This window comes from Acipenser ruthenus, chromosome 37, assembly GCF_902713425.1.
Source record: "Acipenser ruthenus chromosome 37, fAciRut3.2 maternal haplotype, whole genome shotgun sequence".
In the NCBI taxonomy this organism is placed as follows: domain Eukaryota; kingdom Metazoa; phylum Chordata; class Actinopteri; order Acipenseriformes; family Acipenseridae; genus Acipenser; species Acipenser ruthenus.
This window is the reverse complement of record NC_081225.1, coordinates 8,208,495-8,352,673: the sequence shown is the minus strand read 5'-3', so window position 1 is coordinate 8,352,673 and position 144,179 is coordinate 8,208,495. Positions and strand designations below refer to the sequence as shown.

The following is a 144,179-nucleotide window of genomic DNA, read 5'->3' as shown; positions in this document are numbered from 1 at the left end:
GGCATCATTGCCCTTTGTTTATAACAAAGGAACACGCCCCTTTGAAAACCTGAACGGCAGCATAGAATTTACATTTCAAAAGCAGATAAAAACAAAAGGCGAAACATACAGGCCATTGCAACACTAAAATGTACCAACAAACTAAGACAATAATTTTTACTCCAGATGGGCTGTGATTGGGCTACTCCATCTTACAGAGGACCAATTACACCCGGTTAAATACAATTCTCTTTTACTTTGGAATCATTATACAGTATAATGGTCTATATTTTGTGTTATGTGTTTATTCACATACCTTTAGAACTGGCATATGTGTAGAATGCACACACAAATCGCCCATTAAACTTACATTGGCATGTTGGTAAGACTGTTGACAGTTCTTGTATGTATACACTTTTATTTAAAGTAAAACAAAACAACTATTGTGGATTAGCTACAAAGTGATTAAAACCATTTAACTAACTTTATTGCCAAGTAGAGAACCTGCGTTCCTATATATTCCTATTCCAGTCAGTCGTCCTACATTCTGCCAGCTAATTTCAAGGTGCACTCATTGTACTGAAGGTGACGACTGGACACCCTGAGATGCTTTAGCAGTACAGTATGTAAAGCAAAACGAGTTATTTTTAAGTTTGACCCCTGACAGCGACCCAACATTGGAAACATTTTTTGTATTCTTAATTTTAATGCCGAGCTACCCTCCCCATCACCTTGGGTTGATTAGAGGATTTCAAATAAGGTTTCTAGAAAAATACAGAAAACGCCTTCAAAATCTACAACACACTTTTCATATAACAGGACTGTCTTTCTCACAACTGATTCATTTGTCATGCAAATAGGATTCATGAATAGATCTCCCTGTCTGTTTCAGTCACAATGGACAAGAACGCAATCTACAGCGATGGCCACAAGTTTTACATCAGCTAGGATTTTAGGATTGAGACACATCAAAATGATATTGCAAAAGGCTGCCGGAAGTCATAATAGTAGTACAGTATTTCATGTTAGATTTCGAAATGTCATATTTTTCAATTGATGTCAGTTTTCGGTTAAGTATATGGAAAACTAGAAAGTGGTATGTAATTCAGTATGTTAATGTAACATTATTATCATTCGACTTTCTGAAGCAAAATTAAATAATTCTGTAGGTTGATGCTACATTTTTGGCTATAGCTATATAATGGAAGACTTACAGCACATGTTCTACAATGGCTAATAGTTATCTTGTTATATAGTATTATCAAGTAATGTTGGATTACTTCACTTTTCTACACTAGTGTATGAAGATTTTTTTTTCTTTTTGTGTGTGTCAAACAGCTGTGGGGCAGATCAGGGAGGTTCTAATTTGGTCTTTTTAGCCACAAAGGTGTTTTTCCCTTCTACCCTTGGAGAATCATTTTCATGTTCTTGCAGTCACTGATTGCTGAAGATAAATGTTAATCAAATTTGGCAGCACTGTCATCAGATTAAATACAACCAGCTGTACTAAATGCATTTCCCCAAACGTTATTGTCTATCATTGAAAGTAATTGTTTATAGTTTCTTTGCTGTATTATACGTTAATAGATTATTTGAATGGTGTATCTTCATGTTATTTTAAGGGATGTCATTTTGTGCTGTTTGCGCACAAAGAAATGATGTATTTTATAATAAGAGGCACCTGTCTGTGTCGTTCGCTTCTCCTGCGTAAATGCACGTTTCATAACACATATTAAGCACCTACAGTTTGTAATACAGGTAAAGCAAAACATTGCGATAGGATAGACAACAAGTACATTAATTAATAAGAAAATGCAAATAGATAAACAGCCCTTAAAATTCACCATCCTAAACTACAAGATGTTAAATGTGGTACCAGTCTTTATTTATTGGAATATAATTGAGAACAAATGACCCACCCATTTGCTATTTTTAAAAGCACCATTATAAAACAAGTTTATTTGATAATTACATTAATGTGTTAAAATGTGTATGTATAAAGAAACACAAAATCTAGTTATGCACTACAGCACAATATTATTATTATTATTATTATTATTATTATTATTATTATTATTATTATTATTATTATTATTATTATTATTATTATTAATAATAATAATTATTTCTTAGCAGACGCCCTTATCCAAGGCGACTTACAGTTGTTACAAGATATCACATTATTTTTACTTACAATTACCCATTTATACAATTGGGTTTTTTACTGGAGCAATCTATGTAAAGTACCTTGCTCAAGGGTACAGCAGCAGTGTCCTCACCTGGGATTGAACCCACAACCCTCCGGTCAAGACTCCAGAGCCCGAACCACTACTATTGTACAGCAAGATCTAATCTGCTATTATTTTTAATTACCTTCTTCATTTTTGGTTTAAAAATAGCATACAAACCTGCATGGCTCTTGCCAAATTCAAAATTGTTTTGGATCTTTAGGGAAAAGGAATAATTGTCTTTTTGTTAATTGTATAGATGGAAATGTGATTTTATGTCTTTCTGAATATGTTTCATGCCATTAAGTCATGTTTGTGCTGCGATTATTTTCAATCCATGCTTTTTTACAGCACCAATCAATGATTATGACAAAACGCCACATATGAACTTACTTAAAAGTTATATATATGTATATATATATATATATATATATATATATATATATATATATATATATATATATATATATATATGTATATGTATATGTATATATATATATATATATATATATATATATATATACACACACACACAGAGGGATACTATAGAGATATTAAAGGATTTTGTTAGGGTTAATGTGGCTGCTAAAATAATCATACAGTAGTTTGTATTATTTACAGCAACACTGCTAAAATTCCACAAATGCATGCAATTACTGATTTGATCAGAAAAAAGAAAACACTATAATCTTCCTTTTTATAAGTACATACTGTGGAGTCAAAAACTAAACTCCAGCCCTGACTAACAAAAAATGGACATATGTAAAATATGATTGCCTACCCCGGGCACTAAAATGCCTTGTAAAGGCTCTGTGTACAGTTATCAGGAAATAAACGGCACTGTGATTTTAAAAAATAAACAGTGTGGAGCCTTTCAAACCCAATGCTTTTTGGTTGACGCTAATCTTATTTCTGCCTTTGCCACATTTGCTCCTGTGTTGCCAAGAGTCATTTTTAGGAATTTTTTGGACTGCTGCAAATGGGCTCATAATTTTGTTCCCTACCGTACATATTGTAACAAACTCTGCTGTTTTGTATTCCAATAGCATGCAGGCGTTCTTTGTTAAGTGATACTAGTCCAAACAAAAAGTGCAAGTTTTATTTTCACAGACGGATGCTTCACAATAATATTTTATAATCCAAAATGAGGAATCAGAAAGGTACACTTTCATTTAAGTTAAATGAATCAGAAAGGTACACTTTCATTTAAGTTAGACTTCAATTTACAGGATAAACGTTATCCTTAGCCAGGGTATCGATTGCGAGAGGCACAGCAAAAAGTCCCAGTAACTCTGGTTCGAGTCACTAAAATAAACTTTGAAGCCAGAATTTTGTAACCACAGCATTAGCTGTAATTGTTAGTACACACTGGTTTTTGTCACAATATTTTGTTTCGACCATAGGTGTGCTGTGCATTTGTATGAACGGAACAGGGAAAAGTTATAGAATGAAAGACGTTTAGGGTACAAAGGGTATCCTCCCTACTGGAATACCATTACATTCCCTGTGTATGAGCCTTAAAGAGATTATCTAAGCAAAGCGATATCCTGAGAATAAGGCATAGAATCTGAGAACTTCCTGTAACCTAAAGTAGTACCAGCAAGCACATTTTAAAATGAAATGCATGTTTGCTGTAGCAGGTGTTTCTTTCAAACTGCACATTGGAGACCTGTGGGTTCCTAGAAAATGTTGCTAAGAAATCCTAGCATAACAATTAACAGACCACAGCAACAGCAGGATTGGCTATGTAAGCAATCACACGTGCTAGGAATGCTGTGTGATACTGTAGACCTCTAGATCTTTAAACTATTACTGCTATCGTGTTAGTCATTTATTTCCTTGTGCTCTAACTTTCATATTCAAGACCACTGTAGTGCATTTCCAGTGAAGTAGACCTTCATAGCCACAGATTACACAGGGCTCGCTCCCACAGAGGAAAGAGTTACACAGTGGCATACAATATTTGACTCACAGTGTGTTATGGATCCTAGTGGTTGATGAGTTAACGATACCAACATCTGCTTAAGACACATTCTTACCTTTTGACTAGAGAGCTTCCTCTTTAGTTGAATGGCAGGAGGTTTGGCTTTGATCAGTGAGGTTAGTGATTTGCATTCAATTCAATTGGCGGAGATGGCAGTCTATTACCAGTGTCACTTTTACAAAGTGATCAATTACACCAGAGTGGTCTTACCTCTATATCTCTCAGGTAAATTAAACGATAGCATACCATACAGTACATACATACTGCCCATGCTTTGCTATGTGTGATTTGCTGTTATACATGCTGGATACATGCCATTCTCTGCCTGTAATAAATGGACAGTACTCTGGAGTTCAAGGTGTCTTCCTATCATTTCAACATATTATTTTCATTAGTCCTGACCTCTATACACACAGTATGCGGCAGCACTAATTCTGATTGTGTGCACGTTTAGACATTCAGATTTTTCATCTTAGTGTTCAATCAGTCCTTCACAGGGTGTAGCTCATTGTGATGTAACAATAATGTCTGGAGAACTGCACTAAATTGGTAATTTTTTTCCAAAGGTTTATAATTATATGTCAAATGTCAATGTCAAATTAGTGTAGTTTTTCTGTTGAGGTCATTAAATAGTCTGTAGAAATGTAGTAAGTTTCATCCCTAGTGTAATAAAACCTGTTCTTTGGATTATTTCTGTTAAATGACATCATCGGTGATACATTATTGGGAATGAAACATTTATTTAAAGATTTTCGATAAAACCATTACTATATAATATTTACCCAACCATTATTTAATAACATGCAGTATATATATATATATATATATATATATATATATATATATATATATATATATATATATATATATATATATATATATATAAATGCTTGTAAACAATACAGACAGGTATTTAAAGAGAACATAACTTGAAATGTCATTTCCATCCCTTATTGGTTTATGGGGTTTGCTGTTTCTGAGTGGATCAAGGTTATGTTGCTCCGATATTAGATCATGGTCATCGTTCTCTGAAGCTTACCTGGTTTTGAACTTGCTTTGGGCTTGTCTGGAGAATCCCAAGTGCTGGGACTGATCAGCCTTCCTCATTGCATTCAGTGATGTGACAATATAATCGTTCAGCTCTGCCAGCCCCACCCACTCTCTGTCTCCACATGTAGAGTAGGTGGGGTTGGTAGGGTTGAAAGGTAATCTTGTCACATTATTGAATGGAATGCTGAAGGTTGTTCAGTATGGGTACATCTTCAGATAAGCCAGGTAAAGGTGTATATAGAGAAAAAGGACAACTCAATATTGGAGCAAAATAATTTAACCAAATATAGTGACAAATTTTACAGAAAAAAAAAAATATGGTAACACTTTACATTGTTTCTCTAATTACTGTGTATTTACATAGTAGTTACTTAAGAACATAACATAAGAAAGTTTACAAACAAGAGGCCAGTAGCTTATTGATCCCAGAATCTCATCAAGCAGCTTCTTGAAGGATCCCAGGGTGTCAGCTTCAACAACATTTCTGGGGAGTTGGTTCTAGACCCTCACAATTCTCTGTGTAAAAATGTGCCTCCTATTTTCTGTCCTGAATGTCCCTTTATCTAATCTCCATTTGTGACCCCTGGTCCTTGTTTCTTTTTTTCAGGTCGAAAAAGTCCCTTGGGTCGACATTGTCGATACCTATTAGAATTTTGAATGCTTGAATCAGATCGCCGCGTAGTCTTCTTTGTTCAAGACTGAATAGATTCAATTCTTTAAGCCTGTCTGCATATGACATGCCTTTTAAACCCAGAATAATTCTGGTCGCTCTTCTTTGCACTCTTTCTACAGCAGCAATATCCTTTTTGTAGCGAGGTGACCAGAACTGAACACAATATTCTAGATGAGGTCTTACTAATGCATTGTAAAGTTTTAACATTACTTAGTAAATACATGTGTAGACATATACATAATTACAATGTTATTATGCACAGTTACAATGTACTTAATATGTAAATTTTATGCATGATACACTGTAAAACCCAAACCTAACCAGAACTCTTTTCTGATACAATTGTGTACTTACATATAGCGTTAAAAAAAATTGCATATCAAATACATTGTAACAATGCGTAATAACATTGTAATTATGTGGAAGTACTCATGTATTTACTAACTACAATGAAAATACTCAGTAATTAGAGACACTTAATGTAAAGTGTGACCAATACTTTATTTCATCAACATTTTCCTAATATTTAATTTCTGATCTGTTTAAGTCCTAATATATGTTTATGCTTAGATAATTATTTGTTATGATGTATTGCAGAAGAAAACACTCCTCCTTGCAAAACATATCCAAGCAGGAAACAACACTAGAGACTCTACCAGAATAGACAGACTCACATGATCTAAACAGCTGTGGCTCCTAATACTGCCACTGAGCTAATATACATGTTTACGACGGTTACTGCTATGCAAATCAGACATCTAACGGTGCCTGTGAAACATTAACAGCAGGGAGTGTATTTTGTAGAGATTTTAGGGATGGTGGTATGTAGATCTACCGCTGTTTAGATGAATAGACCCCATTATAGTTAAGGAATTAGAGTACATAGTAATGCTAAGCATTCCTCAGTCTCACACAGTGCAAACATTTTTTTTATTTATTTCTTTAGCTCTGTGTACCACTAGGGACTGTACATGAATTGAAGGTCAGAATCCTCTGGTACTCGATCCAGTAGAGAATGTTTTCTGCAGCGGAACTACACCTATTAGTGGCCCTGAGTATGCTAGGCTATAACTTAAGATCCAAGCCAATATGTGATAAGAGCCATAATGCTACAAAGATGCTATTGTCTCAATGGATTCACTCAGAATGGCCCCAGGTGTGTACCCGGTTCGTATCACAAAATAAGAACTCTCCTGAATTTCTGATTAATAGCTCTGGGAGTTCTGCAGTAGGAAACAAGTTTCTCTGTTGCTTATCAGGATTGCCCTTGTAAGGGGAGTGGTAAAAATAGGCTGCTGAAGTAAAGGTAAAAAACAGCCTGACAGTATGAAAACAGTGTCTGGCGAGACACAGAGAGAGAGAGAAAGTACAGTACTATGGTCTCTAAGGTACTGGAAAAGCAAATTACAGAACAGCAGTAAAGGACTGCAATTCTTTACTAGTGTCAGCTTAGCAGAGTAATATAGTATTTTATTTTTCAGATTACACAAAAAACAATGATATAGCAATTGCAAAGTATTTTAAAAGAACAGTTTCCTAGGTTGTAAATGTAAGAACATTTAAGTTCTAATGCTGTCATAATGACTATGGAATAATACATACTGGTAATCCATTGCAGTATCACATCTGTATTAGGCCTGCTGTTGCTAGAAATGGCGTAAATGTTTAACCATTATTGAAGATACGCCTATCAAATATATAGGACAGCTGCAGTGTTTATACAATAGAATGTGCGCAGAATAAGAATGGGTTTTATTTATTTAATATTCATATGTAGTCTCATCCTCATTAATGTTGCAGTGCATCATAAAAAAGTAACAGCACATTAATGGAGGACTACTCTTGATGGCTTTTTTGATAAAAAAAAAAATAATAATAATAATTACCGCTATTGTGGCAGAGCAGGGCCCTGCTTGTAAATAGTGTTTGGTTTGTGTATTGGTGGTGGTTGTCAGGGATGGGGTTAATGGAGTTAATTCCTATCCCTATACATGTGAGAATGAGGCTGTACCCAAAGTAGGAGAGAGACAAACGCTCCTGTATTTAAACTGAAACTCACCGCGAGGGGTTTACTTTTGTGGATGTCTGTGTTCATGACTTGTTTTGTTTGATCTTTTTATTTTGTGAGCAGTGTTTTGATGTACTTTTGTTTAATAAATGCGTTACCCCAGCGCTTAAACCCGCAGTTACTGTAAGAAGGGCTCTTGCAGTTCCTGTCAGTAGCTAATGCCATTATCATTTTACGCTGTTTATATGAAAAAGATATTCTCTTTCTTTCTGCAATTTGTTTACAGAGACAAGAAGCAGCTGCTTATTACAGTTTTGTATTGCTGCACTTCCTGTCAATGTGTTTGGGGAGAAAAAAAACATTTTTTTCTTAATGTAATGTTTATGTGAGAGTTTGCAAAGGAGGTTATTATTACTAAAAGGTTTTAAATTAGATTTATTTGTCCTGAAAATTGACCTTCATGGGACATAAAATGTCATTATGCTGCTATTCAACTACAACTCGAAACCTTGTTTTTAACAGCCATAAAGCTTAAGCCAGGGAATTGCAATTGATGTCAAGTGTTTATTTAGTTTTTATTTTGCCGGGTCAAAACCCAGAGGTGAAAGAGAATTAACCAGCTGAGCCACCCATCCCCAAAACACAGGATATATGAAGACAGCGCCTGAACATTTTAATTCTGTTTAACTTGTACAAAAGATAACCCATTGTCCACTCAGTTCTGCAGTTGTTTGCATTTCCCTTACCTCGTTTTGCTATTTATAACCCTTCGGAGTGGTTTATAGTGCAGGAAGCCTGTGTTCAGTTGCTTTGACTACGAGTTCTCTTCATTTCCAGGTGCCTGTCATAGACATGGGTAATGTAGGCTAGACTGACATGGAAAAGACAGCACCATCTAGTGCACAGTAGTGTATTGCCAGCAACAAAAAAGAAAAGGAAACATGATTCAAAGCTGCAGGTCACTTCTATAAAGATACTTTTGATTGATTCAGCCTAACAAATACCTATGGCAGGCAGAACGAAATAGCAGCTCCTGAACAAACAACACAAACTTATCAAAACATGGCTATACGAATCATTCAGAACACCAGGTAACACTTTACATCCAGCGTCTCTAACTGCTGTGTATTTACATAGTAGTTACTTCGTAAATACATGTGTACTTACACATAATTACAATGTTATTATGCGTAGTTACAATGGACTTAATGTGCACAATATAACTCTCTAAACCTAATCTTATCCCTAACCCTTGTCTGATACACCTACATATATTGTGAAAAACGATTTAGACATTAAGTCCATTGTAACTATGGATAATAACATTGTAATTATGTGTAATGTATTTACTAAGTAACTACTAAAAACAAACAAGAAAATGACATTTGAAGCTAATTACTTTTTAATTTCGCTAGTGGTGTAATTCAATAACAGTATTCATGTGTGTTTTAATTATGTTGACACTGCACTGTTATACTTCAGCACATTCCCAAGTAGAGTTGGCAGCGACGAGGCAATGCCCTAATTGATGTCTTGATTATAAGTAATTGCTTGGGAGCATCACCTCCGCAGTATATCTGTGAGCTGCACAAGCAGTATTATAGATAATCACCAGGTGGACCGACCTGGAAATCTTGTTGGAAGGTAAATGAGTAGTTTTATATTTGGCCATTGGAAAGAAGAAAACTCTAATGTAGTTGTTTTATTATTTGCCAAGTCACCACCATTAACTAGGAAAAACATGAGTGAATATTGTTCATATTTCTTTCATAACACTGACCCACAATCAATGTTATACTAACTGCTATTCTCACAGACCCAGAACGTTACCTAACATAAGGCAAGGTTAGTGCTAATTGGGGTCTCTAAAACAAGACTTTTAAACTGCTTGTTTCACATTGCTACACAGTTAACCCTTCACTCTATAAGAAAGAGGACTCTTTTTGACAGTGTATTTTGTTTACATTACCCAAAGAGGATTTTAGCTATAGTGAGGGCAAGATCTTGCAACATTTTTGCTGAGAGTAAAAACAAACTGTTAATGTTCTAAAAATTACTTTTTTCGCGGTTGGTCCACATACATGTAGACCTTGGTGTTCTGTTAGGTATCAAATGATAACGTTTTCTGTTGAGAATTTTTGCACTGAGATAAAGGATTTGAAACGGAAGCAGGAGAATCATTTTTTTTACTCCAATTGGAAAACGAAAGAGTTTTCCCAAGAGACAAAAATAAATAAATAATAATAATAATTCTCCTAAAGCTTTGAAATAGGGATAAGATAAGGTTTGGAGGAAAAAAAATAAGTTTCTATATTACAGCTATCTTATTTCTCCAAACCTACACCTGAAGATTTTTTTTTCTTGATCCCACTTTTAATGTAATTTTAATTTATTTTTTACTAATTCCTCTTGCAATTATTAGGTATGGTTCTGGGTTAAGGCACATTCACATTGTACGGGGTGCAGGCGGGGCGGTGCGGGTGGCAAGCGTATGTTTTATGTTCACACTGAACGCGGCGCGAATATTGACTTGGGGCGGCACACGTGGCAAGACTGCAGATTTTAACAGAGAAGAAGCAGGGAAAAAATTGACAAGATCGACAAATTAAAAACTAGGGCTGCTCCGATTAATAGATTAATTGTACCCATTACAACTAAAGAGTTGATCGCAGATTATTATCTTTTTTTATGTAATCCTGCAATTCTATTTTTGTATATAAAATAAAATCAACCAATAGAAAATCTGCATTTTCTCTGCAGTAGTTCAATCATAAGTGAGCAGAGGCGGGACATAAACAATTTAAGGTCTTTAGTAGGTTTTACCAATAGGAGATAAAGATATGCCCTTTGTTATACAGCTATCCAATCATGAGTGAGCAGAGGCAGGACATAATTGGGAGTTTAACCAATGGGAAAGTCAAAAATCTTCCCTGGTTTTACAGCTGTCCAATCATAAGTGAACAAAGGCGGGACATAAATATTTTAGGATAGGGTGTAAGCATAGCTAAATTTCCCCCGATATTGCTTATTATAAATCACATATGAGAAATCAGCCAATCACAGAGCAGCATTTCCAAACATTCCTATACCTCTTATCTTCTGTATAAATGTCATCCCGTGCATAGAATGATCGGTATTTTAAAAATAAAACGCTTTAAATAAAAACATAGCAAAATGGAAAATCCTGTTATTAACTTTGATCTTTATTTTAATTTGGATAAGTAATTGGGACATATTACGTACCGATGTCACTGGCTGTAAATATGTCAGTCAATAGGGCAATTATCATTTAGAGATATCTCAAATTCATTTATAGATATCTCTAAATATTTGATATTTAAAGATATCTCTAAATCATTTTAAGATATCTAAAATACTTTTAGAGATATCTCAAAATGCTTTACAGATATCTTTAAATTGAGCTTTAAATGACATATCTAAAATACATTTTTAGATATCTTTAAATCATTTTAAGATATCTCTAAATGTTTTTGAGATATCTTGAAATACTTTTCAGATATCTCTAAATCATTTAAAGATATCTCTAAATCATTTGAAGATATCTTCAAATAACTTCCTGTTCATTTAGAGATATCTCTAAAACATTTTAAGATATCTTCAAATGAACAGGAAGCTATTTCGAGATAGCTGGAAATGACTTCCTGTGAAAATGCTCTATGTTTTCAATGGACTTCCTGTCTATTTGAAGATATCTTCAAATGAACAGGAAGTTATTTAGAGATATCTCTAAATGAACAGGAAGTTATTTGAAGATATCTTCAAATGATTTACAGATATCTTTAAATGAACATGATGTTATTTTAAGATATCTTTAAATGATTTACAGATATCTTTAAATGAACAGGAAGTTATTTAGAAATATCTTTAAATGATTTAGAGATATCTTTGAAACCCTCATTTTAAGATATCTCTAAATGACAGTTTGGCATGCCATGCTAGCACAATCCATATAGTTTCCATAGTATTTAAAGATATCTGTAAATCAATTTGAGTTATCTTTATTTCATTTTTAGATATCTCAAATTGATTTACAGATATCTTTAAATTAATTTTAGATATCTTAAAAACTGCACAATTAAAGATATCTGGAATTCAATTTGAGACATCTGGAAATGTTTTACAGATATCTCTAAATATTTCAAGATATTATAAAATGCAATTTGAGATATCTCTAAATGATAATTTGGCTTGCCATAAGTCAAACATCAACATTACAGACCAAAAATCACCAAGGTGGTAAAGGCAGTCCCAATATGACTGATATATGAATGTACTCACAGCCAGATTTCGAAAATTGTCCTGTAATAAGCTTTACGCTTTTAAAAAATCAGATGACATCTGACAGGGGAAGCATCCCCTCGGTGAACGTTTTATTGCCAGTTTGATGAAAACAGTCTCTGTAGAAGCTGCTCTCTCTACAATATTCACCACCCACTGTGCTTGTGCCACTTGTTGCCAAGTTTTAAGTGCTGCTGGAGTTGAAGACAGGTACATTATTTCAGTTTCTGGACACAAGAGCACACTCATTCTCAAGCATTACGCGACAAACACGGACGCAATGCAAAAAAGGAAACTAAATACATTTCTTCACGCAAGTCTTCAGGAACAAGTCCCCCCCCTGCTGTGACAGCGATGCTAGTAATACCTTTCCTACCCCAAATCAGAGCAACTGTTTCAACTCTTCAGTTACTAACGACGCTTCAGGACACTAAGTTACATGCTAGTGGTGCACGCTTTACAGGATGTACATTTGTTTTTAATAAACAGTTTCGTCACTTTTAACAAGTCTGAAAACACAGGCCAGATCATCGGCTACTGTAGGTCAGTTACGGTCGATCCCGGACCAAACCATTTTTAGACGGGGAGAAGGGGGACTGAATGTTATATTTAATGAAAATAAAAGTTATTTTCACTGTAAAGACATTTGTGTGTCTAATCCTTATGTGTGTGATTTATAATAAGTTAACACGTCGTGTGAAGGGTGTCTTTTATTGTATAAGAGACATCATTTCACGCAGTTTGTGCAACCAGAACCTGCACGAGATGACATCTCATATACAATGAGACACCCTTCACACGACATATTAACTTATAATAATAGAGACAGTTATGGAGAATTATATTGAGAACTTCAAAGTAATATTTCAAATTGGTTTTTACAAATTAAAAAAAAAAATGCCGTAAGACAATGGACAATTGGTTACAAATTAACTTTCAAGAACGTTCTCAGAAAAGAGGTGTACACCAGAAATACCTGAAGGCACCAGTTCTTCAAACAGAGGTACTTATGATGAATTACTTTCTCTGAGTTCTGACTACTACAGCATGTTAAGCAATAACTTGTCACAATAGCCACAGTATTCTCAGGTAAGTTACATCACTGTAACAAGATTCTGAACGACTTCATCTCTTCAGTGCCTCAGGTTCTGCTAGAACTACAAGGAAGCCAAGTAGGGCTATGTAAACAACTGTGAAAATATGTTACATTTACTAAAATAAAAATAATAATGCTTTTAAAAAGACCAGATTACCATTGGCTTTTTTAAAAAAAAAATTTTTAGATTCTATTGATTTTTTTAGTATTAAGGCTGGTTCACACTGGGCATATGATTCAGACGGACGCTATGAACGGACGTAGGCTGTAGTTCACACTGAGCGATCTTCTCACTGTGTTAGTTCATTCTGATTGGTTTAAAAAAAAGACAACACTCTTCTGGAGGTTTGGGGAGTCTTGCACACAGCCTCATTTAACTGATACACTGTATAACCGCAGCACCTATTTTTTTAAACGGCTGATCCAAAAAAATACAAATAATAATTATTGTGATTGACAGCAAATGCCACCATTCAGTTTCATGGTACATGACATTCGCTCAGACATTGTTAAGCTGACCAGCTCAATTTAACCATCCTGCTTTCAGTGAACACTGTACGTAGGCTGCTGAGACACACATCAAACACGGCTTAAATTCCTGAGTTGTTAGTTTTCATTCTGATTATTTATTTGTTTATTTATGGTACCGTACATGCTTAATTATTAGTTATTTAGACATTTTCTGCTAATAAACAAGTATAATTTATTTCAAATAATAAACGATACATTGTATTTTGTAAAATTCTAATGGAAAGAGAAAGGCATGTGATTGGTTGAATGCGAGGGACGTCACCAACTTGACGCTGAGAAGTTGAAATCTACCAACTCGTCGGCAGCGTCTATGACTTGAGCACAAGGTGGTGCGTTCGTAGCGTCCCTTTGAAACGTATGCCCAGTGTGAACCAGCCTTTACTATGGTGGACAACCGGCATTATATCGTTACCTTTATTAAAAATGTACATGGATTAATCTACCGATTAAGCAACTAATGCCCATAAATGAACCGATCAAAATTTGGTATCGATTGACAGCTCTATTAAAAACCTATTTTAATATGGCAGCTGGCAGTACATTGTTGTGAGGCGAGGCATGTTGCCCTCTACATAATTAGATATAAACTTGTCTAAAAATAATGTTAAACATTCTAAAAAAAATAAGCTGGTTTTAATTAGTTATTTAAACTGCATTTAAAAACATCTTAATAATAATGGGAGTGTGTGCAAATAGTTGCTGTATTGGGGAATTATGGGAGGGAGGTCTCGGGGTAGCATTAGCTTTTATTGTTTTTTATTGAAAGCAATCCATAGAGAAACCTCTCCTATCCTGTATTGAGAATGAGAGGTCTGGGCCTCAATACTTACTCATGCACATATATGACTTAAACATTTTCAACAGCTCCTGAACATAGTAAATAGTGACTTTTTTGCCATTTGTATGCACAGTATGTATGTGGCAGTGAGGCTGAAATGATATGTAAGTATATACAGATATATACATGCGTGTGTAAATCAAGCTCGTCAGGGGAAACAGTACAGACACCCAGGTTCACTGCAGAGCTATGGCTGTGTCAGAGGGGCTCAGGAGAATCACTGGGGTGTCACAGTATTCACCACAGCAGACTGGTTTTGAATCCTCTTCCGATCCCAAGTGTTTAGTAGTCCCAGTATGAACTCTCTTATGGAGGTCAAATGTGTTTTTCAGGTCAGGACTGAGCTGTGAGTCTTTGGGCTGGATTCTTCACTTTCCAAGTTGTGTTGAAAAAGCCCCTTCATTTAATTTACATGTCCTAGTTAAGGGATGCCTGTTGCTTGCCATTTGCTTGCCATTCCTACAGGGATAAATTATTGGCTGATGTAATAAACGGAGCGTCAAGCTGCTTATAATAAATGCTAAGGAGAATAACATCCCATTATAGGCGATGTGAAACTAACATGCTATTAATAAACAGAGTTGGGGTAGCTGTGGCTGTGTGGTCCAGTGGTTAAAGAAAAGGGCTTGTAACCAGGAGGTCCCCGGTTCAAATTATTTATTTATTAGCAGACACCCTTATCCAGTGCGACTTACAATTGTTACAAGATATCACATTATTTTTACATACAATTACCCATTTTATATAGTTGGGTTTTTACTGGAGCAATCTAGGTAAAGTACCTTGCTCAAGGGTACAGCAGCGTCTCCCACCTGGGATTGAACCCACAACCCTCTGGTCAAGAGTCCAAAGCCCTAACCACTACTCCCACCTCAGCCACTGACTTATTATGTGACCCTGAGCAAATCGCTTAACTTCATTGTGCTCCATCTTTCGGGTGAGACAGTTGTAAGTGACTGCAGCTGATGCATAGTTCACACACCCTAGTCTCTGTAAGTTGCCTTGGATAAAGGTGTCTGCTAAATAAACAAATAATAATAATAATACTTAAGTAACATGTTACTGTAATAACATTACTTTTGTCAATAACAAGGTAATATAATGCATTAGATTTTTAATCTGAGTAATAATATTACAGTTACTTTCTGCAAAAAAGAAACAAGTTAGTCTTGTAACATTTTCTCTGTTGTTCACCTACATTAGTGGTCTTTTCTTTTTTAGACTGCTCTAATGTCGGTGCCTCCCCACCGATGATGTGATCTCCTCCGGGATGTCTCATGGCAATAATAAGCCATGGGGCAATCAAATCAGTCTTTCTGAACCTTGTCTTTGAATAAGGCTAGGCACTAGGAACAAAAAAAGTGTATCTCTACATGCCAATTTGGTTGATACACTTCAAAAACATCTACCACGGCGTATTTAATTGAATTGAGTTTAATTGAACTAGATTGAGAGGAGGCTTACTTCACAGTGGTGGCCACATTTATTGCATCACCTCATCATTTTTACATTAACTGCTTTATCAGCATATAGTTAGTTTTTCTACAGGACAAGACAGGAGAAAGAAATATAACGAGTAACCTAACGCATTACTTTTTTAAAATTAATTAATTAATTAATTAATTAAAATAATTAAGGACATAAATATCTATTTTTTCTGAAATGAGTAGTGAGTAATATGTTACTTTTTTGCAGTAACATGCCCAACTCTGATAATTAATTATTTTGTAATTGTATTTTTTTCTTCTTTGGCAGGGGTTGGACTGATGATGACAAGAGAGGGGAGTGTCGGCCAAAAATAGCCAAAACATGATGTAATATTTGATACACCCCAGGGGTGAGCATACCCAAGGAATGATGTCCTACAGTAAAACTGAACTTGGTTGTGGGACACTGCTGATAACCTTCTTATCTTTAATAATGTAAGAACCATTATACATCTCTTTAATTGTTTCTGACATCCTGAATGCCTTCTCTGCCCAGTGACCTTGAGGAAAACCCTACGGTCGAGATTATCGGAGTATGCCAGAGAAGCTGCTTATTAATCAAGTGATCAGGCACATTGGTTTTATTCTGATAAATTAGTTCTGGGGTGTGTGGCAGGCTGGCTGGGTGGTGTGACGTCACAGACCCGGAAGAAGACAGGCACAGACAGCTCTGGGGTATGAATGCGCTGCTTGCATGTTTTAATTATAAATAAAACATTTATACAAAACAAAACACTTCCCAAAAGAAAACGGCGCGTTTTCCAAAATAGACAGACACAACTAAACGCTGACTAAAACAAGTATCGTGCTGGTATTGAGCCAGCACGCGTAGCAATTGTTTTCTTTTACTAGGTTTGATTCTCAGCTCCTCTCTCTACTCTTGTTCTCCACTCCTGAACACTTCCAACCCCGTTCAGCCAAAGCCGCAGGTCTTTTATATTGTGGCCAAGGGGTCAACTGGCTATCAATTACCTAATTTACCCCTCAACCACACTGGACACGGGTTTTATCATATGCGTGGTCAACAGCCAGTTTATCAGTAATCACTCGCTGTTGGCTCACAGGGCGGGTCATGCAATCGTGGTTCGAATCCTGTTCACACCAAGTTGTTGATTTTGCCTGGGGGCCCCCGGGGGAGTGGTGCATTAGCCTTGCAGGGTTGGGGAGAAAAATGGCCTCACCTGATTTCACTACTGGTGTCCGAAGAGTCTAGACCAGGGGTGGGCAATTCCTCCTGGCTTTTGTTCCAACTGTGCCCTAAATTACTTACTTGGACCAATTATTGGTCTAATTAAGTAATTTAGAGCACAGTTGGAACAAAAGCCAGGAGGGACATTGGCCCTCCAGGACCGGAATTGCCCACCCCTGGTCTAGACAAGATTCGGCCCTTTCCTTCTGGGCTCAGTAGCTTGATACCATCTGTTGCTGAGGTTTGGTGGTGATTGACTTGAAAACAGGAACTGAAGTCGCCAGTGGATTTTCAGTCTAATCCGTCCCCATATGGAAATACATTATATTTTACATATATTAAAAGCAATTCCTTATATTCATATATCAATTATATGCGGATTGGTTGTAAAATTGGCCTGATTTTATAGTATTTTTCATATAAGAATTTGATGTGTTAGTCTATGTAACATACAGTGCTCTCCATATATGTTTCTGATAATCTTAACATATGTTTTTTGTAATCTAAATATATGTTTTTTTCCCAACCTGAATATATGTTTTTTTGTAATCTGAATATATGTATATATAATCTAAATATGTGCCCTTCATTTGATAATGTTTTATACAAATTACTACATATTTTCATAGATTCTATGTTACCACGGCAACACACCCCTAAACTGGAAAAAATAAATCCTGGTATTAGTTTCGTTCATACATGTACGTATGAACATGACTAATATTTTTCATATTAGACTCCTTCCTACGGTATCACCCTCTTCAGTGTGCACTGCCTGACTATATCAACAGCAGCCAGATTTATCACTAATTATAACAAGCACTATAAAGTGGACAATAAGGCTACATTCAAAACAAAAATGTGGACAATTCGATACAAAAAATTCAAAAGAAGACGCTGGATGTGTATTAGTACTTATTTTGTGCAGATTATTATACATTTGATACTTCATCTTTTTTTCAATAAAGAATAAGAAATTACAACTTTTTTTCTCATTATTTGTATGTTTGGATTCATTGCATTAACTCACATTGTATATATAATCGTGCACAACATTGATGTGTACATGTTTAACTTATTCCTTATTTAGTGCATCTATCTATATATACACATTCATCTATCTTTATGTGGCATAGTGAATCAAGTTGCATGATATCATTCATTTTGGTCATGCATGTTCCTATTTTGCTTATATTTAAAACATATTAAGAATATATGTACATCAATAGATGGATATGTGATGCATATATGTAACATTACATATATTTTTAATGTATTGAAAATATGTGTGATTTCTGTATGGGTTGCAGTGCTTCCACATTCATATTCTGGGGGTGTGGCTGGGCAACAGCCCTTAATGTATATAGCGCATGTGTGCGTGAGAGAGACTGTAAGGCTGGCAGGGAATGTAAGGTTGGTCCAACAAACAAAGGATTTCTTGTTCCTTTTATACACATGGCCACTCCCCAATTAGCACTAAATTACCTCATTGGGGAATGGCCACACCTGTGATTGCTGGCAGGGAGAGATTTAACCCTATCACTGCCAACCTTACATTCTGACTCACACAAGATATACATTAAGGGCTTTCACCCTGCCACAAGGGGTACTTTAATAACGGGGTTAATCACATGGGAACCTTCGAAGCAGAGACACGTGTGCAGTGACCAGTTCATACAAGTTTCACTGTATTGCTGCACTGTAAGATGAGCTTGCTGGGATATTAGGGGTGATTCCTTTTTTCACTTCAGATCAGCATGACCATTTTTTCAGATCTGTCCTATTTGGTCAACTGTGCAATTTAATCAGAATTTGAAAAGCATTGATTTTTTTTAGCACAAAGTTATGCATCACAATCCAGGCCTGAGACAAATGGAATGAATTGCATATTGATGTTGATTAGGAATATTAATATAGAACTGCAGTGCATGGCTAAGTTCAAATCTATCATTAAAGAAATGCAATGGAAATGCACAACTTCAGCTTGATCAAGATGCTTATCATACTCCATCATATAACACCAAAAGAGCTCAATAAGCTCAATGACAGCGTCTTTCAATTAGTTCATTTTTCTGGAGGGAGCCAAAGCAAAGATCATGCTAGCGCAGGTTATCAGTTCGTCCATTGATTGAAAAAAGAGAATCTACAACTCCAGAATTATCTAGAGACAAACCAAACACATGTTCAGCATATCAATGCAGGCTGCTCCTACACTATCCTCCATTTAATCAAAATATAGATACCAAAGGCTACTGGAATATCTTCTGTTTAAACATTCCTTTAACCTAATCTTATACATTGTTAATATAACTACCTGTTTATCTTTCTCTACATAGAAGCCTTTTTGAGTGGATGAATCAAAAACCTACAATGATAACAACTTTATTGATTTATTCATTCTTTAACTAGGAAAAAAACCCATTGAGACTGAGGCCTCCTTTACAAGAGTTTCCTGGCAAGATGTAAACAGACAGCAGTAATTTCCCGTCACAAAAAAACATCACTCTAAAAGACAACTTCATACATTCAATCTGGGATCTGAAACACTTACAGTTCAATAATTCTTGGAAACTACTAATTAAAATACATGTAATCTTAGTCATTATTCTATGTTTAGCTGATACGTTTGTGTTATTTATCTATTTATTGGGCACTATCCTATCCCGGATACTCTGGTCCAGACTATTCAAGACCATAATGGGGTGCTGTAACTAAATGCTGCCCGGCATAAATTGGCTTCTGGACAAACTGCTTTTATGCAACAAAAAAAATAATATGATGTTTTGGTAAACTTTACTTTGGGTGTATTTTCTGAACATTTTCTGCCTTAAGCCAGGAGGGAGAACACATGCACAAATACATTTTCATCTTTCCCAGAAAACATTTGTTTGAACTGTCAAACTTGCTTTGTGGTTGGTCTAACTTTCCAGCCAAAAAGCAAGATAACACCCTGTAACGTGTTTATCTCTTATGACAGATTCCAAAAATCTTTAACATTGTTGGCTGTCAGTGCAAAGGACTCTTGCTAATCCAAAACTAGTTGGCTGTTCATACTGGTGAATTGTTCGCAGTACTGATCATAATCTCTTCCATACAGTGCAGCAAATAAGAACATTAGAAAAGATTGGGAACAGAAGGGGCAGCAAGGAATGCCCCTTCCCTGCATGTTCTCCTGCTAGAGGGATCTGATTTAATAGGACAGATTCTATATTTTTATGTTGCTATTGTAAGTTAAACTTATTTATCTGAACAATATTAACCCCTTCATGTGAAATGATGATCATTACATTACAATTAAGGGAGGCCGGACATGATTGAGACACTTTTCATTTTATTGATTCCAATATTCAAGAGTTACATGCATACATTTAACATTATCATTATGCACAACAATGTAGCAACTAGTTATAACAAAGGTAAGATATTGATCAGTTACCTATCCTCTGGGAGCTCGGCAGACATCCTCTTTGTTGGATGTGCAGGTCACGAGGCTTCAGGCCAAAAAGCTTATTTATGTTTTTCTTTTAATTATAGTCTTCACCCGAGTGGATTGTCTATCAGGGTTTACAAACCAGGCATAACCTGCCACTCCCCTTTATTTCTTGTAACATGTGTTCTGTTCTCAGAACTATTTCACATACTTTAGCACCCCCCCCCACCCCAAATGTTCTTGACATCCAGGCTTTTTCCAAGTAAGGTTCAGATTTGGCATATGATTGTACAGTGCTTATCATATAGGGACTTTGCATGGCTAACCAAAATAGCATATACACTCAGAACTGCAGGCCAGTGAACAATCTACTAAACTATAATAATAAACTTGTTGATTTTAAAGCTGCGGTTATCAGAACTTTAACAGTAAGCAATCAATCATTATGCATGTAAAAGCAATAGCTCTGCAGCTTAGTGAGAGGTCCAAAATAAAGATTCCAAAAATAGATACTCACACTCAAAAAAGTGTACAGTACAATCTGGATGATAAATGCATTGTTTCTGTAACAAAACGTGGCAAGGTTACATTTAATGGGATCGGGGGAAGACAGTTATTAAGACCATGACAGCTTACAGTAACCGGACGGAAATTAAATAAAACAGACTCCTTGCAGTATTTCTAAATGAGGTTTAGAAAGCACTTTTGGAATTCTATTTTCAGTGCAAACAAAATCCAGCACTGAAAAATAATGATGGGTATGTGTTTTGTCATCTCCGGCTGTTCAGTCCCTAAAGAGCCAGCACTGTCTTTCTTTGTAGCGTAAATTTCCTATTGAAGATATATGTGCTGGCCTTATAAAAAAACTACATTGTACTAGGTTAAGCAGGCAGCATTGCTACTGTCCCTGATTCGAGTAACATACACTGTTTTCTCAGGCTTACGGAAGCAGTGGAAATGCGAGCAGTTAAGCAAGACCTGTTGCTGCTTCACGCAGGCTATTAGGCATGGTTCAGCACTGCCATCTCCCTGATCTATGGGACTATTCAATCACATACATGCCAACAGTCCCTATATGGTCGGGACAGTCTCAATTTCCTAGCAAATGTCCCGCGTCCCCATGCATAGGAAGAAAGTCCCGATATTTACCGATAGAAAAAAATCATTTATTCTGCACAGTAGAGTTAGTGAAAACCACACGCTGTGCTCTTCTTCATGGGGCTGACACATCTGCTTATCACTAACTAACTGGTATACAAAGGTAAGAACGCTTCATTATGTATATTTTTACAGTCAAGATGGCCGTGTCGTGTTGATTTGGGGGAGGATGCGTATATTATATGATAATGCGTGTTTTTTGTGTATGTCCCCCCATGTGTATGATGTGTATTATACCCCCCCCCCCCCCCCCCTTTCTGGCCTTTATAAACATTTTGTGATTTAATTCATAACATTTTACTGTTCAAGTAGAAGTAGGAACGATGCAGTCAGCAGCCCAAACAACACATGGTTTTGGGGAATATAAACAAACTGGACTGTCAACCAGGTAGACATAGAGGATACTGAATGATGGTTTGTGGTATACGGTTGTTATTTGCAGCAGGAGGATGTCACAGTAAATCACGACCCCCAACAGGGCGAGTGGTTTATGTAAGGACATCTGCCTAAGGTGAACGAAAACCGTATACCATGAACTATCATTCAGTATTCTGTTTATACCACAAGTATACTGTTAAAATAACAATAACATTATTTATTTTTATATTAAATCAATTAATTCAGGGATTATTTAAGTGGAACATCACAAATGGATCCCACGCTTGTGGTATAAAGTGTGACCAAGTATAGATATAATGTAAATAAAAAAACAAGGAATTACATTATATTTCAAAGCTACAAACTGAACACTCTAGAGTATATGGGCCACTGAAGCTTAAACTAAGACCGTCTGACCTGTGGACAGTTAATCAATAGACAGGAGGTTTAGAGAAGTAATAGGTCAGATGGTGTTTGGGTTGTTATCAAGCTCAACGAGTAATTGTGTGCCAAGAACAAAAACCAAAGCTGCCCAACACAGTAATGAAGTAGAGATACAGTACTGACACAATCCTGCAATAAGAAACATTGCCTTATCTTTAAATAAAGATCCACTGAAATCTTGCTAGTGTTACAAACCATTGGCGCCCTCAATGTTTCCACTCCCCTCTGATAGTACAGTATGGTGTTTTCATTTGTTTACATTGGTTTTCCAGCCGATATATACAATAGTTATGACATAAAAAAAGAAGGGTGACACTGCCAGACAGAGAGAGTTAAATACAAATTATATCTCACATCCTGTCAGACTGTATACTTTTCTGAAACAGTGGGCCAGTTGAATGATACAAAGTTCAATATTACTGTTCAGGAATAATACCTGTGGGCCAACACTGACTGATGTCTGAGAAGTCTAGGTGGAGACCTCCTAGACTGAGCCCTTGCCTCTGGGGTTCAGTACTGGTACTGCTGCTATAAGGCCTCTTGATCACTTCATAAAGTTGAATGAAACCTGCTGAATAATGTTACGTTAACATATTGAACTACTTTGTAGTTTTCCATATACTTAACAAAAAACTGTCAAAAATTGAAAAATGTGACATTTCAAAATCTAAAATGAAATACTGTACTACTATTATGGCTTCCGGTAGACTTTTGCGATATCATTTTGTAATTTCTTTGATAACATGATCTTAAATAAAAGATCTAAATTAGGTTTATAATAATCCAAAAATTCTAGGTGATGCAAAAGTTTTGGCCATAGCTTTACAATCAGATCCTACTCTGAAAGCTAGGCAGGACCATTAACTGTCCTCCACATTGCCAACATTGGCAGCACAATGGATTTGAAAAAAAAAAAAAGTTGTGATACCATTGGTAAAAAAAAAAAAAAATTAATTAAAAAAATCACTGTAGCAGCATATGGGCTTCCATTGCCCCTTAACATAGAAGAACAGCTCAACAGATGGTACAGTGATAAAGCTCTCCTCTAGAGATCTGAAGGCATGGCCAATAAGACACACAGGTATTGAGCTACTGTATGAATTCATCGGTTTCTGTGTGCTATGTTTTGTGGAACAACCTTGCTGGAAGTTCAAAGTCTCACGTTATGTGGGCTTTCATTCAGCCGTAATGACAGGCTGTGATCTCCACTGAATGCACATTGGGCAATGTTCTTTTTAAAAAATCCAATGGGCTTTAATTAAAGAGAACGAACTTGTGTTAATTGTGAAAGTATTGATCCTGGTGTCCTGGCTTCACCTCTGAAAGTGATGCAGAGCAACAACCAACTATGGAGAGTTATGGAGAGCAGCTGCAAATCAGTGTTTTCATAAAGTTGGTAAAACTTTGTTATCTCTGTCTTGAGATACAGCAGTGTGCAAATGTATTAGAACACCTCATGAGTCATTTATGTCCTTTATATACCCACCTGCATGAAAACCTCTGGGTGTGAGAATTTCAATTTTCAGTCAGTAATCAGTGATATAGAAACAATAGGCACTCATGTGTGAAAAAATGAGACTACTTCAATTAGGCATCTTAAACAACAACTAAAAAGCAATTTTACAATCTGCGGGGCTCTGTGTTCCTTTTCTCGTGGTTATTTTACATGAATTGCATGTGTGACTTATTAAAGTCATCGATTAAATTAGACAATCACTAAATTGTCTGTTTTGACAATTTTCCAAGATGTTCAGCTACAGGGGTTTGATTTCATACGCTCAGCAAATCAAAACAACAGAAGCAATGCACACTACTGTATAACTTGTCTATTCCCTGTTCAAATAAATACAAACAAACATACAAATAAATGAAGTGTTTACCCCCTTGTAATAATACCCCATAGTAAAAGCAAAGTGTAATAAAGCACAGTTAAAGCATGTTAAAGCATAGTTAAGCATTGTAAATCCCTGAGAGGTAAGGTAAAGCATTTTAAAAACATGCCAAACCATGGTAAACTGTGATAAAGGCATAACACAACCATGGGAAAAGCATGGGAAAATTGCAAAATCACCATGGCAATTTACCATGGTAAACTGTTATAAGGGTTATGGCACAGACATTGTTAAGTGCTGTAGTAAAAAAAAACATTGACAAGAACATCCAGTATCTGGCACACCAAAGCAAATTCGATTGACTAACTGGAATCAGGGGTGTTCATAACATTTGATTGTTCAGATAAATGGTTCAATATGAAATTCTCAATCAAATCAACTACTATTCAATAATAATTACAATAATAATAGTGCTCAATAACTTAGAACAATAAATAACAATGATAAATGATATATTGCCATGAGAAGCCTGGTGGATAAAAAAAAAAAGAGATTTACTTATTGTTCTAGGAAATACATTCGATTATACTTTTGTTTCAAGCCCCCAACCCACCCACCTACGAATGGAAGGTCATTTATTTCTTTTTCAACGAAAGGCTAGAACACCATAAGTCAGCATTTTTGTGACACAGATGGCTTATCTACATTAGAGAAGAGACACACATATCCCGGAACACAGTATTAGAAATCTACAATCCTTTTTGCCTGGTGGTATTACACTCCACTTTCCACCTCTGTCCTGGTTTCTGTTTAAAATATTTGCTTGGGTTAACTTCGTGAATATTTTTAAAGGAGTTAATCTTAGCCAATAAGCTTAACAGGGCAGAGTCTAGGCGCGAACCAGTGACTGTGCACACTGCAAGTGAATATCTTAACCACAATGCAAAAGAGCCAGGATCGTGTGCATTCGTGGTTTTAGAGCTTTTTAAGCTCATCTCAACTCACCAAAAGGGGACAGGACAGAATCTGTAATGGCAGTGTATCACACAACACTACCCATTACACTCTCCACCCCCCCCCCCCCCTTTAACATTGGCGATCGGCTGCAGCCAATCTCTGAGATCTGGGTCACGGCACTAGGCACTAGTGTAACAGGGGGGAGTCTGGGCGAGAAATGGCGACCCCAATCACCGCTAGAGAAGGTCTTAACCACAATGCAAAAGAGCTGGGCTCATCTGCATTCCTGGTTTTAGCGTTTAACCTCATCAGATCTTTCTGACATGGGACGGGATAGAATCCATAACGGCAGTGTATCACGCGACACTGCCCCTTACATAAGCACAGAAGCCAGGAGCTGAGGACACAGTTGGAAATTGGGTGAAGACAGTCTAGACACTTCTTTACACAGGGTATCTAATGGGTTACCAAGCCACGTTGTTGATGCGGAACCTGAATTTGGATCTTTAAAAGACACGACTTGATGAAACAAGGAAGACCTAGGAAATACATATTAGGTAAGATTTACTGGAATTAATTTGTTAGTGCTACGAAATGTAAGTATCCTGAGGCAATACTGAGGGCGTTTCTGGGATCCAATAAGTCAATATCAGGGGATAAAGCCCTCAGCTGAGGATATTATTGCAATCATTAACCACTTGAAGAGCCTGAAGAAAAATACATTTTTGCTTCAAATTTCTGTTGCTGAATTTATTTAATCCAATACAAGTCTGCAGGCAGAACAAAATGGAATGTCGCGACCGACCAAAATAATCCTCAGTGCCAACATTCAATGTATATCCTATATTGTGGGCCAAACATAGCACAAGGCCACTGCAATGGTATGAACCATTAATATGGCACCACAGTGGTTATTTGTACATATCCTATCCTTAAAACAAATACTCACTCTTAATACATTGCAGTACTCTGGCCACATTTCAGTACCAGACAGTGTTCAGTTCCCAATCCATCATGTTGCTATTGCTGGCAGGGTCTGCACAGGTGTTATAATGGTAAGTTTTCTGTAAATAATTTTCCATATCTCCTGACACTGTTCCTGCATCACAGCCCAAGATGCTACCAGCAGGAATTAGAGACTCAGAGACAGAAGCTGCAGTGAAGCGTTGTTGCGCACATTTAATTAACATAAATAACACAAAAACAGGAACAAACAAACAAGTACAGGGGTACAAAATAAAAGGTTAAACAAAGCGATCCAATCCAGTCCAATCCATGCTGTGCCATGCCATGCCATGCCTGTAGGCAGGGCTTTCGCCTTCACTCCAGAGGTCCAAACACAGGTCCAAACACCCTCCACCCAACAAAGGATTTCTCCTTCCTTATATATATATATATATATATACTTAATTGGGAAGTGGCCACACCTGGCCACATCTGGCAGGGATTTAACCCCATCCCTGCCAACCTTACATTCCCCTAACAGGGGCAGAGCTACTGCCCTGCCACAGTTCCTTTCTCTAGCCTGTGATACCTCAGTATGGATTGTGAAGCCATGTGCATTAGCAGTGAAACCACAAGGGTCCAAAGCATTTACTCCAGTACTGTAATAGTAAAACACTACTGATAGTGTTATAGAACCACCAGGATTCCACCGGCAAGCCCATCCACAGTGGATATTGAGGAGCTGACGGCCTTTGGAGGACAAAGGCCAGCCCTATAGGTGTCCGCTTGAGCTCACCATAATCTGATTCAGAGCCAGTTCTCCCAGATATGCAACTTCACACAGCCAGGATGTGAACCTGTGGACATTACTTGGGGAGTCACTTGGGCACTGTGTCTGGCCAGTAGGGTTCGCTGTAGTGCCATGAGGAGAATGAGTCCCTGCCGATTTCCCATTCCCCACCCTGGCAGCGTCCGAGCCAATGTGATGCCCCCTTCGGAGTTCCCAGCAAAGTTCAGCCTCTTTGCACAGCCTGGACACGAACTGGCGCCGTCCAAGCTGTATGACTCCCAGCGGCAGTGCTTTAACTAGATGAGCCACTCTGAGATCTGCAGCTTGGCTATGACACTTGTTCTCTGGCATTGCAAAAATTCAATGCTAAACTCCTTCAGAACTGGAGGACTCACACTGTGTTCTATCTGAAAGCATTTAGCTTTTACATTGACAAGCTTTCCTTTAGGGAGTGAATTAGAAATACTCCACCCTCCGAGTATTGGCTGGGGATGAGGTATTATGGGCCATTTTATAGTCACACTCCGTTAACAAAAAACTAACAACAGTTGTTAGTAGTTAATAAACTAATAATAAACTAGACATGAACACTACATTGCTTTACTATTCAGCACAAAATCACATTAGAATAGAGGCGCTGGAACAGTTTTTATAGTGGGGATGCTGAAAGACATTGAACAAAACTGTAACCCCTGTATATGATGGAAACCATGCAAAGCCTGCGATGCTGCTGCACCCCCAGCACCCCTAGTTCCAGCGCCCCTGCATTATTACGAAGAAGAAAATCAGATCATCACATTTTTGCAGTTGACAACCAAAAGTCAATAAAAACATTGTCTAAAACAGGTCAATGACTCTAAAACTCCAAGTTGCACAAGTGGAGCAACTACGTGTTCACACAAACTGCTTTCCGATACTAGCTTACCAATATAGATTGCATCTCAACCTGTTTGAAATCCAAAATAAATAACAAACCAGTAAAACCTCATTTAGTGACTATATCTTTTTCATCAAGTTTATTTTCAGCTCAGTGGGCAAGAGAGTAGATTTGATAATATGGCATCCTTGTATTCTCAGTGGATTATTTGACTGCGGTATGAATAATAATCACAAAACAGGAAAAAAAGAAGCACAGCATTTGTCATTCTATCAGTTCTGTTGCACTTATTGCTTTTGTGAACCTAAAAGATGCAACTTGCTTGAACTGTCATTAGGTGAATCATTGCTCGTCAGTGAGAACAGCAGCCCTGTCAAGTTCATTCCTCTGCGGTGAGGTGACATGTGGAGGAGCTCCTCAGCATGTGGCGAGTCTTATTCAAATAAACAAGAACATGGGACTCCCTTTATGCCTTCCAGCTAAAGACATTAGTCAAACAAACTATTCCAGCGGTGGGTAATGGATTAGTTCCAGAGGAGTGTCATTTCTGACTGCACTGATCTTTATAAAATGATTGTACCAAGGAGGCAGCTATACAGCATGATCATGTCTATTCATTGCCATTCAAAACAGCACCACATGGCAATGCATTTTATTGTACTCTTTCACCAATGGGGAAAACAAGCTTTTTAAGTTTTGTTCCAGTAAAATCAGAACCCCAAACTATTATATATAAAACACAGGATATGTATTATTATTATTATTATTATTATTATTATTATTATTTATAAATGTACAGTGCCCACTTATTATTAGAATTATGTTCCCATCCTGCAGTTTCTCACTGGACAGTCAGTGGGTGTCCTCCGCTCCCAGCGCCAATCGCCTCTTTACACCCAGGAGCTTCACAGCGGATGTCAGCAAGCTGCCTCCTCCTGGAGAACAAACCCTGAATTTATTTGAGCCCACTGGGTACCTGACCAGTAGGTGCGATGAGGTGATTCGGTCTCTACTAATTTTCATTCTGTAACCTGCAGGAGCACCAGTGAAAATTTCATTACCATATGGTTTCGATTCTGCATATGTCAAAGGTTTAAGTATTATAGAATTAGTACAGGTTCTCTTCCTACACCAATATATTTTAAAATGAATTTCCCTTATAGCTTTATTATTGAACCATATTGAAAAGCAGCATCTCGTAAACTCTGTAAGCAATAATGTACACTCCAGAGAACATTATCTTAGATTTGAGGCACACCATGGGGATTGCTTCCCAAGCTGTGCTTCAATCACAGCCTGCTTTCCCAACATACAGCATAAGACATAAACATGTGTGTGATTCTTGGCGCACAGAGTTAGGTATGATTTGTGAAATAACTGAACAAGCAAGAGCAAGCTCAGTGTAATCTCATTACACACTTATCACTTCTAACAAAACAATGCCATTTTGATTAGTTACGCCAATTTATGTAACTGAGTAACACTTTATTGAATAATTCTATGTATTTCTTACAAATTCATTTACTGTTTTTTTTTAACAGATGTGCACATTTTTGCATCCAACTTGTCAGAGATTTGTTTGAAAAAGCAAAAAAAAACCAACAAAAAAACAAGCAAAATGCACCTTTGATAGTTTACAGGATCTTATGCAAGAATTTAACACTGGCTTGATATGTTTGGGATTGCTAATGCTCAATACAGAGGTGATCTTAACATTATAGGTGACGTTATCTTTCTAACAATTGGAGGAAATCAGGACTAACAATGTCCTTAATTGTGAGTTGGTCTTTTTATTGAGCTGGCTTTAAAGCCTATTTTGTTAGTTGATTAAATTCTAGAGTTTTTTCTCTTTTGTATCAAGTACTTAGCATTAATTGACAGATTCACACCTGCATAGGTTAAAGGGGAAGTGTCTGGGGCTTTTGAAAATTAATTATAAATTTATACAGTGCTATTCATTGGACTCTAATACCCTATGGGAAGATGAACAGAGATCACACGAACATCTAGTTTAACATCCCACTCATGCTAATGAGTCGTAAGAAACAGAAGTAACTCACAAGTTCACACGGATACGATCATGGAAATGGTCGGAATTGTAAAAGGGATTTGTTTAGCTTGGGGTCTTAAGTTTTTGACACAAGTGACTGGTAGCCTATATTTCTCAAGCACAATAGACAAAAAGCCCAAATGCATCTTGATTACTTTGGATAGAACATTTTCTTCAGGCACTGTCTATACACATGAGGGTCATTATTCTTTTTTGCTATCTTTCCCCCTTTTCATGGGAGTTTTCACGTGGGCTTGAAATACCCCTTTAAAAAGTAGGTTTCCAGATTACCCTTCAGCACTTATTTTGGACTCTTAGAAGTGTCTGTTCCTTAAGTGTTAGATGGGTCGTTTCACGTGCCTTGAGTTTTTCCTAATAAAATCAGCTTGTTTCTTTCCCCGATTGTGAATAATAAACATTGATTTTCAAGCCTTTCGTACAAAATAAATTTCTCTTTTGCTGAAAACTTTTGGGAATGCCTATTAGCTGATACTACCATCAAATATCTTCTTACTGTAAATCACGTATGGGAATTTAACCAGTCACCGTTAGGAAATTGTCAGAATCTCATCTTTTGTCCTGATCCTGTGCCTCGAACATACTGCTCAAATTAGCTACAATATTAGTTTTTGTGAGGTATAACAAGGTAATACTTTGAGTGTAGGGTGTCACCTATTATAGGATACATCATGTTGTACAGTTTGAACAGCCAGTACTGGCCAAAGTGTACAATAAGATACACTATATACTTATAGCAATATTCTGATGTAACAATCTTTATTATTATTATTATTATTATTATTATTATTATTATTATTATTATTATTATTATTATTATTATTATTATTTCCCAGAATATGTATTCCTAACCCCATGTCTATACTGTAACTGTAGACATTTTTGCTTGTTGCAATGTGGGTTTGTTACACAAGCTTAATTCAAAACAGAAGTTTAGATGCTAAAATTGTCTTGCTAATAACCTACAACCAATATATCAATATATCTATTCCATGCTGCATTGATTTACCAGAAAACACTCAATACTCAACAGCGTAATCGACCACCCAATGTGTGCAGAACTCTGGCTCCATATTAAGTCCAATCCACCAGTCCTAGCACTGGTTTCCAGGTAAAGGGGTACCATCGGACTAATATTTAATTTCTTACCTATTTCATATCCTATTACCTGTGCTCTCTATCATTTTCCATTGTTGTTTCTGCTGAAGTCATTATTTACCAGGTGTGCTCACTAATGGGTACCTTTGAAGCACAAGGGCTACTTCTGAAAACTCCTTTTTTGAAGTAAGATGGTTTTTAAAAAAAATGTTTTGCGGAACTGTAATTTTTGCCCGCTCTGCAACTGTAGCAAATGCGAGTTAGTTCTGTAGATGCGAAATCTCTTCAGTAAATCACAGGAGCTCTCTGAATCAAGTCTAACTTCGATGTACTGCTGGTACATCAGAGTGTAACCATTAACTTGTCCCCCTGCAACACACTGCCCCTAGTGGATGTATGCAGCACCACATTTGATCTATGTGGTATTCTGCACTGATGTATTTTTTAGGGGGGCAGGTTGCTGATAACACTGTGGTGTTCCAGGTGTACTTGGAGTTTAGACATGAGGCCACAGGGTGCTTTACATTTCACTGAGTTATAAAAAGTCACGGTAATGTGATCACTGATATTAAAAATTATACAAAGTGAATCTATGGGAATACATTATTAACAAAGCTCTGCTAGTGCATATTCATACACAGATTCTCTTTAAGCAGAGCTCAAGGTTCTAATTATAGCCTGTTTGCCTTTAGACCCTTATAGTGCAATGGTATTCATATTGTATTGTACAGTATACTGTATGGAGTATGAAAATATTTGTGACCCAATCATAAATTATGGTTTCCTGACAAAATAAATCTTGATTAATGAATAAAGCAAGCTGTGTTCTTACTGTGTTGAAAATACCCCATGTTAGTAATTTCTAAGGGTCAACAATTCACATGTGAACTTCCAGTTGACACAGGGTTTAAATAAAACAGTACTGTATGGGAGGATGTGATGACTCCTAGATTCTGAAATGATGCCATGGTTATAAATCTTAGTCCAACATTGATGAACCCCCGCACTATGAATTTATTGGAGTTGTGTCCTTATTGTGTTCTACAATTATATCAATCAATCAATCAATCAATCAATCAATCAATCAATCTTTATTTTATATAGTGCCTTTCATAGTGGACCACCTTCACAAAGTGCTTTACAAGATACAGTAACAACAAGAAAATCCATAATACTTTAAATACAGATAAATGCATAATACATGATGTACAGTAAAAATAAAAAAATAAAAAAATAAAAAAGCATAATACATTAAATACAGTGGAAAGTGCATAATACATGATAGTAGCATAATACATGAAATAGTAGCAGCAACACAGCAGCTAATAGCAGATATCAGGCTTAAAGCGCATATGATAATAACCACTCATGTATAACGTAAGAAATAAGATAAGAAATCCTATAGGAAGTAATACACTGGAAATCCCAGATGATGAGAATTGAAGGCTACCAAAGGTCAGGAGAAAAGGAGATTTTTTTTGTTACATGTGAAATCTTGCTCCTTGTTTCCAGCACGCAGATATCACAGGTGCATTCCAGATTGAACTATTGATTTTCCAAGGACATTTTACTGTGCCTTACGTTCATACTAAAACAAATCCGTTAAATAATAATGTCGCACCTTCGTTGCTTAAATAGATTTCAAATGTGCAGTTTTGAAAGAAGCACATTATATCAAACATATTTAAATAAATCTCTGTTTGTTATGTTGTGTATCAGATATGTTGCACTTCCTTGGTTGCCTGGAGGGTGAAATCGTTCAATGTCATAAGCCAATCAGCTGCTTCCCCTATTGCGTGACATGCTTTCAGACAGTAACACTGACCCATATTACACTGCTGCGGTAAAATCACCTAGGAAGTGCAAATTGTTTAGAATCACTTTGTGTCATTTTCTTTTTCAGTCATTACATCCGTGTGAGGGACTTTTGTTTTTAAACTCAGAAGTTAAATGCACCTCTGTGACCTCAATCCAGATCTCAAATATGTCTCTTCTCTAAGTTTAGCTGGTACTCAAGAGTGTAACCATTACCTTACCCTCAGTGTAACGCCCCAATAGATGTAAGAAATACCACATTTGTACCCGCTGAAAGACGGAAGGCATGTTTGAGAGGTATCTGAATGAACTGGTGATTCAGAGGTGAAAGTTTACAACATCTCCTCACTCGTGAGCAAATCTGTTCAATTTAATTATCTTTTTTGAAGATACATTCTTCTACTGCATATATAACCACACAGGAAACTTCTGGAAGCAATAAAACAATGCATTCCCTTTCTTAAGGCATCCTTGAACACAGAATTAAGATCAGTTTGAGGCTCACGCAGTTGTAGCAAAGAGCTCTGCGTTGGATAAGCCAAAATGACACGTTGGATCGATAATTATTTTCTTTTCAAAACATGTTCTTATTCCCACTTTGCAGATCTACTGAATTCCCCAAGTTTTCAATTACATAGAACAGAGCTTGCATAATTATGCTTTAGACTGATGTACAATTTTGTCGAAAACTGTAGTCAAACAATGTTGGTACATGCTGGGATTTCAAATTAATCTCTAAGGGAGATTCTGGCTCACTGGTTCATACTGTTTGTACAGTAAAAGTAGTTTTCACAGGAAATTCTCCAACTTCTACAAAATACAAGCATTTATAACCAACAGTAATATATAAATCTAGCATTTCCATACCATTCACATACACATGTTTTTATAAGATATGGATTTTTCTGAAGCCTGTGCAATTGTCATCAGTCAGTCTTAAATCAATTAACCTGTCAGTCTAACTGTCCAATGTATATAGAAGGTTCATAGCATTTGTATGTTTAAATTTCTATAACCATAGCAACAGTCCCCCATCTTGAAGATCCACCCTACCTGTAGAGGGCAGCACCCTTCCGTGACAACCACTGTCAGGTTAAAGGAATGCATAAATCACTTACATTTTCCTAATGTTCATCCTATTTTGTGTGTTCAAAATAATTCTCTGTTGTTGCTTCTGATTATTGTTCAATAACTATTCCAGCAAACATTCTTAAGTGAGGTGGGGAAGCATATCAGTGTTGTACAGGTTTATGTGCACAATGCTTCATGCTTCAGTGCAACGCTAATATGCTTCCCCATCACAATTAAGAAATACACCTCTGTATACCCCCCCCCCCCCCCCCACACACACACACACAATATATGCTTAGATAATTAATACCCGTGTTTTATACTGAAAACAATGAAAATAAATGGGCATTTACAAACTAGTATATTATTAGTAACTGGTTTGCTGTTCAGAGTGGAGTGATATTTCCTATAGTACTAAACTATTCTGTAGTTTAGAGTCACTTTCTTTGTGTTGAAAGAGTTACATTTACATCTGGAGATTTTTCAAATTAAATATTACAGGTACTTTATTGTACGGTAACATCGGCATGCTTAAATAAGCTCAGCGTAAGACTAGGAGTGTAAACAGAAATAAAATGCCACCAAAGGAAATTACAGTAACTCAGCAGTGGTACCACACGCCTGACTGGGAAATATGCACATCAACATTTAAAGTTGTCCACCAGTTGAGTTCTATGAGGCTACGGTTAATGCTTTAACACCGCTTACAGTGTCCTGTAATAACTCAAATCAAAACAGTACTCTGGGGTGACATTTCTCTTCCCTGCATGGCTTCTCAGACAGTCTGCTCCTTTTTTATTGCTGATATTGATATTTTCCTTAATGTACAGAAAAGCTAATATAACCAGCTATAATACCATTTTAATAGTACTGCATTTTGTCAATGTAGGAGGCATTTAAAAAATGATTCATTTACAAATATCTATGTGAAGTGGCATATTTATAAGCCAAGGTTTAATACAGGGCATTTTAATGTTATATAATCAGCTTCAATTGTTGTCAGGGATTTGTTTTATCCTAAATATCCTTTAACGAGGGTACACAATTCCAGTCCTCAAGGTGCGGATCCCTCCTGATTTTTACTTAATCTCGGAAATTACTTAATTGAACCAATTTAACCTGATTCCAGGTCTTAATCAGTCATGTATCCTCAGAAAAGTATCCTCATAAAAGGACAACACTGAACAGTGTGTTCTCAGCAGGGCAATTATAACCTCATATAACTGATGCCATATGATAGTTGCTATTCTGAGACCACTAAATTCCTGTTATTGTGTGTCCATCAGCAATAAAAAGACAAGTGCATTAATCACAGCCTCATGTAGCCATCACAAACTTCTTTTAATAAAAGGTAATCTGCAGTAAAATTCCATCTCACAATGACGACACATTGATAAGCAGATTTTCTTTTTCACTGTGCAACTGGGGCACAAAAAAGTATCAATTTGTTGCCACTTTAGTCTGCAGTAGTGTATTAAGCTACAGAACACGTACTTGAAAGGTGGGAAAGTTCTAGTTGGGTCCATGTACTCTCTTGGGTGCCACAGTGATCGGTGCTTGGACCTCTGCTCTTTCTTATTTGCATAAATGACCTAGACAGGGAGATAATTATCAAGCTTGCAAAATTTGCTATCACAACACGTACAGTATGCAGCGGCCCAGGAAATCCAAAGGGATTTAAACCGTATATAGAATCAGGTGGAAATGTAGAACATTTTATTTAATGGTAATAAATGTTACATGCTGATCACTGTAGTGTAGGATACAAATACCAAATTGATGGTAGTGAACTAGGACAAGTCCACTTAGAGAAAGAGCTAGGTATTGTAGCAGAGTTGTGTCTAACAACAGCCAGACAGAGTGGGGAAGCATTTAAACATGTATAATGTACTGGTGAGACCAAGAGTAGGCTGCTGTCCCCAAGGTACAAAAGAACAGTTTATCCCAGTGTTAAAAGGAGTTACAAGGATTGGTTGATGGAATCCAGTAAGCCAAGAACAATCACTGGGCAGAGGAGATAAACAACAGTGTAGACTGAACTGAAGAGCTTGATAACTGCAATACACTGCAATCCTAAGGAAGAGAAAACCCCTATTATCAGAGCCGTCTAAATAAAAGTGGCCATATTCACAAATCATGTACCATGAACTTAGTCACTGCTTGTTTCTTTTTCTAAATACAAAATATTTCTGTTACAAAAAGCTTCAGTAAGATAAAAAAAAAAACCTCAATAAGTTGAACTAGAGGCTCCAGCATTCATCTCATTTCTCGTAAGACCTGTAACTTTAGCAGTTTGTTTTGCGCTACATCAGAAATGGTGATAAACAGTTTGGGAATATGTCACAAGTACAATAGTTCTTACAGTAGCTTCCCTTAAAAGTGTATCTTATTAAAAGCATGGCAAAGTGTAATAAAACATAGTGAAAACATGGAAAAGCATAGATAAATATTGGAAAGTACAGATAGGTATGGTAAAGCATATTACAAAATATGTCAAACCATATGTCAAACTTTGATAAATGCATAGCATAACCATGGTAAAAGCATGGGAAAACTGCAGAATTACCGTGGTAAATGTTATAAGGAGTTGCCGAGCCTACTCATTACACATACAAAGTGCCACTGTACACCTTCTAAGGCATACAACAGGAGTAACATGCACCGTTTCTCTATTTTTTGTATTATTATTATTATTATTATTATTATTATTATTATTATTATTATTATTATTATTATTCACACTCATATTACACCTATTCAAGGTCGCAACCTTCCTCCATATGCAAGACTTTGCGCCCGCGCGATCCTTTCACCCTGTAGGAGCAAGAGGGGCTGGACTAGAAAGACGAGAGACGGTAATGGATACTGTACATCTAAAATGTCGATATTATATAACCATAACACACACACCCTTAGTTTGCCCTATTTTCTGGTAATGTGTACACTGGAGAGTAAAAAGCACCTGCGCCTGCAATACAGTAGCTCAATTAAAAGACAGCCCAGATCTGCTGTATTGGGAGTACAGATAATTAGCGCATTGTAACAGGCTAGCAGCACTAGGAATTAATGAGAAAGCAAATATTGCCAATCTATGGGATAATATTAAAAAACGAAACGTCCTTGTGCGGCAAATAAGAAAATAATAATAACACGGATTATCGGTATATTGAAAAGGATAGTGAATGAGTTTGGTAAACAGTTAGGATACAATCCTTCCTATTGCCTTGTGACTGAAATGTGCACCAAAAAGTGTAAGACGTCCATGTTAAAATAGTGCTAAATGCTTAAAAAAACCCGGACTCCTCCTTTTGTTATAACAGATACATATGTTTAACCTCCTACTGCTGAAGGTAACATTTTGCTTAGAGAATGGCGTATATAGCATTGCATTGGCAGGGCAAGAAATGTTTATCATATGAAATATAGTCCCCGCAAGCTACCTTGGGGAATGTAATCGTAATGGACAATCAACAAGGGTTATTTTCTGATAAAAACGGATTTCTATTAGGGAATTTTGCCTCCAACATTCGCTTCCAAAAGGAATCCTCTTGCCTCGGTCCGAACATCTGTGATGTTGTATTAAAACAACACTTCATATGACACGATATCTTAACACAGCCTTGTGTGTTATGCAGAGTAAAAACAGAGCGCCCTTGTCTATCGGTAATTTGCTCCTCCTGACTGAGTGGATTTTTTTTTTTTTTTTTTTGTAATTCATATTTTACTGGCTAGGGTAGTCCAGGACAGGCATTGTGGCTCTGTACTATAGCACGAGCTGGCGTCTGCCAAAGCAGAGGGTAGGGCTCAAGATTGGACTCGCAACTGGCTGTGTTAGATTTAAGCTAAGCAGCTCTCCTTGCGTTTGTTCTGACAGCCGCAGAAGGCTGAAGGAGCCTATTCAGCGAAGACGCAGCTAAAGGTCCAAGTTACAAAATCAGCAAGAACAGCACTCGCTAACCAATACCTATGTGTTTTTTTCATTTTTTCTTTTTTTTTGTATTTGTTGCCGGAGCAATGTCACTTTAACCTATAATCTTATTGTTTATGCAACAAACTGCATTTAAACAAAACGAGACAGCTGTTATTTTTTTCTGTTTTTTTTTTCTGAGCGCGAAGAAGAGGATGACTTATGTGGGTTTCTGGAAATGGGTGGCTTCCTCTTGCTTTTTAAATTGGGTTCCTTTATGAATTTGAGAGCATCCTGCTAATTTCCCCCAAAAACCAAGGGTGCGCCCAGATTGCACCCTTCTGGCATTTTAGCAGGTCGATGTTTAATTTCTGACGGAGAGATCTATAAAAAGAAAAAAAAAGTTAGAGTTTTCCCTTTCCCGACCCCACGCCCGCCTCCCGCTGCTCAGTGTGTCTCTTTGCCAGCGCACGAAGTTGGTGACTACCAGAATCGTGTTTAGTCATTTGAAAGTGGACATTACACGCAGAAGAACTACACAGACCACAGCGTGCTGCAGAAGTTAGAAAGGCTATCTGATTAGTAATCTCAGTCCTGGGGTTGCTTTATACCTTTTGGAAAACTAAAGAAATTCACAACTGAGGATTCAGCTATTGCTTAACCTACCGATTGAGGGAATAACATATTTTGGAAACAGTGGAATGGTTATATTTTCCACACAAGTTTTCCAGGGTGCTGGATTATTCAAAGGCAATGTTGTATACATCTCTGAACAACATCCTGGAGAAATGATTGGAGATTCACAATTGCACAAGCGCTGAAGCCGCACCAGGGTGCTAACAAGTCGTGGAAAATTATTATAAACAGAAGGAGGAAGAAATCGAAAAGGGGTTACTATTATTTCGCAGCTTGCCTGACTAACGTTGCCGTTGGATTTATCATGATTGTAATGAATATTTTCGGACTCTTTCTCCTATTAGGTAAGCACGGGATACAGTGTATGGGATTGTATTTCCTCTAAAGGAATTCAGTGAATGAACTAAAACAGTCAGAGTTGTAAAACGGGATAATGATCACTACGTATAATCCGTCTATTGTCAAAGGTTTGCAATTTTTGTGTACATTTGTACTATGCTTGTTATATAGAAGTGATTCGCTGTAATTGATTGCTATGTCAATATTTAAGAAACACGAGGTTTTAATTTGTTGAACAGAGTCCGCACAGGTTATGTTTTAGCAATGGGGAGTTCTCCCTAGACCGTGTATAGACTATACATTTCACAATTTCAAAATCCGTCTTGTAAAAAAAAATCACATGAGTTTGATGAAGTCGTGTTTATCTATAAAGGCAATTAGCCAACGGGCTGAAAAATAAACCTTTCTGATACAATTAAGGTTCCGTTTAGAAAAGATTATGCACAATTCTCATATACACACACACACGCACACGCACACACAATGAAGAAGACTGTACATAAAAAAAGTTAATAGACTAGCCTATGTATATATCCTAATCACACTGCTTTAGAATTGTCTACTTGACCTCTGGGCACCAGTATTTACAATGAAAAAAAAAAAGCACTAAAAATGGTGTTGGAGCTACTAGGAAGGAAAATGGTCATTCTATATAGGCTGATGAACAGATACAAGATTAGCTTTGAAACTTAATTAGTCAAGGTCGTGGATTTCAATACAATGCGCACTGAATGTATTTTAGGAAGTGCAGTATTTCTTTCACCTGCAGAAACACTTGCATACCTATGGGACTTGGGCAAATAAGAAATGTGGCATCCTGGTTCATTTGGCTGTTGTATTTTTACAAGCCCGGCAGAGAGACCGTGCAAACGCCGAAACGGTCCAGTTTCCAACTTCCTTGGACCAAGTTACACATAATACTTCAGAATCAAGCAGAATAAACCACCTACATATAAGTTCCTTGGAGATATTTCATAGTACTTTATTAACATACATGCCTGTTAGCTTGCTATCTTGTAATGACCAAGTCGTACAAATATTTGTTCATATAACGTTTACAGATCAGATAATGTATTAGTTTAGGGAAGACCTTTACCATTGCTTTTATAGGCCAGCGCAGGCAAATTGTTTGATCCCGTTTTATCACCGTATTTTGTTAATTAGCCAACTCAGGTGACACTGATGAAATTATATTGGCAAATTCTTTGTTCGCCGCCTGTAGATGTCACTCGTATACTGCTGCAGGAATTCTGAGAGAGCGAGAGAGAGAGAGAGAGAGAGAGAGAGAGAGAGAGAGAGAGAGAGAGAAAGAGAGAGAGAGAGAGAGAGAGAGAGAGAGAGAGAGAGAGAGAGAGAGAGAGAGATTGGATTTTTACTTATACTTTATTGACAAAAAAAAATAAAATACAGGATACAAAAAGTGATCCAATCAATCAATTTATATATACATTATTATTATTATTATTATTATTATTATTATTATTATTATTATTATTATTATTATTATTATTATTTTCCACCCAGCCACAAAGTGCAGCAAAACGATACACACACTAACTCAGGATCCAAAAATAAATAAATACCAATAGCAAACCTACACATTAAAACACAGCTCTTCATCTTCTAATTCACATAAAGTTACATTTAAACAGCAGATAATTTCAAACATTTCAAGATTATGCATTAGTTTATAAAAATTATAGTCTATTCTCACCCGGTGTTTGACTAGCATCTTAAAAATAATAAGAACATCATGGCTGAAATAACCTTCAACCTTGTTCTTCCTGCTCTTATATATTGCCATTTTAGCTTGCCCCAAGATAAAATTTGCTATTTGATCAATGGACTTATTATTTTTTGTAAATCAAACTCCAAAAATAAATACTGTTTCATTAAAATGTAGATTAAGATCCTTAAAAAGTACCTCTAAAAATATAAACAGTGCTTGTAAATGGGTGCAAAACACAAAACAATGAAAAACAGTTTCTCTTTGGGTGCAGAATGGACAGGAGTCAGACACTGAAGGGTTAATAACACTAATGAAAGAGTTAACAGCGATGATGGTGTGTAACACCCGCCACTGCAGATCCCCAGCCCTTTTGTTTAACGGTGGCTTGTACATGCTACTCCAGGCCGGCTCTATGTCATCCTCCACCCCCAGTCTGTCCCTCCAGTGTCGGGGAGCTGCCTGAGCTGTACTTGGTGCTGGACCTTCACACACGCTCTATACAGGGTCTTACCCTTGACAGTGTCCAGAGGGAGTTCTGTTAGTCCATTATGCTCAGTAGAGGTCCCGGGGGGCTGGCATTTTGGTTCAGTACAGGGGACACGAGCAGTCTTGGAAATGGGGGCTGTGGCTGAGGGATCAGACGATCCTCAAAAAAATTTTTAAGGAGCAAAAGCACCTCCGAAGGTAGAGCAGCACGGATCTGACACAGGAACCTGTCTACACAGCGCAGCGAGCGCAGCCCCAGCACCGCGGCCAGGCTCTCCGGACTCCACCAGCAGCACTGTGGCAGGTCCAGCAGGTGGCGCAGCTGTGTGTGTGAGAGAGAGAGAGAGAGAGAGAGAGAGAGAGAGAGAGAGAGAGAGAGAGAGAGAGAGAGAGAGAGAGAGAGAGAGGACTTGTGGGCAAATAATGATTTTTAAAAATATGTTTGTTCATCACAAAAAAAAAAAAAAATACTTAATGAGTTTATAGAAGGAGTTTAAAATCTCCAGGACAAAATGAAAGTGGCTAATGTCTAATTTATACCGCAACATATCCCCTATATTTCCGAAAAGGATTATGACAGGGAATAGCTAGCAAATTGCTAATTGCATTTACCGTGGTTTTAAATCAATGTCATTGAGAATGAAAGCAGGTAGAACTGAACGTGTAACATGTAAGGGCTACAGATGGCCCGTTTTATTGTCTTTATTATACACGATCAATAGCCCATGCTGTTTTGTAAAATATTAAACAACGAGGTCGTGTATTTGTGATTGTAAACTTAGTTTATGTTAGTTTTAGGATGATATTACCCGCTTTGTAGCGCATGTATTGCAGGAGAATAATGCGATTTCTTAAATACAGAGCATTTTTAGGTAGGCTACAGATCATAGCTAGACAGTAGACCATTATTTTAGACTACGAAGATTGACTTAGGACAGTGTTATATCTGTTCAAAGCTTTTTATGGCTTTTATGGATAGTAACGTTACATGTATGTAGTTTTTAAAGACCTGTGAGGCCAGGTCGGTGTTCCACTTTTTGAACCTAACGTTTATAGGTTCCAGTTTTTTCGGCATTGGTTCCATTGAACGTAGTAGACACAGGGGCCATTGAAAATAAAATACTTTATTCTACAGCAATGATGTCTGCATATATGGTTAAAAGTTAAAAGTTAAAACCTGTGGCTTTTAGGTTTAGCAAAACCCAGCCGAATCAAGGCTAAAGACATTAATAGAATCTGGAAAGGTGATAACCCCATATTTACGGGGAACCATTTCTTCATGCCAGGGATAATAACACCCCACTATTCTCTGCTGTCTTTGTAGATGGCATTGTACATTCCCTGGCCAGTTCGCCTGTGCTTTCTAGCACCGGGACCCACGGATGGAGAACTCCGGTGGACTGTGTCAAGGCAAACGAGCAGTGCGCTGTGGATTCACTATGTAGCTCCCGCTACCGGACCCTGCGCCAGTGCTTGGCTGGCCGAGACAGGAATACCATGCTTGCAAACAAAGAGTGCCAGGCTGCGTTGGAGGTGCTGCAGGAGAGCCCTCTGTACGACTGTCGCTGCAAACGAGGCATGAAGAGGGAGCTGCAGTGCCTTCAGATTTACTGGAGCATTCACCTTGGCTTAACTGAAGGTAAGAGTGGCCAGTTGGAGAGTACGAAGAAGCACTTTTGAGTTCAGCTGCACACTTACATGCTGTCTATGGTTATGCCGTAAAGTATACCTGTGGTGGGAGTGCGGATTTAGAGTGAGGGTGCAGCTTTTATAAACATCTTTTATAATTCACTCAAACCACCAATGTGTTTAACAGTATGTGGATAGTTGCCTCAGCAAATGGGAGCTGTTCGCTCACGTGGTGCTGAAAGTTCTATTTCCGAAACTGCGTCAATGCAGGTTTGCATTGTGTCCAGTATGCTTGACTTTGCACTTGGTGTATTTTTTGATCACAAGCTTATAAAAAAAAATAAACTGCTTGAATTATTTCAATTCCTGTTATCATATTATAATATCCTTTTCTATTTATTATTGGTGTATGCATTTGCCCATTATACTGTACTGGTATACATCCAGTTAAATCATCAAATCTGCATTTAAAGAGAGGTTCTATATCATTTATAGATATTTTTACTATATAACATTTGAGGTGGCAATCAAATATCCCTATATACAATTAAACAATCTTTATCTACCCAGCCTCCAAAACGAAGATGTTGTTGTTGAGAACACTAGTTTTTTTTTATGGTTTTGTCATTTGTGTTGTAAAAAAAAAAAAAAATAAATTGTAAGTTACTCATAGATGTTGCATGTCAACTCATGGTAGAAGAAAGCGTTTTTTTTTTTTTTTTTTTGCATTTCTTCCATAGTGTTGATCATTTGCAAACTGTATAACTCTCGCCGTCATATCAAAAGGTACCAGATCTGAGATCCCGTGCGACCCAGCACGCATCAACACCTTGTGCCATGAATCTATCTGGTCCGGCGCTTATTTTATCACCTTCCAACATGTTTTGGAATTCATATTCACAATGATGTGTTTTTACAGCATGATGGATTCATTTCATAATCAAAACAGATTGCTTTATAAGAAGCATGTATTTAGCCAGCTGTCCAGTGGATGTCTTTTGGACCATATTTGACACCATGAATATCACAATATGGATTTCTTGTTTTAGACATGAAGTATCCCATTCAAGGTTGTTAATCGGTTTACAAAACTGCCAGGGTAATCTGAGTCTTTGGTAGAAGTACAGTCAAGATGCAGTGACATTGATGTTTCAACATGACACGTGTAATGAGCACAGACACACAAGCTGTGTCTTAGAGCCCCCTGGTTACATCGCTCTTTTCTTTTTTTAAACAAAACATATATATACAGAGTGTGTATATATATATATATATATATATATATATATATATATATATATATATATATACACATACATACAGTGCCTGGCATAAGTATTCACCCCCTTGGACTTTTCCACATTTTGTAGTGTTACAACCTGGAATTAAAATGGATTTAATTGGGATTTTTACCATTTGATTTACACAACATACTTAACACTTTGAAGGTGCAAAATATTTTTTATTGTGACACAAAAGTTAATTAAACAAAAAAAAAGACATTTGTTGGTTGCATAAGTATTCACCCCCCCCCCTGAGTCAATACTTGGTAGAAGCACATTTGGCAGCAATTACAGCTGTGAGTCTTTTTGGGTAAGTCTCTACCAGCTTTGCACATCTGGATCTTGCAATCTTTGCCCATTCTTCTTGACAAAATTGCTCAAGCTCTGTCAAGTTGGATGGGGACTGTTGGTGAACAGCAATTTTCAAGTCTAGCCACAGATTCTCAATCAGATTGAGGTCTGGGCTTTGACTGGGCCACTCTAAGACATTCAGGTTCTTGTTTTTAAACCACTCCAGTGTAGCTTTGGGTGTGTAGGGTCATTGTCCTGCTGGAAGGTGAACCTCCGCCCCAGTCCCAGGTCTCTTGCTGAAACAGGTTTTCCTCTAGAATTTCCCTGTATTTGGCTCCATCCATCTTGCCCTCAATCCTGACCAGTTTCCCAGTCCCTGCCGATGAAAAGCATCCCCATAACATGATGCTGCCACCACCATGCTTCACCGTAGGGATGGTGTTCTCAGGGTGATGAGCAGTGTTGGCTTTGCGCCACACATAGCGTTTTGCACTAAGGCCAAAAAGTTCAATTTTGGTCTCATCAGACCAGAGAACCTTTTTCCACATGTTTGCTGTGTCTCCCACATGCCTTTTGGCAAAATCCAAACGGGATTTGATATAGGTTTTTTTCAGCAATGACTTTCTTCTTGCCACACTTCCATAAAGCCCAGCTTTGTGGAGCGTCCGGGTTATAGATGTCCCATGGACGGTTTCTCCCATCTCAGCTGTCGATCTCTCCAGCTCCTTCAGAGTTACCATTGGCCTCTTGGTTGCTTCTCTGACTAATGCCCTCCTTACCTGGTCACTGAGTTTTGGTGCACAGCCTTCTGTAGGCAGTCACGGTTGTGCCATATTCTTTCCATTTTTTAGTAATGAATTTAACGGTGCTCCGGGGGATGTTCAAAGTTTGGGATATTTTTTTATAACCCAACCCTGATTGGCGCTTCTCCAGAACTTTTGATAGCTCCTTGGTCTTCATGATGCTGTTTGTTTAGATATGCTCTCTAACAAACTCTGGAGACTTCCAGAAACAGGTGTATTCAATCTGAGATCATGTGACACTTTAATTGCACACAGGTGGACTCCATTCAACTAATTATGTGACTTCTGAAGGCAATTGGTTGCACCAGAGCTTATTTAGGGGTGTCACAGCAAAGGGGTTGAATACTTATGCAATCAAGACTTTTCAGTTTTTTATTTGTAAATAATTTTGAAAATTTCCACACTTCGACATTATGGACTATTTTGTGTAGATCAGTGACAAAAAATCCTAATTAAATCAATTTTAATTCCAGGTTGTAACACTACAAAATGTGGAAAAGTTCAAGGGGGGTGAATACTTATGCAAGGCACTGTATATATATATATATATATATATATATATATATATATAATACATGGATGAAGGCTATATATGCATCCTGAGCCATTCGAAAAAAGGCATAATACCACAGTAGTAATTCCTCTAGAGGAAAATATATATGTGAACTTTGACTCATTCCATCACTTTCAATTCAAACACAAAATGTCTCGTTTTCAATCACTCGACAAGATAAAAAAAATTTATGACGTCATAGAAACTCTAGATGGAATTATTTTCCTGCAACTCACTGAAGCCCATCTATTATATATATATATATATATATATATATATATATATATATATATATATATATATATGGCACACTGCTGTGTGCCATAATGATCAATAAGAAAAAAGATAAAAGAGAAAAGGATATTTCAGGTACTTAAAAAGGTAGAATAATTGATTACAAATCAATAATTTGTAATCTATTATTATACCTTTTTAAGTACCTGAAATATCCTTTTCTCTTTTTTCTTATTGATCATTTTGGTACACAGCAGTTTTCCTTTTTCTCAAACTTTATATATATATATATATATATATATATATATATATATATATATATATATATATATATATATATGCTTTGCTATCATTTCCTGTTTTTTATGTACAGTAATGGCTGATTTCCATACCAGAGTCATTATACTAAAATTGTGTATTAAAAATATTCTCTTAGGTCGCACAGATTTCTGTTCAAGCCCATAAGACGAGAAGTCATTAAGTTAATATGTACCAGTACTATTATAGTTGTTCTCTGATGAATCTTTACTGTGATAACGACCTTACTGAAAGTGCAAAATGACATGTATTGTTTTATCTCGTCTATCAGGTATCCTAGAATTTCCTCTATTTGCATGTCATGCGTCACGTTAATGGGATATTGTTGCTGAGCTGCTAATGTATTCCAAAATATGACTCTCTTGCTATGCAAGTAAAATGCAATTTCCTACCACAGAGTAGCGCAGTTATAGTGCAGTCTAATATTATCTGGAGATTGAAAACTGAACATATTAACATTATTTGCATTCCTTTTCTCAGATGGTTGTAAGGTACATTTGTAAGTCTCTGAGTCTACTCTATTCTTGCTATTGACAATGCAGGGAGTATCGTTTTCTGCTTGGGGTGAGACGCGTTCCCCAGCAGTTTTCAAAATGATAAGGTAGCTAAGCATTTGTTTGAAATAACAGCAGTCCCAGATACTGGGGAGCACAATTTATGATTGCAATCTCTGATCAATAGGTGATTTAGAAATCTGCAATGAAAGAGTTTGAGAAACTGCTTATTGGTAGCAAAGGGAACTGTCAAGTCCTGCTCAGGTCATAATGATTCACAGGTGTGTACATTGAAACATGAAAAAAGTGCTCTCAAAAGTGTTGACTGACAATGGGCTTGAAACAGTGTACCAAGTTCCATTATACAGAAATGGATATCCACCAGATTGTGTATAGACTCCCTTACAACCGAATTCACACATCAAAATCTCTGCTAATATTGCACAGATGGTTTTCCACATGGTGAGAAGGGTTCTGAAGGTGGTAAAAAATAATGACATTGATGTCATGTTGAGAATGACGTAGATAAATAATACTGGCATCATTTTAAAGCAAGTTTCCGGAGATACTAAAGATGATTAATTGACACAAGTCATTGACGTAAGTGGTTCAGAAACCACTCTTGGTCCATATTGTCCCTAACATTTTCAACACAGCTTAATAAAGGAAAGTGTGCTGACGTGGTAATCAATGAGGCATTGTCAGAACAATTTAAACACCTTGTCTTGTCACACCCAATCAGAGCCATTCTGGCTGCCCATGGTGCACCTATTATAAGCATAGGCTGGGATTCGGGGGAGAAACATGAGGGCTTGTCTCTCCTATTGGTCCCTCCTCCCTAACTTATTCAAACTTCAAAGAAACTCACCTAGCTGTTGGTGACGCAATCTGAGTCGCAACATCATCCTTCACCTCCCTGACCTCAACATTATTTACAGACAATACCCTCAATGAGCAGGGATTGCATGGCTTTGTCACGATCCACCCTGCTGACCTGGCCTCATCAGATGTTCCTCTTTCAGGGGGACCAGCAGCCCGAACGATAAGCAGTAGCAACACCCATACCCCAAAGAAGAAACCATGATCCAGACACGCCATTGACAGTGCTCTGGCAGGTGTTTTGTCAAACCGTAGTTCAGTCCAAAATAACGCAAACACACTGGGTCACAACGCCACAACCCAGCCATTATATATAAAACCATTTAAAAATAGATTGAACACCTGTCTTCTACCTGTATAGATTGAAAATGCCTCAGTGTGCACTCAGTTCAACAAAGGAAAGGTTTCTGCAATTCAAGTGCTGGTATATAATGACAGGCATTTAGCAAGAAAGGCACTGCATGTAATGACAGGGTTTGCAGTCTGGAATAAACTTCTGATTGGTGGAAGATGGCAGTGAGTTCATGCATTTCAATTGATTTCCTGGTATGTTCTTTCTTTAACAGTAGGATGTAGGCTTTTATACAGTGCAAACTATGAAATAGAAGTTTAGGCAGTTTCCTACGCACAAATAATTTGAAAAATAAGAGCCCTATTGTATAGCATCTTAAACCACAAGGCTTGATACTGAAATCCCAATTGAAATGCTCTTTCCATTGAAAATGTAAGTATATCCCTATCTGTGTATTTACATTCTGAGTTTTTGCATGGGTTCCTACAAAGTAAGACAAGTTTGGGAACAAGAAGAGGCTGTTGGGCACATCAAGGCTTGTCAGTTCTGAGAATACCATTTGCCCCTCCTAGGGGATATAATTTAATAAAACATAATCTAATAGTTTTTTTTTATGTTCCTAGTGTTTTACATGTTACTATGTTACCTGGTGAGTAATTTGATGGATTTATAACTCTGTTAGGGTTACCATATGGCTCCATGTACACAAGGACAGTTTGTGACTGTTCAGGCTTTTCAACTTACACCCCAATGCATTCTGGTAAGTGCAGTCCTGCTGTGAAAGGTACCTGAGACAGGTAAAACTTCCCAGAATGCACTGCGATATGAGTTGAAAAACCCAAACTGTCCCAATGGAGTCACATGGTAACCCTACCCAGTACCCTTGTTTATCTACTCCTGCTTTGCAGTAATCTGCAATCATTTTCTAGTTCTAAATATAAAAAATCACAATTCAAGTGGAACACAGCAATGGCAGCTAATGCATTGGGATTTACGTGAATGTGCAGCGTTATTTGAAAGTGTAACCAGCTGTTAAACATGGTTTAATTGGAGCGGGTGCCAAGCTTTTCAACAAAAGTCTGTTTGGTACAAGCGAATTGTCTGAGAGGAATTCAAAAAGGTAACAGAAACAAATAGCAAAACAACAACAACAACAAAACACACACATGACATGTATTGATAACTGTTTTATTGTGTCTTGAATGCTGTATAACATTTATATGAATGTAAAGAGAGGAGGGGATGGGCTTCAATGCAAAAAAAGAATTTCCTAGTAAATGTCTTCATAGTGTGGCAAAATTAAGCTGAAAATCTTTTGTAAAACCCAGCAATTTCTCAGTTAAAAATGTAATTATGGGCCTTGTGCGTACCATTAAAACAATTCGGTTCCTCTTTAATTCACAGATTAATACAGCGCCTCATTTAAACGATTCAACACTTTTTGTCCTTTACATAATAAATACAAGACAGCTGGGTTAACAGACCTGCAAGTTACTGATGCTTGCTGCAATGTGTCAGCTGTTGGTGTTCTGTTATTTCACAGCTTTCTATTATGTTTTTGTATATAAAAAAGCTGCTTGCCTTCGTACATTTTTCTTTGTTCAAACAGAGCTCTGACAATAAGAGGGAAGAAAATGGGTGTGAACACCTACAGGTTGATTGTGTACAAACAGCAGAGAATCACACTTGTTCTCTATAGGGGAGAAAACTACTGGTGCATTTAAAGTTATTCCAACCCACTTCTTTGTAAATAATAACCTGCTGTACAACAAGAAATAAAAAAAAAAGAAAGAAAAACCTGCTGTCAAATATCAAAGACGTTTGATACTAACCTAGCACTTTCTTTACAGAGCTGTCTGTGGCAAAGCAAAGAAAGAAAGAAAAAAAACTGTTATTGTGACCAAAGCAGCACATAAAAGAAAAGCCAGGGTCCCAAAGTGTCTCACCTGGGAAGGCACGGCTGAGTGCTGTACAGGAGGGCACTGGATCCTACCTGTGTGAAGTTGTCGATCTTTGCTGCAGATTCCACAGGGAGCATTGGCTCTGGTGTCTACTTTCCTAGGTTGACAATATTATGGGTGACCATCTGGCCATTATGTTCACAGTTTGGGACATATTTTTAACTTCCACTGAAAATCATTCTGCAGTCTTTGTCTTTTCTTTAAGTACCACTATACCATTGTTGTTTAATCTACCAAACTTGTCATATTGTTATCCTGACCCTAACCATGTGTATATGTACAAAAACAGTGCATGTACAGTTACCCAGAAACATCCATGGTTATCACTTTTCTGTTTTTGATTTGTGGCTGTGACCCTTGATTCTTGATAATGGAATAAAGATGATCCCACACATACATGCTAAAATAACTCTCTTCTTCCCTTTTATTTTTGGATCTCTCACAAAGTGATGCTAATGGATATTGCTTTTTACAGCCACAGTCTTATTTTAGAAGAGTGTGTTGGTGATTATTCCATAACATTTGCCAGCACCAAATTAAACAGTGTTGAGTGCTTTAATTTAAAACACAACAAAACGGATACATGCTTTTCTTGTACTGAATAAGTGCCAGTAGGATGTAAGCACGGATGATTACACAGTGGACACAGGTTTTGCATAGATTTGAAGCATATTGTATACCTCACTTTAAAGCTGGAGACAAGACTCTCTCCTTAATGCAGTCATGGCATTGGAAAAACTATAGAGGAAGGGACATTATTTAGATTTATTTTTAAAGAGCTACAGTGATCAGAAATAGAATATGTATTGCATTTGTATGGCTTTGCATATATTTACTGCATCATGTTTCAGATTGCGATCACGTGGTGTACATTTAATGCATCTGCCTCAGTAAATATATGGATTTATCTACTTGTAGACTAAGAAGGGAGGGTCTCTTTTATAAGATATGGTCTGATATAGCCATTCAGTTATTGCTCTAGCGGCGTAATAGAAATAATGTGTTTTCTTCAAATATTTTCTTGTATTGTCCTTGTATGTTTACCATAAAGAATTCAATTGTAAGGCACAAATGGGGATGAAACAAATGCAGGCGGTTGAACTGTTTTGTTGATGCTGCAAGACTATTATCTATTGACAATTAGCAAAGGTCAGGGTATGAATACCGTATCGGAGAAGTACCAAAAAAAAAGCTTTTTGTCAATATGGCAGACAAATCATTCTCCGTTCTGCATACACAAGCATATTCAAGCTTCGGTCTATCCTTGCATTTTACACCATACATGGAGTTTGCTACATGTACTGTATGCAAGACAGTCTGCTTACATTCAGAAACCCCTAGAAAGATCAGAAACATTCTCCCACATCTGATTTTAGCCACAGTAAGTGGTACAAGACTATGCCAGCCATGCTGCAAAGGACAGGACATACAAGTCCTTGTATTATTTTTGGTAACACTTTCCATTAAGTGTCTCTAATTACTGTGCAATTACATAGTAGTTACATAGTAAACATATCTGTACTTACACATAATTGCAATGGTAATATGCATAGTTACAATGGACGTAACGTGCAAATCGATATATGTAAGTACGCAATTGTATCAGAAAAGGATTAGGGGTGTTAGGGTTAGGATTATATTGTGCTAAAAAATATGATGTGTTTACTAAGTAACTAGTACACAGTAATAAGAGACACTTCATGTAAAGTGTTACCTATTTCTTTGGTAAAATATTTATTAATTTCGAAATAGTGTTGAAAACAGAAACAAAACTGAAGTAAACCTACCATTATGGGAGGCTGTGTGGTCCAGTGGTTAAAGAAAAGGGCTTGTAACCAGGAGGTCCCCGGTTCAAATCCCATCTCAGCCACTGACTCATTGTGTGACCCTGAGCAAGTTACTTAACCTCCTTGTGCTCCGTCTTTCGGGTGAGACGTAGTTGTAAGTGACTTTGCAGCTGATGCATAGTTCACACACCCTAGTCTCTGTAAGTCGCCTTGGATAAAGGCGTCTGCTAAATAAACAAATAATAATAATAATAATAATAATAATAATTATGGGCAGGAAAGACTGCACTGATTGTACATGACAAGACTGCAAGGCATCCTCACTGTGGTTCAGTGATTACCATCTCTAATTCTTGAGGGAAGTTGGAGGTGAACATCTGAAGTCCATAGAGTCATCACTTTTGTTACTTGGAAACATAATTGTACAGTAACAAAAAAAATGTTATAAACATTATAAAGCAAAGGAAACTTGAACAGCATCACTATCAATGGCAACAATGGCTTTGGAACACAGTTCTCTGTTGTGTGTGATATTGGCATGTCCAACTTAGGGGTGAGTCTGAATATTCAGGTAATCAAGCATTCTAAATAAAATGACTACTCAAATACTTTGATCAAGTTTCGATTACTTGTTCATTTCTAAAACAAATGGAAAACTGAGCAAACCTGGCACGGTATTTTTGAGAGGAGGAAGTTAAAAGTGATCAGCCACTACAATTGCCGTCTCACTGTTAATTGACAGGGAGGCGGGTGCCCTTCAATACCTAGCTTTGCTATTGGCTAAGGAAGTACATGAGCAATGAAAATGGCATCTTGAAAAAAAAAAAAAAAAAAGCAACTTGTGGAAGTATTTTGAAAAAAGTTAAACGAGACCACCATGCAATGTAATCTCTGCAGCACAAGTATTTCGTATTGGAAATCAATGAGTTAAATGCTCAATCATCTAAAATGCAAGCACCCATCTGCTACTTTGGAAGAAAACACAGAATGTGTCAAAAAACAAACAAGCATTGCATCTTTTACAGTGGTCGGCGATGTGATGCGTCTCGGGCTGAAAAAAAGGCAACTTTAATTTGGATTTTGACTGCAAACTACCCGGGCGATGTTAAGCCTTTGTTATTTGAGTTCTGCTGTTATCAGTCTCCTACTGATATCGGCTTGATTCTGGAATCAGACTGTTTTTTAAATTATTATTATATTATGGAATCAGCAAGTACGGGTACAGTACATCTCGTTTTTATGTTAGATACTGTATTATAGCATGGATTTTATTGAGCAAACATATTGTGTTGTGCTTTGTTGGCAAGCAGTCGTGTTGTGTGTTTTATATGAGTCATCAAAGGGTGTCAGAAATCCAGTTGAACGTTTTGAAGGTCCTTTTTATAAGTTCTGTGTTTTATAGTTAAAACCCCTCTGCTGTGTATTCTTATTTCTTACTTCTAGTTTATATCATTTTTTACTTTAAATACATTAGATGCCTTAGATGTTTCTTCACTGTTGCTGTTCATGTATTTATCTATGCGTCCCTATGTGTGGTTGCTGCTGATACGTTCTAAGGACCTGTCACTGTTGAGTAATTAGAGGTATTCAGGTATTCGAAACTTTTATTCTTAGTATATTCGAATAGTTTATTATTCAAAATTCCCATCCCTAGTCAAACTATGAAACAAGCTTTAACCTTTTGACTGCCACACAGAGGTATAATGTCTGTGTTCCTACTCTGCCAAGGTAAAAATGGCACGTGGCAGGGATGGCTGGAGTGGTGACGTCAGGGCAGCAGCAGGAAGAAAAACACAGGCAGTACTGCAGGGCAAAAGACGCGCTGTGCGCCGTTTAATTATAACACAAAAATAAATACAATATTTGAACAAAAAAAAAACACTCACAGAGCGAAAAACAAAAGTTCACACCAAAACAAATCACGAACACAAAACAGCCAATACAGGTCAGGCTGGGCAAACGCTGACACTGATCCTGTATATTTTTAAATTCTCTTTTCTCCTTTCTCCTCTCGCTCTCCCGTACTCTCCTCTGTACACCCACCCTGAGTGCAGAGAGCTGCAGGCTTTTATTTACGATGGCCGAGGGGTTAACTATCAATTATCTCATTGCCCCTCGGCCACAAACTGCACACGTTTTTTTAAATACTACTGGCAGAGGACGAGCTGACGACCTCGCCTCTGCCAGGACACATTTAAATGAAAATAAACAAAACATACAGCTTCGCCATCACATTTATAAATAAATAAATAACAGTAATAATAATAAAACAAAACAAATACAAGACCCTGAAGGACGGCACCTCGCACATCCTATATAATAAATACAAAATAACACAAAAAATAACACAACATAACATACAAAATAACACAAATGAGACACAGGGGCGGAGGGGGAGACCCCATTCTGAAATAAACAAATACAAAAAGTCCACATGTTATGGCAGGGCCTTGCCCCACCCCCTTTTCATATTATTATTTATTTCTTAGCTGATGCCCTTATACAGGGCGACTTACAATTGTTACAAGATATCACATTATTTTTACATACAATTACCCATTTATACAGTTGGGTTTTTACTGGAACAATCTAGGTAAAGTACCTTGCTCAAGGGTACAGCAGCAGTGTCCCCCACCTGGGATTGAACCCACGACCCTCCGGTCAAGAGTCCAGAGCCCTAACCACTACTCCACACTGCTGCATATACAGGGCTCCTGGCCCTGTTACATGGCACTTTTACTATTATTCATCCTATTCTATTAAAATCATAATTACAAACACACAACATCAAAATGGGAACAGAATGTAAGAAAAATATGGAACTGAAATCCAAAATCTTGAGCAGTTACTGAGTTTATGATGTGAGCTCTCGTCAGCAGCACTGTAAAGGCTACTGAGTGGCAGGAATATACAAACTAGGGAGGCAAAAACACCAGGGGCTGAGTCATCTCACTGTGCTGCAAAAAAACTAATGTGATCGTCATAATGGAAGGAAGCCTTGGGGTCTAAAATGTGTGGTTGAATGGTTCAGAATGGGGAGGTGCTTGAATTATATATGCTAAATCTCAGTGGTTCAATAAATAAAGACAAGGAAACAAAACCTCATTAAACCAGATATCCGATAGGCAATAATTCTGCAATATAAATAGTTTAATAACCGTTCATTTCATATACTGTAATGCAGTGTTTTAAAATGAATTAAAAGCAGTGCTAACCTTTTTCTTATTTTTTATATTAACATTATTACTGGTCCATATTTTTGTTATGCTGATTTTGGCTCACTCGTTTTTCTTAAATTCGGGATATGGAAATATTTAAATAGTTACAGATTATCTGATACATCCTGTACCTGTGCTGTGGGCCACAATGTTTATTTGCAGCTAGAAACAGCAGCAATTTTGCACCAATAGTGTTGTATTTAAAATATCTTAAATATCTTCATATCCTAAATAGTATAAAAACCAAGAAAATAACCAAAGGGTCTTCAGGATAAAGAAAGGCCAGGTGGTGATAATGTCAGTAGGGTTAATAAGAAGTAATAAACAGGAAGTTAAATCCTTTGCTGTCACAAAAGAGAAGGCACCGGGAAAGCTTTCATTACAATCCAGCTGAATACCCTCGTCTCGGTTTGTTTAAGCGAAGGCATTACTAATGATGCACGTCTCCACAGCCAGGATAATTTAATATAAAGTCCTCTAACAGTCTGTCAAGTTGATTCCTTAGTTATCGTACTCGGTAAGTGAATGGCTGCTATTGGAATTAGGGTTCGCAATGAGGATAATTTAATCTCTGCCCATTTTTCTTTTGCAGTGTCGACAGGTTTTAAGTTCAGAGGGGTGAAAGGGCTGAAATGCGGGTCACTTTGGGGCTATAAATCTATTTTAACAGTGTAATAATGTTAATAGCTTCCCCCTGGAAACAGACAATTCTTTAAAAGTTTTTTTTTTTTTTTGGCACACCTTCCAAATGTCAAGAGGCACATTTTAACTCTAAGAAATTGCCTGTTAATCTTGCAAGAATGAATTAAACAGGTACCATTTTATTTAATGTTTAAAAACATGCAATGGTAGGCAAGGTTAAAGGAGTGCTAACCAAGTTTTTAAAATCCATGTTCTTCTGCTGAAGATCTCTTGTTTCTTTGCTTACATTTCAGTTTGGAATATTTCAAAGACAATGTTATTAATGAAAAGTTGTTCCTGCTTCCTAATACCTAATAACTCCACGTGTTGTCGTTCAAACTCACTCCAGTAGTCTAGTGGCAACCAGGCCATGTGATGTGAAGCAAAGGTACCAGGTTGAAATATTTGCATATCCTGAATTAACCTATGACCCTGCATGCTTATGATCCATTAGACTACCTTGGTGCTTGTTCTGTATTTCCTCTGTCATTTTATAAACCTCTGACCAGGTACAAAGGGTACTCTGTTCAGGGCGGCATTTTCAATCTCCATCTTTACACCTACTTTTTCATGGCATCCAAACTCAGAAATTTTAACAAACGTCCTCTATGACACTTTCTGATTAGATCACATTTGACGGTTGTCTTTGACATACAGATGTGATACATTTGAGTCCCTTCCGGAGTTTAACAAACAAAACAGTATGAACTTCTGTTAACCACAAAACTCAAAACCAGATTTGAACCACAATCTCCAGATGCATAAGTCTACCACCCTGTCTGGTTCTGCAGGAGAAAGAAGAGAGAGAGTTTTGTGTAGTACAACTGCATTGTTTAGAGTATATTTACATGGCTTGGGTTAGATTTGTGCTTGTAACAGGGGTCTCGCTACACGTGGCTGAAGGATGACCATTTAGAAGACATAGATGCATGTTCACTGCTTGATCGACAGGAGACAGAGACTAGAAGGTTGGGATTGACATGTCCCGCAGACGCACAGGTTTATTTACATAGATGAACATATAGGAACCCCACGTGACACTACTAGCAATGGTAGCTCACGTGTGACATACGACACAGTGTACAAAAGGCATAATAAACACTGTACAAAAATTACAAACAAAAGGTGCCATGAAGATGGCTCACGCTGCTCCGCTAACAAATGGAGGCCTTCTAACCTACATGCATATGTGACAAATGTGGCCTGCTGAGTGACTGCCAGCAACCCTGGGGAGTCATAACCAGTCTTTACACGTGTCTTATGGGATTATTTTAAAATGTTTCTGCGAGAGTTTGACCACCTGCTGTAATGCCTTCCAAATACCAGCCTGACAATCATGTCCCCAGACAACAGACATCCTGTTGAGCCTTTTAACACATCACTCCTCAGATGTGACCCTGAAAAAAGTCAACTACAATGGATGAATATTGCTGTTCTAACTGTTAGTATTTCAAGGAGAATTTTAAAATGGCTGAAAGAGAAATCTATTTTCATTTCTCTTCAGGCTCCTTATAAAAGTTTACTGTCTGTGGTATGCTGCATAGCAAAGTGTAGTGAAGGATAGGCTAGCAATGTAAAGCAAGGTAATCGTTATTGTAAGCGTGGATCGTGTACACCTAATGAAACTGTCAGGCCAGGTGTTTTCATAATTACAACGATGTTTCGGTACCTTCAGGTTTAGGACTACACCACTGCTTTAACTAAAGGGATATACCATCTATATTTTCTGAATATTTAATTTCTTACCTGTCTGATATCCTCTTATGTGTAATTCTTTGTTGTAGTTTTTGGTTTATCCTGACTATAGGCACAAAATATTCCAGCAACCCTTTTTTCAACCTGCTTCAAAAAAACAGCTTTCTGAAGTAAGTTTGTGTGTAATTTCTAAACTGCATCTATAAGGGGCAGCAGTGTGGAGTAGTGGTTAGGGCTCTGGACTCTTGATCGGAGGGTTGTGGGTTCAATCCCCAGTGGGGGACACTGCTGTTGTACCCTTGAGCAAGGTACTTTACCTAGATTGCTCCAGTAAAAACCCAACTGTATAAATGGGTAATTGTATGTAAAAATAATGTGATATCTGTATAATGTGAAATAATGTATAATGTGATATCTTGTAACAATTGTAAGTCGCCCTGGATAAGGGCGTCTGCTGAGAAATAAATAAATAAAAAAAAATAATAATAATTCCTGTCCCACAGCTAAGGGCTATTATTTTATGCATCTAAGCACTGTAATCCATAAATATTAAAACACTCAATAATCTTTTTTGAACAATATATGTAAGGGTTAGGTTTAAAGTTAGGGTTAGGGATAAGGGTTGGATTAGGGTGATAACAGGCAAAATAAAATTACACATTAAGTACATTGTAACTATGCATAATAACATTGTAATTATGTGTAAGTACACATGTATTTACTAAGTAGCTACTATGTAAATTCACAGTAATTAGAGACACTTAATGTAAAGTGTTACCGAAGAAAAATATATAAATGGGCGCATTTCATGCTGAAGTTACACGCAAGTTAGGACTTTAACATAAAAAGTTGTTACAATTACATCACATACTGTATATAGTCTTTTTTTTATTTTATTAAAAATCGTTACCAATTATTTTTTATTATTTTCTTCCAATTTAACATAGCCAATTATTTTTTAAGCTCAGCTCACCGCTACCAGCCCTGCGCTGACTCGGGAGGGCGAAGACGAACACACGCGGTCCTCTGAAGCGTGTGCCATCAGCCAACCGCTTTTTTTCACACTGCGGACTCACCATGCAGCCACCCAAGAGCTACAGCGTCGGAGGACAACGCAGCTCTCGGGCAGCTTACAGGCAAGCCCGCAGGCGCCCGGCCAGACTACAGGGGTCGCTGGTGCGCGGTGAGCCGAGGACACCCTGGCCGACCTAACCCTCCCTCCCCCCGGGCGACGCTCGGCCAATTGTGCGCCGCCCCCTGGGGGCTCCCATCCACGGTCGGCTGTGGAATAGCCTGGACTCGAACTCGCGATGTCCAGACTATAGAGCGCATCCTGCACTCCACGTGGAGCTCCTTTACTGGATGCGCCACTCGGGAACCCTGTATGTAGTCTTTAAAATCAATTCCACTGTGATGCCACGAAGTAAAATAGCTCAGGAATTACTATTATAAGCATTATTATTGTGTGGTATTTCGTTTCAAAACAGCTAGAATGATAAATACTTGAATACCTATGATCGACTCAGGACTTGATTATTTCAGGCTTAGTTAGTGAGGAGGAACAATGGAGTTAGATCAAAGATGGAGGACTATAGCTGTTGTTGTGCTGAATGAAGATTACCAAGTAATCCTTGGTGGAATTATTATTTTAAAACTCTGGTGGCAGCGGTGGGATTTAAACCCACACCTCTGGTGTTAGTATTTTGATATAATTTAAATGGCCCCTGGGGAGAGCAGCAGCTGAAGGATAGTACTACTGCATTCCACTTTGTTATGAGTACTGTAAAAGAAGTGTGGACTGTATTAATGCTTCAGACTGCAGTTATGACACTGCAGATTGAGACCCTTTTGAAATCAGACTGATAAAGCAGGCTTTGAAGTGAGATTTAGTAGCTGCTGCTTTCCACCCCCACCCCCCTTCCCCACAGTGAAGTGAACACCAAACCAGAAAGATTACTCGAAAGCCTTTTAAATTTAGAAAGATCTTTGTAGGATTTTTTTTAAAGAGGATTTTATCCACAAATGTTCAGCAATGTGAATATTTGGAATGACTTCCAGGGTTTTAACAATGAACGGTGAATATTGCTACACCTGATGGTAAATAGATTATCTTTCTTAAAAGGGCAGTACAAATCCCAACTGAACCATTCGCATGGACTTTAAAAAATATGTGGTTTTGAACACTTATTGTATCGAAAGCCTGTTTGTGTTTTAAATCAGGGCTGCAAGTAAGCAAACACCCTTGAACTTCCGGTGTTTGAGACTTTGTTTCGAACTTTGCCTCCTGTGCTCTAACTTTTGGTTCACATTCATCATTATTATTATTGTTTTTTTAGTGAAGCTCTTAAAAGTGGTCCTTTTTTGTGTAGTGATGAGCAGCACATCTGTAGGCAGCCTCCTATAATATAATAAATGATTGTGAAACAGAGGCACAACATTTATCTACATTTATTGTGAATATTATTAAATACAATTGTAGTACTGCACTCAAAGTAGAATATCTTAAGGTTCACACGCTGTAAATGTAACTTTTGTGTATCATATACATTGCCATTCAAAAGGCAAACTTGACTTTGTATTTATGTTTCACTTTTTATTCATGGTGACCTGCAATATTAAAGTACAGTGCTATACATGTATGAACAATGGCAATTGCAAATATTAAAGACTTGCTGCTATTCTAGAGGTCTAATGATTGCCCTTCTTCCTTATTTGCTTACCCAGTTCACTTAAAAGCTGTGACTTACCTGCGTTCTTCTGCTGTGAAGTTACCTTTCTCCTGCTCCTCCTCCCTTCAAAGGGTTGCTAGGTCCCATCACTCAGCATTGCTTGACTGCAGACATCACCTCTTCTGTCATTACCTAATGCATACTGTCTATTACACACACCAGCGTCCGTGTAACCAGTGCTAACTGATCCTGATTCTGCATCTTTTATTTGTGTTGTTGGCTATTATACACCGATGGCTATCTGACAAGCACAACACCCAGTTCATTAAGGGTTGATCTGATTAATCTATTCCCCGGCAGGATAAACTGCAGCAGGATTTTTCCACAGCATTTTCACTCGCCGGGGAATCACCCTGGGCTGTATCAACCACCTATCCGTGGATATCCAGGGATCACCCCTAAAAGTAGGGGTTGCAATCCAGAGTGATTCACTGTAACTGCAAAACGCTTAAAAAAAAATCCAGCTATGGTTTATCGCAGTCCCTCAGTCCTGAGACTGTACATTAACTCACCACTGATCCTGATGTAGTGTAAATATTGATAACACATACATTTCTATTAAAAACTCATTAAAACATCATGGCATTTTTGAGATAAGGCACATGATTGAGTCCAGATCCTTAGGCAATGTCCCATATTATGTCAGAATGCTGTTTTTTTATTGACCTGGTAGGTAATTGATGTGAAAAGCATTTCCTGTGTAGAATATGTTTAGGGAGTAGTGCTTATTAGCTCCATTTTGGGAGTAAATGATTGGCAGATGCTTTTTTCCTTCATCTGGTCGTAGTTTTAATACCTGTGCTCTTTGACACTGCATTTGCTATTTTTCCGTTGGGATCAAAAAAGTAAGCCAGTTACACATAGGAGAGGCTTGTCTAAATCAAGCAGAATGGTTCAGAATTTTAAGCAGTGCGTTACAAAAATCATTTGAGGTTGACATATAAAGTAGGTGCTTGTTTGTAATATTCGATGACTCCAAAATATTCAATACTTAATTCAAGGCTGCTGGTGAAAAAAAGGTACCTTTGGTGCATCTTAAGACTTATAGGGGTAGATTTTCCAAGGCGACTAAGGACTTTAGACGGGTGGAACTCAGCTTTTTAGATGTTTGGACGGGTCTAGCGTAAGAGCGATTTTCTAAAGCATTTAAAAATTCCCACGTTCATGTCCTTAGACGCCCTGCCCCATCTAACGGCGTCTAGATGGGTTTTAGCTCATTACCATATTTCCGTGTGATTTTCAAACATTTAGACTCTGTCTAAATAGTCATTTAGGTGTCTAAAGTTAGACCTGCTCCAATGGCGTGTAGAGCACATCTACAAAAAGGTGCCTGCTGCTGTCACTTGCAAGAACACAGTGGAAAGCTGAGAGTGGAAAGAGATGAGAGTTGACAGGTGTGTTAAGAACATAAGAACATAAGAAAGTTTGCAAACGAGAGGAGGCCATTCAGCCCATCTTGCTTGTTTGGTTGTTAGTAGCTTATTGATCCCAGAATCTCATCAAGCAGCTTCTTGAAGGATCCCAGAGTGTCAGCTTCAACAACATTGTTGTAATGGTTGTAATGTTTGTGAACATTATTTACATTTATCTTAAACAAACAGAGTAAGAATCATGTATTGATTGCTGAAAAATAATTAGGTTTGTGTGTATATAGTTCATCCCTTACGAAAAAAATCTATAGTATTATTATACGATCCTATAGGATTTCTATAGTGCCCTATAGTATTCATATAATATCCTATAGTATTTGTATAGTATTTCTCTTTGTACTACTTCGTTCTCTAGTGTTTTACAATATTTTTACTATAGAATTATATAGTATTTCTCTATAGTATGTCCCAATTCACTACATTTTAATATAAGCACAGAATTCTTATCATAAAGGATTATATGTTAATTTATGTTCCCCAAATTCGAATTTTCTGTGTTTTCTCAACACTTCATCACATTGGTTTTTGGAGTTTACTCAAAATTACATTAATGTTTTTATTACAGGAAATAAACATGGAAAATATCAGAACAGTACCATGTTGATAATGCGATCAATAAGCACAAAAAAGTCCTGAAGTAAAGTCTGAGCAATAACAGACATTCAAAAGGTTTTAAGTAAATTATCAACCAGTATTTATGTATTGCTACAGGTTCCAGCATACCAAAAAGTTTTCATTCAAATTAAGTTGCCCTATAACACACATTTATTTTCTCTGTCCCTTTTGCATGGGGGAAAAAAATACTGTACTTTAAAAATTCAATAGTGTTCCAATGCAAGGTCTGATGCTTTTTTAAATACACGGAGAGTATCATAAATGAAAAGGTGAGATATTTATCTAATAACAAAGTCGTCTCAATTAAGAGAGTAATTACTAAATGAAAAACAAATTCCATATTTATTTTGTTTTTCTGAGGCTGCATCTGGCTACCTTTTGAGCAGAGCGTTCGCCTTTCTCATCGGACGCTTTTATTTTGACTGTAGTGGGTTTGTCAGATCCCTTTCCTTCTGCAGCGGGAGAGGCGGGCACTGCACTTTGAATTACAACGTCTAAAACCCAGACGAAACGCATCACTTCCTGTTGATCTGCATACATTGTAATATGCAAAAGTAATTTACATAGACGGCTAGCTGACTAATGTCGAAATATTTGAAATCACTCCTTCTCTTGACATCTAACTCTGATGCTAATCTATGAGAGAGGTTGGGCGTCGATGCCAGGAATAGTAAACTTACACATTGAGGAACATCAAGTCATTTTTGAAAATCTCTATGAAAATGTAGTCATCTAAGAAGACGTGTAACTTTGGACGTTTGACTAAAATTTTGTCACCTTTGAAAATCTACCCCATAATGTGTAAACACCCAATATGCACACCGGTGTCTACTGGTATACATTTCCAGTGCTGTCGCAATTACAATAATTAATTAATACCAGTGTGCTATCATTTCTAGTGCATTTAAACTGCTTAAAAAAACAGTGGAAATAAGCATTGCTTGGAGCGTTTACATAATGAACCTAGTACTGTAGCATACACACTAGTAACCTCACAAGCCAATTGCCAACCCTGGTTAGGCAGGTATCATTTTAAAAACACTTGTCTGTGTCAAATGGAATATGCAAAATCATCATCCATTTTAAAGTAATCTGGTCTACTTTAATTAGCTAAACAGTGGCAGATCTTAATGAACCTGATATTTTGAGTACCTTTTCACTATATTTCCATTACCATCCATCACCGTTTTGATTAATAAAATAGACCCATGCATGTTAAATGTCAACATTTTACTGATCCACACTTAAAAAATGCTCTGGAGCATAACACCAAATTATTATAAATATTACCCTAATTTGCACAGATCATTAATTTTGCTAACTACATTTTCATTTATTTCATTTGTTTTTCTACAGGAGAACAGTTTTATGAAACTTCACCTTATGAACCTGTGAGTTTTCGCCTTACTGATATATTCCGACTTGCTTCAATCTCCTCAGGTAAGGACTTTTTTTCCTGAAAAATAATTTATTTACTATATTATTCTTTTTGCATAAAGTTACTTTAGGCGGATTTATGGGCAGATTGCTGACTCTCAAAATGATTAGGTAGGTGTAGGACGAGTGAATGTTACACACCTGTCAGAATATCACAAAAGACGTTGGTGGTCTTAGTGGTTAAAGAAAAGGGGCTTGATACCAGGAGGTCTAATGGTTCTAATCCCCGCTCAGCCACTGACTGTCTGTGTGTGACCCTGAGCAAGTCACTTCACCTCCTTGTGCGCCGTCCTTCGGATGAGACGTAAAACCAAGGTCCTATTGTAAGTGACTCCGCAGTAGTTGTTAATGCATAGTTCACCACCTAGTCTATAAGTTGCTTTGGATAAAAGCGCCTCCTAAATGACTAATTAATCATTATAAGTACAACTATGGCCAACAGTTTTACATCATCTAGAATTTTAGGATATGTATATTATGTTCATAAAATATATACATGATTTTATTTAACTAATGTAATCAAAGAAACTACAAAATGATATCGCAAAAGTCTGCAGGAAGCCATAACCATAGTAGTATAGTATTTTATGTTAGATTTTGAAATGTCACATTTTTAATCATTGTCAGTTTTTTTGTTAAGTATATGGAAGACTGCAAAGCGGTATGTAATTAAATATGTTAACATAACATTATTCAGCAGGTTTCATTCGACTTCATGAAGCAAAATGTGTTCATTCTATAGGGTGATACAAAACTTTTGGCCAAAGCTGTACACTGTGTTAGCAACTTAACAGATAATGTAGTGATTTTATTATTGTTAGGTGATATAAATCCTCCTAATGCTTTTAGGGCACTGAAGATTTGTGCAATAGCATTGCTAATTAAACTTTAATGCTATTTCAATAATGCACTGCAGTGCAAGCCTCACTCAAGGGGGAAACCTTGAATATATCTTTTGACTCTTAATTTGCTGCTTATTTCAGCAGGCTCATCATTCATTTATGCAGGTCTGTTCAGTGTACACAGAGCCCCGGCATTTATGTTGCCAACCGTGCTGGTTAAGCATGTCTCAGCTTAATGCAGTGCAAATTGTTGTCATAAAATCGGGAATATAGAAGCTTGCATCAGTGTCATTCAGCTAGGGAGATTGGAACTTGAGCTTTCAGTTTTCAACCTTCAAAATACACATACAAGCTCCGGGATTACTTCTCTTGCGGATTGGTGAGATGCCATTTAATATCTTGCTTCTTCTCAAATACCGGTACAACACCACTTGTGTAGTGGCTAGCAAAAATGCCTTTGGATTAAAAAGATCAGCCGTATTTCCCTGATATGCAATGTCCTATTATGTTTGTTCTGTATGATTCTCTATTATTGTTTCTGCTTTGTTTTCTGCTTCAGTTGCTATGCCTATTATTCCATCAAAAAGTGTTCCTGAAAATCAAGGCAGCTTGTTGGGTGGGGAGGCATTTCAGTGTTGCACAGATAGTCAGGGCATTGTGGGGGAATTATCATGACATCTTGACCAAACATTTCAGCTATTGCCATCATCAATGCAAATGGGGAGTTACGTGGGAATTAAGACAGTGTTTATGCCCCATAAAGTGGGGAGTTTAACTTTTGTGATTTTTGAATCCCCATTTTCATCATGGACGCAGTCACAAATGCCACTTAAATCTATTTTAAGCAGTTTTTACACTCTGTTTATCTTGCTCGTTAATCAAAGTACAGAATTAGTAATCTCTTGTAACAAATGCATGTCCAGAATTAGTGGACAGACTGGCAACCAACACTACCCCCATGCTAGCTAACAATGGAAATCGCTGGGTCGTTACAATATTGTAGCGTTGAGCGTGCTGCAGGTTCTACCAGGATACAGTGCAGCTGGGACAGCAGCAAAGGTGCAACCTTTAAGTAAGTGACTAATCTTCAATGAAGTTATAATATATATATTTTAAGATGGATGCACTTTATTACAATCATTATTTGTAACTATTAATATCAATACATAGTCACTTATTCTCGTTCTTCATTCCACATTTAAATGAGAAAGTAAGGACGTGGAGGATTTGAAAGCCCATTTAATTGTTTCACAGCCAAACAGCGTAAATGAAACCGATTGCACTATTATATTACAGTATTGTTATTACAGTATATATTATTTATATCACGTTCTGGTCATACTAGTAGTAACGCCCTTAGTGCTTTTAATCTGCGATCATTGAAACGCATTTGAACGTGTTTGTTTGAGAAACAAAATATAAATATATACTATATTAACAATACTATAATAATAATAATAATAATAATAATAATAATAATAATAATAATAATAATAATAAAATCAGTTTAATGTACTTTTTTTGCTGTGAAACAACTAAATGGGCTTTTAAATTTCCCAAGTCCTTTCATATTTAAAAGCGGAATAAAGAACAAGAAAACAAGGGTGCAACATTTTAATTAGTTACTAGTCTTTATTAATGTTAATGCAATTATGAATAGTAATTGTAATGTTTGTCCAGCTTATTTTATTTTTATAACTTTATAAAAGATGTATTTAAATTGTCCATTTTCTACATTCTGCATGCAGCAAAACCTGTAAATTAAACTAAGACCCTCCCTACATGTATAAACTACAGGTGTATTTAAATCATTTTTTTAATTTGATTTTATTTGTGAACAAAATGTATTTGATATTAAAACCCACTGCCGCTGCACTTTCAGATGAAGGAGGTCTGGGCTATAAAGTCGCTGAGCTATGATAGGTTTGAAATGACACAAGCTCTGTGGAAGGGGATTGGTCAGATTTAACAGGGGGTTGGTCAGATTAAACGTGATCCCTGCCTGGGTAGTTGATTGAGTCAATCATCCTGGAGGCCGGCCCAATGAGTCTGCCATTTACTGCGGAGCTTTTACAATCACCAGGAAGTCAGTAAAAATATTTTTCAACAGGTCTTAGCGCACCTTAATAACCCACAGTTTGAAAACCTCTGACCTAGACATATGCAGCCATAAAACAGAAATCATACTATTGTTGATGATACAGGGAAACAGAGTAAAATATGAGATGGCCTGCGAGGGGATGGGATTTTTATTACATGGCATGCGATTCATTTCATGGGTCATTTCAATGGCAGGCAAAGTTATGATTTCTATGAAAAGATTCCAGTATTGTGATGTGCATTTGCATTTTCCAAGGAGCATTGTGTTTAGTGTGAAATGATAGGTTTACGATACATTTCACTGTTACTTCAAGAAAATTGCAACATCATGACTATAACTCATGCCAATATGTTTTGGTGATGATGTAGGGAGGTATAAAAAAAACAAATCTGGCAAAAGCACCTTAAAAGGTACATAAGGACCTTTTTATTTTATTGTGTTACATGTTCCCATGTGTTGCTACAACTGTTTAAGTAAGGTGTGCGTATTGTTTTAATTATTATTATTATTTTTTTTACATTTTGACCACTTTTTAAAACTTTTAAATTGCATTCCCTGCCTCAAGATGGCTTCACATGTACCAGCATTGACCTCTCAGAACTACATTTCCCATCATCCTCCTGCTCACATATGTAACTGAGATGGATTTACCAGTGAGTAGGAGGATGATGGGAAATGTAGTTCTGAGAGCTCCATGCCTTTACATGTGAAGCCATCTTTAGGCAGGGAATTTAATTTAAAAGATTAAAAAAGTGGTCAAAATTAAAAAAATAATAATAAAAAAAACAATACACACACTTTACGTAAACAGTTGTAGCAACACATGGGAACATTTAACAGAATAAAATATAAAAAAAAGTCCTTATGTACCCTTTAACACATTCAAACAATCAAGTTTAATGTTAAGATATTATCTGAATGAGTGAAATTCACACCAAAGGGAAACATGAACCTACTTTGGGTACCACGCTGACCAAAAATAAGTGATTTACCAACTATGGCCATACAGCATTTCCCTCTCATGTGAGTTCTGTGTGCTTAAAAGAGTTTTAATTTTTTTTTCTTTCGTATGACCTGTATGAACTATTTTGAAAAGCACAGAAATGTATTAAAACTGCCAGAAATGAGATTATATACATTGAGTTTTATGATAACACTAATTAAATCAGCATGTTTAAGTATTACTGGAATAAACCTGCAGTAAACATTGCAGAGTCTTTCCTCCTTTGAACAACAAAGAGGGTTCAGTGAGTGCCAAACTGGCAGCTGTTGAAATTCACTAACTAGAATAGGGACGTGTTAAAAGTTCTGGCAACTCCGATAAGTTGCTGGACTTTTTCAAACAGTTCAAAGAATTAAAAAAATCAATACAACTCATGCAATTATACTTGGAACTAGTCAGAACGAATGCAAATATCATAAAAAAGGTAACACTTAAAAATGAATTCCGACTCAATACCATAGGAATAACGCCTGTATATCTTATGCACTTCCTCTGAGTTCTGAAGGTATTCATTCATTCAGCCCTTACTAATTCATGTGGATTTAATTACCTATCTTGTTGAATAATAAAATGAGCCTGGACTTAAACTCAATAAACATTTACTGCAAATGTTGGATTATATAATTTACTTTGTGGTATAAACAAAATACAGATACATTTTTATTTAAAAAAGGATTTCATGATTTAATGTCTATACAGAGGTGCCTGCCTTACAAAACTTGGCAACTATTAAACTCCACACCACTGAATCCCAGTTAATATTTCTATCCAGTTTTATCATTCAGTCCTTACAGTTCCTTCATTTTGTTTTGCCCCTTACCGTGTTTTATGTTTGCAAAATGTCTTTGTGGTTTGTATTGCTGTTCCAAAGTGGCAGATCACTATGGTGCTTGCTCTTACTTCTAGAAGACACTTTGGATTTGTCATATACCTGTATTTAAGGCAAACAACTAGAACTGGATGTTCAAATCTGGTGAAAGCAACTTAACACAAAATTAAAAGATTGAATTTGAGTATCTACAACAAGAGCCACTCGGAATGATTGCAAAGATTGCTAAAAGGTAAGGAGACAGTACAAAGGGAATGGAAAGTGTTAAGCTCCTAGCCCTCAGTTCGTATTAGTATTCTACTATATGTGTTAATTCTGCTTTCAGTTCATTCAATCCAATTGCAATAAAACTGTCTTTGTTTTTTATGCTTCATAGCTTCATCTTCACTGCAATAACTCCAGGCAATTGCCTGCAGAAGTGCTTTCTTAAATACTTAAAAGCAAATTAGTTGAACTACTAAAACCACATTTGTTTGCAGATACAAGCCTACAACTCACTATTATTATGCTGTCTTTGGATGTAAAAAATGCACTGGTGAGAAAGTCTAAAGAGCCAATTAAACTACAGACTATAAAAATGTAAGAGGCATATTTTAAGATGGCATATTACATCAATCGATTTTACTGAAGCATTTTCTAAAACTTTATTCTAACTGATCTTAACGTAAATCTTTTTGGTGCCGTATTAGACTAAAGAAACCTGTACTTTATACCCGTACGTCCTTGATTGTTTTACCTGGCATTACAAACCAGCTGCTTCACCAAATGACTGGCATGTTTTGACACTGAAGGCACTGCTGATATGAAATGACCAAGGAAGTGCAACTGTAACAGACTACTTGAAAGTAAGGAATGCACACTGAGAACATTCTTTAGCCTAGAATGGTACCAGCCGTATTGGAAACCTACTCATTTAGTGCAGTTCCAGCAGATGTGCAATTAACAACACTTCACCAGTACACAGATGTCAGATATTTTGATCAATAGAAATTAAGGGCCTCCTTTTACCATACGCAAGAGTACAAGAGTCTTCAACTGGATGCGAGCAGTGATCGGGAGCCAGTGGAGTGAGCGGAGCAGAGGAGTAGCGTTTGAGAAGCGAGGCAGAGAGAACACCAGGCGAGCAGCGGAGTTCTGGATGAGCTGGAGCGGACGGGTGGTGGATGCAGGGAGGCCAGCCAGGAGGGAGTTGCAGTAGTCTAGGCTGGAGAGTACCAGGGCCTGGACGAGGAGTTGCGTGGAGTAGTTGGTGACATAATACTACTGAAAAAAACTACCCAAGTGTTAGAAGCAAATTTCAACTGTTTGACACGTTGTTACAGTATTCATCACGGCTGTAACTAAACAGTTACAACGTGCATTTTTTCTGTAGGTTCTTTCTGGCTTTAACAAAGTTGTGAGGTTAGTAAATAGGACGTGACACTGGGAAATACCATGTGCAGTCATCTCAATTTTCCTCCCGCAATTATGGCCAAATTACCACCGCTTAGCAAATGAGGCCGTAAGTGTTATGATAACACCTTCAAACTTAATATTTTGTCCACCTGGCTGCTGAAACAACTGTAATGCATTTAACATTGTGCCCCTGTTCTTTCTCATTATCAAATGAGATCATTGTTAAAAACTCCACAAAGTTAATGCAAAGTTGTTGTTTTTATCACTGCTAACACCACAGAAATATACTTTCTTTGTCCAATATACTTTACAGAAAGGTACCTTGCATTTCAGTATATCTGGCTAATGTAGTGTTGCTATTTTCTTAGCAGATATTTAAATTAAAAGTAAACAGCAGTCTACTCAAAAATATTCTGATGGCAAGCCAAAAATCCTGGTCCTTAAAGGGTTAAAAGTATACAACGTGAAAGATAATTCAAACTGGGAAATACGTGCACTGGTGTCTCTTGCTTCTACAATATTTAGAATGTTGTGGCCCAACAGTTACAGAACTCCTATTATTTGTGAGTAGCATTGCTGTTCAGTGCAGATACAGGACTAAAAGACTCTCTAAAACTAATTAACTGAATGCTCTGGTCTTTATATACTCAATTACGTGGCATGCAACATGATTCTTATCCTTTGCTTAACAGAGCTTTATATCCTAAGAGTTTCTTATGAAGTGACTCTTTAGATTAGTTTAGTAAACAAACAGATAAGATGCAGTCAAAGAACCATTTTCTGGGTTTAATTAACAGGCAGTTAATTTGGTCATTGTCCTCCAGGTTATCTGCGCTACAGACACATTTCTAGTTGCTGTTTAGACATTTATGTCATTTTTAATTACATGTCTCTTTGAACTGTTTGACTTCTACCGCCAGTTAAAGCTGTGGGGCTAAAATAATGAGATCCCTGTTTTGTATTGTTAATCACATATTTATTTTACACTGTAACACAAGAAATAAAGAAGCTCTGAAGGATGAACCCAGAGGTTACCCTGAGCTGCCTGGGCTACTGAAATGTTAATGCTGCAGGCCCTAGTGTGGATTTTACATAAGAGCCTGAAGCTAGGTCGTCTTTGATGGAGACCTGGCTGCATTCAGGATGAGCGCAGTGAATATTTGTTTAATTGGGACTGGTGGCAACACAAACTGAAGGAAAATAAATACACCCTGAAACTGAAGATACAAAGAACGATTCAAAAGAGGGTTTCAAAAATACCAGGGCTGGCAATTAACACTAACAACAGACACATCCATATACAGACCAAGTTAGTAAAAAGGCTATAAACACTGAATTTCATTTTCAGCTGGAGTTAAAAGGACCCCAAACACAGCTAAATCTATTTTTCCTTGGCTGTTATCCATTTTTCTATTTTTAAGAGCCAATTGTGCCATGCCACTTGGTTACTGGCAGCTATACTCATGTGCCGATCAAATGAATTTAAAATATTTTTTTGCTAGTAAATTATGTTTTATTGGCTGCAAACTCTGGATTAATATTGAGAAGGCAACGAAGAGCAATGGGAAATTAACTAGTTGAGCAAATATTAAAGTGGTGTGAGTGAAAGGTGTGTGAAAAACAGTAAAAGTCTATTACCAAGCACAATGAACAAATATATTACCATGTTCTGTTTGCTCATTGACTGCTTATCCACCAAAACATGTATTTGTTATTCAAGGGGGGAGGGAGGGGGTTGTTTCTAAGGAAACAACTCAAACTGGTGCTTGCTAAGCAGTTGTTTCTGTGATGCTGAAAAGGTAATTAATGGGTGCTTCTTGATCATCACAGCTAATGCAATGGCTTGACAATGGTGTGACCTTGGCTGGATCAGTTCTTTCACTGTACTCTGTACAGGGGTCCAACCCTTTAATCACAGTTAATCATTTCTATTAACCAAAGTCTCTGACATCTGTGGACAGGTGAAGGGGAGTAAATGGATGAGGTTTCGTCAGGCTATTTTCCTGGAAAGAAAGATAGAAGATGGATCAGGCTATTGACAAGAGAAATGGACAACAGCTAGCAAATGAAATGGAGATTAGCAACAGACGTCTGCAGGGATGATGAATAGAAGACACCGAGTTAGACCAGAAACCTGGAAATACCTGCGGTTTGCAGCACATTGTGTTAATAGCTGTCACTCACATGACTGTGACTGCTGTTAACAAAGTAATTCCATGAATATGTTGTGCCCTTCCATTTGCTATATAGGTCTGAAATATGAAGTTTTATTTTAAAACGCATTAGCTGGTACTACAGCAGGTTAAATAAATCTTTGCAAGCCATGCTTTCAGATAGTGTTGCACTTCCTTGGTCAACAGCTTCTTTCCTGCAATTAACCAGTCAGCTTTTTGACATGCTTTCAGACCTGGCGGGATTTGGTGAATTGACTTAGAAAGTGTGACAGATTGCTTGAGAGGAGTGGGAAATGAGAACTTTCTTCAACCTCATGCAGTACCAGACTTAACATGTGTTTCTTTCAGACCTGCATATTTGAGACCTATGTAGCTAATGGAAGTACAAACCAGGTAAGACTTATGGAATTATTTTGTCCCCATTCACACTTGCGATTTAAGGTGGCACATGGTCACCTTTTCTCATACGTGACTTAGGGGCGCCTTTATCTGGTTACGTCCCTTAGTACTCCCATACTCCCAGGCGCGAGAAAGGTAAATAGAAAGGTGAATCCTCTGCTAGCCAAGATGGCAGTGGATCAATATGGAATGGTAATTATTTGTACAATATACAACTTTAATTATAAAAATATTAAATGAAAAAAAAATCTAGCAGGTTAACGTTCAGGTTGTTTCTTTCACATAATATACGAGCTGCAGTGCATTCATAATTAAGATTAATTTGTCAGAATTTTCTTCCTGTTATTTAGTAACTAAGCGATAAATATAAAAACTGCAGGACTGTGGATCACAATAATGATCAGTAATGCAGCGACTTGGCATATTCAGCCACCATTGTTTATTTTGCACGCAACGATATATATAGCTACAGAAGTCTGTGTCTTTACATTAAAATGCTGAGCGTTTATTTTAGCTGCTTGCTTTTACACGCCCATAAACTGTAAACTGCTGTTCTCATCCACAAATATTAAGATCATTGATGCATCATAACATTAAGTCAAAATAGTCAAATATATATATATATATATATAATGTACCATAAAATTGCTACTGTGCTGCATTGAACAAATATATATTAAGAATCAAAGAATACTGTGTATCTCGGTAGCGCTTCCATTCTGAGTGCAGGCTATCATGCCATAAAAAACAAAAACAAGCAATTTGCCACATTTTAGGCCTGCTTTTCAATCACATATGTGAACGCGCAAAGGTGCCTTAAACCACAAATGTGAACAGGGTTGCAGACCGAAATATCTGGCACCCTTGATGTGGCCCCATGGGCCAGCGCAGTAGTGTGAACAGGGTCTTTGTTAGCTACAGTTACTTTAATATGGGGACAATAGGGGCTCTCTGTTGAGTTCCTGGGTGCAAACAGGTGATCGGCTTGGCGGTGGGACTGGAAGAAGGCAACTTACCTTCAGTTGTCCTGTGCTTTTGTGGGTGAGCGAACATAATTGGACATTTTCAATTAAGGAGAAAAAATAGCGGTTAAAATAATTGGGCGTCCTAAATTTATTAAAAATAATAATAAATAATAAAAAATGGTAATCATTGAGGAATTGCAGATCTGTAGGTACTGATTGATGTGGGTCTACTGACTGCACACATCTGACAAATAACACTCTGCAGGCAGTTTAACCAAAATGCATTTGGCCTGAATATAGAGAAGTTGTCATTTTAATGAATCTGGTTTGTTAGCAGTGTGGAGGGCAGCAGTGTGGAGTAGTGGTTCGGGCTCTGGACTCTTGACCGGAGGGTCATGGGTTCAATCCCAGGTCAGGGACACTGCTGCTGTACCCTTGAGCAAGGTGCTTTACCTAGATTGCTCCAGTAAAAACCCAACTGTATAAATGGGTAATTGTATGTAAAAATAATGTGATATCTTGTAACAATTGTAAGTCGCCCTGGATAAGGGCGTCAGCTAAGAAATAAATAATCAAAAAAAATTAAAAAAAATCAAACATGCCTCTGTTACACCATTAGAAAATTAGAAATCATTCCTGTCATTGTACATGGGTCATGGTTACCAGACGCATTGTGAGCAGCCCCCTCTGCTGGAAACAATGTGTATAGATGACTCATCATTCCCTACAAAGCTACAGTATAGAACTCTGAACCTTTGTACTACTCAAATCTAGTGTGACTCTCACTTTTCTGTATTAAAATAAATACATCACTGCTTACTCCCACAATAGAGGGGACTACATAATTATTATTATTATTATTATTTATTTCTTAGCAGACGCCCTTATCCAGGGCGACTTACAACTGTCACAAGCTATCACATTATACATTATTTCACATTATACAGATATCACATTATTTTTACATACAATTCCCCATTTATACAGTTGGGTTTTTACTGGAGCAATCTAGGTAAAGTACCTTGCTCAAGGGTACAGCAGCAGTGTCCCCCACTGGGGATTGAACCCACAACCCTCCGGTCAAGAGTCCAGAGCCCTAACCATTACTCCACACTGCTGCCCAAAAATAAAAGACATGTCCCTTAATTCATTTAATTACATTAACAAAAAAAAAAAAAACATCACTTTATGGACAAATCTGTGACAAGCAGGATGTGTGGTACGAAAACGTGGCAGCAGTTAACTTTACACAACCATCTGCAATACTACTATTGCTGATCGTTAATTGAAGACTACAGTAAAGTCTCGTCAACAGCGGCTGCACTTTAGATGAGAGATCTTTTTAGCTGTTATAAATGTACCTATTACCATATTAAGCAATAATCGTGTCTGTCATCAATAATGGGAAGTTAGTTTACCACTATTTGCATTACCATTAACAAGTACTTTAAGGCCCAACTGTGGAAAGTGCTAATTTTATTGAAATTTAGATAAGATATATTATCGCTGAATATAATTTTATCCTGCTCGCCTTTGAGCTGGCAGTAGTTAATTGCAGTATCAAGTACAGATAGAAGTAGAAGTGTTCAAACATATCTCTGCTCCACTGATGAGGGGAACAGTTCTGTATCCCAAGGGGAGGTGCTTTTTGCACAGAACATCAGTATTTAGTTGACCTTGATACAGAAGTTATGTATTTTAGTATTACATATGTATATGTTGTTATCCCAGTGGAAGAGAAACTGTCCCACAAGATGGTTTCTGGGTGCATTGCCCATTGAGAAATATTTTCTCCAAAATAACCCTGATGAAGCAATGTTCCCAAATTCAGGGGGAGTCAATGATATACTGAACACTATTCCGTCAGCTCTATCATACAATAATTTACGTTAGTATGATCTTCATTTTCTCTTGAGCTAACACTGGGTTCCATTATCCATCAGAACAGGGGTGATTGCATTTCACATTTCTGTGGATAGTGGGTAGTGGTCCTCGGTTGTGATGTCATGAGGGGTCTTTAACAAATAAGGTTTAGGAAATACGCCTAATATAATAAACGACTTGCAAAACAGGCAACATAGTACTATTGTGTATTATACAATAGCTGAAATAATTGCCAGTTATACAAAATAGACAATACGTTGGCCTGGTTTGCAAAATATGAAAACTGGGCCCATTTTGAAGAATGGCAGCTTATCCACATTATCCATCACATCTGTGCAATCTGCATTTCAGACATGCTTTTAAACCTTTGTATTGCTAGCAATACACAGCTCTACATGAATGGAGCTGCCGCTTACTAACACAAAGAAACTTTACATGTCTTTGGCATGCAAGCAGAGCTAAAGAACAGCTCCAGCATTCATAGTCAGACCTCTACGTACACTCCAGTACTTTATATGCTCTGATAAGCATTATTGGAACAGTACAAAAGGTAGAAAAGGCCATCAATTATAGATGAATAAGGAACTTGGCAGAAGTAAGTGAAGTATGAAAAATGCAAACATGCAATGACTACTGGCAGACTATTGAAGCTTTTTTGAGCTGAAACATCAGTTCTGACTATGCTATACTTTATAGACACCCCTTACGATCTAGTCACCTGGTTAGTGTAATCTCTAGAATCCTGTATCTGATATAAAAGTCTTATTTGACTCTGCATGTGAATATCGAAACCCTTGTTTAACATCTTATAAGACACTCAATTTATATTCATTTTGACTGCACATGCTTCTGCCAAAGATTGCAAATTGTAGTCTTTTCAAACGCATTAAGAGCCTTGGATGGGACACTCCACTTCTAAATAAAGAGTCACATTGGGGAGTTGGGCAGTCTTGTAAACCAACATGACCGATTTAAAACCAGCTAACTAGGAGCCTTGACCAGGATAGACATGAATTTTGAAAAAGGTCTTTCTTAGGGGAATAAAACATAGTTCCCCCTTGCTTGTTTTTCAGTGTCATTCTAGACTGCTGTTAGTGATGCATGTGAATGCAGAAATCACAGAAGCAGCACTACAGGGCCAGGGCAAGGTTATTAAACTTGCCTGAATCCACAGCAGCCCTGACACTGGGTCAATGTATCTGTCACATTAGAATGATTGAGTTTATTTTCTTGAGGATTGAGCACAGAACCCCCCCGTCCCAAACCCACCTATCTTTTCCCCTGTGTTGGGTCACATGCTCCAGTTTGTTTTACCAGTGCACCTGCTTGTGTAGGCAATTAAGAAGGGGTGGGGGTGGTATGGCTGTTTAGCAGGTCCCTTTGAGCATTGCCAAGGAGGATGAAGATTAATTCCAGAGCCTTCCTTCTTACTTTCTTTCTGTTATAATTTTGATATAAATCCCAGTACAGAGTTGGAATACGTTTATACCGCAAATGTGTCGAAATATTCTGCATTTCAGATCTGTTTCTTTGTAATAAGGCTCATCCTTTGAGTTCCGTCTGAAGGAAGTATGATGCCAATTACCTGGTCCTAGTTCCACACCTGTCCCCTCCCCCTCCCCTCCCCCACCCCAAGAAGAAAACAGGAATAATCGTAATTCTGTTATGAAAATTTCACACTAGCAATGCAGTTGTAAAATGCTTCACAGCAGATTTCTAAAACACACATTTCCCTCAAGGAATGTGAGGTGGTAGGTTTTGAGGAATGGTCATATATCCCAAAGTAAACACCTTACAGAACAGTGCTGTGACAAAGGTTTATTTTTTGTTTGTTTGTCTGTCTGATAGCAGCACCACTTTGTTAATATAATATCCCTTAAAACATAACAATTGTTTCTTCTAACAGATTCTAACTACAATACAATAATTGCATTTATATTTGAACCAAATGGCGAAGTTTTGATTGAGCGAGTACTACATTTTCTTAATTTTTGTTCTTACTTGTTTAATTTCCTGTATCCTGTGCTTTTTATGTTTCCTTTCTGCTAACATCACTATTCCAGCAAGAATAGCTTTTGACTCAAAATAAGATATTAAACCGGTAAAAAAAAAGGCTTTTAATGTAGAAGTGAAATCACACAAAATAAATTCATTCAAAACCTTTGCTTTTTCTCCTGCAAGGCACAGAAACTCAAGGCTGAAATATGAAAGTGAAAATCAAAAGGCATTTTCCTCAAGTGGCAATGCAGGGTCAGAAAAGCAGAGGTGGAAATGACCCTGTTGTGTCATGCATTGTCTTACAAACAGCATATTTATTTTACCTGAGCCTGGCCGTTTCCCCTGATTAGTGCACTCAGAAAAGCACCTTTTTTAACATGCATCAAGGAACGTGCTCTATGCCCTTAAGGGTTGATTTATTCAATTTGGTACAAGATTCTTTTTTTCCCCCTGAGCAAACCAAATGGCCAAGGCTTACAAATAAAGAAATTCGTTTTTTTTTTTTTTTTTTTTTTAGTTAATGTTTTATATGTTTCCATCAATTGATGCAATGAACTATTTAAACAAACATGCACGTTAATATAGCAGCCCCTTTTTGGGGAAACCTCTGTACCCCGATGCTGCAAAAATATATTTATGCAACCATTCAAATGCTTTATGTAAAGCTGTATCCAAACTATTAACAGAGTCATAATAACAGTTTTCTATTAGTGCATGGTTGAATGTCGAGCACTGAAAGGAATACTTGATTTCCATGCTCAGACAACCTTGTAAATACCTGACCTTTTAATGAGGAATGTATTGAAAGATCCAGCTTTTTTTTTGTTTACGTAACTTAAAATATGCATTAAGGGGTGTGGCAATGTGCCCCGCCCCTGTGTGCATATTATGTGTTGTATGTTGCGTGCGTGTGTTAATGTTGGTGTATAGTCATTGGTACACGGGATATAAACGGGTCTGTGTTTCACGTGTGATTTAAAAAGGTAGATTTGTATTTAGGCATGAGGAGGGCACAAATCACTTCACGTGCTGGTTAAATGTAATATGTGAGCACGGGGTTGCACAGAATTAATTCACGTGCTGGGATTCAAGTGAATAATTAATTAGTAATTGAATCCCAGCACAACAGTATATATAGATGCACGTTTCTTTCACTCAGGGTTCACTCAGAGAACGGGTGAGGAGAAGGAGGAAAGTAGTAAAGGAAAGTAAAGTGAAATCTATAAGTGTTTGTACTCACCGTGTTTGTTTGTCTGTCTCTCCGTGCACCGTTTGTTAAGTGTTTAGTACGTTTTGTTTGTCTATTTATTTTGGCGCTAGTGCCGTGTCCTGTGTTTTGTTGTGTTTAAAACCTTTTATTTTCTGTTCTGTTCTGTTAATTATTAAGTCTCTGTGTGTTACTTCCTGGCTCTGGTCTGACACCACCCACTCTGGCCGTCTTTGTGACAAGGGGCCAAAGAGAATACCTGGATGTTTGAAGAAACTGAGCATCTTCTACTGTGGTTAGGGGATAACAGAGTCAGATTGAACTGATATTGCCTGCTGAATATTACTTTTCTACTTCCAATAAGCTTGTGCAGGTGCTGATGTCAATATAATTTCTTCACAGACTTTAAGAATGTTATACAAGTGAAAGAAACTTCTAATCTTAATTTTATCATAATATTCAATTGAAGCTGAAGACTGTGTAAACTCATTTTCTATTTTAATGACTTCTTTACAATTTTTTCTTCACATTTGAATACTAGTAATATATCATACACTCAACACTACATTTAATTACATTTATAATTAAGCAATGTTAAAGGAGTGTTAACCACAGTATGAAATCAATTTCCATTCTTCATTAGTTTTAGAACTAATATCGCTGGTGCCCCTTCTTTTCTGTTGAAGTTATTCTGGTTCTTTGCCTTGTATTCCTTACAGAAACTTTGCAAGTTGTTCAATTGTTCAAATTTCACCCAATGGGCTAGCTACAATCAGGTCATGTGACCTGTCACCCAGAAGGTGATTAAATACCAGGAAGAAACTTTCTTTAAAACCCAGAACAAAGGCCAGGTTCCATTACACTGGTCTTGAATGTTCCTAAAGAGAATAGTATTGGTGAATCTCCTTTGTGCAGCGTTGCCTGTAAAGGTACAGTATGTAAAACACAGCAAAGGCTGTATTTCAACGATGTTAAATATTCAGGTAATACTAAAAGGAATGTATACAATTATGACAAACATTTTTGTCTTTGTTGTAATGATTTTTTCACATTGTTGTGTCCCACAGTTTGTAGCAAAACATATTTTAATAAATATTCTACTTTTCTCTTACCTAGACATTTTTCCTTTGTAGTCCTGCATTTCCCTTCCCCTCCCTACCTGACAAACAATATCTAGCTAACATGGATCACATTCACACCTATACAAGGTGAATGTCTAATACAATTATAAAACTCCTCATTGCAATATCAAAGACACTAGCAAAACATTTCTCATATAATCCACAACGAAATAAACCGTATTACGTTTATTTTAGTATTACTACATATATCACTATTGAGTATTTTATAGTTTGGGTTTTAAAATAATGGATTGTCTATGACAGAATAACACATTGAAACAGCACATCTCAGCTGAACATTTAAATTTCGTCTTGCAGATGGATCCTGTTGTACAGATAACACATCTCTGTGTATGTTAATTAAACGTCCTATTAGAATCACAGCTAACCCATAAAACCAAGCAGAATTACAAATCGGGACGTGATGTAACCTCCGGCCTATCAAGCTCCTTCAGAGTAAATCAAGGTCCTTTTTCTTAACGTTATCCTCTAGGGAGATTTGTGCATTGAGAAACACCTCAGATAACCATATAACCATAATGATATATTGTATTAAGAAAGTACACTAAAGTGGGAATTTATTTATTGTTACAATTATGCAACTGTACAACATAAAATCACTGGTGAGTGCTTACCTATGTGTCTGTGTGTGTGTGTGTGTGTGTGTCCGTACGCCCCTGAGAAGCCAAACTAGTCAGTTGTATTTGAATATGGCCATACCTTTTCATATTTTTTAGATATACCCCCCCCCCCCCCCACCCCCACCCCCCCCTTACCTTTATATGATGTCTGCAGGTAATCTTTACAGTACTTAAATACAGTGTCTGTATTAAGGGGCCTGCACTTGAGTTCAGCGCTCTGGTTGCCTGCCATAGATATTTGTAACCTAGGATTACATTGCCAAAAGAAACTTTACAAACTTACATATGCAAATAGAAGGCAACTGGAACTGAAAAGCAGCTCCTGAACTACCATGCAAAGCACCATATGCCAAATTAAAACACACCATTGAGTAATGGCAATAATATAAAGGTAAGAGAACAATCTGACGGTTCGATTACAGGTAAACAAAAAAGCTTTGAAAAGGAGCAAGAGATCAAAGACAAGACTCTATACTTTTTTTTTCTGAACACACAAAGTTTTCCTTTTATTTTCACCTGCAGCTATGCTTCAAGTTCTTGAAAGGCCTCCAAGCGGTAGTGTTTAACAAGCATTAGAACCTTGTTTCAAGCCTCAACATGCAAAGCAGTTTTTTCAGCTACTCAGATAATGGGCTTGTGGCAGGATAACGTTGTGGCCAAGGCTGGTTACAGGCAGGAATTAGACCCAGAGGCGGAAAGATGCAGTTTAAGCACTGTGGCACAGTTTTATTAACGCACAACAAAAATAAACACGAGAACAAACAAAACACAGGAACAAAGGTTTAAACAAACACTCTTTACTGTTCAAGCTGGGCAGTTTCCTTCACTGAACCAGTCTTCTCTCTGAACTCACCCGCCAAACAAAGGCCCTGGTTCTCTTTTATACCATGTGGCTGTGGCTTGATTGACCACCAGTTAGTCAATCAAGACCCAGCCACATTCTACAAGGGTCTAGCTGGGACTGAATTAACCCCTTCCCTGCCAAACTTAAAATTCAAAGTAATCAAACTTTATTTACATCACGCAAACAAAACACACTTATTTCTGCCCTGCCACAGGGCTAAAGCTATAAACCCCTTTTTCTAATATTGAACCGCTAATGACCTAAATTAACATGTGGTCAAAATTGATGGAGGAGCTTTAATTTGCCGGGTTCAATTCATCACAGAGAGGAAGGATGCTCTCACATAGGGACGGCTGAGCTTTCACACTTATTTCACCGCAGGTAGCACCACTGACAAATCATTCCTGCCTTCCTAACTGCTTGTCAGCCTCTCCCCTGACACACTGAAGTTCTTAGGTCCAGGCTTTTTTCTTTCTTTTTAAATAAAGGTTTATAACTCAAGCAGCGCCCTCCCCTCTTAAATTTCCTGCTCTTGACTGCCGCAGCAGTTTCTTTTTTCCACAACATTTACTTTTTGTTTTGATGATTTTATTTCCTTTTTGTAAAGTACTAGGCCTTTGGCACTGGAGACTGGGAATCTAGTTTACCCACAGTGCAGGGGCAGCAAGAGCAGGGACAGAAGGTCATTGTATGTCTTATACTTCTCATAACAGCAATATCAGTCGAAATCTGACATCACACAGGTATACCCTTTTTGGTATATTTCACAACCCTGTGCTCGTTTAACAAAAATAATCTAAAACCAATTAATTGGAGGCTTACTGTAATTCTAGCGGCGAAGTTCAGCCTACTCCTATTAGCTAACAAGACCAAGCCACACTTTCACTGAATATGTCTATAATGTCTTTCTCCTATCTCTCTTCTGAGAGGTCGGCGGGCTTCCATCACCCAGCCTTTGTTAACCTCTCACTTTGAGAGCCACGCTTTTAAATTCCAAGACAATTTCCAAAAGATCGAATTCAAAACAGAGAATCCATCGGTAATTCTATTTGTGAAAAAAATAAACGCCAACAAAAAGAGGTGAACACAATTTCAGCAACTTATTGAGACATGTGGATGGTAGCTATGACAGAAGAGCATGGTTCAGCTACTATTCTCTACGGTCTGTTTTAATAAAAAGTAGTGGATCTATAATAATACTCTAAATTAATCCAGGTAGGCTTTACCCCATGAGATAATCTATTGAGCAATATATTAACATGTATAAAAAAATGTAATATGTTAACAGGTAAAAAAAAAATCATATTTATACATTTTAAGATCCGCCATTGTTTATGTTCGCCTCTGTTTATACCTCTATCCAATCTTTATTGTCAAGACTTAAAATAGTTATTTTTTAGTAGCTAGTGTTTTTTTTTTGTTTTTACTCCAGTCAGGAAGCTCTATTAGGGTGCCACTACATGATAGATGATCATGGAACATTCAAATAGAATGTCTATATTTAAAATGGTTGATTAGTTTTTAATTGTAATAAAAGCATGCTTATGGGATATTACCTGGATAGCTGACCTGTGCGAGTTCTTACCTTCCCACTGCAGTCAACTACTATCGACTTGGTCTTACAGTAGCTATAAATGATCAGTAACACTTTACATTGTGTCTATAATTACTGTGTATTTATATAGTAGTTACTTAGTAAATACATGTGTACTTACACATAATTGCAATGTTATTATTATTCACAGTTACAATGTGCTTAATGGTTAAATTTTTTGCTTGTTATAACCCTAATCCTAACCCTAACTGAACCTAATCCACGATTTACATGTTAAGTGCATTGTAACTATACATATTAACATTGTAATTATGTGTAAGTACGTGTGTATTTACTAAGTAACTACTATTTAAATACACAGTAATTAGAGACACTTAATGTTAAGTGTTACCAAATGATCTTCATTCAATTTTGAGTTGGGCTCTGACTGTACCCACCTTCTGCACTGAGAGTATGTGTAGGTATGTATATTATTCAATTATGAATTGCCCTTGTGCAAAGAATAAAAGAGCTGTTTCAATGAATTTGTAATGTGCGTGTCATTTTCAGAACTGACACAAAGATCAATTCACCAGTACGACAGTGATGAATGAATGTCCTGCTACATGATAATCTCTTTATGTGCCCTTTTTCTTATTATTTAATACTGACATCTGTAGAAGGAGAAATCTTAACAGATCTTATGTTTTTTTGTATTATGTGCTTCAGCTGTACTCTTATTACTTCATGAGCTCCCTTTGAAAACAACTGCGATACATATTGGAATATTAGAAAATCTGTACAAGCTTTGAGCTAAAATGAAAAAAATGTATATGTTTATATTATATGGAACAGGTTCAGAGATAGATTGTTGGATTAATGCCTGGTTTATAGAAATATTTACAATGCCTTTGGTAATGATTGTTGCTTTAACCTTTAGACTAATGTAGATTTATGGTTTTCATATCAGTCTGCATGTTTATTGGATAACAGTAGACTAAAGCATATTTTCACAATTTTGTTTTATGCTACTAGTTAAGTAACATTAAAATAAGACTTAATTTGAGGAATAAACAGGTGCATTTCAGGGTAAGAAGATGAATATATGTATGCATGTAAAATTGGATAATATTGTAAATATATGGACGAACAGTGAATAACAATACCCAAATCCAATGGATTGTTATTTTGTGGAGAGGAATACATAAGAAATTCAAGAACAAGAAAATGCCATTCGGCCCACCTATGCTCGCTTGCTTTGGTGCCAGCGTGGTCCACTAGCACTCAGGAGAGGAAAAACAAAACAAACCTTGAACCAGGTGAACCAGGTTAGGGAAATGAAACCTCTGGGAATCTGTGGCTTTAAAGTATCAGCAGCTATCATGTTTGTTAATATTAAATACAGAAAGTACACCAGGGACTATTAGTTATTTATTACCAGCTTCTTGGCTGTGCATCGGAAGTACAGAGCACAGCTTGATTCCCGTTAATGGGTTTGGGTTTCAGCAATGAAAATCCAGACAGAAAAAAAGACTTATAAACATATTATTTTGGCGTAATACATAAAAAAAGTCATACAGCACTTTCTTTTCAAAGTTTTTGTTGTCCAGCTTTATAGAGTAAAATCCTTATATAAGATATCTACTACTTGTTGGCCTTTCACGCACTTGGTTTCAATGCACTTGTGATATTTGGCTTCTGCGGGTGGAAAGGGTAGATTATCAAGCCAGTGAAGCTTTTGCAGAGATGCTTTAAATGTCATTCTAGGCCTCGGGCAATATAGTCAACAACTGTCAGTAAAGTAAAGAAACTGGCGATTAAGGCAGCAAGTCTACAGAACAGATGCAGCTTTGCAAAATCTGAAAAAATAAAGGCTTTAGATGAAAAATGTTTTTGGACCACAAACACAACTCTGGACTCTGAATCACCACTCACGCAAGTGCTTGTAGTTTATATTCATGCATGATTAATATAATAAGGCAAGCACAGGATTGTCACATTTTGAAAATAATCAAATACAGTTTTGTTTTGTTTATTTCAAGTATTTTGGAATGCAAGATGTTTTGACTGCTGGCTGGTTTCACAGACCCTGATTAGCAGTAATCCAAGACAAGGCCTGCCACAGAACTATGTTGGCTATAAGTGTCTTTATGTTTGGAAGCACCATCACCCTCTTGTGCACAGCAGTGTATTGCCAGCAGAACACATGGAAATGATTCAAAAATCTCTCTTACTTCTATAAAGATCTAGCTTATGTTATCTAGGGGAAGCAACCAAGTACCAAAGAGCAGCTCCTGAACCTAGGTCAAAGCACCTTACTATCTTATCAAAAAGTAAACAGACATTGCATTTGAGTGTTTGCAATACAAACCCAGCAGAATGATTGAAAAGATAATAAAAAGCATTGGGACAGTAAACAAAAAAAAGGATGAAAATGAAATTGGAAGCTAATTGCTCTTAAAATACATGCTCCCAATTTCCAATGTATTTAGCACACCAGCAGTTCTCTTCTCACTCACAAGCCACTGCAGTACAGCAGTAACCTGTGACACATTCACAGAAGAGCACTCACAATATTTGCATGCCCATTGTTTCATTATTATTCATTAGCAGATGTACAAGACCTTTGCTTTGTGCAAGTATGCTCAAGGCTTGCATGGAAATGCAGAATAATGGAATATATAATTCCACCACATTTAATCAGATTACGCTGAATGTTTCTTCTTGAAAGGCTTCAAGTATTGAGAATTGGTTGTCAACATAGAGAAATAGGTATAATTTACAAACAGTGTAGGAATCATGTCTGTCTGAAAATGTCATTCTCTTGTGGGAGCAATCCTGTACAGGCTTCCTAATACGAGAAGAATGTCTGACAGCCTTTGGGAAACGTAAAGGAATTTTGTTTATGGATTATTTAGTAAATCTGATTAGTCAATCCTATTACAAAACTCAAAATAAAGAAAGTGCCACTTGTTTGATGTGCTGAAAGCATATCACAGGGGAATCAGTTAAAGGTAAAACAAAAAAAGGGTGTGCAAAATTAAATATATTTCTTATCCATTTATCATCATGGTATTTGGTTTCCAATTTTTATATTGCTTCCAATTTTCATTATGCCCTTGAATCCTATTTTTAAAAAGTTTTGAGCTGGTTCAAAGGAATATGTTCTCTACTAAAGACCATTAAAACATAGTTATAGGTAGTTCCACACAACGGCTTTTTGCTTCATCAAAACGGGACTAAAGGTAAGAAATTGAGACTAATTACATTTTTATTTTTACTCTTACCTGTGCAAGCTTTCCAGCTGACAACTGTGATGGGCTAGTTGAATTCACTACAGCTAACAAGATACATTGAGTCTGATGTTTGTTTTTTCTTTCATTACAAGTTAGCTCACAGAGGTGAGACTAATAATCAAGTGAGTGTCACTCTCACACCTTTAGCCTTACACTAATTGTGGAAAAAGCCCTTGTGGTGAACTAACAAAGCACCTTGTTATGATCTTTAGAAGAAAAATATTGACATGAACCTTTTTAAAAGGTAAATTCAAAGGACATAATGAAAACGGAAACAAAAAAATAACATTATTACCTCTTTGTTGACTATCTTTGCCCTTTTGTGTAGTTCACTGTTTGAAGTAGAGTTTGTTCAGGAGGATTTTTCCCGACAATTCCCCAGACTTTTCAGAAGCCATTCCTGCAAGAGTAGTTAGTAAGCATGGTAAATAATGGGTAACGATTCAGACACATTAAACAGTATAGGAATTTAATATGAGGCTAATGAAGATGACAGGTCATGGGATTTTTCATAGGAAATGTACTAACCTACCCTGAAATCACTGGCATTTACTGTACATCACATTACAGTATATATTTAAGATACTATTTTATTGCAATAGTTCGACCATACAGACAAACCGTTGTCATAAAAAAAACCCTGGTCCCAGTAACTTTGCATAATTCTGTACATTTAACTGATCTATTATACAGTGTAGATGGTACACACATTGAATTTTAATAGACTCCAGGTGTTCACAAACTACATAAGGGTAGGAGATATATCCTGTTGGCAGATGGAAAGAACCCACTCTCTTGCAAGAAATGCCCCGATTTTAAATAAATAAATAAATAACAAATCAAAGTATCTTTATGTCCAAACTGGGGCTGAGACTTAAATCTAATTAAAATCTTCATCCGAAAACACAGAGCCGAGAAAATCAATTAAGCAGCTATGAAATGACATCCTAGCCGCATTGTAAAAAGCTTTGTACATTCACTTGTATCAGGAGATTCGAAAGGTCAGTGCAAAATTAAATCTTTATGAAAGAAAATGAGATATTTGGACTCACAAGACAGCAGTTGCTTTATGTGAATCGATGCAACGAAATGTATATGGTTATAATTTCTTGTGTTTTTTGTCGCACATGCCTGAAAAATAACCCTGAATCAATGACCAATATGGGACAGTGTTTTTTTTTTTTTTTTTACTCATATCACAATACATTGTGGTACTTGTAGTCCATTTCTCTAAGGAAATAGACAGATTAAAGGCACTTCAATGTATTGTGATACGAGTTGACACCTTAACTATCCCAAAGTCAAAGTGAATCTGAAGCCTTATGGCCATTGGTTGTCGTAGCATCAGAAACCATATGACCAATATTTAATTTTTCAAACACTTGCTCCTGTAATAAATATATCAAAAAGTTGGGAAGCCAGCAATGAGCTACAGAAAATACTTTACCATAATGAACTTCTACCCTCTGTGTATGGAGCCAGAAATTCCATCACTTTCATGTAATGCCCCTCTTTTCTGACTGTTCAGCCCTGACCACTCTTGCCCTGTCACGCTTCTTTCTCTGATATGTGTCTCCAGGTTAGGCGATTGTTTCTTTAATTCCTCGACTCCAATTGAAATAAAAAGTATATGCTTGTAATAACTGCACAAAATCCACATGTTTATGTATGCTGTCAGTTCATAATTTCATGTTTTATAATACATATTATTCATGACCAAGTCCACGGCAATGTCTTGGCATATGTTTTCTTTTCAAAGTCTTTGTAATCTTTGTTGGATTTATCATAAAGTAATTTTTGTTCGGCGACACACACACACGATTCATTTTTCCATTTTGTTCAGGGAACTGCAAGAATCCACGTGTCTTCCCAGTCATTTTCATTGGTCAATGTATTTAACGCACGTCAAAATCGGATCAAATCGAACTTGTTTCGATTCCAAACTTGACGCATCGCCGTTGTATGACAATTACAGACTCGGTGTGCAAGCTGCAGTAGGGAATGCACATGATCCTTCTTTTCTGTTTAGACGCACGTTGAATTCAGATGCGTTATCGGATCCAGTGTGCAATGGCCTTAACATTGGCTTGTAACACACTTCCTTCCTCACATTCGGTTACACAGAAATCCGCCGTGTTGTGCAGTACATTCGCACAGTTTAGCTTCTGGCATTTAATGCCAGCTCTGAAATACATTCAGATTGTATAAATACTTTTTCGAAGGATCTTCTAATATTGTATAAACTAAATAGCAACAGCATTGCTTTCTAACTGCATGCCCAGCTCCACTCGATGTAATACTGCACCCACAGTGCATTTCCTTCATTGGGAGGTGGGTTTACATCACCATTAAAAAGGGTTCATGTTTCAGTTGCACTCTCCCAGTTTTATAGTCTTATGCAAGGCTTAAAATGGCAGATGCAAAATACTTTTTGTTGAAGCCAGCTTACAGATTTAAATAAGTTATGATTTACAACAACAACACAAGTTACCTCATAAGATTGTAATACTTTTCAATCCAATATACTGTATAAGCCTACATCCCTGTTTGCGTTGAAGCTAATAGACAGCGTGTGTTTATAGAGAGACTGCCAAATTGCTGACCATTGAGAAATGAAAAGATTCCTGTTTAATTATTCATGCATACTCCCAAGGCGAAACATTTTTTTGTCTTTACATTTTTTTGTCCAGCTTCCAGTTGCCTTTTAATCACAACCCTTGAAAATCAAGTTGAATTACCCAACAGTGTGTTAAGGTCATCCCTATTTTTATGTTCAAATAGTCAATATCACTGGTACATGTGCTTTGTCTTTGATCTATCTCGTGTGAACACAGTGAGATCATGTTCACTACATACAATGACAAACCAAGCATAAAGATTTGCAGCAATATATTGGTGTCTGGTCCATGGGCCATTTATTCTCTCAGTTAGCAGTTTCTTGGAATCAATTGTAAAAGTATCATGCATTAATCAATGAATACTATAGCATAGTACAAACTGTGTTTTAGCCATTATAGTATGGGACCATATCAGTACTAGTCTGCTACTGCCTTGTGAATATTGAGCAATTTTAGTTCCAAAGGCTAGTTGTGCTATGAGTTTCTTCAATGTAATACTCGCACTGGTATTCCCCGTGGTATTTGGACATGTTTCACTGGCTAATACCAGGCACATATCTATTTCAGGGATTGGTTATATTGCGTGTTAGTTTAGCCATTGATCTTACCAACCTTCTAAATTTAACTAGCCATCATAAAGAGTTGTTTGTTCAGAACTACAGAAGATCTTCAAAGTATTAAAGAAGAAAAAGCCACAGCTGGCTTTAGGTCAGAGATATCACTGGGGACGTTTTTTATTTATTGTCTTTACTTTATGTTACGTTTCACAATGCTTCAGAGACCAAGTGATGCTTATTTACAAAAGGAACACAAAAAGCAGGATTCCTTATTGAAGTCAATATTTTTTTACTAAAGTTTGCGTATAAAACAATGCCGAAACAGTATAAAAGGAATCAACAATGGTTAACTGTAAAATAATGCCAACGGAATAGCTGCAGTTTCTGTGGTGTTCCGCTTGTATTTATGAATCTGTGGTCATTTTTTATAGTTATAACTAGAGGCAGTCCCAATATTCGAGAAAATATGCAAAAAAAAAAAAAAAAATGCTGAAATCTTAGACATCTGCAGTGAAAAATGTGATAATCATATCAAACAATGTATGGGTTAAGTACTTCCAATTTAATATATCAAGGATTTTTTGTCAGTAAAACCTTTAGAAACATCACATCACTTGAGACTTCTTATGGGGACACATTTTCAAACGAACTCCTACTTTTCATCTGTTAATTTAACAAAACTAGAACTGAACAACTAAGTTACATATTTTAGGTCACTATAGCAGTCTGTTTATGATAATTATGGTATTATGATGATTGATGTAGCTTCACAATATGGTGAATCTGTGGAAGACTGCGAATTCCGTGATTTCCAAAACAAATCCATTATCTGCAGATTTGGCCTGCCTCTAGTTAGAACTAGAACTGTAATTAAGAAATAACTGGAAAACAGATTGTATTCAGACACATATGCAGGACTGAATTAGAGGCTGAAATGAACCTTTCAGGCTGAAAAGAGCCACATTGAAGACCAGATAACCCTTGGTAGTTCCAGTTTAATATTGAGTGGAATTTTTGGTCCCTTGCTTCTAATCTGTCTGTAGTTTTGATCGCTTTCTTTCATAGACCTGTATACAGGCATGTTAAAACAGGGAACCCCTATCAGAAGAGGGTAGATTAATCACTGTACATTTTGTTTTTATGCCATCAGGAATGGACCCTACTGCCGCAAAAGGAAACCACTGTACAGATACTGGGAAACCTTGCAACGCATGTCTGGATGCTGCAAAAGCCTGCAATTTAAACAACGACTGCAAAAAGCTGCGAAGCACCTACATCTCCACCTGCATGAAGCCCATCTCTCCAGCAGAACCCTGCAGCCGTCGAAAATGCCACAAGGCCCTAAGGCAGTTTTTTGATCGCGTGTCGACCGAGTACAGCTATCGGCTGCTTTTCTGCTCGTGCCAAGAACACGCGTGTGCCGAGAGACGAAGGCAGACGATCGTCCCCTCCTGTTCCTACGAGGAGAAAGTGAAACCCAACTGTCTGGATCTGAGAAACTTGTGCAGGACTGATCATCTATGCAGGTATTTGGATTTCTGTATCTTGAATGAACGTTCACTGAGTTTTGTAGTTATTACACAAATGAGGATGGCTGTGAAATAATAAGTACAATAACCATAGCACTGCAGGGACATTCCTGAAGTATTCCTGAAGTATTTAAAAAAAACAAGTACATTGTATAGAAAAGAAATATATTTAAATATATTTAACTCTAAATTAAACTGCTGAATTCAGAGATGTACTTTCCTTTGATTAAGCATTTAGCAATTTGAAACAGTGCAGGCATGCTGTCGTTGGATTGTAACAAATGCAAGATAGATTCCAAAATGAGATACAGTAAAAATATATATATATATATATATATATGTATATATATATATACATATATATTGTGAAAGATCGCATCACTCACGGGTTCGTGCCCCTTTAAAATTACGACCCAGCACAGAGAAATTGAGTTTTTAAGTGCGGTTGCGCTACTTTTAATTCAACACAAAAACAAACAAATACAAAACAAAACCCTAACTCCGTTTGGAGCGCTGTGATAGGGTACACCTCGTCCCTGTATTATTATTTTTATATTTCGTATTATTATTATTATATTTGTATTTGACGGTGGGAAAGCCGTGTTTTCTTATTGTTCGTTTTGTTTATTAATTTAAAAAACCTGTGTGAATGTGGCTGGAGCCTCAATAAGGTAATTGTTTTATTGATAATTAATTAAGGCTCCAGCCACAGCTTAAAAGAACGAGCTCCAGGGTAATGGGGGGAGATTTTCCTTTGAGTTAGAGACGGGAGGACGGTTTAGAACGAGATCATACATCCGAAGCAACTGCTACCGCTGTACCACTCGGTATTTGTTTCTTTATGTATTTTTGGCCATCGAGCCCTTTTGTTTGTTATAGTGTTTTGTTTATTGTTTGATTTATTATTAAAACCCGAGCGCAAACGCGTCTCGTTTCCCCTACCTACCTTTGCCTTTGTTTTTGTATTGCTTCTTCCTGGTCCGGGACGTCAGTACTGCAACCGCTCTGTCACATATGATGTCCTGCGTGGGATAAACGCCTCCAGGAGCCGGACCAGGAAGACAAAGGGCGTTTTTTTTAATTATTTTTTTCTTCGAAAATTGTTTTTGTGGAAAAGTAAATAAAAAAAAAAAAAAAAAAAAATGGAAGGCTGGAACTGGAGAGACGGCTGCAGTGAGCTGGAGGATCTCCTCGGCAGGTTGGAGGACCAAGGTTGGTGCCTTGCCTGCGGGGTGTATGGGCACACGGTGGCTGTCTGCCCCTTCCAGGAAGAGGAGGAGGAACCAGCCCAAAGGAGGAAGGTGAGCAGAAGGAGGCAGAGAGGGGGAAAAGTAAGGAGGAAACAGAGGGAGCCAAGGTGGTGCACCATGTGCATTGCTTATGGGCATGAGGACGAGGACTGCCCAGAGCAGGAGCCAGGGGAGGAGGAGCCCGAACGTCCTGCGCCTGAGTGGGAGGAGCCCGAACGTCCTGCGTCTGAGTGGGAGGAGCCCGAACGTCCTGCGCCTGAGTGGGAGGAGCCCGAACGTCCACGTCCCAAGAGGGAGGAGTCGGTGCGTCCACGTCCCAAGAGGGAGGAGTCGGTGCGTCCACGGCCCGAGGGGGAGGAGTCGGTGCGTCCACGGCCCGAGAGGGAGGAGTCGGTGCGTCCACGGCCCGAGAGGGAGGAGTCGGTGCGTCCACGGCCCGAGAGGGAGGAGTCGGTGCGTCCACGGCCCGAGAGGGAGGAGTCGGTGCGTCCACGGCCCGAGAGGGAGGAGTCGGTGCGTCCACGGCCCGAGAGGGAGGAGTCGGTGCGTCCTGTGTCCGGAGGGGAGGAGCTGAAGGCCCAAACCCCTATTTTTTTTTGGGAGGGACGAGGGCGTGAAGCTCAGGCTCCACAGCAGCCGCTGTTTTTGCTGCTGAAGGGAGCCCAGCGGAGACGCCCGCCACCAGCCCTAACCCCGCTGGCGAAGGAGCCAGCAGTGCCACCGGAGGGAGATGAGCTGCTGTTCCCGCCGCCACCACCCGAGGGAGAGGAGCAGGAGCTGCCTCTGCCTCCACCACCACCACCCGAGGGAGAGGAGCAGGAGCTGCCTCTGCCTCCACCACCACCACCACCCGAGGGAGAGGAGCAGGAGCTGCCTCTGCCTCCACCGCCACCACCCGAGGGAGAGGAGCAGGAGCTGCCTCTGCTTCCACCACCACCACCACCCGAGGGAGAGGAGCAGGAGCTGCCTCTGCCTCCACCACCACCACCACCCGAGGGAGAGGAGCAGGAGCTGCCTCTGCCTCCACCGCCACCACCCGAGGGAGAGGAGCAGGAGCTGCCTCTGCCTCCACCGCCACCACCCGAGGCAGAGGAGCAGGAGCTGCCTCTGCCTCCACCGCCACCACCCGAGGGAGAGGAGCAGGAGCTGCCTCTGCCTCCACCGCCACCACCCGAGGGAGAGGAGCAGGAGCTGCCTCTGCCTCCACCGCCACCACCTGAGGGAGAGGAGCAGGAGCTGCCTCTGCCTCCACCGTCACCACCCGAGGGAGAGGAGCAGGAGCTGCCTCTACCACCACCACCCGAGGGAGAGGAGCAGGAGCTGCCTCTGCCTCCCGAGGGTCCGCTGCTGCTGCCGTCGCCTGGGGTCGCCAGGGATCCTGCTTCGCCTGGGGTCGCCAGGGATCCTGCTTCGCCTGGGGTCGCCAGGGATCCTGCTTCGCCTGGGGTCGTTGAGGGTCCTGCTTCGCCTGGGGTTGCTATACTGTGGCCGGAGCCCCACGGAGGGGAGCTGCCGGCCATGAAGAAGGGGGGGGAGGTCAGGAGACCAGTTCCCCTCGCAGCAGTTTCGCTGCCGGAGATCGTGTGGTCGGAGCCCCACGGAGGGGAAATGCCGGCCATGAAGAAGGGGGGGGAGGTCAGGAGACCAGCTTCCCCAGCCGCACGTTTGCGGCAGGATAGTGTGTGGCGGGAGCCCTGGAAGAGGGAGCTGCCGGCCACGAAGAGTTGGGGGGTGCCGGACCTCCCACCATGGCCACCCCCATGGACACTGTGCTTCCCCCTCTTCCGGGACGTTGAGACTGAGGGGGGAGGTGGCCATTGAGGCCATGTGTGCTACGCACAAGGGGGGGCGTGTGTGATAGGGTACACCTCGTCCCTGTATTATTATTTTTATATTTCGTATTATTATTATTATATTTGTATTTGACGGTGGGAAAGCCGTGTTTTCTTATTGTTCGTTTTGTTTATTAATTTAAAAAACCTGTGTGAATGTGGCTGGAGCCTCAATAAGGTAATTGTTTTATTGATAATTAATTAAGGCTCCAGCCACAGCTTAAAAGAACGAGCTCCAGGGTAATGGGGGGAGATTTTCCTTTGAGTTAGAGACGGGAGGACGGTTTAGAACGAGATCATACATCCGAAGCAACTGCTACCGCTGTACCACTCGGTATTTGTTTCTTTATGTATTTTTGGCCATCGAGCCCTTTTGTTTGTTATAGTGTTTTGTTTATTGTTTGATTTATTATTAAAACCCGAGCGCAAACGCGTCTCGTTTCCCCTACCTACCTTTGCCTTTGTTTTTGTATTGCTTCTTCCTGGTCCGGGACGTCAGTACTGCAACCGCTTTGTCACAAGCGCTTACTAAACAGGTACTTTCCCTGACTAACTTGCAGGACGGCTAAGCCGTTTACCTGGCACCACACAACACACACTAACACAGCACTTACTTCACTCTGGCTACTCGGAGACAGAGCACCTCTTCTGCCTCCTTCTACTCAGCAGCCCTGAGCATTCTGACTGCTCCTCTTTTATACCCTGCACCTGGTTCTAATTTAATAATGATCTCCAGGTGCAGGGAATAATTAAGCAATAAAACAATCAAGCAAAATACAATTAAACAAATGTGCATTTTTTTCCCTTCAGGGAGGTTTTAACCCCCTCCCTGCTGTCTCACACAACCCGCTGTCTTACTATATATATATATATATATATATATATATATATATATATATATATATATATATATATATATGTATGTATATATATATATATATATATATATATATATATATATATATATATATATACATATATATAGCAGCATCGAATATGAAAAATGATTTGATGATTTATCTTGCAATATATAAATAAGTATATAATCTCGTGCTCTTTTTCTGAATTCCTAAGTACTTACACAGCCAGCTTAAGTAATCCCTGTGGATCTTTTGTTCATCCTGTAACTACTTCCAAATGAATTCATGGGGCTAGGACTTAAAATGGTTCTGAATGGTTTTGACTTACCTTGGTGTAGTGTTTTTGTGACATACAACAAGCCAAGTTAATTACTGATGTGTCAGGGGAGCAAAATAGGCTGATCCCTGGAGCCAGCATTACAGTTCAGCCATCAACACCAGGCATAAGGCTATCTGCATCATCAGATGGCAGGGAACACAGATGGATCACATTAGTTTACAGTAAAAGAAGCTATGTCTTAGTTGCTGCTCATCTTGGTGAGACCTGAGTCCAATATCAGCATGAAGTTTTAACAGCTACTCTCATGTAATGGAAATAACGATATATCTTCCACATAAGGCCGTCGTCCATATCAACAGCAGTCGTAAAAAGAGCCACCATAGCTGAGCTGCTGTATAGCTTTGGCCAAAAGTTTTGCATCACCTAGAATTTTAGGATTGAGACTAATATATGAACATAATTTAGATTTTTGTATTTCACATCATGTAATCAAAGTAAATGCAAAATGATACTGCAAAAGTCTACCGGAAGCAATAATAGTAGTACATTTTTTCATGTTAGATTTTGAAATGTCACATTTTTTTTACAGTTTTGTCAGTTTTTCATTAAGTGTATGGAAAACTGCAAACCGGTCTGCAATATGTTAACGTAACATTATTCAGCAGGTTTTATTGAACTGTATGAAGCAAAATTAGTTAATTACACCGTGTAACAATTTTATTTATTTTTTTTTGGTTCCTGGGTAGTAAGTGTTATTTCCTAATTGCTTATGCCTCAAAAGTATAGAAAATGGCTATTATTCCCCCAAAACTTTGCTTTTGTGACCAGGACAGTGATATTTTGAAATTTACCTATTTTCCAGAACATTCCAGATAGATTCAGTGCTGAGTAAACTTGGAGTAACTTCTAGAACTTTCTGGAACTTTCCAGTAATATAAATAGTAGTATAAATACAGGGGCCTTAAGCCCACCAGTTCAGTTTAGTTCCAGCTGCCTAAGTGGATACATATCTGCATTTTTCTGAGATGGCATCAAGGTCATAGGAGACTTCAAAATGGTGGCATTCCTGATGGGTCTCCAAGGCGGTTTTACCAAGTTTCCCTGCTATCTTTGCCTTTGGGACAGCAGGGACACCAAGGCGCACTACCACAGGCGGGACTGGCCACAGCGGACCGAGTTCTCTGTGGGGAGGAACAAAGTCAAGTGGGAGTCACTGGTGGACCCCCGGAAGGTGCTGATGCCACCACTGCACATCAAATTGGGCCTTATGAAACAATTAGCTCTAGATAAGGAGTCGGCAGCCTTCAAGTACCTTCAAGACTTCTTCCCTAAGCTGTCTGAGGCAAAGGTCAAAGCCGGTGTCTTCGTCGGACCACAGATAAAGAAGATCCTGGAGTGCAATGAATTCCCCAAGAAGCTCACTAGTAAGGAGAAAGCGGCTTGGAACAGCTTTGTCGCAGTGGTTTGGGGCTTCCTGGGCAATCACAAGGCCGAAAACTATGTGGAGCTGGTTGAGACTCTGGTGAAGAACTACGGCACAATGGGCTGTAGGATGTCCCTCAAAGTCCATATCCTTGAAGCTCATCTTGATAAATTCAAGGAGATCATGGGAGCGTACTCGGAGGAGCAAGGCGAGCGCTTCCACCAGGATATACTGGACTTTGAACGCCGCTACCATGGACAGTATAACGAGAACATGATGGGAGACTACATTTGGGGGCTGATTCGTGAAAGTGATTTACAGTATAATCGTAAATCTCGAAAAACTACTCACTTCTAAATCTTTTGTAGTCATTTTTGTGTTACTTTAGTATAAATACATGTTAATTTGGATTCATATGTTGTTTTTTTCTGACTTTATGTGAACGAAAAGACACAAATTCGCCCGTTTTCTCATTGGAAATAGGTAAATTTCAAAATATCACTGTCCTGGTCACAAAAGCAAAGTTTGTGGGGAATAATAGCCATTTTCTATACTTTTGAGGCATAAGCAATTAGGAAATAACACTTACTACCCAGGAACAAAAATTGTGTTACATAGTGTTATATAATGTGATTTTATAATTATATAAGGTTTATTATATAAGGTGATTCATCCTGGAGTTAGTTTCTTCCAACAATAAACCTAATAAGTTATTACCCAATAAGTTTGCTACATGCTCCCAAGGAATTTATTATTATTTTTTTTTATTTTCTGTCCAGCTTCCAGAAGCCTTTTAATTACAATAAATAGTATGAATAAGATCTGTTAGGCCAGTAAAAGTATTTAGAGAAAGTGTAGCAGTCTATCGATAATGAGTAATTATTCTGTCCATTTCATGCTAGAAGCACGGTACAACCTATGTAATAGTGAGAAACAGTAAAGACAGGCGGTTTAATTGAGGGCATGGTGTTCAATTAAGCTAGACTGAAAGATCAGTCCATCTCTTTAATTGCACTTCAATGAGGTTTAATGGGGCACCCTTCACTTAACACCTGACAACTCCCGAGCTCCAGCTTGGAAGTCTTTGTTGAGGAGCTTTCTCCTGAGTTCAGGAGCTGCTCTTTAAGACCAGAAAGCTGGGTAACACTTAACACTGTGTCTCTAATTACTGTGTATTTACCTAGTAGTTAATAAATGTACGTGTACTTACACATTAATACAATGGTATTATGCATTGTTACAATGTACTTAAACGTGTGAATCTTTTTTTGCACTATATATGTAAGCACACAATTGTATCAGAAAAGGGTTGGGGTTAGGTTTTAGAGTTAGGGTTATATCACTCAAAACAAATTACACATTAAGTACATTGTAACAATGCATAACAACATTGTAATTATGTGTAAGTACACATCTATTTACTAAGTAACTACTATGTAAATACACAGTGATTATAGACACTTAATCACTAAATGTAAAGTGTTACCGACATTTGTAACCAAGCATAGATCAGCTAGATAGTGCTGACCCTTCTTTAAAGACACTTCTAGCTTATAAGAACATAAGAACATAAGAAAGTTTACAAACGAGAGGAGGTCATTCAGTCCGTCTTGCTCGTTTGGTTGTTAGTAGCTTATTGATCCCAGCTTCTTGAAGGATCCCAGGATGTCAGCTTCAACAACATTACTGTCAGGTTCAACAACATTATGGTTCATATGCATATGTCAGATAACTAGAACTGAATAGCATACCATCCTGAGTGTGTTTTTTTTTTGCATAACAATATAATCGGTACAGCCCATTTTACACAAATGCTACATAATATACATACTATTGTATATTGTTTGTGTTTTTCCCCTCCAACAACAAAAGACACCAGTGACCGCTTATATTCTACCTTCTCAGAACCACTTGCAATCATTACCCCAAATTCTCTCTTTCTCAAGGGGGAGCTGGAAGACAGCCAAGCAGGAGGACGAATTCAAACACACAGCATTTCAGATAGCTTCAGATAAACAGCGAGGCATTGCTCATACATCATCTGAAACAGAAAAATCATATATTGATCTATGTGGATCAGAGATCTGCCAGTGCACTTTCTGAAGTATAGATTGGTAAACCCGACTATATTTGAACTGGGTCATTGTTTAATTATTTGCTGTGGTGTGGGGGAAGCCGGGCCCAAGGTCACAGCGCAATCTATTTGTTTGCTGTGGAGGTGCTGGTTGTAGGATAAGCAATAATCCTCAACAAAGCTTGGAAATGTCCACTTGCTTTTTCAGTAAAGGGCACAAGAAGAAGGCAAGGGCCATTGCCTACTGATATTGTATCACTTTAGTGGGGATTACTGTCAAACATGACATTTACAATCATTTCACATTTAATAAAAAAATCGGCAAAATATACACTTTTTAGAATTACTACATTAAGTTTATATGCAGTATATATGCAAACATTTGTTGCTGTAAATGTCCATTTTGATACATCCACAGAATTAAGTTTTACATCTTTTGAAATTATAACAGAGTGCTCTCATTGTATTTTTTTTTAAAAAGACCACTGAACCAAAGCAGCTGCAGAAGAATGTTAACTGTTGCTAAATAGCAGCAGATTTATATAAAAGGAAAAAACAAAATGTAAGTCATTAGAAGAATGGACCATTGCAATGCAATGCATTGTTTTCCCATTTCTGTGTTCAGTTTGAACAGCTAAGCTGTAAAGTAGGCCATCCCTAGATATGGACGGAACCTCATGGATCAACTCTGATCCGATTGTGCCAAAGCATATCAATGTTGCACAGGCTTCAGTGCAGTGTGCAACATCAATATGCTTCCCCCACCTCACTTCGCAATACAGCCTTGAGGAGTTTTTTGCTGGAATAGTTAGCAAACACAGCAGACAGCACAAGTGGCCTGGGGGACCTCTGTTCTAGTTAGACATGCCGATGGCATCAGATATTAAGGGTTAAAACTGGATACCTGCTTAAGTAAGAAAACAATTCTCTGCAGAGACAGGAATGTTAAAGTTACCAAGGAAAACAAGAAAAATGCCAAATGCTGGTGCATGGGCCATTTCCATCAGGAAGCTCTGAGTTTAATCCAATTTATGCCTGCGACTCCTGATTACTAACAGTAGGAAGGAGACATGGGTCATTCGCTCTCATTATGTGGTGAACTGTGAGTGGATCTTATGATGTTGCCAACTGCTTGACTGGCTTCTGTGTATTTCTTTTATCTTTTGCTGGTGTAGGAGCTTCTACAGAAAGTGTGTGCTAAGTCGTAATTGGAGTCAGCAGCTGGTTGGATCCCAGCTATCTGCATGCTGTTAGCTATTTTCTCCATAGCTATTTGTTTTTTTGTCTAATTAGGCAGGATTTACCTCACCTTCAGACAGGCTGATAACCAGTTAAATACTGCTTTTATTCCCTGCTGGTGATGCAGTGTGGAGGCAGTCATAGATCCGTATGTCACACACCAGAGTTTCTGATTGTGATGAAGCTTTCTAAGGACATTCTTTAGCACAGGTTATTGAGTATGTCTGGATGGTATAGAGGTGGTCTGTCCTACACACAGGGGTTGCCGGTTGACAGTGTTCGCTTGCTCGCTGAACCCCCAGTCTGTTATTAATGAATTGCACTTCCCTTTTTCTGGGTGATGATCATTTCATTCCCCCCTCTCACGTGACACTGGCACATCAACAATGCCGTTCATCCCATGTGTTTAATGGGCTGAAGCTGGGCTGTGCTCGCTCAGAAATGCGAGCGCCCAAATCCACCGTGCACATGAGCAGTAGCAGCCAGCCGTCAGCCAGGACGGTGATCAGGTGATCAGCGCGCATGTGCCAAGACAACAAAGGCTATAAATATGAGCAGCACGACTGTCTGTCCTCAGTCTTGCATGGTGTGTTACTTTGGGAAAGACAGAAGATGTTTAAGCTGTTCGGCAATTTTTCATTGTTTTACAAAGAAAATGTTGTTAATTTACTGACCACTACTGCCTGTTAATCAGTTATTAAATATACTGTACAGTATATTTGTATTTTAATATTTATATATATATATATTTTTTTCTTGTTTTAATCCTGTTGATAGCCACACCTGGCTTTTTTTTCTAGGCGTTTTTAAATTACTATTTTTTTTTACTGTTTGTTTGTAGCTGATCAGTCTTTTATTAGTTCTACATAAATTATCTGCTGGTTCCTGAAAATAAAAAAAAAATCTACTTCATTGTTAATTACAGCTTTTTTCTTTTTTCCTTTGGCCTTAATTGTGACTTCCATTTAAAGTCTTATTTTTTTCCTGTTCTTGGTCTTTGAACTTGGGATTTTTAGATTCCGGGACATTTAAATAAACACACCTTTCAATTTGGACCCCACCCCCTCACCTGCATCTGAGGTGTGAACACCCAAAAATTTTGTCCACCAGCCGCCACCTACACAATACAGATGTACTCAATGGTATATAGAGAGATTTACATGCCCAGGCATTCCAGGGTGCGTCTCATTTAACATGAGCGTGTGGTTCTAATCAGTTTCCACAATGAAAAAAACACATTCAAACAAATACGTCTTCAATCTAGACATTGAATTATTTGGGCTTTCTTGATATCGGTTGAGACTGAACTTATTAGGCAAGGGATCAGGTAACATCTGGTAAAGATATGGAAACCAGCTGGGCTTGAAAATAAGATGGTTCAAGACCACGACAGACCTTCAAGAAAAACTTAAATGAAAAAATCTCATAGGAAGGCAGTTCGAGAAATGTAATCTAAGAATTCTGGCAGTAGTATTCTAAACATTGACTAACATCCTAGGATCTTCCCTAGTTAACACAGGCCTAAGTTTTCAAATGTTCCTCAAATGATAAATGTAACAGAGCTAAGGTGGGCATCTAAATATATATAGAATTTTGAGTGCCGCGTCCATTATGGGATGTATACACATTGGAGAGCTGCATCACTGTTTTTAAAAACCGCTTCAGTAAATAAATACATGCAAAGGTTTCCAGAAAGCTTTTGACAAAGTCCTGCATAAAAGATTAATTCTCAAACTGAATGCAGTAGGGATTCAAGGAAATGCATGCACATGGATTAGAGAGTGGTTAACACGTAGAAAACAGAAAGTACTGATTAGAGGAGAAACCTCAAAATTGAGCGAGGTAACCAGTGGTGTACCACAGGGATCAGTATTAGGTCCTCTGCTATTCCTAATCTACATTAATGATTTAGATTCTGGTATAGTAAGCAAACTTGTTAAATTTGCAGACGACACTAAAATAGGAGGAGTAGCAAACACTTTTGCAGCAGCAAAGGTCATTCAAAATGATCTAGACAGCATTCAGAACTGGGCAGACACATGGCAAATGACATTTAATAGAGAACAGTGTACGGTACTGCACGCAGGCAATACAAATGTGTATTATAAATATCATATGGGAGATACTGAAATTGAAGAAGGAATCTATGAAAAAGACCTAGGAGTTTATGTTGACTCAGAAATGTCTTCATCTAGACAATGTGGGGAAGCTATAAAAAAGGCCAACAAGATGCTCAGATATATTGTGAAAAGCATTGAATTTAAATCAAGGGACGTAATGTTAAAACTTTACAATGCATTAGTAAGACCTCATCTAGAATATTGTGTTCAGTTCTGGTCACCTTGTTACAAAGGATATTGCTGCTCTATAAAGAGTGCAAAGAAGAATTATCCCGGGTTTAAAAGGCATGTCGTATGCAGACAGGCTCAAAGAATTGAATCTGTTCAGTCTTGAGCAAAGAAGATCTGATTCAAGCATTCAAAATCCTAAAAAGGTATTGACAATGTCGACCCAGGGGACTTTTTCGACCTGAAAAAGAAACAAGGACCAGGGGTCACAAATGAAGATTAGATAAAGGGGCATTCAGAACAGAAAATAGGAGTCACTTTTTTACACAGAGAATTGTGAGGGTCTGGAATCAACTCCCCAGTAATGTTGTTGAAGCTGACACCCTGGGATCCTCCAAGAAGCTGCTTGATGAGATTTTGGGATCAATAAGCTGCTAACAACCAAAGGAGCAAGATGGGCCGAATGGCCTCCTCTCGTTTGTAAATTTTCTTATGTTCTTATGTTCTTAAACCTGTAGCGTAAATCTGTGACAAACCTAAGTACCTAAGTACCTTGATTACTTATTCTCTTGTGGTGAAGTACAACCTGGGGCATTTTGTGTCATTGCTTTAATTTTTTTCTTTATTAAAAAGATCAGGTGGACTCACTTGGCAGGTTGACAGGAAGACTATAAGGTATCAATTAGTGTAGTGGCAGGTGTAAAATGGAAATCCTTTATAATTTTCTTGTTTCAATCACGGCAGTACTTAAGTCATCTATTTCTTTGTCTTCCTCTTTTGTCTTCCTTTTATCTCAAACTGTTGAGAGCATGTCAGACAAGACCTTTGTATTTAAGAAAAAAAGCTGTTTCTCCTACAAAAACCTCAGGACCAACATTCATTTTGTTGGTACTGTCACATGCACATGAGTGCAACACCTATTACGGGACAACTCAGACCAGGTTTTCACAAGGCCTTCTTGGCAATCAAAATCAAACCTCAGATTTGGCATGTGATTTGGATACCCTCCTATTCCATGCAAGTGTTGGCATACTTCCATACAATGCCCTATGTCCTATCGTTTAAGAATAGCCCAGAGGACAATGACCTGATAAACACGCTCTAAAAACAGATAATTCAAAGGCTACTACCCAGGCAACCCACATTACCAGAATCCAATGCCTGATGAAAATCTAAATTCAATCTGTTAGCTGTAAAACATATGATGCCTGGAGGACGAGCATATCGAAATGCAAAGCATTAGCTACCAACAACCACAGAAGACTAGGCGGACTCACTTGGCTTGAGATAGGATTGTGGGGTTTGCTGTTTGCTGTGTAAGCTTGTTTTCTTCTTTAGTATTTGGAAGAGGAAAAAAATAGATTATCAGGGTTATTCTATAGCAACAGTCTTTTACTGTTAATGGGAAACCCACAATATGTTGCTGTTTATATTGGATGCTATTACAGTGTCTCTATCCAAGCAATCATTGTGATGCATTTTCTGCTGCTTCTGCCCATTGCAGAGAGATGGCTATTAGAAGATCATCAAATACCAGCCTACTTCCCATCAATAGTCATAAAGTTTTGGAGCTAAAAACCATTGGTTTCCCATTATAGCTGAAAGAAATAGATAGCTACTCTGGGCATGCTGAAGATAACTGAGTTTTAACCATCAGACATTTGAAATGAATCCACTTTTCCAGAGCTTCCATTTTCTTCCCTATGAAGTGAGGGACTGCAATGAATGCAATGCTGTTTTGGTAACCTATAATTTAGCATGAAATGTCTGAGAGCTGTACTGCTGTGTTCAAACATGCAATACCTGCCAAAAGATATTGGGGCATAAATCCTTTTTACCTTACCCTTTTTACTACACTGAGACCCATTGCTAACCAAATACCTTGATGATCCTGAATTGTATTCCTTTTATCCTTTTCCTGTCTGAAGAAGGGCCTACATCTCAGCTACATCCCCCCACTTCCATCGTCTTATTTATTTATTTTTATCATCTATAAAACTTCTAAACATGCAATCAAAATTCTTGGGTAAAACATACTGTATAAGACACTCGATCGACAAATGTTTTGGCTATTGCTTTTTTTTCAGTGTACTGATTAACAATAGTATGTGGTGGCCTTTTTATTCAGCTAAGAAGGGGCACCCCTCTCTGTGAGAGAGTCAGTTGATGGGCGGTTGAGTAGGAGTAGGGTAGAGGTGTGAAAATGTAGGAAGGAGTTGGGGTGGGTGTGGTGACTTAGCTGTGTTCTTTTTGTTATGCTCTCTTTGTTTACTGTCTAAATGAGTGAGAAAAACTTTAACTCGTGTGAGTTAACAGTGTCATATCTGTACTGATATGCTATTCTGTTCTACTGTATTTATTCATCTGTACATATACTCCTAGTGATATAGATGTTTAATATAGTTGCTGTATTAAGTGGGAAGTTAATCAAATTGATTTTCTATTTAATGCCCAGGAGATATGTAATACATGAAGCTGTGACTAAAGGGAGTGAAGAGCACGTCTACTGCGTCATTCCTAAAATGAACTATTCCAGTAATTCTTGTGATCCAAGCTTGTTAGCACAATTCTCAATAGTCTAACACTTAATTAACCTTTCATTAGCACATGCTATATATATATATATATATATATATATATATGTGTGTGTGTGTGTGTAAATGTATTTTGTCATACAGTAGCAAAGGCCAAGTAACCAAAAAGGCATAAGGTGACACAAAGATGGCTTAGTTGAACAAGACACAATGGACCTAACACAGCCAACCTTCTATTAAGAAATACAATCGAGGCAGCTGATGAAAACTTGCCTTACAATACTTACATTAGAAATGGGAGAGGGGTGTATTTATGAATACAATACAGCATTATAATATATAGTAGACCCTGATATTGACGCAGTCATCTGAAATGTCTTTGTATCAGGTAGTTTGTATCAGATGGAAATGTCAGATTAGTGATACTGTTGAATTATTCTTATTTAATGGTATAGTATAGTATACTCTAATATAAAGGCTGATTCTAACTCACTCTGGGTCCTGTAAGCCAAATAATTTTATGATGCTAATATATAATTATAGTGAGAAAGAAGATCAGCTTATGTTTTACTGCATCCCATACAGTATTCTATATAAACTGCTTATTCGTGTTCTGGGCTGTTGTTGGGTTCTTTAAGTCTAGAGCACAAACCACAGTCTTAGTTTTAAATAACTAGAAGCTAGGAAGCATCAATTCAGTGACGATCTACACATTTGATCAAATTAATTCCTATCCAGGTTTTGGATTACTACCAAGTGTGGGAGAATCAATTCAGTGGCAATCTTGAAAATTGATCAAATGAATTTCCGAAAGAGAACAGATTAGAATTTCTTTATCTACACAGTCGGGAATGTACTGACCAAATTGTTTCAAATTACTGTAGTGATTGATTTGTGTGTGTGTGTGTGTGTTTTATATATGGTCCAAGAATTCAGATTTTTCAAATGTCTTCAACCGAGATAATGGACAATGCTGGAAATGGATTTGGCATGTATTAATGTTTTTTTCAAGTGGTCTCTGCTATTTGTTGGCAGTTAGGGTAAGATGTTCAGAGAGCTGTATACAGTAAACCATAGTGAGTATACCTATACATCTAGTTTATTCTTAGCTGGAAAAAAAGATGCATTGTGGCAAGAGGTTCCCAAAGCTAAAAATGCAATGATATAAACCACAGCTTTTTGGTTAACAGAGTTGTGTTAACAACCCGAGCTCTTAAATAGCCAGAAAACTGCAAACCCAAATAGGAGTGAAAAGCAGTTTAAAATAAGGTACAGCTTAAGTTTTTTTTTTTTTTTTTTTTTTTTGCTTAACATTAACATTTGTGTATTTTGACAGTATTTACAGTACCACTAAGGCAACTGTTTCTCTTAATTTCTTTTCAACCCCTATACAGCCATTGGACAGTCCTAATCTAAACATCTGTGCTAATAAGTTGGTCTAATACACCACTGGGACAGAGCGTGGTGGTATTTAGATCCACCACTATTTAGATAATTAAAATAGAGCTCAAGGTCTGTTTGCTGATAAAGGGCTGAACTATAGATCAACGTAGTAAACAGAGACCAAATATTTTGATTTTACTGTAAAAATTAATTGTGAGACAGCTTTAACAATTAATAGCAAGACTGAATGGGGAATGTACTGTATAAATGTATTTGTATTATTTTATAGAAGCAAATATACCAATGAATAAAACTGTAACATAGCACATTGTTTAATAACCTGATTGTAGCCGTAACACAACAGACTACAGTAATTAAAATTAAATGACTGTTTGTGACAGGATGGACCGAGGTTTGAGACTCAGAGACAGTATAAAGTTCAAAAATAAAGTTTTTAATAAACAAAAATACAAAATAAATAGGCACAAGGGCCAAACAAAAAGGTTTAAACATAAAATAAACACAAAGCAAAAAAGCAAAACTTACAAAAATAAAGGTTTCCAGGCTGGGCGTTGCCTTCACTGGAACAGAAAACACAGCACAAACAAAACACTCCTTCAACAATTCTCTCTCCAACTCTCTCCCAGCCAGGGCCTCTCCCCTGGCTTTTATCCCCTGTGGCTGGAGCCCAATTATTCAATAATTACTGATTAGTCAATTAGGGCTCCAGCCACATTCTCACATGTTTTCCTGGCAGGGAGGAATTTTAACCCCCTCCCTGCCAGTCCCAACCATGATCATAAAGACGGGGCAGTACCCCGTCACACTGTTATTGAGACTGGGCTAGCTTCGTCAGGGTGACATATTGGCCTTTTATGAAGGTAATTAGCTTTGGCAAGATAAACACTCGACTTCATCAAAAATGAATTGGGAATGAAGACCCAATCTTGAATATGGCCTGCCCTTCCTGAGGTTAAAGCCAAGTATGTTTGCATTAAATGGTGCGCTTAAGAGCTAGCTCATTCCATTATATTGATTTTATTGCATAATTCAGATGTTCGTTTGTATATATTTGCAAAATGAGATCCTAGAACGACTGAGAATTAAATAAAAAGCACCCTGTTCAGCTTTCTTATACCTCTAATATAGTGTTTTCTATTTTAGGTTTAATATTACAGCTGATCCACACAGTATCGCACAGGCCTGGGTTTAATGAAGGGCTTTACACTAAAAAGCAATGTGCACGTTTTTGTTCTTTTTCTGAAAGGTGCTGCAAAACTTGCGACAACCAACTCAGCAGACTTGATGTATGACTAATGTGTGTTTTTTTTTTACCAGTTTTGCAACATTACGCTCCATTTTACATTCTGGTGTAAAGGCCATGATAAAATTCATATGTCAACTTATAACTTTGCAATAGCTACACAGTCCTTTTCAGCAAATAACACATTATATAAATGATTCAGTAATGAAAACCATTTTAAGCTGATGTTTCTGTACCATTTTGCCCCTGTTTAGAGCTTCAGCATGTGGGTCAAATAATTAAAGATTATACAGCTGCAGAAATAATGTGAAGCTCTTTCTGGGCGTGCAAAAGGAAAGGGTGTGACAGATAACGTGTGCTGCTGGTTAAATAAAACCAACACTAAAAATCGACCTTGCATTGAATTCTGACTTCTGAAGCAATGAAATGTGAAGTATTAATAAAACAAATACTATTTTCTAAGACAATGGATCTCAGGGGTCCCCAGAGTAGCTAGCCAAGGAAAGGCATGCTGATGTGGTGTGCAGGGAGAGTCTTTGCATTGGCTCTGGCTCGTCTGTGGGTTATGGAGGCAAAATAGTCAAAGACTGTTTCTCCTCATGGCACTACAGTGGACCCTTTTGGCCAGGTACCCTGTGAGCTCAAAGCAGAATTGTAATTCTTGCACCCACTATTGTGACTAGAAACATTTTTTTCCCCCAGTTTAGCTTATCCCTGAATGCATGTTGATAAATAAATTTAAAAAAAAATACACCTGCAATTAGTAGTCATTTAAAGTAGGCAAGCCTAGTTTTGAAGCTGTGGGAGTCATTAATACAGATGAATAAATAATGAATTGATAAATATTAAGTTTATTTACCAGTTTTCATAGGTGTGATAATGGAAGGCATTTGTAACACAGAAGGCATCATAACACAGTATCATTCCAAGCACCTTGTTTTGTTCCAATTAACCATGCAAATCATGCACACTGCTACAAGTGATGTTAATTAAACAGAGCACTTACATGCCAGGTTCAAGATGATATCCCCCAATGACACGGCTCCATGAGGAATACACCAAAAACAACACCCCCCAATGTTCATTGTCTGAGAAAGAAAATACATTTTTAAGGGACTGTAAATAAATCATTAAGGGATTTTTTTCCACACATATTTATTTGATAATAAGGGTTGTACATGTTTTGCTTTTCTTATAATTCTGACTAGAATACAATTTCATTACAGCAGCTTTCCCTCCCTGAGAAAAAAAAAACAGCTAGAGAACAAAAAGCATGCCTAATAAATAACTGGTGTTTGTAAGTAATAGAAATTAAGTAGAATTAATGAATCCTGCTCTACAGAAATTGGGGACACATGCATGCTAATGCATGGTTGAAAGTTTTCCATCTGTAGACGGAATTCCGCCAAAATGACCCATGTAGAAATGCAAAAAAAATGGGGAGGCGGGTGGGGTATGGAGTCCGGCGCAGTGTGTGCAAAGTGCGGAGCGAATCCTCACATGTTCGAAGCTCCATCACAGATGTATGCACTTCCAATAAGCAGTAAAATGGCTTATTATACTGTGATGAATGCAAACGCCATTTTCAACGTGAATGGCTGCAAAAGCACGACATTTGATGAGGACAACCTGTTTGCGGGACCAAAACATAGTCGTACCTGCCTGATTAGTTATGCCTAAACTGTCAAGTGGCCATCGATTAGTTTTGAACTGGATAGTAAGAGATGGAGTGACAGACCGAGAGAATGTGAGAAATGTGTACCGTACTTGCTGTTTAGTTTGAAGTGTATACTTACCGTTACTCTCTGCCTTCATTAGAAAATATATATACATTTTTAAAACTTCATGTTTACTTTGATATGTTCTACAAGTTCTACAAAAAACGTGCTAGACTGTAAATAATGTACATAAATATGTAATTTTTCAGGCTATGATGAGTGGCAATTTATTTCATGATCTATTTTAGCTAACGCTAATTCTTTTTCTAATAACGTTAGTAGTACATAGCTAGTATCCCCATTGGTAAATAAAACCCACCAAAGTTTTAACTGCAATGGAATTATAGTTACTTGAACAAACTCCAGCGAAGTGGGGTTAGATGGATGAGCTCCCGTTTTTTTTTTTAATACAATTTAGTCGTCACCGATTTTTTACTTTGTTTTTTCTCCCCAGTTTTTGTATACCCAATTATTATCTGTATCCTCAGCTCACCACTCACAACCCCCCCACCAACTCCAAAACGTGCTCCTTTCAATCCGCCATTTTTTGCACTACAGATCCACAGCGAGGCACCAGACCTGTAGTGCTGGAGGACAACACAGATCTGGCGGCTCCACTGCAGAACCACAGGCGCTCTATCGGCCACAGGGGTCAGTGATGCGCGGTGAACCGTGGATTCCCCTGCCAACCTAAGCCCTCCCTACCTGGGTGGCGCTTGGCCAATTGTGCGCCACCCCCTAGAACCCCCGCTCACAGTCGGCTGTGACATAGCCTGGATTCGAACCTGCGATGTCCAGGCTATAGGGCACATCCTGCACTCCACGCAGAGTGCTTTTACTGGATGTGCCACTCGGGAGCCTGAGATGGAAGCGCTCTGCACAGGAACTGCATATCAGCTGTGCTAACCGTATTGGAAATGTCTTTATCAGACTGAAGCATGTAGGTCGGGTCAACTGAGATTAGGTTCTCGTTTACAGTGGTGATTTGAGGGGCTGTGTAAGAGAATGGGCCACGGATTACTATGAATTTCAGTAGAACAGCTGTTACTTATATTGGGAGTCATGTGAATTTTGATTACAAATGTAATTATCTTTTTTTTTTTTTTTTTTTTTACAGTTTAATTGCTATTTGTACGTTGTTTACAATGGTAGTGGTTCCGAGTTATGTTGATACAATACTAAGTTTTTGTAACGTATTCTAAATTTGCCTTTACATGACCTTGAGCTGCTTTGAGCTTGTCTGGAGAATCTTTACAGCCTTCCTCGTTCCATTCAAATCATGTGATCTTTCAACTCTACATTTAAATAGACATTGATTAGTTGGGGCTTGCCAATTAATTGAATGGAAGGGGTAGGCTGTTGAATCACAGTACTCTTGACAAACTGAATGCAAGTTTAAAGCCAAGTAAAGGCTGATTTATTATAATACGTACATACAACTGACATTCAAAGCTACTCACTTTTCTAGGTCATATGTTAATATACTTATACTGGATACAGAGGGCATGCAATTGGTTTGCGCTTATTGAACAACAGCTCAGTACATCTCTCTCCCTCTGTCTCCCATCAGGTTTTTGTTCAGTCCACTGGATACGATAAATGAAAATGACCTTCAGGTTATTCTGTGGTGTTTGGGCTAATTTTGTAAATTTCTACTGTTTGGGTTTCACGGCATGCAGAATGTATTGCTTTGTCTAGCCACCGTGGCCAGGAGGATGCTTCAGCATGATGCCACAGTTCTATGAAGTTAGTCCAACATCCCTGCTGTTGTTTCTCTTGAAAGAGTTGTTAGTGAACCTGCCCGGGGGGGGAGGAGGTGCTTTTGAAGATGGCACGCCTCAATAAACAAGAGAGGCATCATGCCAGTCTCACCTGGGATCATTAAAGGAACCCTGGACCTCAAAGGTCACTCTTCCTATCATGCTGGGAATATCATTAGCACTTTGAATTTTCACTGAAGTGGAAATGTAACTTTTTTGTTCTTTTCGTCAGGGGTACCGGTGAAGGTTTCAGATCATGTGTCGCATTTACCGTGTGAGGGTTTGGCGAGGCATAGAGAGCAGCAATAACATCTATAAAGTGTAAGGCCATCACATAGGCAGACAGGATGGCACAGGTTAAAATTCCTTATGGGAAATTAGTAACAGAAAACAATGAGATCATGATAAACCTTTACAACCATTGACAACCCAGTTCCACTCATGGTCTTTGACATGAGTCCTTCTCTCAGACCATAAACAAGAACTTGATCAGGTCTTGGTTTAAATCCATTGGACAACAGAAGAAACCCATTTGAGTATCATACTTGCTGCCTAAGAAACAGCCTCAAGCCTATTTTGTATTGTTCTGTCTTTGCCTTTGTCTACACTTCAAATACAACTGCATGAAAGAGTAAAGCTTCATTATTTCTCACTATTGAAAAAAGCTTCTGGACTTTTCTGGATTGCCTGCAGGTATTAAAGCCCTGGGCTTTCTCTCAGTTCTGGCACTAACTGCAACGTATATATTTTAGCTTTTTTTTGTTCTTAGCTTTAAAAAGGTGTTAATATATTCAAACTATATTAGCAAGGTGGAGATGAAACATGTATTTCCTTTATTCTGACATTTGTGACGTAGCCAAGGGGAGAAGATTTATTTCTGGAACAGCCACATTTTGAAAGATGCCACAGGGTGTGCACACAGTGCCCTGCTCATTACTTCTATTACTGCTGTATCAACAGTGATACATACACTGTTGTATGTCCCTTGTCAGTGAGATGAGGTTAAAAGCTCTATAACCACAAATGTAGAGGAGCCCAGCTCTTTTGCACAGTAGTTAAGGCGCACACTTGTGATGTGCGGGTTGCTGGTTCCTGCTCAGCTTCCGCCCTTTTACAGTTGCACTTATTCAAGTCATAATCATGAGGTCCAACCTTGCTTAGCTTCCAAGATGTCAATGAGGTACGATGACTGATATGTTCACTGTGAACATACTCCCCAAAGGAAGACACAAGCTTAAAAATATATATTTAATATATATATATATATATATATATATATATATATATATATATATATATATATATATATATATATATTACACACACATATGATGTAGGTAGAAATGTCCTATCAAAATGCATATTTGAATACAAAAAATGCCGAGATGGTGTTATATATTCCATTTCATACATAATCTCTTCTTATTCATTTCAATGAACTATACTTATGGCTGATTTATTCTCTCTATTTCCTGATTAGGTCAAGACTGGCAGATTTTCATATGAACTGTCAAACATCATTATATTCAGTTACCAGCTGTCCCAATGACAACTACCAGGCATGTCTGGCTTCCTATTCTGGACTGATTGGTATGTAAACTTTTGGCACATACTTAAGAATAATTGCTGTATCCCCATTCAGTATCCATGGATGTATCATGTGTCTTTCTCAAAGAATCATTATAAATATATAAATAATACAGTAATGAAATATAGCATTCAGCTGATCAAGTAATCTATAATGACAACAGTAAAGTTAAGCAGTGAACGTGAACTCACTGATCCCAGAACTTTATCTACAGCAATCCCAGACACTCAACAGCATGGCTTGGTAACCCATTCCATATAGTCACCACCACCTGTGCAAGAAAATGGTCTCCTACCCTCTGAGCAGTGTTGCCTCCAAGTCTGTCTCCACAATTCCCAACCTTGTCCACTGTTCCTGGTTTTCTCTCCATTGTTGTTGAAATTAAAAATAGCTTCTCCACTGGACTGGTTTGCATAGCTTGTTCTTTCTGTCCCTCACAGGGTTTGATTTGACCCCAAACTACATTGACTCCAGCAGCACTAACATTACCGTGTCCCCCTGGTGCTCTTGCAAAGGAAGTGGCAACAGGGAAGAAGAGTGTGAAAAATTCTTGAGGGACTTCAGGGACAACAGCTGTCTCAGTAAGTTTCCACTTTATCTTCTAGCACCAGCAATGCTTAAGCAATTGCCCCTCGAGGAATTTATAGATTTGCTATACAGTGTTTGTGGTGATAGCATCCTCATTAAAAGTACATTGGTTTTCAGAGATGTAATCCTTTAGATCCGGGAAGTCCATTTTATAGAGTTTTAGAATGCTTACCAGCACCTGTATCCTTTTTTGTTGAATGATTATTATTTGGTATTTTTGGAAAATATCTGTCTGCCAACCAGAATTTCCGGACTCTAGATTAAGCACAAGTGCTCTCAGGCAACAAATAGTACTGTATATAGTAACATAATTTAATACAAAAGTTGCAAAAGCACATTTCAAAGACCATTTACATCATAGCTTGTAAACTTTGTATTTCAGCTAGTTAAAAAAAATAAATAAATACTGGCTTTCTAATTGTAACTTCACATCAAGACACTAATATATTTTTTTTTACAGAGGAACTCTTTTCTTTACAAAAAAGTCTGGTTATTTTGACATTTAAACAGTAGGACTCTTAGGGATCTATTCATAAAGGGTTAACGTCTGTCAAAATGAGAAAACAGGAGTACATGATCGTCCATAGCCGCCTATTTACCTGCAGTTGCTATTCATAAGAGATAATTCAGATGCGTCATTAAGGCCCAGCGATTTTTGTCTTTGGCATGTTTTTAACAAATATAGACCAACATTTTATTGTGGGTGTCTGGGCTACAGTCCCAAAACTATACAATTCCCTTTGATCTTAACTATATTTACAAATGTGTTCAAGGGTTATCCATTCCTCCAATAAAGGACCTGAATTCCTCTATGTCCTCTTCTTCATTCATTGTTGAAGTAAATTGCACTTGATAGCTGTGGTAATTACACCCTGTAAAGTACAATCAACACCCAATCTCTAGGGAAAGTGAAACATAAATACAACTGACAGATATTGATTTTTTCGTCAATAACTGAAAAATCTTTTTTTTTTTTTAATTATTTCTTACTTCAATTTAGATAGGCATGGATATTCTTTGTACAATAAAAAAATGAATTGTTAAATAGCAATATACATGCAATGAATTTATATGCATTTATGTTACAAGGAGTTTGTTTATGGTATGTTTCCACATGTATCTTAGAACCATTCGTCCAAACGTGGATTTTACATTTGTTACCATAAATTACCACATATAATCCATAACTTAAACAATCAATTGTAAGATAATCAGTACAACGGAAATTACAGTTGCAACAAGAAGTATTTGTCGTCATCTGTCGTTTTCTTTAGTGCTAATCAATTACCCCACATACTCTACATGAGAAAATATGTATAGCCTTTGCAGGAGATATGTGCAGTATGCTACTTTCATATACAGACTCTCGGAAATTAAGCACTCAAATGTGTGCCTAAGTTGTCTCATACTTGGTTTGTAACATGAATATCTTTTTTAAAATGCATAAGTCGTTCTTTAAAATCTGTACTAAATCAAAACTTTTTCTTGTAGGAAATGCAATTCAGGCTTTTGGAAATGGAACAGATACAAATCTAGCACCCAAAACCCCCTCCAGTTCTGTAACTCAGTCAGTTAAGACAACAGTCACCGAGGACATACCTAACCCATCCATCAACCCCATCGATATTAAACCAGGAGATGATGCCTGTGTCTTTCCAACGTGTGCCAACCTTCAGGTAAGCCTGTCACACTTATGTGCATTGTTCAGCTCTCTGACATGTAAAATCTAGAGATAAGGGAGCTGCTCACCTGGTCAAAGCACTTCTGGTCAGGCGCCCGGTGAGCTCAAAAGTGGACACCTGCAGGGCTGGCCTTTGTCCTCGAATGGCCGTTAGTTTAGGCTGTAGAGCTCCTGGATGTAAAGAGACGATTGGATTGCTGGTGCTATCGGAGGTTCCCCACTGACCTTTAATTCTTCCGAGCTGTTGCTGTCGTGGGGGATCATAATTGGACATTCTAAAATGGTAAAATAGTTGGGAACACTACATTTAGATAACCAGATTGAAATTCCAAATCCTTACAACATATGGTGCAGAGTCACAGCAAGAACCTGTTAACTTATTACAGTCCCAGCATGTAGAAGTCTAAAAACGAAGGATGCTCAAGACCTTGCATTAATGGCTATCAATCACAGTGCATAAGTCAGTCAGCATGATTTATTTTCTCCACTTGATATTGCCGTTTGCTCACTTTTAAAGTGTTCTTAGCTTTGAAGTTTTTTTTAGCCACCTCGTCTATTAAAACAAAACCACTAATGTGTACTGAAAAAGGGTTAGATAAGTGCAGCACAGAGCTGGTGAGTGATTTCAAAGGGCAATATTTTTTTCTACAGTCAAGATCACCATGTATATCGGCATCTCAAGGGTTTTTTTGCTGGTGAAAAAATGTTTGATCCATAATTCAATTTGTATATATTGGAAACACCATAAACATGTATAGAATATCGAAGTTCCATGAATGACGACAGCTACGAGCCCCTAAAAGAAATTACTTTCCTTAGATCAAACTCCACATCAGCATGATTTGGAACAGTGAGATTCTGCTGGTCATTTTGTCCTTGGATTTGAATGGATTAGATTACAAAAGGAGATCCGGGAAAAAAAAAAGAACATTAATGCAGCAGCATGGAATATGAAAAGGTTATTTAATCCTATATCTCCCAACACTTTTTGCATACAACAAAAATATATAACATTGTGTAAAATTAACCAACCAGTTGCTTCCCCTATTGACTGACAAGCTTTCAGCCAGTAACGTGCTTTGACCCAGAAGACATTTCTTAGGTAATATAGCCTAGGAAGTGCAGGTGTAACAGATTCCCTGAGAGAAGACATAGAAACTACCTTTGTTCAGGTAGCGTAAATAACACAGAGAAGCTTAAGCACCTTTAAATACAATAATACCATGAGCCCTTCTTTTCTTTAACTTGTCTGCACATCAGTGTGTCAAAGTTTAAACACGGTGACTAACATTCTAATTAAAGTGAGCACAAGTACAGCAAACAATTATTATAATCCTCTGCTTACAAGAAAATAATTAGAAAAATGGAATTGTCTGCAGAGGTTTAATTCCATTCAATTGTAAAACGGAGAACTAATTAAGTCGTCCTGATATTTGCTATAAAGGAAAATATTAAACTGGGAATTTAATTGTTCGACTCAATCAAGTTTTTAGAATTCAAAAAATGGGGATGGATTGCGTCTGTCTGGATGAACACGATAATAGCCTTAATTTTGCCAGATTGCATCAGTTTTATACAGTCATTTTTAACCATTCAGTTAATGTGTAATTATTATAAGTATGTGTGTGCATTGCTTCTGATTGTAACTTTGGTATTCTGCCAGTATATAATTAGTTTTTTTGTCAAAAAGTTCAGATATAGATTCTCACAACTAACAAAGAACAGAATCATTAATTCAGTGTAGATTCATACCTGGAGGCTTTGGACTGCACTTTGCATAAATATTACTAAAGATTTTAATAATAATTTAAAAAAAAAAAAAAAAAAAAAAAAAAACATTTTCAATATTTTAAGGAAGAGTATTTCTCCCTAGGGCTATTCCAGTGGATTGGTCACTTATTCCCTAATTATATATATATATATATATATATATATATATATATATATATATATATATATATATATATATATATATATATACACTCTTCAAAAAAAGAATGTACTCTTTATAGCATTAGTATGGCAGTTTGTATAGTAAAATAGACAGTTCCAAAGAACCTTAACCTGTACAGTAATCATTAAGACATTAAAAATGTCACTTTCAAAGATCAAGCAAAGATCAAGGTCAGCAGAAATCAGTAACGGGTATGCCCACCATTGCATCAATGACAGCCTGACATCATCCAGCCTTAATTCCCTAAACATTCTAAACTAACACCCGTGATCACCCTTTTAACACACCTGTGGCTGGAGCCTAATTAATCATTTAATCATTGATTCAACCACATTCCCCCATGTTTTGCAGGGAGGAATTTAACCCCCTCCCTGTCACACAATATTCCCTACACATAAACACACCCGGGCACCGGCAGGACTTTCACCCTGCCACAAGTGGGTTTTAAGTTTATCATATACTTTTTTTCATCATTATATACAGTTAATGATACAGTACAGTGCCCCACCCACATGTACTGAATATGGGTGTATTTCTGATACATTCTATCCCAGTTTTGCCTTCTTTTCATTAACATTTCTCAAATCTTGTTAACAGTACAGTTTTTTTATTTACCTGCAAGCATATAGAAACTAGGTCATAAAGTGATTGTATCTAACAAAAGAAATCCATAAATCTCAGGTGAAATGACATCTAAAGTGCAAGTGTAGCATATTGCCTGAGAGGAATGGAAAATGAGAACTGTCTACTGTGTGCAGTATTACGATTGCTACAACATGTACAAACACTGCACATTTGAGACCAAGGTAGCCAATGGAAGTGCAAACAGTAACTTTAATTATGGCTGTTGTGTAAGTCCCATCTGGACATTGCAGAGCATAGGAGAAGAGTTCATATCAGGAAGGGTTTATGAAAGCATACTATTTACATATTTAGGCAGGCTTAATTATAATACAAATGATCCACTCTGGCAAGACGCCACTGGCAGAAACAGCAAGGCGTTCTTTAAAATGAAAAATAGCAAACAAAACAGCAAATAAGAGCCAATTAATTAACGGAGGCACTGATGTGTTGCAACTAAATGTTGACACAGCTCGGAAGATCCTAATGTATTCCATGCTCCCATATGCTCAGCCCATCACCATACAGCCAAATCGGCTTGGTAGAAGAAGTTTATATGTTTTGCAAGATTAAACCTTGCAACTTTCACTTCTCTTTGAAACACTAAGGGGTAGATGTACTGAGATGGGTCAGTCGCAGTGCAAACATACCGCAGTTTGCATTTTCGTTACTACAGTTCGCAAGGTGCACATTTTGTCGTATGTACTAAGAAAAAAGATGTCAATGAAGAGAGACGCAATGTACTAATTTAAATATCATAGCAAGATCTCTAGCGAGAGTTGTGCGATATTTTTTCAAATAAAATAGCAGTAGTTGAGTTGTGGTTTGCTGCAGCAGAGGGTGCACGAAGCATAACGTCCATACATGCAAGGGAGCAAGAATCAAAATACTATTATTTTTGTTAAATGTAAACGTCATCTGTACAATGCATTCTGTTCTGTCTTCATTTTACCTATTTTAATACTGTTATATATTTTAAAAATGAAAGGCAGTTTAGTCCCATCAGATTCTATAGTGGAGCCCCAACCTTCACCCCCGAAAAGCTTTTCATAATCATACAGTAGCCCCTCGCTAAACCGGACATGTTTATCCAACATAAGGAGGTGCTGGGTTTAAAAACAATACAATAAAATCGCACACACGTACACTTATAGTTCTTGATGTATTTTAAATATAAATCATTGCGCTGAAATAACACTAATGTGTTTTGGGTAGGCTACACATTACATTATGTAAAAATATAAATCTGTACAGTAGGCCTAGTACTGTATACTGTAGTAATAAAATCAAATGAATACCTAGCGCACTTTCTTTTTACTTTAGCCTACTGGTAACACAAAATAAATCATGCTGCTGCATTGCACACATTGGTTTACAATGCAAATAAAAGATTATTTTAAATTGATTTTAGGGTTTTATATTTTATTTTAATTATTATTTTTAACTTGGTCTACTTACTAGCCTAGACAATTAACACACAATAGATCATGGTCCTATACAGATGCTCAGAATGAGCTGGAGGGGTTAGTGGCACGTGTGTGTAGTCTATTGCTCCCAACACGTTGGGAAAACCACAAATGTCATAGAAATCTGTTTTCAAGTCTTGTATGTACATCCTGACTTTAGTGAAAATTAGGTACTTGGGTGTACGCCTCAAAAATGCATTGAGCACAACTGGCAACGCACAAGAAAAAGCGGACTGAGAAATGCCAGCAACAATTGCGGCTTTCAAAAGTTAACAAATTGATGCAATTGTAAGTTTTCCAATTGTCAGCAGCTTTAGTATATCTCATTATAATATTTGTGAACCCTCATTTGCACTATCTCCGCTCTCTTTTTGCAAATTTATGCAGGAACTCCCATAATTCATATTCATCTAAGGTTGAACCGCAAAGCAAAACTGCTCCTGCAAAGCATTCCTTAAAAAGCAGCTAACAGCACTGCGCATGTTAAGTACATTTCACCCTAGACTTCCGACTCGGTTGCAACTGATATGTGACTATTGAGACAGGCGCAACTCTTTAGTACATCTACCCCTAAGTGTTGCAAAATCCTCTTTAAAACATGAAGTGCTGTTTATATAAAAAGACTTGATTGCTGTATTGTGCAGTTTTTCACCTTCAAAAACATATAGTTTTAATCAACGGATTACAAAAAGAGAGCAGTTCTAACTATATCGGTGAATCACAATAAGCACAGATTGTTGATTCTTTCTGGTTGATTTTCAATTTGCAACAATATGACTTGTGCTTGCTTCTCTTGACCAAGACATTGTATCAGGTTAATAGTTAATATACAATAGAAGTTGCTCTATATAAATTACTGCCGCTGTGTGGTTGTGTGACCATGTGATTTTTCTTCATTTGAACCCAAACATGATTACAAACACTGGTACCAACTTCACAGTCTGAAATAGCATATCCTTACAAAAAATACCATTGGTATACCATTATACTTCCAATGTATTACCTTGTACCCTAGCACAAGAATTAAGAGACCAAGACACAGTGGTCCTGAAACTATAGAATAAGAGGCATCCATTGGACCCCCCTGGCTTATACCATTGTATCTGTCCTTGGGCTACTGGTCTAGGGAACAGAACTAGTGCTTTGCATTGCCATTTAAGACCACTTAGTATGATTGGTTATCTGGGGAATAGAGAAAAAGTTTCATAAGGAACAATACTGTTACTAAGCCTCATATGTAAAACTTTGTGAACTGTTATTTTTGTATATTCAATAACTCCACATTAACGATGTGGACATCATTCATATGCAGTGACTGTGCAGTCATCGTGAAAGCTAAACCGTCTGTTTGCTCAGCTGGGACTTGTCGGTTTGCAACAGAAGCATGTGGGATGCTGCTGACATTATGAATTAAATGGCTTATGCATTCATCTGCATAGATATAAAGATGCCTATGCCATAATGCATAAGCTGTTTCACCCAATATGTGAAAATAAAGAAGTGAGCTCAGAACTGGAAAACACAAATGGGGAAGCCCTCACTTGGAAGTTATGTCCTTATGAAATTTCAGATCTGTGGAAAACTTTCAGAAATTGCTCTGCTGTACATTTGTTTTACTGTAAAACTGTCATGTTCCACAGAAAGGCAGTAGCATTGATCTTAGTGAGAACCTTTGGTACAAAGTGCCAAAACATGTTGAAGACCGGACAGCCCATTTAAAATGAAACACTCAAGAAACGTTGTAAAAGCTTCTGCTTCAAAAGTAGCTGTCCAACTGACGTCAACGGTTTGCAATTTGGCTGAAATCAACCCTATTTATACACCTGGGGCTAGAGCCTTAATTAAATCATTTAATCACTTATTAAATTCACGGCTTCAGCCACATCCACACATGTTTTTGCAGGAAGTAATTTAACCCCCCCTCCCCATACACATACCATGCACAGGCAGGGCTTTCACACTGCCACAACCACTTATTGGGTGTCCCAATAATAATAATAATAATAATAATAATAAAAATAATAATAATAATAATACTCAATTACGTCTAATCCTGACCCTACTGCTTCAGGCCTGAAGAATATTTTGGATCATCCTACATTTTTTTAATTATTATTCAATCTGTAAGCCATAAACATCAGGGTTGCTAGATGGCCCAGTCCTGATCAAACCTGACCGAAGTCCCAGGATAGATTATTTTTGTAATCACCTCTTAGACCCCAGTCAACATGAGTCCACATCACAAAATACTTTTACAATTGGCTGTACATTCACAAATCAATAACAATAATGCCACTGACTCTAATACATTATTAAAACCAAAAATGAAATACTACAGTTAAAATATGCAAAATGTTGTTTCAATGTATTACTACTGCATTACCGTTATGGGTATTAATGGGAAGTCTGCATCCAAAAAGATGTTTATTCAGAATAAGGGGCCTGTAATAAGGGGTGGGCATTCGCTATGAGACAGGAGAGGTCGAGAAACATGTAGGTGGTCATTGATACGCCACTGAGGTGCGCAGTATTCATTTATAAACAAAACCACCATGTGACTAAACCAGCAATGGTAGAGAGCACGAGCAAGAATACACACACAGCAGTGTAAACGAAAACAATTAAAACAAAAATATGAAACAAAACACTGTGGGCAAAAACACAGCTAGCAGAATAGAGGTCAAACGCTGCTCCCGCTATAAGGGAGGTCCCGCTCAGGAACCTTCTCCCTGACACTCCCTGGTACACTCTTGTGGGATTCAAATCCCCTAAATTAAATCCTATTGCTAAACACTAGTACCCCAGTTAACACACACAGTGATCAAGCATTGGTTGCTTTGTTAACTCACCCTAGTTAAACATGCAGCCATGAGGGTTCTCCACCAATTCTTTCCAGCTCCTTTTATAGCAGGTGGTCAGGGTTCACTGATAATCAATAAACCAATTAACACCTGGCCATCTTCCACACTTATACTTCAACAAACTTTATTTACAACACCCAAACAAAATTCCTGCAATAGGGTTTTATTCACAAAACATTTTAAGAATGTTTTGTTAAGGACTGTTTTTTTTTAAGCCAATTTTGATTATTTCTGTCATGTTTGCAGTTCATAAAACATTTGCAACTGTTTTAGAGAGGGGTTATCTGTTTATTCTTGTTTTTCAAAGCACAGTTTACCCTAAAACAACATAATTATCAAAACATTATCTAAAACAGCCCTTAAAGAGAAAAGGGCCGGAAATCCTTTAGAAATGGTTACATGGACGTTTTGATGTTTTTAACTTTCTGGAAAGCCACAAAAATGTGCATCTGCCGGTGTTTTTTACATATTGTATTCTGATTGGTCACCACAATGGTCCACAGACCTCTGATTGGTTGACTATTGAATTCAAACAGAGGTAATTTTGCCATTAACACTAATTCTAAAATAACTGTATTGTTGCACGATGGACTTTGGTATTATGTAAAACCAAAAATGGATCAGGTTTTAATTTATATAATTGAGATATATCAAAAATGCCAGAGGACTCTTGCGTGGGCAGGTTATATATTCACATGGGTAAAGGAGATATATTCTGCCTGTTTCAGTAAATCCAGCCAGCACCTGTCTGATGAGCTTTAATTGCCATGTATTAATCTGGGGAGTAAGACAGGCCCAGCAATGTCACCCTTGGGCAAACTCTAATTATAAACTGCATGCTTGAGTAATTACATGTCCTGTGTTTTCTAATTACCATTTTACAATAAATTAAGTATTTCAATTCTGTGCCACAGTCACAAACTACCAAATCAAAACTGACATATGTCTGAAAAAAAAAGATTTTGGTTTCAACTGTCCATGTGGCCACTGAGAGGAATAATAATATAAAATAAAAATAAAAGTTTCTTGGAAATTAACCGGAATCTTTTATCTAAAGCTTTTTTTGTTTTGTTCTGTTTTGTTTTCGCTCATTTTGCAATCCTGAAGAAAAATAAATATATTTTAGATTGGACACTTGTATTAGATTCTATTTTCTTGTATTAGATATGGCTCGTTATTGGCTTTTTTATGTTAATTGGGTCTATACAGATATTTTGAAGACACTGCTTAAAACAAATGGAATGGTGGTTGTTATAGGGCCTCTGCACATCATTTAATATTTTTGTTCAAGGGTCTACAATCAAAACCATGCCAATTAACCAACAATGAAACGAGGACTATTGGAATAAGAAATTTGATTTTTAAACTTTGATTAGCACACCTGTATACCATGGATACATGTACATATATTTCAGATTATATTTCTTATATATTTCCCATATACAGTATCAGGGTCATAACGTTTTAACAGAATCAAAAAAACACTCCTGTAGGACCTACTCTACTTCTTCATCTACATGACAGTGTTGTTTTTTATACAGTGATTAGCTAAGGTGTATTGGGAATGGCCTTCTATTCCACTGGGATTGACATAGCCTAGGTGCAAGTCTTGATGTCTTGGAGCCTAAAGGTAGTTTAAATAGAAAGCAGGTCTTAAATCTGTATCACAGGCATCACTCTGCAGTTTGTTTCCACTCTCCGCAGTTTTAGTGAAGCATTAGCAAACACCCCAATTATTTGCAATCCCTATGCGTTTTTCTACTGTTGATGCATCTTGTGAACAATCTAGTGTTGCAACATTACAATTGAGCTATTGCTGTGTGGTGTGCACAAGGCAAATATGCACGTCTAAATATAAGTGATCTACTTTCTATTTGAAAGGAATGTTCTTTCTTGCTTACCACCAAAGCTCCACTGATGCCTATAATGCATTTCTGTATATTATAGATAGGGAAAATGAATGTTCATAGCATTTATTTTCTTTTTTTTGGGGGGGGGGGGTTGTAGGAGCAAAAATGAACAGTTACCGGTTCATGTAATTATCTGAAACAGATTTTTAAAAAAGAATAATATGTTTTTAATTTGATTATGTGCTTATATGTAATTATCCTGTATATAATTACCAGATGTATGTAATTTTCAAGTATGTAACTAAGTTGGATATAGCATTCATACAATGGAAAGAATAGAATAGGGAAAGACAGCAGGTGCAGCTTTCACATCTGCAGGTTTTGATGGTATTATTATGAAAATTAGGGGAATCTAAAAGTGTGTGAAATGTTTTTCCAGGACACCCCGCAGTCGATTGCAGAGTATTTTCCATTGTCAATGCTGGTTCTAGTATCCCTTGTGCTTGTGTTGTTATAGTGACATAAGCGGGATTGGATACACTCATGAGCTGAACCCAATCTGGAATAAGTGGAACTAAATTTCAATGTAGAGGGAGGACTTTAATTTAGGGCACACACTAGACTTCCATAAACAAACAAAAAAATATAATAATAGGAGACACTCTGTTTAGTACAGATAACAAAAAAAACACAGAAAAAGAGAAATACAATATTTATTGTTTATAAAATGTATTTTAGGATGGCCATCTCAAATCTCAACATGTAGGGTCCACGGAATTCCTTTTTTTTTAACACATTGGATAATAAATAAAGGAATTATGGCCATACATACAACAGGTACCAAAAGCAACCAAAAAAAAAAAAAACGGAACAATTGAAAAATGTGCAAAATAAAAACAAAAACTAAAAATGTGTTCATATTATTCGTGCCAGGGACCCTGATCATGTGGTGCAAGATGGAGCTATTCACTGTGGCTTCAAGCCATTCAGTGTGACGACCATGGCAACCTAACCCTAACAGCTGACTTGTAACATGCATCTGATCCACAAACACTGTCAACACAAAAAACAAATACATATTTATAGGAAAATAGGTCCTTGTGTCTTCAATGTCACCATTTCTCTTCTCTTGTAAAGCGCAGCAGTAACATTGAAAAACACTTGCATTCTCGGCTCTCTGCTGACAGAGTCAAATACAAGAAATAGATGAGTAAGACCTCATTGGAAAGCCCCAAGTCTCCTTTATGATTGGCGGTACCGAAGCAGGGCTGTCTCTTACAAGATTTAAAGGGCCAGGTCGTCAGCAGGATTTATAACATGGGGCGGACCGTAAAGAGTTAATGTATGATTTGGATTAGAAGTAATACATTTTCCTTTTGCCTTTACAGGAAAGTGGACCAAAGTGTAATCTCGCCAAAGATCAAACATTCTGCCTACCTGAAGTAAGTATGACAATAAACAAAAATAATACATTTTACTTTGAAGGCATTGCATTTTAGGAGCGTTCCACTGCAGCCCTTTCTTGCTGTCCATAAAGGTTCACTTTTTCACCCCCACAACTTGAGTGAATGAGAAATTAATGTACTGAATTGATGTGCATGCCTCATGTAATATTTACACCCATGCTCACTTTTTTTCCAATGGCCATTGGATGAACCAATTAAATTAAATTAATTTCTTCTCCACAAACCCAGGTTAGTCCCTCAAATCCGGATACTCCTGCTGAACCAGAAAGCTTCCCAAAGACAGGAGATATCAACGACAGATCAGTTGCCGTCAACTTCTATGGCAATGCAGCATTTGTGCTGCTTTCCTGCTTGACGGTGAAATTGGCTTTCTAAAAAGTTGAGAAGAAAAGCAACATCTGACAAACAAACAACCAACAAGAAACTACTTTCTCTCATGTTTTCGTTTAGAAACTGAGATTCCTTGAAGACATATCAAAGGCTGCAGACCACATTGTTAGGAAGAGAACATTGGTTCTAGTTTAAGCTAGCTCTAGATTCCAAAGTCAAATAGACTCCAAACCGTGCAAACCACTGGGGCTTTTCTCTTCCTACAAGCTCAGTAGATCGATTGTTAACTTGGACGGCAAAATGGGATGTTTTCTTTTTTCCTTCTCAAGTGCAATGCTCATGGAACACTGACTGAAAGACATTCTGCTTTTTTGTGGAAGATTGCTTCATTCTCCTCAACCCCTTTCACCCAACTCAGTGGAGAAACTCATCTGTGTGTAGCAGTTTCAGTATTTCCCTAGGTTTATTTTGTTTAAAACTAAAGTCACCCCATCCTCCCTACCTCCTACCCCAACAGGTCCTGTGCTTTTTTTTTTTTTTGCACAACCAATAATATTTTATGAAAGGTTATTTCTTGCTTTAAAAAAATATTTTAAGTATAAATCTTTATTCTGTTACGTACAGTATATATATCTACACACAGTACATATATATATAAATATAAATATAATGCAGGTACAGTGTAAACCTGCAGTTCTTTCTTTTTGGTATTCCAAAAAGAAGAGAAAAATAGGTTTTGTGACTGGCAACGTTTCAGTCAGTTTCTTCTTGTTAGAAGTTGGCAGTGTGTGGCTGCCACTTCAATGTGTAAAATTTTGTCTGTGAGTATTGATAAAAAGTGTTTCCCTTCAAATGTAAAGATGTAATTTCTTATGTACGAAAACAAGACGATGTTTAAAGGCAAGATGTGGAGTACTGGTACAAGATCAGGAAAACAAAATGGCATACATGTTCCTCCTCTCTAAAACTTATTTTGCCAACATGGACCTGGATTATTGCTCTTCATTTGTGCTTCAATACGAATGAACCATGTGGCCTTGTTTTTTAGGCTTTGTTGCTTTGGGTGTTGGTGGGCTTGCTCTAGCTCTGAACTGCAGGAGAAATATTTGCTTAGAGATTGAATTTACTTAGTTCTGGAAAGATAATGGCAGTGTTAGCCTTTGATCCAAAGGGACGTATGGTTAAAACCAATTTATAGGACCACAGAACTGCTGTTAGTGATAATAACTGTTGATTATTTCATTGACATTAGACGTGTCACCGGGCACTGATTTTCATTCAGAAAGTGACCATACAGTGCTTCAATATTTATTTAACAAGGATTTTCCCTGAATTACTGGTCCCGCCTCCCTACATTTGAGATTGACAGTCATCATTGACCAATGTTCAATTGAAAAAAAAATGTGCTGCTACCGGTACATACCACTGTGATACAGCACACAAAAGAGCACAGAATTCCGTAATACTTATCGATTCAATTAATGACATTGAAAGAATATGTGAGGCTTAAATTGGAAAGTTGAAGGCAATGGATATTCAATGTTCTCAATCATGCAGTTTCCTATTCTTTATTTTTGAAACCACTATCACTATCTTTTTGCAAGCTTCATAGTTTTAGAGCAGCTATAAATTGCTTCCTGACTGCTTTGTTAGCCAGTGCTGCACAATGGTTCCTCACTAGGTTTGTATCCTATATAGGCAAGTGTGACGCCTGGGGCAGTGAAGCAATGGGGATGCAATTTGGTAGTAGCTCCTATACTTGTGTAGCATACTGTTTGGTTTTAGAAATAAAGAGCGAGCTTGAATTTCGGCAACAATGACGATCAGCACTTACATGTGGAGAATGAAAACAAGAGAAATCACTGAAGAAAAGAATGTATGAAATAAGAAGCTAAGAAGTATTCCATTTAAATTTTCATTTGGAGCTGTTTACTGACATTACAGCATTCAAGAGTTTTAACAAATAGGTGCTTGTAAGGCATATAGTAGATGTCTCTACTGTATACTAAATTTATAGCTGTGTTTTCTCCATCACATTTATAGAAGCATATTTTTAATTTGCAGCCATCAATTCAATTGTAATAGCCATTCCCTTAAAAAAATACAAGCTTAAATAATGATAGAAAGCAATAACTGTGCCAAGAATATTCTTGTCACAGTTGCATATTACATAATGTTGTTACACTACATCCATTATATGAATGAATACAAATGTACAGTAATTCATATTGTCAGGAGTCTAAGCCAAACTGTCAGAAAGAAGCATATTTTTAATTTGACGCAGAAATCTGCTTGCTGATTCAATTTGTGATTAAGGGATTGAGGAAATACACACATTTTGCTTGAGTTTTCTGAATTAGACAATGACAATCATGTATGTAGTGTGCAGTTAAGAAATTTACGAAAGAACCAAATAAAAAGATCAACTGAGAAAAGAAATGGTTTTGCAAACCATGGATGGTGTTACAAAGTTATATACAGTACTATAGATAATCCTGCAGTTTGTGTTGTGGCATAAATATCAGCACTGGCTTTGCCAGTGCTGGCAGAGGTCATGCATTGATTTAACATTTGTTCGAATTATGCTATGTGGACAAAATACCTCCATACCGTAACAATGTTAATGTCACCTACCTTTGTAGATTGCAGTAAGGTCCAGGTATGCTAATGTTGTGCTTGTTTCTTTATCAATAAAATGTTTTTATTTGTAAACTTTTGAAGACTAAATTGTATTATTAGATCAGTGACTTGATACATGTGTTAGATAATGAAGGAGCTAAACAATAAGATAATTTTAAGAGAAACGTTTAAATGGTGCAAACAGGCACATGGTCTTATGTCATGGGAAAAATTGATAAAAAAAATCAATTTACATTTTATCTATTTTAATAGCACGATTCAACATGCTGGTGTACTATTCATAAACTTATCTCAGCTTTGTAGGGACTTATACACAGAGACAGGTGTATGGGCTTATAAACCAAAGGATTAACTACATTTTCTCAAAAAATACTGTGTACCAAAGCAGAAGCCCATGTGAATATCTGTATGGTTATACAGTAATGGGGTACCATTATAATACCAAGAAATTACCTTGAAAAAACCTTGGCAGATTAGCAGGCCACAGTTTTATGAGTAACGGCAACACAATTCGCACAGTGGTCCTGATACATTAGTACAGGTCTGTTCATGTTCAATCAATGGCTCTCGAGACATATATGGGTCATTGAGCTCTATAATATGTCTCTTTTCATTTAGAGAAGAAGGCTGAACATTCTGGAGTTTTTGGTAAAAGGAGGTCAAAATGAAAGAAAAAATAAAACAAACTAAGCTGTGCAAGCTCTGTAAGAACTGTCTGGTTATCGACATTGTTCTTTTAGCCAAAAAGGCTGGATAGCTCCACAATGATACAATTACCAGTAGCTTATAACATTGTTGTGCAACCGTTGCAATTCCACTGTAGTGTAGTGCAACTGAATTGCCTTTTGGTAACGGTTATTGTGTTATGCTTTACTTTCCTATGCTATTTCCTAGGCATACTTGGTGAAATGATGGTCAGTGGAGAGATGCCTTTAATGCAGTAAAACTTAAATGGTAGGGAAAATACCAACGGGTTAGGAATGGGGATAAAATACACAAGCAAATTCTATTGCGAGCACAGGTCTGCCTTCATCATAACTCTTAAAAGACTTTGGGGAATCAGAAACAGGCTGCTAATCCATCTGGTAAGAGCATCCTATCTAGGGCACATTTATCATCGGGGGCTTTAGATCAGAGCATTAGAAAAGAAGAGAACATTGTTGCTCAGATTGATGATGCCAAAATCTCCAAGGAAGCCTTTACAGATCTTGAAACTACTTGAAGACAGTTGGAAGATGGATGTTCTGGGTGCCCTGTGAGATGTTTTATCTGTGTGGATGTGACCCTGAAAACCCTGCATGTAGTTGGTAAGCAATTGTGGTAGAATTTTTGTCTAGATAGCCATCATTAATGCATGTAAACCATGTGTAATAATCTTAAGGATCTGGTACTTTTTCAAAAAAAAAAAAAAAAAAACAACTGTGGCTCAAATCTCATTAAGTCAGAGCAGAGCAGGAGAGCAGACGGGATGAGATTGCATGGTGTTCTTTTCCTGCTTGCCTCGAAGTTACTCCATAGAATGACAGGCGTTCAGGCTCATCTCACATGAAATGCTTTGGCTGCTATTTTAAGAACAAATACTATTCTTATGTTATAGTGTTTAACTGTATTATATAATAGCACAGTGCACCATGTCCAGTAAGTACGCATAGTTTGAACTGCACGTATACCTTACTTGTGCAGGTTCATCCCACTAATCTACTTTACCATTTACTTTCTAGTCAGAAATCAAACATTAACAAAAAATGTTGAGTAACAGCAATAATCAAGCACAGTTTATTAAAAGCAGACCTAAGCAAACCGATTTCAACTGATACAATAACTCTGGTCAAAACGAGGGTGCAAATTTTAATTTAGGTTTAGTGTTCGTGTTTGTGGGTCAACCCCAACTGAAAAGATTGTGGCTCTTTGAGATTGTAGCGGTAAGGGGAGGGCCACAAGGATATTGGCAACTTGGGACACAGAGTTACACCTTACCCAAAAGCTACATTTTGTAGGCACTGCTGTAACTGCTTTTGCGAAATAGCCCAGATCGACCAGAGCAGAAACCTAAAAAAGACATGACAGGTAGCTGGAATAAACTGATTGAGTCGAATCCACATTGATATCCAGGGTCCCGGACACTCATATCAAACAGCAAACATCTCTCTGTTGTGCACTAGTCTAAAGTGACTCCCCGCAATGAATGTGAGGAAAGCGAGGGAAGGCAATGCAGTTGTTGTCTGTGTAGAAACACACTCTGAGCTCTAATCAGAAGTGAGAAGCTATTTTGTTTGTAGCACAGCATAAAAGAAAATAGGCTGCTGTCAAAAAGTTTTCAAGAAGTAGAAGAAATGAAGAAAGGGCCATCAGCAAAAAATATCAGGCTTACCAAAAAATGCGCTTTAATAAGATGTTAGCTATACACAAAAGACCATTGAAGATGGCAACTACCTGTCCTCAGGCAGATTTCTAAAACCTAGCAAGCTTAATTAAGGCAGACATTAGACTGGATAGCTTGTACTAGTTTAAATGGGTTTCCATTGGGACATTGCTGGAATGTAGAGAACTGGGGAGACAATATAACTCTGGCCTGGATTCAATAAAATTATACTGTATACATAGATAGGGCATAGGGCAGCAGTGTGGAGTAGTGGTTAGGGGTCTGGACTCATGACCGGAGGGTCGTGGGTTCAATCCCCGGTGGGGACACTGCTGCTGTACCCTTGAGCAAGGTACTTTACCTAGATTGCTCCAGTAAAAACCCAACTGTATAAATGGGTAATTGTATGTAAAAATAATATGATATCTTGTAACAATTGTAAGTCACCCTGGATAAGGGCATCAGCTAAGAAATAAATAATAATAATAATAGATATTATAAACCTTGATTAATTAGCTTATGAATTTGCCATCCCAATTTCACTGGTATAGCATTCTTCATGTACAAACCTGCCAAGGCGGTTTACGATATAACACATACAATATAACACACAGATAAGAGTTTGCTAGTAAAATGCCAAATCCCCAAAATAAGTTTTAGGCTTAAATGTATAAATATTGATTTTCAATATAACAAAGCGAAAGAGCTCAGAGTACAGGCTGCTTTGTAAGGAATAAATAACGCAAAACAGCAGGACCAATTCCATGGATAACTGAGGAGAAATGTTTTTAAAATCAATACAATATTTCACTGGAAGCTAGTGTAATTTTGACCCCTATCCTTTCCTGACCGAAAACATACAAATATTATTTATATTTATGTGCATGATCTGCACCCAAGAGCTATCCATAAATGTATTTTTTCAAGCCAGTTGTGGACCCATACTTATCTTTATTCCTACAATTCTCATTCACACTTGTGTAAGTCTTCCAATGCAACTCAGCAAAGAAAGATGCAATAGATGCAGACCAACACAGAGAAGAGAGCTGGTGTTGTAAATTCAGGGCCTTTTCAAAAAACAATTAAAAAAAAGTTCCTCTGCACAATGCAAGAAAAAAAAGAACATGTTGGGAATGGATTTGCAAACAAGGTAAAAATAATATAATGATTCATAGTGTTTCCTATTTTTCTTTTCAGATTATGTAGAGGGTAGTCGGGTGGTTAGTTGTTAAATCTTGGTAATTATTCTGTTATAATGCCTCCATGCTAGCTCCTACAGTTTTAGCTTATTGATTGTTAATTAAGCAGTGCTTGGCTGTATCATGCTTCCGCCTTCACTTTTGGTAGGGCTAAAACTTCCTTGTGCTTTCTTCTTGAGTGTTGTTCTAGGCATTTTGCCATTTGCTGTTGATTATTCACAGAACACGAACCGATTGTCTTGTCTTTTTCCCATCTTCTGCTGGTCTCACCATGACTGATTAGTGGAGGATCCTGTGATGGACATATTCCAAGTGCCTGTTTTGAATGTGAGGGGCTGTTCATGTTCACAGCCATCAATTCAATTGTAATAGCCATTCCCTTAAAAAAAATCAAATAGATTACAAGCTTAAATACTGATAGAAAGCAATAACTGAGCCACTATATGAATGAATACAAATGTACTGTAATTCGTATTGTCAGGAGTTTAAGCCAAATGCATACTGTCAGTTTTTATTGGTGTTACAGTAACACTGAAATCAAATTTCAATTTTACAGAACAACGAAAAGTATTATACATTTGAAACACTGTGCATTTTATTAAAAATACATCTGTAAGTGAACTTTAAAAGGTATGCATTGCATAGAAGCAAGGCATCCTCAACATCAGGTATTGAGCAAATCATTGATGACTTGCATCCACAGTTTACTGTTCATAAGCCTGTATTATTGCATCCCAATTTTTCAGAATGGCTGACAAAGAGTTCGTGGGAATGTTGAAATCTGCAGTAACATCTTTCTTTTTCTTGCACCGTGTTGTAAGAAAACCTCTCCACTTTTGTCTGCAAGAATAGTACACATTTTTTGCGTGCGCACAGTGGCAACTCGAAATGCATCACAGGATATGCAGTCTCAAAACAGCACTAAAATACAGAACAGACATGCTAATCTAGATGCAAGTTAATATTAGGGCATTTAGTTTTGTTCACATTTTTCTTCCCAGGGAGAGCTCCAAAATAATTTTCACTAACAGGAAATTTGAAGATGTTAATTCATATTATTTATGTATTTTTTTTTACAATTCCATATATAGTATGGAATTGAAAAAAACACATAAATAAATCAATATTAAATAATAATAATAATAATAATAATAATAATAATAATAATAATAATAATAATAATAATACTTCTTGATTAACTAACTGTAGTGATAAGGTGTATTAAAAATAAATGTGGGATATTTCCATTAATACTTAAATCATGTGAATTCAATGAGAGATATAGTTCATGCATAATTTAATGAACAACACTCAAACCTCCAACATTCTTCAATGACATGCAGATGAACTCCAAATTCTAACCATTATCAGGTTGTCCATATTCATCCTCTGGAATCTCCTGGAAAGCATGTATCTTATCTCTTAAGCTAATTCTGCAGCAGAGACAAACAACCCCAAATACCACTTTAGACACAAGGTTATCTGCAGGCCAAATTCCTGTTTCCCTGAAAACAAGCCCGGAGCATCATTACACAGGGTCTTATCTCTGACCAATGATTAGTAACTGTGTACTGTCGATGGCAAAAAACATATATGTAATCCTTATTGAAAATACGGCTGTAAGTGAACTTTAAAAAGTCGCAAATGAACTGAAATTTGAGTCAAGCTAAACTGTATCTGCAAAACACATGTTTCAAAGTACAGCAGTATATTTAAGCAATAATTACAGTGCGTATCAAGTGTACAAGGTAATAACACGCAGGTGGTTAAAATCTGAGACTAAGTCGAGGATGTTATACTAGTGAGGGAAAGTTAATTCCAATTTCACTTCATGTGCCCTTCAGTTACAGCCTATTATGTGACAGGTGCTTTTGGTCCTGGCGACAGGTTGCTTTGCCTCAAGGGACTATTTATCACGCTTGTTTATCCAGACTGTACCGTGTTGTGTCATCACATAAATAAGAGGATTGGGAATACAAATAAAAGCGAGCGTCAGAGACAATTTACAATTGTCACATTCGGGAGACTGCTGCTGGCTTCTCTCTGAAGGAATGAGAAATGATAACCATTGAGGAACTATAACCCTCCAGAATGTCTAAAACACCTTGTACACCCAGCTAGTCTGTGCTGTTTTGGAAGCCCTATTGGTAGTGCTCTGGTGATCTTTATAAAGTTGTTTATTATTTGCCGTACTGGATAATATTAAACCCCTTCCACTTTCCTGCTCCCTCTCAAGAGCTGACACTCAGCAGTTGCTCTTGCCATTAACATTACTGGAGCACTGCAAGTGAAGCTGCCATACTTTATCCAAATGTGACAACTGTGAGCATCTGACATGCAATGCTTATCTATTTGGAGCAGCTCAGCACAGCAAGCTCTATTGTGCATTAAAAAGAATTGCCCCTTTCACTGCTGGGTGAGAAGAAGAAACAGCAGAAATCGTGTAAATGTTTACAGCACTCCAGTTCAATTTGAATTGCAGGCTAACTGGCTTCCAATTTCCTGTCTGGATGTTTAAAACAGAAAGCTTTTAATCAATTTGAATTTGGAAATGCTTGCTTTACTCAGTCCTCGTGGCTCCTCCTTTGTATTTGATTGTTGCCACTTTATTGGTATGGAGGCTACAACAGCAGCATTGGTTTTATGAAGTGCCTTATGAAGGGCCTGGTTTTTAAAAGCTTGAGTAAATCTCTGATGATAATGCACTGGAACTAAAAAAGCGAATGTTTTATACTCGAACAACTACTTCACTGAGCAAAACAGAACATTCCATTTGAAATTCGAAAGCACATCTAAAGTTTTTAAATTGTTAAATAAAGTAATTTCACACCAAGTTTTGAAAATTGTGCTATACCATGAAAAAAGACAACAGGAGGTCGAAAAATGGTACCGTACCAATAAGGATGGACAGTGAGGAAAACTAAAAGAGTAGTGTCATTGTAATTTAAAGTTATGAAAAAGATTGATTCCACATTTGCGGGTGCAAAACCCTCATATCTGCCGTAAACCGCGTTTAGCAGCTGTAAAGTCTGATTTTACCTGTCGCTAAAAATGCGCCGTACGTAAAGAATGGTGTTCACCTGGCGTTCTGCACCCACTATCAAATTTGCACTTCGCCATCATTAATCCATTACAGTTACATTGAAATGCATTCAAATGAAGAAAAGAGCATGGAATTGGGCGGGATCTAAAACTTTACACCGCTTCTTACAAGGTGTAACTTAGAGCTGCATAAAAGCACACACTGCAGAGAACTGTTATTGGCTTCAGGATGGCTGGTGTGGTACACTTCCTGATGCGGCGACATTTGGCTCTTTTTGAGGAGAGGCAGGAACTTGTTTGGAGGAGACGGGCAAAACGAAGAAGACCCTGCATATTCAATCCCAGGGTCACTTTGTTTGGGATGCCGGAGGATGTGGTGCTAAAGCATTATCGTCTCACTCCGCTGGTCATCCTTGACCTCAGAGCTGAATTGAGGGATGAGCTAGACCCCCACATCAATCTAGGGACCGCTATCCCTGCACATGTGAAAGTGCTGTGTTCTCTGCACTACTTAGTCTCTGGTTCCTTTCAGACCACAGCTGGAATGTCTGGAGGGAAAGCCCAATCCACCTTTTCCAGAGTGCTAGACACATTTCTAGATGTCATGCTGAAAAGGGCAGGCCAATACATATAATTTCCTAAGGGTACTAGGATAACTGATGTTGGCTGAGGCTTTTCCAAACAATTCCGTTTCATGCTGAGTGGTGACCTCAGCCGTAAGGACTCTCAGCTACTCACTAAACTTTTCTTTTCTGTGTGCCAAGAGGACTTTGTTGCCCTTCCTCTAACATATTTTTTTTTGGTTTATATTTTCATACTCCACAAATGTCATACAGCGACTACTGCTCTCTGTACCCCTAACTCTGCAAGTGTGGCCACTAAATAGACCGATGCGCTCACTGAGACCCTCATTATCATAATTGAGGATCGTTATTTGTGCGTGTTGAGTAATTTGCATTGCTCCTAAGCTTACACAGGGCACAGTGCTAAAATAACTGCCTGGCCGCAATGCAATTTGAATTTTGCATCCGCAATTATTTGCACTGCGCCTATACTTACATCACCCCCTTAGTCTGGTATAATGGTCTTATTTTATTAATTCTGAAGTGGCTATTTGTTATTATGTGCTATTGATTTTTACCCTCTTGTCTTTCTTTCTTGAAGTGTTTCATGTATTTTACACAATCTCTACTTCAGTATATAAGGCCATGAACTATCCTGCATTTCACTGAATAATTACACATTCAATTTCTTTTACTCGCTGTTCGGGCCTCACACTTTATGTGGAGCTGCATATCGACAAGCATAAGGTGACAGCAGCAGACGGAAGCAAATCAATTTCACTTCTGTCAGTGCCTTGTGACTTTCATTCTACAATCATTGTTCTTGTAACATTGGCTACACAGTCCTGTGTGCTTGTAATTATCTACACATCTTTATTTCATTAATGTACTTAACTGTTCCTATCCCAGCACACCTCTAAATGAATATCAGAAAACACATCAAAACCTATCAAAATCTATTGTAAAATAATACAATAACTACCTTCCAAAAAGTATACCACAGTAATCCTATAGGTATTTCACAATCGGATCATTCATACATTTATTTAATTCACTGTTAGTCCATGTTGTACTTTATTTTACTGTGTAATTCAGTTTTCAATACTTTGTGATTTTTTGATGTGCAAGTCAGATGGCAAAATATAGAGGGATAGTAATGTAGTTTATCCTTTTGTTGACCCTTTTCTCAAACCTCAGCTAAACTCACCTGGTTGCTCCTGAAATCCTGTTTGGATAAGCTACAGTATTCTGGAATCTGTCTGGATTGAATCAACCACCTTTTATTTAGTCTCGGGATAACTACTGAGAGATGGTGCAATTTATAGTGATCCCTCTGTGCTGTAAAATGCTGTAAAACAAATCCAGATGTGTCTTATCCCAACAGGATGTAGGCTTTAAAGGATGTAAAGGCAAAATAAATACAGTACAAAAACTATAAATAAATGGTGCCACACAGGTGGAGCGCTAGCCTTATTAAACTAGGCTTCCTGCTCCAGGAACCTGCTAAACTATGTAACCCTTGCTATACATTACTTGGGATCAATATCCCCTAAACTAATATTCATACAATGACTCCTGCTACTTCATATGGCCATGGCTAGGCATTGCCTTCACAAGTACCGTGTTGCAGTTTCAGGGTTGCATAGCTGTAGTTCCTGCAGAGCGGACACTCTCCTCCTGAATATACGCAGCTCCCCTCTGTAGCATGGCGGTGCAGTCGCCCAGAGTGATCCCCACTGGATGTTTTTATGCCGAGAGACACTCAATTGAGACCCGCCCACCTGCTGATTGAGGACTGGCACAGCCAATCACTTGCTGCCCTTCCCCTCAACCAATCCTAGCAGGCAACAAGTCTCAATTGAGCACCAGTCTGAAAACAATAATTTAGTCACACACAACAACTCCAAAAAAGTACACAAAAGAAACTAGTTTCCCAATATTAAATTTATTAAATTACCAATACTAATTTCCACAGCCTCATATAGCATAATAACTCAGGTGTTGGGTTCAGCAAATTCTATACTGCATAGATGTGAAAGGGGGCTTGTCCTCAGACAGTTGATCTGATTTCTAAGATCTGACACCTGTATCTGCCCAGTCCTAGAATCAGAAACACATTTAAAGAATTCTTCATGTAAAACGAAGCTCCTTAACCTTTTAGATAACCTTGGTTAGGTGAGCTGTGTGATAAAGTTGTGGTTTCTTATCCATGTAGCTCTAACAGCAAATATTTATCGTAAATATTTATGGCTTTACAGTACCCACAGTACATTGGAATGAGCCAGTGGCATAAAAACTTGCAGCGGGTACACTTAGTGCTATAGGCAAACAGTGTGCTCTCCGCATATCTCCTTCCAGGTCAGCCTGAAGGAGTTGGTAGATATCAGCAATTGTTTGTCTGTTGAGGCAAAATTGCTGCATACATTGAGTGGGGACGTCTCCTCCTCCTCTCTCTTTGTCTGGCCACGTAGAAATCCAGTGCACACTCCATATTTCTTTTATGTCTCTCTTTTCTCTCTCTCTTTTCTTGACTTGCTTCCCTGGTAGTTTCAGTGGTATTTATAGTCGACCGTGTCATTTGCACTGTTTAGACCTGGTTTTCACATGTCAGTTTGAAACACAAACGCTAACACTGTTGATGGTTTGCTAAATCGCTACATTTAAATGAGGACACTCCTCTAAAGTTCAGCCCATGTCCAGTGCTAACACTGACTTGCTGGGTGGGCACTAAAACACAGTTGCTAAATCACATAGGTGGGCAAAGTCTGTTTGCCTGATTTTGGTGCGCTAACTGTCCGCAAAAGTATTTTGCAATTGCCTTAGGGGTTTGCGAACACTGCTAAATAGGGCCCCAGATGTCTAATTCTGATATATGTAGAGTAGGTACTAAGTAAGTACACAGTAAGCACACAGTAATTAGAGACACTTCTGTATGATTCTCTTTTGTTTCTGCTTAGATCATTACCTGCAATACTTACCAACTATTTTAACAAAAAGGGCCTCTAAAAAGATTAGTGAGGGCAGGGCAGCACATTAGCACTGCAGCGCTTCGAATATTGGATTCTGTTTTCAGAAGCAATTGTGACTGAAATAGTTAGCAACATCGGTAAGTGATCCCAGCAGAAACAAGAAGAAAGAATCCTAGAGAACTCACTAAATAGGTAAGAAACCATCTACAGTAGCAGAGGTACCCGCGGAACGTTGTTGTAGTGTTTGAGAGTGAGCCCTGCACCAGTATTCACCTGATAAGTATGTTTGGTGTCACTCTAACGGGCAGCAATTAAAAGCACATTCACTTACCTTGAACTACTAACCCTATAATGTCGTTTCCTTGTGAGTGCCTAATGGATTTTAAAACACTCGATTTACTCCCTCAAACCTAGTAAATTATACAAATAGAAAGAAGGTGAATAATTAATTCTGAGTCTCGCAGAGGCAGGGTAAAATAAATAAAACAAGACTGAAAGACAAAACCACAGCACTTCTGAAGCCTGCTTAATAAAATTAATGAAAAGAGGGATACATATTGCATGACAGGCAAACAATTCACTTGCAGGAGTCTTTACATCTTTGGGTTCGTTTTTATTGATTTGAAAAGTAAACAGCTGCAGAATTAAAAAAAAAAAAAAAGTTGAACAATAAATCTACAGCCATGGACACAAGTTTTGCTCACCCTATAGAATGAACTAATTTTGCTTCATAAAGTCGAATGAAACCTGCTGAATAATGTTACGTTGGCATGTTACATACCGCTTTGTAGTTTTCCATATACTTGACGAAAAACTGACCTACAATTGAAAAAAGTGACATTTCAAAATCTAACATGAAATACTGCACTACTACTATGGCTTCCAGCAGACATTTTGAAAAATCATTTTGGCCATAGCTGTACGTTAAACTATTATTCTTGTAGAATTTGCCGTTAGTTCTTTGATTTTCTGGAAAAATGCCTGAGTCTTATGGTATGAATAATAGATAAACACCCCGGTGATTACAACATCACTGTAGAAGCAGTTCAATAGTCACCATGAAAGCTATTGAACCCATACATAATTGAGTTGATATCACCAGTCTCCCTTTGGACTTAAGACTACCAAACACAATGTCAAGTACAGCGATATGTATATAACCAGCTTACTCCATTACTCAGAGATTTATAGCTTTGAATATTTTATAACTTCCCTGAAGTATAAATTTTGTATTGAACCTGCACTTACGACAGCTAGCTGTGTGTTATGGTGGGAACCCGAGGGATCATGTGTAAAGCCAGTTCATCAATATTCTCTGCATTACTTTGTAACCCATGATGTGTTATAATAGTTCTTGCAGTGTTTGAATGGGTTGGACCAATGTCTTCAATCTTCTGGCACAGCTGTTATGGCAATTTGCCCCTACCCAGTGAACCAGTTTCAGTCTTCCATATGTACATTGTTTGCTTAGTTAAAGTATAAGAGATTAGTAATTAGTGAAATACACACCAAACCAGACTTTAATTATGCCGGTACCTTTTATACAGACTTATACAGTTTGCAAATGATAAACTGTGTTGAAAAACAAAAATATATATTTTTTGTTGCAGAAAAATAACTCTCTATACATAACATGTACTACAAAAAACACGCTTTCCTGTCCCATGAATTGAATGACAAAAGTGTACTGTAACAATATATTTAGAATGTAACGTCTATGAGTAAAAACATTTTTAAAAATGTACACCTCAAACACCTAAAAACTATCATTCTAAGACTGGCATGCAGATGCTCTAAGGCATAAAACCCTGATCCACAAGCAGAACAAAGCATATATGGGAGCTGCTGTAAATCAAGGTCAGTATATTAGGTCTATAAACACAAATGCTATCCTTCTTCATTAATAAGATCCGGTAGCTTTTTGTTTACAAATGAACCCCAGCACCAAATTACACATGCATGCAAATAAAACACAGAGCTGTCATCGTCACCCATAGATGAATATAAACCCTTTTTTTGTCGTTGTTCAATGTTGTTCATTCAATAGTCTTCAAACAGTAAAATTATCAATTTAATATTATTACCTATCTGTGAATGTTTTTTTTTTTTTTTTTAAGAGCCAGGTGAGGCAGTTGTCTTATTTTTAATTCATGATTTTACTTTTTGAAAATATTATTTTTGACAGAAAATGTATAACAAAATAAAAGGCAATTGTAAAGAATCGTGATACATGCAAGTGTAGACTGCAGGGATTAGAGCCCCGATTAGATATTGGAGGATCATAGACTGGTTTCATGGTGCAGGTGTGTGACAGGGAGACCCTTTCGTTGGTTCTTGGGTGCATGCAGCAGTCCAGATAAGCATTAAAAAATCTGAAATGTGCACTACATTTTAATTTAATATGTAAAATTATGCATAGCAATTTTGTGAGAAGGCCAGGAATCCGGGATCCCAGAAGTAGGTTAGTTTAGGGGAGGTTGATCCCAGACAGTGTATAGAGAGGGTTTTCATAGTTTAGTAGGTTCCTACTCCCCTTGTGTGGCAAATGTTTATTTTTTAGCTTTGTTTTCTTTGTTAAATGTGACATTAGGGCTACCTTGTTTTGAAATTAAATATGTGCGCCTGTGCGGAGTGTCAACACATAATGCTTCAGTGCCTAATTATTATGCACTGACGACACACACACGTGACAGTGCCCCCTGTTACAAGGTGAAATGTAGCATGAGATACACCTGTACACAAAACCCAGATTTCATTAGACAAATCTCTAACAATATTAACCAATTAAGAGTTTTATAACAAACAAAAAAAATCCAGCATCATTGTAAAAATGTTTAATTTTCTCAGGGAGTATTCCCTTTAGATGCTGGTCACATCCCAATACTAAAAACACAATGCAAACTCTGCTTACAGCTTGTCTGTAGGCATCCCTATCATAGTATGTTTATACCACTTACCCTGGAGGGTGAGCAGCCATGGGCTTCCTCCCATGACCATGCAAATGTCTTCTAATTCATTTTCATGTCATTCAAACTCTGGTGCTGCACAGCGCAGAATATCTGGCAGGTCCTGTGTAGGCAACAACCTGTGCAGTGTGGTAACATTGGTTATACACTTTACTAAAAAGCTTTTCAAAGGTTCACAGGGACTTTCTGTCCGACCCTTGTAAGTGTCGAGTTGGACGTTAACCTACTACTGCCTCTATTTATGGAAGGATAGCTGATGGTCAGGGAAAGCAGCATGCAGGATTAGTAGAGGAAGGAATAAGGATATGTGGTTAAGGTCTAGGCCACATAGCCTGGTGCATAAATAGCTATCACTGTGACCAGGACAGACAGCACAAGCACCTACTCTCCTTGAGTCCTCAGCAGAACTGAGAAGCTTTCTCCCAATTCCTCTTTATACATGTGGTCAGGCTAAATTGGCAATCAGTGATCCATTTCAGCCTGACGACATTCTCAACTGATTTTGGTTCAGGGTATAGGGAATTTTAACCCTAGCCAAATACAACTACAAAATGTACATTTGCTGCCCTGTCACAGAGCTCCTGACACAATGTAGTAAGTATAGCTACCCTTTATCATATTGATGGGACTTTAATAGCATTAACACATAACCAAATTCTCAATACATTGTTTAATGTACTGACCATTCAGTCTTATCTACAGACCAAAAATGCTCCTAAAACCTATAACAAGCTTTAACACAACTGTAAAATATAACCCCCTTATGGAATCTCAGTATAAGTGATATCTCAGTATTTTGAGCTGCATAACTCGGAATCATTCAACGTTAGAAACATCATTAAGAACAAAAAACAAAATGTCATTTTTTGTATATCATTTCGGCTGTTTTCTCTTTAATATGCAGTATGTGGGGATATGGATCAGTGTCAGATTGAGAGTAAATAGTGATTTTTACGACAGTGCCATCTGTGCAGTTATGAGATGTTTTTCTCCTGTGAATTTCCACATACACTTGATTGCCTCTTAACGTGCCATTAAACTTAATAAGAAACACGGTGGAATAAGTTGAGTCTTGACTGTGTTCCTTCTTTTCTTTAATTCAGAGGGAGGTTATTTCTTCAAGTTGGCAATGGCAGCACAGAAAAAAAAGGGGACCAGGGATAAAATTGCCAGTGATAATTAGAGGTAAGAAAATAAGTGATGGTAGCTAAGAAAGTAATTCCAGAAATCTCAGGACATCTTTTACACTTGCACTTGCACTAGATTATTTCACCTCAGCAGTGTCTTCTGGATCCAAGCATGTTACTGGCTGAAAGCATTTCAGTCAATAGGTATGTTACTGGCTGAAAGCATGTCAGTGTGATGGAGATCGAATGATTCTTGGTGTTAGATCTCACTCCTAACCTGTGAGGGCGCTGTGTAAAGGGAACAGAGTACCCTGGACTAAATGGCATGACAATTTATTCCTTGGGTTAGGTGGAAGTCGGCCATCTAGAAAAGGGGCGGAGCTACGGTTCCCAAACTCAATGACCCGGACGGGAAACTGCATGACATCCACAGATTGGAGGAGCGGATGCGCTCGTTAACCTAGGGGTCATGGGGAGGGTATATAGGGGTTGTAGTGTAAGCAACCTGTTCCTTTGTAAATGGTTGGATACGACCTAAAAGGAGACCCTGTTGATACTGAAAACCGTGTTTGTCTTGTGTCTATTAGTGTTTCTTGTAAATGTTGTCTGTTTTAATAGACTACCAGTAACACGGTCCGGAGCTGTAGTGCAAGCCAGCATCAACCCGGATATCACTTTCACCCCTGCATTCACAGAGAACTGTATTGCACCACTAGCACTTATTCACTGTCACTAAAATCTGTGTTTGTGTTTTGTGTTTAGTGTGGGTGTGCGTATAAAACTGGACTTTTGGTTACGGGTCAAACCCGGGGATTATAATTACCGAGTGATACACGCCGCTGTATCACTCCAGCATTATTATTTACAGGTGTTTGCCATAAGGCTCTGGACATTGCAAATTATTCAATAAACACCCTTGCACCTGGAAATTGTTGTCTGTCTGTTTTGTATGCACTCTGCACTCACCTGTATTCACTCACCACTCTGTCACAGTCAGTCAATAGAGGAAGCAGCTGGTTGGGTGGTTTGTAATATTGATTAACTGTAGTTGCAAGTTGAGCCCAACAACCGCAGGCCTCCAGAGGTGAAAGTATGAGGAATTAACACTTTTTTGACCAGATGAAATCATCCCCAGACCACTGGATGAAAGAGGCAGGTATGAGATAAGGTTCGGTTGATTTCCCACCAGCACAAGCCCCTCTAGCAGGCCATGAAGGGTCCAGTCTTGGGGAGAGGGTTGTTGGTAACTTGGAGGAAACTGTTATGGAAATTTGTAAAACATTATTCGAGCTGTGCATTATCAAGACACATCTTGTGTTGGGAATAGCAAGTAACATCTAGCCCGTCTCCATGGGCTGCCAATTATACCATACATTAAAGGCTGCCCCTGAAAGGGGGTGTGGCAGGATGGCTTGGTGGTGATGTCAGACCAGGAAGAAACACAGGCACCAGTACTACGGGTTGAAACGCTGAGCGAGTATTTATTAAATACAAATAAAAGGTTTACACAAAACAAAACACTGATATACAAAACAAAAGGCATGTTGGCCAAAACAAATAAACAGACAGACAGACACCAAACGCAGAATCAAACAAGTAGCGCGCGGCTGTAAAGCCAGCATGAGTAGCAATTGTTATTATATTTTCAGTTCTTACTTTTAAGTTCCACCTCTGAACAATCCACAACCTTGGTCAGCAAAAGCTGCTCCATTTTATATCACAGTTGAGGGATTAATTGGCTAACAATTACAGAGTTTGTATCTCTACCACATTCTGCACTGGATTTCTGATATGCGTGGTCGACAGTCATTGCCAGTAAATCATTAGCTGCCAATTACGCATTCTCACGAGATTAGTTGAATGGGGAACCCCATCCATGCTGTAAAACAACAATACCAAAACAGCATTTTAAATAAACACAAACCAGTAAATAATAATAATAATAATAATAATAATAATAATAATAATAATAATAATAAACGCAGGGGCAGGGGTCCCCCCTCACAGGGGGATTCCTAAAAAACAGACTAGGATATATAAAGAAATCAGGTAGGAGTAATAACATGGGCTTGTGCTATTCTGAGTTCTGATCTGAAAGTTGTGGTGTGCCTATTGGCAGTTTTAATTGATTATTAGTACAAATAAAGTTTCATGGGGCCTATGCATGCCACAACGTTGTGCAGGGAGGCAACAATGAGATATTTAATAGTGGATGTGAAATAGGGTGACCAGATATCCTGGTTTAACCGGGACTGTCCTCATTTCCCATCAGCTATATTGCTTGTCCAACATTTTTCCCAAAACCTTAAAGTCCTGGTTTGCAACCACATCAGATAGCACTCCTTACATAATTTAGACAATCGCCAATCATATTATATTATGGCTCCAGTGGTTTAAGAAAGCATGCCAGCGT

The 144,179-nt window shown here is 37.7% G+C and overlaps 1 protein-coding gene across 1 annotated transcript; it reads left to right on the top strand.

Moving 5' to 3' along the window:
• The first annotated feature begins 37,996 nt into the window (after positions 1-37,996).
• Positions 37,997-127,613, top strand: LOC131706802 (GDNF family receptor alpha-2-like). Its single transcript, XM_059008584.1, has 9 exons — positions 37,997-39,112; positions 42,647-42,961; positions 63,571-63,654; positions 90,210-90,585; positions 111,974-112,083; positions 112,522-112,662; positions 114,161-114,345; positions 124,491-124,544; positions 124,797-127,613. Exons 1-9 carry the CDS (start codon positions 39,073-39,075, stop codon positions 124,941-124,943), a joined length of 1,452 nt encoding a protein of 483 aa, XP_058864567.1. The 5' UTR covers positions 37,997-39,072; the 3' UTR covers positions 124,944-127,613.
• Positions 127,614-144,179: the final 16,566 nt, after the last annotated feature.

Bases quoted from the DNA above. Each gene is read 5' to 3' on its own strand.
- LOC131706802 (XM_059008584.1), top strand. From the start codon at position 39,073: ATGATTGTAATGAATATTTTCGGACTCTTTCTCCTATTAG. The intron at 39,113-42,646 runs GTAAGCACGGGA...CTGTCTTTGTAG, and splicing joins CGGACTCTTTCTCCTATTAG to ATGGCATTGTACATTCCCTG. The intron at 42,962-63,570 runs GTAAGAGTGGCC...GTTTTTCTACAG, and splicing joins TCACCTTGGCTTAACTGAAG to GAGAACAGTTTTATGAAACT.